Source organism: Procambarus clarkii, chromosome 43, assembly GCF_040958095.1.
Source record: "Procambarus clarkii isolate CNS0578487 chromosome 43, FALCON_Pclarkii_2.0, whole genome shotgun sequence".
In the NCBI taxonomy this organism is placed as follows: Eukaryota; Metazoa; Arthropoda; class Malacostraca; order Decapoda; family Cambaridae; genus Procambarus; species Procambarus clarkii.
In genome coordinates, this window is record NC_091192.1 from 15,322,357 (window position 1) to 15,444,252 (window position 121,896).

The following is a 121,896-nucleotide window of genomic DNA, read 5'->3' on the forward strand; positions in this document are numbered from 1 at the left end:
GTGCCTGACCTGGTCAATGGCAGACATAGTCTGTTCCAAATCACATGTGCAATTCTATAGGCCATTGTTCCTTGTGCCTCTCTGAGGGGGCCAGGTCCTGCCTCGTAGTCCCCGGTAGGCCTAAGAATTCCATTCACACTGATGCCAAAGTAATATATCCATATCAGCCTGGATAGCTCCGGGGAGCCTCCGGGTCTCACCCAGAAAATGGCATTTCATTACATTCAACACTGTTTTTTGTATCTCATTTAGGAAGTTAATTTGTAATATCATGTTCCATTGTGCAGGCTTGGGTGTTCTTGCGGTTGAACCCTTCGTGGGAAGGATCACATGAGGAGGCATTCTTGGAAGCCCACAAGCAGTTCAGGAATCGAACAGGTGAGAAACAATTGGGTATTGAAAATGTTGATTTAGTAAGGAGTTGTCAGCATAAAATGAAAAGTTATAGGTAAATTCTATTTTATCAATTGAATCTAAAGGTACAAATTTTGTGGAACAGAAGACTTATTTCCAGCGTTTTCATTTAATTATTTCTAAAACCCTCGTTACTCTCTTGAGACAAAGTTTGTCAAATGTATGATAGAACTGATAGAATTTATGATAGAATTGCTAAAGATGATATATAATGTAAAACAAAAATAACTAAAATACAGTATATGTAAATGCAATAATAAATGTTAATTAAGACATGTTTTAAGAATATATTACTGTATAATACAGTAACATCAAAATTATTTTTATATAAAAAAATTGGGATTAATTAATGTAATTTTTATTTAAATTTTTACTGACAACCATGAGCCATTGTGCCACAAGCTCGTCACCATATAGTAATACTGTACAAAATACAAAATAACTTTCCATTTTTGCATGTCATTATCATCATCTTAACTCCTGTGGGTTGAGATTGCCATCTATCATTTATTTGTATTTTAGTTTGTGTTGATAGGGAAATATGTATACTTAAGGGTACCTTATCATCCAACCCGTTCTCGCACTTGCTTTTAGTCAATATTGGCTTATTTAATAAGTGCATATGTGACATACTAATTGATTGTGAATATTTTAGTTTACTTTGAAAAGCTTCATAGAAAACACCGACCTCACCTAACCTTCTTAGTATGTTAAGATTAGCATCTTATTGCTTTTTAATTACAATTATTACTTAACCTATACCGTTGATAGGTTAAGTAATAATTGTAAATAAGAAGCAATAAGATGCTTATCTTAACATACTAAAAAGGTTAGGTGAGGTCGGTGTTTTCTATGAAGCTTTTCAAAGTAAACTAAAATATTCACAATCAATTGGTGAATAACAATTCACAATCATCGGCGACAGTATGAAGTTTCATACTAAAGTTGGTGTTCCTTTCGCCATTTTCTGGCTCTGTAGGTTGCCTTTCGGATCAGGTTGTCTTGTCTTTTCTTTCTTGGCTTTTTCAGGACTGTCATTTGATGCCTAATACTGTCGCCTCGTATCGTGTGGCGCTGGCGGAGCCGCTCAAGCTAGCCTTCGGGGTGGACGTCACATCCGTCCCATTCCGTAAGCTTTCCCGTGCTATGTTTCACCTCCGGCCTGCTCATGCGCCTCCTGAGCCGTCCTGGTCCTTGGACAGGGTGCTCTCCTATCTTTCCTCTCCTTGGTTTGTGGTGGCCCCTTCGGTTCCGGATTATTTTTCCAAGGCTTTGTTTTTGTTGGCATTGGCCTCTGGGGGTCGGGTTGGGGAGCTTCATGCTCTCCTCCGGCACAGGGGTTTCTGCTCTTTTGGTCCTGGGGGTAGGTTTGTTCGTTTGCAGCCTTCTCCATCTTTTCTGGCGAAGACAGAGATGGCGGCTTTCCGGAGGGGTCTGTGGGTCATTGATGCTTGGTTGGTTCGGCCGGGGGTGCATCATGTGTTGTGTTCGATTGCAGCACTTCGCCGTTACCTGCGCGCTTCAGCCGGGGTGGCTGGGGGATGCGCTTTGGGTTGATCCGGTTTCCATTCTTCCCTGTTCTCAGGTTCGGGTCTATTCTTGCGCCTATGACATTCGGAAGTTTGCAGCTTTGGCTGCCGTGTTTGGTAACATGTCTTGGGCTCATATTGCAGCGCGTGGATTTCGGAAGTTGAACAGGGTCCTGGCCGCCCGTTATTTAGTGAACGTCCCTGCTCGTCGGCGTTCTTGTGTTGCTTTGGGTTGCAGGTTGCAGCCAGTTGTCTTGACTTCGCGTTGAGGAGTTTGTGGCCGGCGCCTCCCGGGGTAAGTCCCTATTTCCTTCTCTTTGGGTATGTAGCTCCAGGGAGCCATAGGGGCTCCCCACAGAAAACCAGCATTGAATGTAATGAAACGCCATTTTCTGGGTGAGCCTCGGAGGCTCCCTGGCTACCCTCCCTCCCATCCGGGCGGTGTTTTTTTTTGCGTTGGTTGAAGCTTAGTTTCCGAACTGAAGGCAGCTAGCGCGGTGAGGTCCGGGGCCCTCTTCCCCCCCTGGGATGGGGAGGGCTGCGCGGATGACCGGCGTGGCAGTAAATTGATTGTGTGATTGTTTTCTTGGGATTGTAGGAAGTTTCTACCTCTCTGTTCGGTTTTTGTTGTAGTTTGTTACCGTGTGGGGTTTGTTTTGTTATGCCTACCTTTCTGGGTGCCTAACCTCGGTCGATGGCAGATAAGGAAAACCTCCAACCATAATGGGGTTTTCCTGGTCCATTGCTCCCTGAAACCTCTCTGAAGGGATCAGGTTCTGGCGCTGGTCCCTGGTAGGTCTGAACTCCATAGCTAATGTCCCGGTCTATCATAACATACATTAGCCCGATAAGCTCCAGGGAGCCTCCGGGGCTTACCCAGAAATTGGCGTTTCATTACTGGTTTTATAGAATATTTTATCTCTTGATTTATACTATTAATTTTATAATACAGTAAGCCAAATACAGTGCTGTATAATTATTTTATAGTCCATCAAGAATGCCAGTAACTTTCTTGGACCCTACCCTATTTGGAAATGATTATCACATATTCATTTGCAGAGCCTGGTTGGTTTCTTGAAGAAGATGGACGAGAATTCTCTCTGGTGTTCTCTGCACTGCGACTTGAGTACCTTATCTATCACCATCTGGATGTTGAAATGTTATACTCTGATCGCATTTTGCCTCCATCGTGGCTGACACCTGCCAGTATGCACCAGTGGTATAACATGCTCAGAATTGATCAAGGCAAAGACAGAGGGTAAGTTACTGTGTATGCAACTTTATTATTCCTTAGTTGATATTGTTCACTTTACCTGGTAGAATGGATGCCTCCTAATTTTGCCCTGTTTACCTTTTTTTCAATGCCATTCATCACTATCACACCCAAGTGTCTTCACAACCACCCCTACACTCCTCACAACCACCCCTACACTCCTCACAACCATCCCTACACTCCTCACAACCATCCCAGCTCTTCACTGCTACCACCACCAGCTCTCCTCACTACCACCACCAGCTCTCCTCGCCACCACCTGTTGCCGCTTTACGTCATTACCTACGAGCTACTGGTTCAGTGACAGTAGATGCTCTCTGAGTGGACCCAGGTTCCCTGTTCCAGCACTCCTGTTTCTCAGGTTGTCTGCAGGGTTATCAAGTCTTGACAGTCTGCGGTCTACCCTCGTGGCTATGATGTATGAAAGTATGCAGCTCTTGCTGCCATTTTTAGTAATATGTCTTGGGTTGATATTCAAGCGCTGGCGTTTTGGAAATTTAACAGGGTCCTGGCCGCCAGATATCTTGTTAACATCCTGGGCCCTCTGCGGCCTTGTGTTGCCTTGGGTTGTCTGTCGCGGCCAGTTGTCTTGTCTTCGTTATGAGATCTGTGGTGCTGGTGCCTACTGGGGTAAGACCCTGTTTCTGTGGGGAGCCCCTATGGCTCGCTGGAGCTTATCGGGCTAATGTATGTTATATTAGACTGGGACATTAGCGATGGAGTTCAGACCTACCAGGGACCAGCGCCAGAACCTGGCCCCTTCAGAGAGGTTTCAGGGAGCATTGGCCCTGGAAGTCCCTCTTGTGGTTGGAGGTTTTCCTTATCTGCCTTCGACCAGGGTTAGGCGCCCAGAAAGGAAGGCATAAGAAAACAAACCCCACATGGTAAGAAATTAAAACAAAAAGCGAACAGAGGTAGAAACTCTCTACAATCCCAAGGAAACAAGCGAACATCACACTTTACTGCCGCACCGATTGTCTGCGCAGCCCTCCCCACCCCAAGAGGGGGAGGGGGGGTCTGGACCTCACCGCGCCGGCTGCCTAGCACCAGTTCGTAAGCTAATGTCAACCGGGACAGACGCTTCTCTGGCCTCGGTTTCCTAGGGGGTGTTTGTCTTCGTGAACCAGTCACGTACAGGACTGAACCAGTCCTGTACGTGACTGGTTCAGTCTTCTCCTCGGCTCTTCGTGTTTGCCCTGCTGACGCGGGTGTATCACCATCTGTATGGTGATCAGATGGCTTGGTTGATGGTATCCCACCCGCGAGCTTCGTCTTGGCGACAGTATGACGTTCCTGGCGTTTCTATTCACCATTTTCTTGCTCTTCGTAGGTTGTCTTCTCTTTCGCATCAGGTTGTCTTGTCCTTTCTTGGGTTTTTCAGGACTGTTAATTGATGCTTCTTATATTCCCCTCGTATTGTGCGGCATTGGCAGAGTTGCTCCGACTTGCGTTCGGGGTGGACGTCACATCCGCCCCGTTGCGTTCGCTTCTCGTGTTGTGTTTCACCTCCGGCCTGCTCATGCACCACCTGAGCCATCCTGGTCCTTGATCAGCATGCCATTTTATCATTCCTCTCCTCAGTTTGTGGTAGGCCCTTCAGTTCAAGATTGTTTTTCAAAGGCCATACTTTGTTGGCATTGGCCTCTGTGGATCGGGTCGGGGAGCTTCCGGCTCTCCTCCAGTGCAGAGGTTTCTGCTCTTTTGGTACTGGTGGTAGGTTTGTACGCTTGCAGCCTTTCTCTGTCCTTCTGACAATGGTAGAGACGGCTGCTTTCTGGAGGGATCCTTGGGTTATTGATGCTTGGTTGGTTCGGCCGGGGGTGTGACATGTGTTGTCCGGTTGCAGTTCTTCGCCGTTACCTGCGTGCCGTGGCTGGGGATGCGCTTTGTGTTGATCGGGTTTCCCTCGTTCCCTGTTTCAGGGCTCGGGTCTCCCAGGTCGTCCGCAGTTTTCTTAAGTCCACCAGCCTGCGGTCTATCCTTGCACCCATGCCATTCGGACGTTTGCAGCTTTCGCTGCCGTGTTTGGTGACGTCTTGGGCTCATTTCGGGCGCAAGGATTTGGAGGTCGCACAGGTTTCTGGCCGCCCGTTCATTTGTGAGCGTGTCTGCTCCTGTGCGTTCTTGTGTTGCTTTGGGTTGCAGGTTGCTGCCTGTTGTTTCGACTTCGCGTTGCTGAGTTTGTGGCCGACGCCTCCCGGGGTCAGCCCTTTCTTTTCCTTCTCTTTAAGTATGAAGCTCCAGGGAGCCGTAGGTGCTCCCCACAGAAAACCAGTGTTGAATGTAATGAAACGCTATTTTCTGGGTGAGCTCTGGAGTCTCCCTGGCAACTCTCCCTCCTACCGGTCATAATTTTTTTCGCGTTGGTTGAAGCTTAGCTTTTGAACTGGTGCTAGGCAGCCGGTGGGGTGAGATCCGGGGCCCCCCCTCCCCCTCTTGGGGTGGGGAGGGCTGCGCGGACAATCGATGCGGCAGTAAAGTGTGATGTTTGCTTGTTCGCTTGTTTCCTTGGGATTGTAGATAGTTTCTACCTCTGTTCGCTTTTTGTTTTAATTTCTTACCATGTGGGGTTTGTTTTCTTATGCCTACCTTTCTGGGTGCCTAACCCTGGTCGAAGGCAGATAAGGAAAACCTCCAACCACAAGGGGGTTTTCCAGGGCCATTGCTTCCTGAAACCTCTCTGAAGGGGCCAGGTTCTGGCGCTGGTCCCTGGTAGGTCTGAACTCCATAGCTAATGTCCCGGTCTAATATAACATACATTAGCCCGATAAGCTCCATGGAGCCTCCGGGGCTCACCCAGAAAATCGCATTTCATTACATTCAACGCTGGTGTTTTACTTATCTGTGGGTCAACTTCAGGGAGCAGACTGGGCAGGCGATGAGTCACAATAACGTGGCTAAAGTATGTTGACCAGACCGCACACTAGAAGATGAAAGGACGGCGATGTTTCGGTCCGTCCTGGACCATTCTCAAGTCGACTCAAGTCAAATTGCAATCGACTTGAGAATGGTCCAGGACAGACCGAAACGTCGTCTTCCCTTCATCTTCTAGTGTGTGGTCTGGTCAGCAGACTGGGCTCCCCTCAGAAAACCAGCATTGAATGTAATGAAACACCATTTTCTAGGTGAGGGCCCCAAGGGTTCCCTGACACCCTCCCTCTCTCCGGTGTGCTGTTTTCATCATTGTCTAAAGTGAGGATGGTGCAGCCTGCTCGCCTGAGCTACGTCCCACTTTTCCACTCTAGGGGAGGGGGAGATTATAATGAGCGGGTGTTGTAGTTGGATGATGTGTTGCTTATTTCCTTCTTTTATATTGGGAGGAATTCTGGACCTCTGTTCAGATGTAGGTTGCAATTTTCACCAGTTAGAGATTTATAATGGTTCACCTACCTTTCTGGATGCTTTTCCTGGTCAATTGCAGACATGACAAACTCTACATATATAGAGCTCATATGGCCATTGCTCCCTTTGCCTCTCTAAGGGGAAAGGGGGGTGCCAGGTTCTGGTCCGTGGACCCCAATAAGCACTCAAATTCCAAGGACTGATGGCACCAAACTAATATAACACATGTCAGTTTCATAACTTCAAGGAGCCTTCAAGGCTCACCCAGAAAATGGCATTTCATTACATTTAATGCTGGTTTGTTCAAACCACAGTGCTGTACGTGCTTCACCCACGTACTACAAATAATCGGCAACAGAACCTAGACACCTAACCAAACCTAACCACTGCCTAAATATGCACAGTATGCTAAAATATTACAATATTAATTTTATTTCAGAAAATTCTTATTTTGAATGAAGAGCATGTTAAAATTGATGAATGTGTCTTTGGGGTCTACTGCTGGATGGAATGAACTTGGTTTGAGGACGGGTTGCAGAAAGAGGACCACTCAAGAAAGAGAACGCAGACGACTGTACAGGAGAAGGAAAAAATCACAGAAATTCTTAAACAGACACGACTATCACAAGAAAGGAAATTAAATCTAAACAAGGAGATCGAAGAAACAGAACAGATGTTGAAATGATCATTCGAATCTGAGGAAATGGAATTGGAACAAAAAGATATACAAGAGATAGAGAAAAATCCAAAATATTTTTTCACATATGCATAATCAAAATAAAAAACCTCCACCAGTATTAGACCATTACTTACAACTGAAGGTTCGTACACAGAAGACAACAAAGGAATTAGTGAAATTCTAAAAGGCCAGTATGAGGCTATGTTTAGCACTCCAATAAACAACATGAAAGTTGAAGATCCAGACAGTTTCTCTATGAAAGACATTCAAGCTGCAGCTCATGGGAGCCGGTTGGCCGAGCGGACAGCACGCTGGACTTGTGATCCTGTGGTCCTGGGTTCGATCCCAGGCGCCAGCGAGAAACAGTGGGCAGAGTTTCTTTCACCCTATGCTCCTGTTACCTAGCAGTAAAATAGGTACCTGGGTGTTAGTCAGCTGTCACGGGCTGCTTCCTGGAGGTGGAGGCCTGGTCGAGGACCGGGCCGCGGGGGACACTAAAAAGCCCCGAAATCATCTCAAGATAACCTCAAGATAACCAAGATAATATAATGGATATTAACAGGAACTCAGAAGACTTTGAAAGAGAAATTGAGAACATGCCCATGTACTCAGCCCCTTTTCCTGACTCATGGAAGTCAATATTCATAAAGAAATTTAAAGTACCAGTAGCGCGAGCACTCAGAGTAATATGCAGAAGGAGCCTGGATACAGGGAAGATACCAGCAGCACTTACATCAGCAACAGTGGGTCCCTGTGTTTTCTTCCTTCTCTGTGGAGATTTAGCTTCAGTGAACTACAAGGGGCTCGTTCCCCCAACTCCCTACCCCAGAAAACAAGCATTAAGTGTAATGAAGTACCAATTTCTGGGTGAACCCCGGTGGTTCCCTATTCCCTTCCTCGTTTTCAGGTTGTCAGGTAGCGGTTTTGTGTATGCATCTGCTCTAGAACTGAGGGCTTAGGTCATTGGATAGTGAGAGCTACTTTCCCCCTCCCCAAATGAGTGGAGGTGGGGTGGCAAACAAGTGGACATTAGTTGTGTTTTTACATAGTTGGGGGGAGTTCAATAGGCAGGTTGTGAGCCTTTGGTCTCTTTTGAAGCCAGCAGTGGTCTATTCTGGTTCGCTGACGTTTTGGATTCCTTTCAAGGTGTGATGGCTTGGCACCTGCTTCCTGCACATCTTTGAGGTAGGGGCTGGGTTCTTGCTCTGGTCCCCAGTATGCCTAAGAAGTTCACAGTTGATATGACCTAGTGACTAGGAGCCATCTCAGCAAGATAGCTTCAGGGAGCCACTAGGGGTTTCACCTAGAAATTGGTGTTTCATTACAGTTAATGCTGGTCATGGCTCCTGGCAAGTGATGAATGGTTCTCAGAGGCTTGGTGCATGTGTTTAACTAAAGCCCGGTGATACCATAGCCAAGCTCGGGGAGCTTACTTATGGTACCTTTTCTCGTTGGCCCCTCTTTCCTTGGGCCGACATGAAAAGGGCATTTAATTTCATTCATTGGTTGATCTTTAATTTGCCATTTACTTCATTGCAATTAAAAATTTATAATTGAATTATAAATATTTTACATTTACAGTCCAAGTGAAATCTCAGAAGAGGAATTTGATAAATCATGCACACGTTGTGGACGAGTACTGGCCAACTCTGGACAGCACATATGGAGGTGGACTGGTTACAATTTTGGTCTTGATCTAGTCATGACTCATGATGGAGCATCCCTGAGACTAAAACGTAATCATAGAACAGAAAACATTGCCAGCATTGCTCAGCCTGCAACACGCAACATTATGTACAGGTAAATATGTTTAGAAAGTAATTAAATCATGTTTAGATACTTTACGCACTTTTTGCTGCCTTCATCACTTAGATCAATCATGTCCCTCACACTGCCTATACCATTTATGCCACTCCTGGAGGAACGTATGGCAAGGTACACTAGAAACAGTACTGTGTTGATATTTTATGACAGTTAAAAAAAACAGTGTTGAATGTAATGAAACGCCATTTTCTGCGTGAGGCCCGCAGGCTCCCTGGAGCTTATCAGGCTAATGTATGTGATATTAGACCGGGACATTACCTTTGGAGTTCAGACCTCCCAGGTACCAGCGCCAGAACCTGGCCCCTTCAGAGAGGTTTCAGGAGCAATGGCCCTGGAAAACCCCCTTGTGGTTGGGGTTTTCCTTATCTGCCATCGACTGGGGTTAGGCACCCAGAAAGGTAGGCATAACAAAACAAACCCCACATGGTAAAAAACTAAAACAAAACCGAACAGAAAGGTAGAAACTCCCTACATTCTCAAGGAAACAAGCAAACATCACATTTTACTGCTGTGCTGCTCGTCCGCGCAGCCCTCCCCTCCCCGAGAAGAGGGGAGGGGGGGCTGGACCTCACCGCACCGGCTGCCTAGCACTCCAGTTCAGAAGCTAAGCTTCAACCCACGCGAAAAACCGCCGACCGGTGGAAGGGAGGATTGCCAAAGAGCCTTCGGGGCCCACCCAGAAAATGGGGTTTTATTACATTCAACGCTGGTTTTCTGTGGGGAGCCCCTACGGCTCCCTGTAGCTACATACCCAAAGAGAAGGAAAAGAAAGGGCTGACCCGGGAGACGGTCGCCACAAACTCCGCAACACGAAGTCGAGACACAGGCAGCAACCTGCAACTCAAAGCAACACAAGAACGCCCAGGAGCAGACCTGCTCACAAAATAACGGGCGGCCAGGAACCTGTGCGACCTCCAAATCTCCATGCCCGAATTGAGCCCAAGACATGTTACCAAACATGTCAGCGAAAGCTGCAAACGTCCGAACGGCACAGGCGCAAGGATAGACCGCAGGCTGGTAGACTTAAAAACCCTGCGAACGACCCGGCAGACCCGTTCCCTGGAACAGGGAATGAGGGGAACTGGATCAACTCAAAGAGCATCCCCAGCCACGGCACGCAGGTAACGGTGAAGAGCCGCAACCGGACACAACACATGATGCACCTCCAGCTGAACCAACCAAGCATAAAAAATCCAAGGACCCCTCCAGAAAGCAGCCGTCTCGGTTTTCGCAAGAAGACGGAGAAGACTGCAAATGTACAAACCTACCACCAGAACCAAAAGAGCAGAAACCCCTGCGCAGGAGGAGAACCAGAAGCTCCCCGATCCGACCCGCAGAGGCCAATGCCAACAAAAATATGGCCTTCGAAAAACAATCTTGAACCGAAGGGGCTACCACAAACCGAGGAGAGGAAAGATAAGGGAGCACCCTGATGAAGGACCATGATGGCTCAGGCAGCGCAATAACAGGCCGGAGGTGAAACAAAGCACGAGAAAGAGTATGGAACGGGGCGGATGTGACGTCCACCCCGAATGCAAGCCGGAGCGGCTCCGCCAGCTCCACACGAAATGAGGCAACAATAAGAAGCATCAATTAACAGTCCTGAAAAAACAAGAAAAGACAAGACAACCCAATGTGTAAGCAAGAAAAAAGGTGAAAAGAAACACCAGGAAACTACATACTGTCACCGAGACGATACTCGCAGATGGGACACCTTCAGCGAAGTCATCTGATCACCATATACATGGTGATACACCCATGTCAAAAGACCAGACGCGAAGAGCCAAGGAGAAGGCTGAACCAGCCATGTACCGGACCGGTCCGACCTGCCGAAAAAGGCGGAATCACGGGAAACGCCCTGGGTTCGGACACCGATCAAGCACCGTCTGAAAACAAAGCTGGGCCAGCCACCAAAGGGCCACGAGGACTACTCACCTCTGGAAGGACTCAAAACAAGCCAGAACCCGAAGCACCAGCTGGACCGGGGAAAGAGGTACAGGTAACTCCACCTCGACCAGTCCTGCTGAAAGGCATCCACTGTGAACGCCTCGCAGGCGGGTAAGGGCGCCACATAGAATGGGAGATGATGAGACCACGCCGACGGGAAAATGTCCACATTGGATGGGAGACCCCTGAGTGACCTGAACCCTCCGAAGCGCAAACCAGACAGCCGGGAACTCCCGAATCGTTCTGTGAGCCCGACAGAAGGACGGACCCCACCGTTTCCAGCCGGCCTGGTGAGCACTGGTCACAAAGCCCCAGCCGAGAGACGACCTGTCCGTGAACACATTGAGCGAAGGCTCGGGGAGGTGCCAAAGCATGGAACCCCAAAAACCCCAAAGAGGAAGCCGGTGACACAGCACCAACACAAGGTCCCCAGAGGACGAACCCAACAATCACAAGAGACGCAGAAGGAGCGTCCCTGAAGGAACCAAAACAGTCGCTGAAGCCAAACCCAACTCATCGGGTAGACCAGCACGGCGAAGTTCAGACTTCCACACAACCGCTCGAGCAACCACCGAGTGACCCGGAACCCCCTCAGAAACAGCCGAAGGCAGGACCGCAGCCGCAGCAACGCCTCTGGAGGGAGTGACAAAGAAGCGGTCTAAGAGTCCTAAACAAGACCCAGTCAGAACTGAACCAGATGGAACGTCCTCCAGTTCACCAGGAACACAAACACGGTGAACTTGAAAGAACCACACCCCTGGCAAGCAGACAAGCGGACCGACTGGTAGCCTACACCAGCCAGTCGTTGAGGTAGGCCAAAAACCGAATCCCGAGCAAACGCATACAGGTCACCAAGATCCGGTAAAGATGCATAATTACACGAAGTGCCAATTACAAATTAGGGATGGCAACAAAAGAGGCAAGCATGAAGCCCCACCACCAACTGTGCCAGTCTCGGAACCCTGGAGAGGAACGTACCAAGAAGAGACCCAGAGATCCAGGGACACCATCCAGGCACCCGGCCCCAACAGAAGCCGGACCAAAGACAACATTCTTCCGAAAAGGTAAAAAAATCTAGGGTGCAGACTGAACAAGTCCAGAAGAACTGCAGATCCGCAAAGGCCCGTGTCTGCATTAGAACAGACGGAAACCCCGGAAGGATGGGGCGGATCGACCACGTCCAAATGCACCTACCAAGATGACATGGTGAAGCGTAAGCCCATCCTGCCTGCCCCGAAGCCCCCAAAGGGGAAGAAACCGTCCGACGCCACCAGAGGCCAGAAAACAACCAAAAAACGCCCACTGACTGCGGGACCAAGCGAGAGCCAACAGAGCAAGCTGCCCCCCCCAGCACCCCGTCAACAGCGAAGGGAACCGAGCCTCTTCCGAAAGAAAAGGTAGATACTAGTATATAAACACACACACACATGCATATATATACGTCAATATTCTTGGGATTATTAACACTATCGGTCACCTGGCATGCACGCGGTACACTTAGGGGGTCATGCACCCAGCGTGCGGGCGAGCATGCGGGTAAGCACGCGGTGACACCTAAATGTGTTTACTCGTTTCAGCTTTCTCACCTTAATTCTCGTGGTACGTCGTTCGTTTTGGTATCATTGTGTTTGCAATTAAATTCCCTACAGGTGTGTATAAATATGATGTCCAAAAGCCTGGTGTGACTCCCAACAGCAAAGCCTAAAGTCGGCAAAAGTTACCCGTGAGCGCACAAAATCAGTAAAATGTGTATACTCGTTCCATTTTTCTCACCTTAATTCTCATGCTACGTCGCTCGTTTTGGTATCATTGTGTTCGCAATTAAATTCCCTACAGATGTGTATGAATATAATGTACAAAAGCCTGGAGTGCCTCCCCGCAGAAAAGCCTAAAGTTACCCATGAACGAGCACCAATTTGTACATTGCAACCTAATGTGTATACTCGTTCAGTTTGATAACATCAATTTTCGTGTTACGTCTTTCATTTTGGTATCAAATTGTTCGCAATAAAAAGGCGCATATTTTAAAACTAGTCCCATAATAATAGAGTAATAACTGAAATTTTAACTAAATATTTTAATTCTGGAAGCTCATCATCACAAAATTATTTATATCTTTCCAGTGTTCTGACATAAATTTTTGTGTTACATCTTTCATTTTGGTATCAAATTGTTCGTGACGTAAAGGCGCGCATTTTAAAGCTAGTCCCAACATAATAGCACAATAAATAGAATTTTAACAAATATAAAATTTTGACCAAAAATCTATTTATATTCATATAAGTGTTCGGACATCAAGTTTCATGTTACATCTTTCATTTTGGTATCAAATTGTGCGCATTCTAAAGGCACTTATTTTGATACTATTCCTAGGTCGACTGGATAAAAAATGAATTTTATACAAATATTTTTGTAGTTGATGCAAGTCCGGTCCTCGGTTAGGACTCGGGAGAAAAATAATGGACGAGAGTTCGGTCCAAAGTTACCGATAGTGTTAAGCCTACAGTGACAGATCATAGTTCTAGGGTATCACAAAAGTTTATGACCACACATAGGAAAGATAAAATATAGTGCTACCAATAGAACTTTGTGTTAAACAGTGAACATTCGCCAGCACAGGCCACGTGGGAGGGCCACGAGGCTTTGTTTACATATTGGTACCAAGGGATATTTGGGCTATAGTGAACAGTGGTACAGTAAAGTAGTGAACTGTAACACAACAGACATAATGATACAGTGACTGACTCCAGAGTGTTGTATTAGATAGAGAAGAACTGCTGTCATAAATCTACTGGCACTTAGTGCAACACCACGTGCGAGGGATGAGGATCACCTCATCATCCAGACATCTCTATTATTCACCTAGTTGTGTGAGCGGGAGGCTGACTGGTATGTACCCCTCTGGGTAATTATTCTGGTGTACAGATTGAGGTAAAATATTATCAAATTCTTGTACAGTATACCATATATATTTAAAATCTTGAAGTGGCTCATTCCGGGTAGGGGTTGACACTTAAGGGGTCCTCGTGACACACACATGTGTGTGTGAGTACACACTTTTTCTTTCTGACTGATAGAAATATGAGGGCAGTAATCAGAGGCAATGTATCAGAATGGAGAAATGTCACAAGTGGAGTACCACAGGGTTCAGTTCTTGCACCAGTGATGTTTATTGTCTACATAAATGATCTACCTGTTGGTATAAAGAATTATATGAACATGTTTGCTGATGATGCTAAGATAATAGGAAATATAAGAAACTTAGATGATTGTCATGCCCTTCAAGATGACGTGGACAAAATAAGTATATGGAGCACCACTTGGCAAATGGAATTTAATGTTAATAAATGCCATGTTATGGAATGTGGAATAGGAGAACATAGACCCCACACAACCTATATATTATGTGAGAAATCTTTAAAGAATTCTGATAAAGAAAGAGATCTAGGGGTTGTCTTATCTTGAGGTTATCTTGAGTTAATTTCGGGGCTTTTTTAGTGTCCCCGCGGCCCGGTCCTTGACCAGGCCTCCACCCCCAGGAAGCAGCCCGTGACAGCTGACTAACTCCCAGGTACCTATTTACTGCTAGGTAACAGGGGCATAGGGTGAAAGAAACTCTGCCCATCGTTTCTCGCTGGCACCCGGGATCGAACCCGGGACCACAGGATCACAAGTCCAGTGTGCTGTCCGCTCGGCCGACCAGCTTCCTAACTGAAAAAGTTTTCACACTTCCTGTTTGTGGCAGGAAGGCCCTTGGGAGTGAGTAACATTACATAATATGCCATTTGATATTAGTATTAACCAATCATACAAGTGGTTGGGCACCATTCATTTTCCCCGTCCCAGCCTAAATCCTTATTCCTTCTGTGTGTTAGTCTTAATCAATTGGCACTTTCTCCTGATAGTTCCCTTCCTTTCTCGCATTATTTCAGATTGTATTATGATTATATAAGGGGTGATTCTAGATAGAAAACTATCACCTGAAGACCACTTAAAAAATATTGTGCGAGGAGCCTATGCCACGCTTTCTAACTTCAGAATTGCTTTTAAATACATGGATGGCGATATACTAAAGAAATTGTTCACGACTTTTGTTAGGCCAAAGCTAGAATATGCAGCAGTTATGTGGTGCCCATATCTTAAGAAGCACATCAACAAACTGGAAAAGGTGCAAAGACATGCTACTAAGTGGCTCCCAGAACTGAAGGGCAAGAGCTACGAGGAGAGGTTAGAGGCATTAAATATGCCAAAACTAGAAGACAGAAGAAAAAGAGGTGATATGATCACTACATACAAAATAGTAACAGGAATTGATAAAATCGATAGGGAAGATTTCCTGAGACCTGGAACTTAAAGAACAAGAGGTCATAGATATAAACTAGCTAAACACAGATGCCGAAAAAATATAAGAAAATTCACTTTCGCAAACAGAGTGGTAGACGGTTGGAACAAGTTAGGGGAGAAGGTGGTGGAGGCCAAGACCGTCAGTAGTTTCAAAGCGTTATATGACAAAGAGTGCTGGGAAGACGGGACACCACGAGTGTAGCTCTCATCCTGTAACGACACTTAGGTAATTACCACACGGGGGTTTCTATAGGCCATTGCTCCCCATGCCTCTCTGAGGGGGCCGGGTTCTGGCTCGTGGTCCCCGGTAGGCCCACAGAACTCCATACACATGACTGATGCCAAAGTCTGACATTAGCATATCAGCTTGGATATGCTCCGGGGAGCCTCCGGGTCTCACCCAGAAAATGGCGTTTCATTACATTCAACGCTGGTTTTTTTAGTATGTCATAGATAACACCAGCACCTAGACTCATGGTACACAAAAGTCTCTAGCCTACACATTATGAGTGAAGCAACTAAACTGGAGGGAAAATAAATCTAACCACTGATTGCAGTCCATACGAAATGCATCGATCATAAATGCCTTAGAATCCAGAAACGGTACCACATACTAGAAGCTGCCTATTTCACACAGGCAAACAGATCCACATGTCAATGGTGAAACATCTCACAAAGCCAGAGGAAGGAGGCCCTCCACCATGTCGAGATAGGATGGAAATGAGAGACCGTCCACAAGAATTTTAGAAATATCCCAAATCTCATGAACAATGCAAAGGACTAAATTTGGATGAGCCAGAAATGAGGATATTCCCACAGGGAGAGGGGAATAAATTAGAGCCTCACCTACTCCCCTGCTAAAGTGCCATCCACATCACTGCAAACTCCTGCACCGTTATCTAGTTGCAGCAAAATAACACCCACTGGAGAAAGTTGTTGAGTGCTTTCAGCCAGACTATCGCAGCAGGTACACCATGCAGATGAAGTTGAGGCTGTTCAATAGGCACTCGACAGAAAAGCAAAGACTTTCCACATGATGGTGAGAAGTAGAGCCACATGCAGCCCGACATGAGAGAAAGGCAGGCTTTCCTGGTATCCCAGACTAGACTCGGCCAAGTCTAAACCTGAGAAGGAAATAACTGGGACTTCCACCAGACAACCAGAAAGCACAGCAGGTAAACTTGGTTAAGAATCAGATCCCTGGCTAGCAGACATGCTTGATGACTGGGAGCCTAAACCAACCAAATATCAAGTTTGGCCAGAATGTGGATTCGAAGAAGACAATTATGGTAGAGGACCACATGAGTCATTCTGATGAAGATTCTGGGAGCCAGGTTTAGACCAAATGGCATGTTTACTTGAGATGCCGCACTCTGAATCCCAATTCATTCCTGAATGAGAGATGGTTGGGGACATATCAAGAAGCATCAAAGAGATCCAGGGAAATGAGCCAAGAAACACTTGAAATCACCTGACCAACCTGAGACAGAGGGGTCATCTAGAATATGAACAAAGAATGGAGCCATTTTGAACTGACAGGTCCGGGATAAAGCAAGGTTTTAGTGTTTGCAATATGGAAATTTCTGGCATTCTATTCCATTCACCTGGGCTGTATGGGTCTCGAACCGTGGCCCAAGTGGTTTTGTTAAATTTCTGGTAACCTTTCAAATTACCAGAACAAATGATATGCAAGTATTGTTGTTTCCTTTATACAGCTACTATATTTACTTCTACAGGTTTGTACAGCTACTTTGTACTGATTTGTACAGCTATTGTATTTGTATGTAGATCAATCATATGTAGATGTTTATAGACTTTGTATGTTCATGTTATTTATTTATTTATTTATGCATATACAAGAAGGTACATTGGGAATGTGAGGATACATAATATGGTAATTACAGTCTTGTAAAGCCACTAGTACGCGCAGCATTTCGGGCAGGATTAATTAACAGGATGTTGATTAACTATAATCCATACACTGTGCCAATTTTTTGGGGCATATGTGTGTACTCAAGAACATTAATTTCAGAACATTTAAACACAAAACTGAGTTACAGTTCCAAAGATAACTTTGGAAATGTTAAGAGTATCAGAACATTTTGGCCATTGCACAAAGGGGCAGAACATTTAGGTGCTGGTGTGCGCCACACACGAGGGAAGACTAGTAGAGTTAAGAGCCATGGTGTGTTACAAAATTTAAACTATGGTTGATGGCCCAAGTGGTTATATTGTAGTTTGGAGGGGTCCTTTGCATCTGAAGCAAATCATCGTCACTACAAAAATTGATTAAATAATCCAACATATAATGCTGGAAGGAAAAAAGACGATGCCATTAATATCAACGATAAACAAAGTACAACAGTTCCGCACTCATACCAGATGCACGGGTGGAGTACAGTAACATTTGTACTTGGTATGAAGAGTACCTGTAAGCTTGATATTTCATCAAGTCCGTCACTTCATTTTGCAATCATACTTTATTTCACCAAACCTAATTTTGGTAAATACAAAAATGTAATACAGTAGTTTGTTAGGGCAGGTGCATCTCCGCCATATTATTGAACCGAGTCAAATTTAATATTTGTATAGATTTATCATAACTGAATATGAATGATGTGTCAGTTTGGATCATCAAGTGCCTTAATTATTATTACAGAGTGACAGTGGCCTCGCTGGATGAGCAGAAGCAGGTTGTCTATACCAAAACAACAGGAGTACAGGCAGTCTCTTTGGCCAAGAATGAAGAGGTAAGAAATTTATGGAAAAAAGTCAAATACATTATATTGTAACCGTTCTGGCATAACGAACCAGACGAGTCTGGCCAACCAGGCCTCCATGTTGATGGTCTCGCCAACCAGGCCCCCATGTTGATGGTCTGGCCAACCAGGTTGTTGGATGCGGCTGCTTGCAGCTGGATGTATAAATCACAGCCTGGTTGATCAGGTATCCTTTGGATGTGTTTATTGAGTTTTCTCTTGAATACTGTGAGGGGTTTTCTTTTGAACACTTTATGCATAATGGAAGTGTGTTGAACAGTCTCGGGCCTCTGATGTTGATGTTCTCTCCCAGAGTACCTATTGCACCTATACTTTTCAACAGGGTATTCTGCACATCCTGCCATGCCTTCTGGTTTTGTGTGATGTTATTTCTGTGTGCAGATTTAGGACTAGCTCCTCTCAAATTTTCAATGTGTAAATAAATCATTATGCCTTTCTCCTGCCTGCGCTTTAGAGAATATAGATTTAGGCATTTTAATCGGTACCAATAATTTAGATGTTTTATTGAGTTTATTTTTCTGTGGGGAGCCCCTACGGCTCCCGGGAGCTTATCGGGCTAATGTATGTTATATTAGACCGGGACATTAGCTAAGGAGCTCAGACCTACCAGGGACCAGCGCCAGAACCTGACCCCTTCAGAGAGGTTTCAGGGAGCAATGGCCCTGGAAAACCCCCTTGTGGTTGGGGTTTTCCTTATCTGCCATCGACCGGGGTTAGCACCCAGAAAGGTAGGCATAACAAAACAAACCCCACATGGTAAAAAACTAAAACAAAACACCGAACAGAGAGGTAGAAACTCCCTACAATCCCAAGGAAACAAGCAAACATCACACTTTATTGCCGCGCTGATCGTCCGCGAATCCCTCCATGCCCCAAGAGGGGGAGTGGGGAACCCCGGACCTACCGCGCCGGCTGCCTAGCATCAGTTCGTAAGCTAATGTCAACCGGGATAGACGCTTCTCTGGTCTCAGTTTCCTAGGCAGTGTTTGTCTTGTGTGGCGTTTACTGCCGTGTTGTGTTGTGCGGTGGCCAGGAGTACCTCATCAGTGCCAGGGCTGCATGCGCTTAGGGGCTTCCTTCCCTAAGCACCCTGTGAGTACTGTCCCTGCGTGACAGGGTTATCTTCCCTGGGGAGTTCGGGAACCATTCCCGTAGAGGTTCTTGCTGCTCGGCAATTGCCTCGCCCTTGGGGCTCTTGTTTGGCCCTGGGAAGGGACTGGTATTGTGCTGGTTAGTGCGTCAAGATGTTGCGCGACCTGCCACCTAAGCGGCGACCAGTTCCTGTTGCCTCTGGAGACGGTGTACTTTTGCGGGGTTTTTCTTTTGTTTTTATTTTCATTTGCCTGGTGGGGTCTGCCTAGTGTGGCTATAGTTCCACTCGTAGTGTTTGGTGGCCCTCTGCTAGGCCCCCGTGATTGTACACGTCGCAGGGGTTTTCAGTGTTGTCCTCTACCCCCCTTGTTATTTTTGGGTGTTTAACCGGTTAGCAACACCTTGCCCGGGCTTCCCGTATTTGTTACCCCTACAAGCCCTGGAAACCCCTGTCGGGGCTTGGTGGACCATTGAATGTCTTTGGAGTTCCAACCCGTCTTGCACGGGATTGTTGGTTGCAGTAATTGCCTAAGTGTAGTTACAGGATGAGAGCTACGCTTGTGGTGTCCCGTCTTCCCAGCACTCTTTGTCATGTAATGCTTTGAAACTACTGACGGTCTTGGCCTCCACCACCTTCTCACCTAACTTGTTCCAACCGTCTACCACTCTGTTTGCGAAAGTGAATTTTCTTATATTTCTTCGGCATCTGTGTTTAGCTAGTTTAAATCTATGACCTCTTGTTCTTAAAGTTCCATGTCTCAGGAAATCTTCCCTATCGATTTTATCAATTCCTGTTACTATTTTGTATGTAGTGATCATATCACCTCTTTTTCTTCTAGTTTTGGCATATTTAATGCCTCTAACCTCTCCTCGTAGCTCTTGCCCTTCAGTTCTGGGAGCCACTTAGTAGCATGTCTTTGCACCCTTTACAGTTTGTTGATGTGCTTCTTAAGATATGGGCACCAAACAACCGCTGCATATTCTAGCTTTGGCCTTACAAAAGTCGTGAACAATTTCTTTAACCCTTAACATGCTCAGGGTTACATATCCTGTCATCCCCACAGGTGCATGTCATTTTGAAAATAAAAAAATTATCTTTTCTTCCTAACCTGTTAATTTGTGTTCACTGATCACGGGAAAAATAATAATAAAATCGTAAGTGGCATATATTGCCCGCTATAGGGCGGGGAAGTCTGGCAAATTATAGGCGCTGACTCAGCGTGCGTCCCAGGCGGTCTGTTGCTCGCCAGCTGTCAGGCCGGAGTTGCCACAAAGAGATAATTACCTAATTATTTCAATGTCTCTGATTTTTCATAGTTTTTTTGCTGTAATATTATTCAATAGTGTGTAGTTTGATATATTTATATAATAAAATGAGTGAATCATTGCAGTACTCAAAAATATGGTGTGCATATTGTTGATTCAATTATGTTCATCAATCAGTGAAGAAATACTTTGTCGGTTATTACACTATAAGCACAAGGTTATATAGTATCTGCATGTTTTGTTCACTGTAATGAACCACTAAGTAGCTATTATGAGTCAAAAAGTAACGAGTGACCGCCGTGTACTAGCCAGCCACTCCCGCCCTCCCTCCAGTCATCTGACTCACCCACATTCTCCTCCCACAATACTGTTTTTGCTATAATTCACTATATACAGACGTTATATATAAGTATCTCCATGTTTTGTTCACCATAACTGTACATCTAAGCTTGTATGGTGAGTAAAGGCACAAAGACGTAGGACCTCACACAGCCAGCTGATGACTGCCGCCCTCAAGGCCAGACGCACTAATATTTCTCCTCCAACAATACTGTTTGGTGTTATTACGCTATATACACACATTATATATAAATATCTACCTGTTTTATTCACCATACTTGTACAAATAAACTGGTATGGTGCCCAAAGACCATCATGGTAACCAGTAAACAACACCGTCGTCTGCACGGTGGCGTCGTGCAGACGACGCCACCGCCCTCGCCAAAATGGCGGCTCCAAACCTTCTCTTGCTGTTTATACCCTCTATACACACGTTATATATATCTACATTTGTGTTCACCATAGCGAATCACTAAGCTGGTATGGTGAGTGCAGTCAATAAAAGGTGGCCACACACAGTCAGAAGACATCGCCACCACCCTCCCTCCCACAGCATTACTCCTCCCTCCATGGCGCACAGTACTACATATCACCACAATCCTGCTATTATCAGAACCCTGGTCAGTTTTATCACAGTCAGGGGTCTTCTGTAATAATATCAGCGCTACATAATAACATGAACAAGTATACGTTGGCATTTTTAGGCGATGCTGTGGTCACAAGCTGAACAGCAGAGCTGTTAGCTCATGCTGCGTGCGTCAGGCTTGGTTGCTCACTCAATACTGAGGCCAATAACACCTGGGAGTTTGGCCCACGATTTTTTTTAAAAATAGCGACTGTTTACAAGAGCCCCGATGAAGGTGTGGTGAACCCCGTGTATCCGTGGGCCGTTTAAATCTTGCGTAGTACTCCAACACATCATATGACGTGATGCGCAGTTGACTGGAACAACGTCCAACACGTCATATGACGTGATGCGCACTTTAAGGGTTAAAAGGAATGGGAATTTCTGGTACCCTTGGGGAATGGTGATGTTTGGAATAAATACCTTGAAATTCCTATTCCTTTTAAGGGTCTGAGTTTGGTGTAGTGGGTTAACACTTTCGCCCGGGGATGACGCAGCACTGCGTCATCCGTTTACTGTCGGTAATGCCGGGGATGACGCAGCATTGCGTCATCCATCTTAAATAATCGCCAAAAATCAGGTTTTTATCCGATTTTGGGGGGACTGGTTTTAAAATGCACGCCAATGTCTTCCCATTTTCTTTGTTGAGTCTCGTGGCCCTCAGGCGGCTTGGCACACGCCGTGGGCCCATTGTTTTCGCTCCACTGTTGTGACCAATGTCGCCTCCCCTCGCATCTCAAACGTGTGAACATTTCGGCTATTTTCCGTGGCAATATTTCTTACTGCGGCTTTAGAAACTATCTACGCTTACTCCACGATGGATAGTGATCATGAACAAGGCCCTTCCAGGAAGAAAATTGCGAAAGAAAGGCTTGAAAAGGGCGGGAAATGGGAGTGTAGCTGGAAGGCGTCTGAGCGCTCACTTGCGGCTAACGCGTGGCCCATCTTCAACTCGTCGGCGGTTGGAGCGTGACCAGGTTTTTTATTTTATATGCTAATGTTCCTCCAGAGAATTCTATTGCGAACCCATTGAGACCAAAATGAAAGACCTAGGACAAAAATTGAGGTGACCAGAGTGAAAATAGTGAAAACATTTTATCGTGTTTGTGCGCTCCTGGGTAACTCGTTCGCACTTTCTCTGTTTGCTGCGGGTAATTAGCCGGGCTTTTGGAGTTTATATGCATTTAGTGCTGTAGAGAATTCTATTGCGAACACAATGATACAAAATTTAATCTCGTAGGACGAGAATTAAGGTGACAAAGTTGAAGAGAGTATACACTTTTCAGAATTTACGCGCGCTCCCGTGATACCCTGGGTCCCATATCGCACAGTTGAGGGGTGGCGCGCGGGGTACGCCAAAGTGTTAAGGCGTAGTAGTTACGCTGGTTGTGGAAGCAACTGTGCTGTCTGGGTTCGAGTCTTCCTGATGGGTGGTGTCTAAAAGTTGGGCTGGAGATGATTATATATATATATATATATATATATATATATATATATATATAATATATATTTTATTTATTTATTTATTTAGGGGTACCACCACTGGTTTAATTAAAGGGACCCACATCCTTGAAGAAGAAAATAAATAGTGTTCAGAGAAGACCTTGTGGATTCTCACTGAATACTTTAATCTTTTCCTCTCCTACCACCCCTATTATATATATATATATATATATATATATATATGTCGTACCTAGTAGCCAGAACGCACTTCTCAGCCTACTATGCAAGGCCCGATTTGCCTAATAAGCCAAGTTTTCATGAATTAATTGTTTTTCGTCTACCTAACCTACCTAACCTAACCTAACCTAACTTTTTCGGCTACCTAACCTAACCTAACCTATAAAGATAGGTTAGGTTAGGTTAGGTAGGGCTGGTTAGGTTCGGTCATATATCTACGTTAATTTTAACTCCAATAAAAAAAAATTGACCTCATACATAATGAAATGGGTAGCTTTATCATTTCATAAGAAAAAAATTAGAGAAAATATATTAATTCAGGAAAACTTGGCTTATTAGGCAAATCGGGCCTTGCATAGTAGGCCAAAAAGTGCGTTCTGGCTACTAGGTACGACATATATATATATATATATATATATATATATATATATATATATATATATATATATATATATATATATATATATATATATATATATGTATATATATATGTATATATATATGTATATATATATGTATATATATATGTATATGTATATGTATATGTATATATATATGTATATATATATATATATATATATATATATATATATAGTATATATATATATATATATGTATATATATATGTATATATATATGTATATATATATGTATATGTATATATATATGTATATATATATATATATATATATATATATATATATATATATATATAGTATATATATATATATATATATATATATATATAGTATATATATATATATATATATATATATATATATATAGTATATATATATATATATATATATATATATATAGTATATATATATATATATATATATATATATATATATAGTATATATATATATATATATATATATATATATATATATATATATATATATATATATATATATATATAGTATATATATATATATATATATATATATATATAGTATATATATATATATATATATATATATATATAGTATATATATATATATATATATATATATATATATAGTATATATATATATATATATATATAGTATATATATATATATATATATATATATATATATATATATATATATATAGTATATATATATATATATATATATATATATATATATAGTATATATATATATATATATATATATATATATATATATATATATATATATAGTATATATATATATATATATATATATATATATATAGTATATATATATATATATATATATATATATATATAGTATATATATATATATATATATATATATATATATAGTATATATATATATATATATATATATATATATATAGTATATATATATATATATATATATATATAGTATATATATATATATATATATATATATATATATATATATATATATATATATATATATATATATATATATATATATATATATATATATATATATATAGTATATATATATATATATATATATATATATATATATATATATATATATATATATATATATATATATAGTATATATATATATATATATATATATATATATATATATATATATATAATATATATATATATATATATAGTATATATATATATATATATATAGTATATATATATATATATATATATATATATATATATAATATATAATATATATATATATATATATATATATATATATATATATATATATAGTATATATATATATATATATATATATATAGTATATATATATATATATATATATATATATATATATATGTCGTACCTAATAGCCAGAACGCACTTCTCAGCCTACTATTCAAGGCCCGATTTGCCTAATAAGCCAAGTTTTCATGAATTAATGTTTTTTCGTCTACCTAACCTACCTAACCTAACCTAACCTAGCTTTTTTTGGCTACCTAACCTAACCTTACCTATAAATATAGGTTAGGTTAGGTTAGGTAGGGTTGGTTAGGTTCGGTCATATATCTACGTTAATTTTAACTCCAATAAAAAAAAATTGACCTCATACATAAAGAAAAGGATTGCTTTATCATTTCATAAGAAAAAAATTATAGTAAATATATTAATTCAGGAAAACTTGGCTTATTAGGCAAATCGGGCCTTGAATAGTAGGCTGAGAAGTGAGTTCTGGCTACTAGGTACGACATATATATATATATATATATATATATGTTGTACCTAGTAGCCAGAACGTCGTACTCGGCCTACTATGCAATGCCAGATTTGCCTAATAAGCCAAGTTTTCCTGAATTAATATATTTTCTCATTTTTTTCTTATGAAATGATAAAGCTACCCATTTCATTATGTATGAGGTCAAATTTTTTTATTTGGAGTTAAAATTAACGTAGATATATGACCGAACCTAACCTATCTTTATAGGTTAGGTTAGGTTAGGTTAGGTAGCCGAAAAAGTTAGGTTAGGTTAGGTAGTCAAAAAATAATTAATTCATGAAAACTTGGCTTATTAGGCAAATCGGGCCTTGCATTGTAGGCCGAGAAGTGCGTTCTGGCTACTAGGTACGACATTATATATATAATATAAAAACAGTGGGTTTGGAATTGACCACATTGCAGATTATTATATTTATAGCTAATAAGAGTAAGGTCAAACTTCATAGTAGAGGAGAATTTAATACAAAAAATTATTGACTCGGTCCAGTCACTCAATGCAGGGACTAGAAATATTTCAAGTGTTAACCCATTTATGGGTGTGGATGGATAAGCGTTGATAATGAGAGGAAAACATGAAAGATTCCACGAGGAGCTCCTACTAATTAGCACTTTCGCCCACTAATGACGAAATATGGCGTCAAAACTTTCGGCTTGACTGCAGGAGGGGGGCACCGCAGTTTTGAACATTATATGCATATACTCCTGTAGGGAATTTCATTGTGAATACTGCACATTGATACCAAAATAAAAGACCTAGGATGACAATTCAGGTAACAAAGTTGAAAAGAGTAAACACATTTTATTGCTTTTGATGAGCGCTCACGTGGGTAACGCGCTGTCACTTTCTCTGTTTGCAGTAGTGGTACGCTGGGCTTTTGGACTATATATATATGCATATACTCATGTAGGGAATTCTATTGCAAACACAATGATACCAAAATGAAAGACCTAAGACTAGAATTGAGGTGACCGAAGTGACAAGAGTGTACACATTTTTCATTGCTCTTTAGCGCTCCAAGGTAACACTATTTTGTGCAGCTGATACACCGGACTTTCGGACTTCATATGCATTTAATCATGTAGAGAATTCTATTGCGAACACATTGATATCAAATTGAAAAACCTAGGATGAGAATTGATATGACAAAGTTGAAAAGAGTATACACTTTTCAGTATTACCGCGCTCTAATGGAAGGCTGGGCGCGCCTCCCTGATCTCTTCCGGGTAACTGCGGCCTGCATTCATCACGTCAGCGGGTGGAGCTCACCACGGTTTTTTACATTATATGCATATACTCCTGTTGGTAATTCTATTGCGAAAACATTGATACCAAAATGAAAGACCTAGGACGAGAATTAAGGTGACAAAGTCAAAAAAGAGTATACACTTTTCAGTATTACCGCGCGCTCCCTTTGAACGTCCAAAACCACTAGGGTAGGTGGAACGCTCACTCGCCCAGAGTGCGAAAGTGCTAAGAGGGAGGTCTTATACTCAAAAGGAATGTATCAAGATCTAAATAAGAAAGAATTTGTATGTCCTGATTGCAGTCTCATCCACCAGATACGTGTCATGCTGCTAGATCCAGAGGTGAAGTATCCATTGTTGCTGAGTGCCAACTTTCTCATCACCACCAACCATCATCTCATGGTTCAAGGAGCAACATCGCCCATCACAGCTGCATCAAGCCTGGCTGGAGCTCGAAGTCACACCAGCAGAGAATAATGCAGCATTTGTCTCATGCTGCTGGTGCTAAATAGGTATAATCATTTCAACACTTCATTTATAATAATATTTCATAGTTAATATGTAAATAGTGCCAAAAATTTATAGCAGATTTATATATAGTATATTTTCTAGAGTTAAACTAATGCATCCTAATTTCAAAGTTAATATCAAAATTCAGTCTTAAGTTTAGTTGACCCTGTTTATCAAAGATAACTTTGGATATTATTGCAGTTTTTATGATTTTCGTTTTTCCCATTTCAAAAACTACATTTTTTAATGTAAATTTATATTTTGCTTTAACTATGATAAAAAAAACAGATTAATATGTTGCTCAAGTATTGTTGACAGGCAGCTTAACTTAAAATATATTTTTTAGACCAGTGAAATAATATGAATGTTTAGGTAGAAGCTGCTGAAATATTGTTTTTTTTACAACTGACATCAAGAGCACCATCTCTTGGTTATTAATGGTATACTCATTTTAACCCAATATCTTGAGGTTATGTTCAGGGAAGCACACACTGCCGCCACTTATGATGCCAAAGACGTAATCATTTTTTGCTTAAAAATTATTACATTTCGGTGGTCGTTTAAAATACTTTTGATTTATTATTTTGTGGTAAGCTAAAGTAATTAGAAGTTTACTCCATAATGTATGGCACTTTACTGTAACGTTGGATAGCATGCAGAGATAGGAGAGAATAGGTGAAAATTTAACAAAACATGTAAAATCTTGTTAATGAGCACTGTAATACATTTGAAAAATTTAATAAGGTTTGCAACATAAAAATATTTTCATTGCATATTAATGGTAGTTTATCAACAAAGGTTCATGACTCAAAGTAAACATTCAGTGCACCAATGACCAAGATAATTGGCTGGATTGCTTGTTATTTAATGTGTTGTAAGATGATTTAGTTTCTTTTTAATGTAGTATGTAGAGATATTACTCATTGTGTTCATTTCTGAAGGTTGTGTACAAGATTGGCCATATTAATGGGTGGATGAAGTGTTTAACGTATTGCAGCATAAAGACATGACTATTCATGTGAAGCAGTGTTCAGATTTGTCTTCCAGTTCTTGGTTGTGACTATACCCAGGCAGGTGTCCCCCTGAGAACTTAAAGTATTTCACTGTTCTGCAATTCATTGCTATATCCCCTCTACCTGACCTTTACCAGGCTGCACAAGAGCCTGATAGCAACAGGTATTCTTGCTCCTCCCCCCCCCCCCCCCCCCTCTCCCCACATAGGTATATTTACTTTATTTTTACACAACCCACAACCCCCCTGCCCCTTAGTTAATGATATCCAAAATATCTAAAGATTTTTTTTTTAGCAATTTACAGCTTAAATTTATTTCTAGTTTGGACATGAGTTTCTGATGAGTCTTATAGGACTTGATGTTATAAATGACAAATATTACACCTTGCTAGCTCTTAATACAAGTGTTCAAGTACTGTACTAATGTAGTGCTTAAAACACAACACAATATGCTAGGTATTTTGTTTCCAGAGGTACAAAACTAATAACGCAATATATTTATATAATGTTCTGTATTGAAAATATGATGCTAAATTATGTGGCATATCTGGTTGGCTGTCATTTCTGTGTCCAGGTGGGTTGCATGTTTAGAATTCTCACGTACCAGTGTGAAGTATTAGAAATTAAGTTTGTTTCCTTACACTAAACACCTACACTTCAGTCAGGTTAATACACTTTAGCAGTTACAGCTGTCAACTTGCTTGAAAGGATTAAAATTAGGTATTGTGCCAATATAGGCTTCATTATTTACCAACCTCACTATTCACAGGTCACTGGAAATAGCAATTAGGGATCCCCCATGAACTACTATTCCCTTAACATGCACAGTACAGTTCAAGTTGTCACAAACTGTCACTGGCAGTCTACTCAACCCATCCTCTTACAAATAACGTTGCTTTTTACTCCAATGCACACGAAGGCTAAAAATTGCCGTACTAAAAAATGGAAGCGGCTCGCGAAAGTGACACTGTCCCATTTTCTGTTTTGGGTCCTCTGGCTTAGTTTGTTAGGAGAGGACACATTAAATTAAGTTTTCATGACGTTTTGAAACCTTAGGAGAACTTCGTGCTCTTCTAACCTACCAGAGAAAACTGCAAGTTTTGGGCCCATTTCATTTGTAAAATAAATTTCCATTTTCTAGTATGGCAATTTTTGACCGTAGTAAGTACGAGCAATAAGCGATAGCACAGTATCTAAGAGGACGGGTTGGTCCATTACCGCTGGGCTTCATGAACGATGACTTATTTTATAGTCGGTAACTGCTATAGATAGACTTTGCTGCTATCTACTTTCCTTATCTCCCCAGTTGCATTACTCCACAACACTTCTCCCATTATACACGTTTTATTAACACTGGAACTGTTCTGGGTTCAACATACAGTATTCAAATTTCAGATTCTTCCCGTCTCCAAAGCTGATCTTATTTCTTGACAATTTCCAAATATTTATAATTTGTGATCCAATATTTGTTCACTTAAATTTCCTTTATTGATATTTAGTAATTTTTACCTGTCTGCATAATCTATTAAATTATAGTTGCCTAAATGCATGCACATTTTCTTTTGAGTTAAAACAACACATTTTAGGATCTTTTTCATAAGTGACCATACCACTGCATCATTAATTTTATGGTATTATAATTCTTTTAAGTTCTCTGTTCAGAAAACACTTTAGAATCTGTTTCTGCAGTCTGCCACTATGAGTCACTTAATGGGCCATTACTGCCCTTAACTTTAAGCTACAGGCAGTATATCCACAAGTTAAGTTTTAAGGTTTGTGATTAATAAATATATTTAATATTTGTATTATTATTATTAACCTTCAGTATGCAATAAAGACTGAATAAAATATAAAAAAGTAAATGTGTTTCAAAAACAGGTTTCTGAATGTACAAACTCAATATACACTTAATTTCTGTGGTCACTATAAAGTGGCAATAATATAACACTATATACGCTGCTTACTCTGAACCAGATTCCGATTCTGATTCAGCGACGAATTTCACCCTAGATTGTTTTCTTCGGGACTGTAAACCTGTCTCCTCTTCAGCTTCACGATTCTTAGAGGCATACAAGCTAAACGCAGTTCGCCGTCCACGGCCTGAAAATAAAATTTTAATGTACTTAATGACAAAAGCAATTTCACATAGGATTCAGTGCAATGAGAAACTACATTCAGTTGACCAAAAATAGAATTCATACTATGTAAAAAGTAATCAAAGTTCATACAAATAATAACCATGAAAAATGAATCGGTAAGTAAAAGAAGTCAAATGAGAGAAAAGGTCACAGTATAATAAGATATTAAAGGTAAACTATTTATATCAATGTAATTGCTATCAAATTATTCCCACATTAGATATTTAAATTATATGAAAATTCAAATACAAAAATATCTTACAAATTGGAAAATGAGAGATGTTCAATTAACAATTGAACAATCAATTAAGTTATATTTAAAGAACAACAAATTCCAAATAAGTGCTCCCTGAAATATACGTTTACATTATATTTACTCTGCATTATGCTTTAGTATAAGATAAGCTGTGCCAAGATGTATTACAAAGTCTGCTGCACTGTGAAGGTGAACTGTCATGCACGCAAGTAACTAAAAATGACAAGTACCCATTCTGACCCTACTCCTGCTTATATGGGTATCTAAAGCATCAATCAAAATGTGGGTGTTCATTCTGGAGATTTCTTTAGTTAAAAGTATTATAATATGGTAATGAATACCCACATAAACTACAGTACATGCTGACATAATATCACAAATAATAAGTTACATGAGAAAATCCACAGGAGCCGTGATGATTCAAACATATGTGCTGGATATTCCCAAATGTATGCTCTAGACAATTAGGCCACGACATGGTCAAAAGAATTGCACTCTGGGGTTCTGCTGAACCCACAAGCATTCCTGAGGCAAACCAGAGTTTCACACAATTCTCCCATGCATTCTAGCTCTGATTTCTCTGTGACGGCATCTATTCACACCCAATGCTAACTTGGCCGACACTGATGTATATAAGATACGACTCCAATGTTCAGCTTAGATGTTTCTTTGATCGTTTCACTTGTTTTTATGTATTTACTATAGTATGAATGTTAAATAACTTGATTTATGAGCACTTAATTCGCAAAATCTAAGAGTGAGTACATTACTAGCAAGTATAATGTTTCTAATCATACTATTATTTTATTTACACACACATACATAGGAGAGACACTACAGAAAACTAAACCTCCTGTTGCTGGATAACAGAAGTTAGGGGAGACATGATCACCACATACAAGATTCTCAGAGGAATTGATAAGGTAGATAAAGACAATTTATTTAACACGGGGGCACATGCACAAGGGAACAAAGATCGAAACCGAGTACCCAGAAGAGCCAGAGATATTAGAAAGAACTTTTTAAGTGTCAGAGTAGTTAACAAATGGAATTCATTAGGCAGTGATGTGGTGGAGGCTGACTCCATAAACAGTTTCAACTGTAGATATGATAGAGCCTAATAAGCTCAGGAATCTGTACACCGGTTGACTGACAGTCGAGAGACAGGGCCAAAGAGCTGAAGCTCAACTAGGTGAGTAAAAACAAAGTTTTGGAAAGTTTGGCCAACTCATCAGTTCTATCATGCATTCTGACACCAATATGGGAAGGAATCCACCGGAGACAAACTCTGACTCCTTCATTGATTATTTCATTATATCTGTGTCTAGCTTCAGAGATAAGCACGTCACAGTTGTGCTTTGAAGAAGCATAAGAAAATTCACTTTTGCACACAGAGTTCCTCTCAATGTTTGCTGATGATGCTAAAAATATGAGGATTAAGACAGGAGGAGGACAGCAAGAGACTACAAGATGACCAGGACAGACTGAAGGACTGGACCAGAAAATGGCTACTAGAGTTCAACTCAAGCAAATGTAAAGTTATGAAAATAAGTGTAGGGAGCAGGAGGCTAAACACAAGGTACCATTTGGAAGACGAAATCCTTCAGGAAGAGAGAAAGATCTAAGGGTTGAAATCACCCCAGACCTGTCCTCTGACACCCATATCAAAAGGATATCAGCAGCAGTACATGTAAGGCTGGTAAACATAATAACAGCTTTTAGAAACTAGTGTAAGGAATCATTCAGAAACCTGTGTATTTCCTGTCAGACTACTACTGAAGTATGCGGCTCCAGCGTGGAGTCCATATCTAGTCAAACACAAAATGAAGTTAGAAAAGGTTCAGAGGTATGCCACCAGGCTAGTCCCCAAGCTGAGGGGTACGAGCTATGAGGAAAGACTACTAGAAATGAACTGAACGACACTGGAAGACAGAAGAGTTTGGGGAGACATGATCATCACATATAATGTCATGGAGACATTATGTGTGACAAAGGAGATATGAAAACTACATACAACATCTTGAAAGGAATAGATAAAGAGGATAAAGGAAGCCTATTTAAATTAAAAAGAGAAGTAGGACAAGGAGGCTACCTTGAGGTGCTTCCGGGGCTTAGTGTCCCCGCGGCCCGGTCGTCGACCAGGCCTCCTGGTTGCTGGACTGATCAACCAGGCTGTTCAAGGAAGCTGTACTTACAACCGAGTATAAGAGATACTGTATAAGAACGTTCCAGTTCCTTTTATGAGTGGTTGGCATTGGAGGAGGGTGAAGAAAATTTCAATTACAACTTTAAAAATATGAAGAAAACCTTAACACACACAGGCATTTTGCACACCAGGTATAAATGGCTAGGAGATGGGGCATAAGAGCTAGATCTCACTTCCTGTAGTCCAATAGGTAAACACCATTCAGAAACGTGTGTCACTGCTCAACTGACCAGCCAGGGATGTACCTGTCTCATAGATCTACTCCTTGATCTGGGATGTACCTGTCTCATTGCTCAACTGACCAGCCTGGGACGTACCTGACTCACTGCTCTAATGACCAGCCAGGGATGTACCTGTCTCAAAGATTTACTCCCTAGCCTGGGACGTACCTGTCTCACTGCTCCACTGACCAGCCAGGGACGTACCCGTTTTACAGATCCACTCGCCAGCCAGGAACGTACGCGTCTCACTGCTCCACTTGCCAGCCAGGAATGTACATGTCTCACTATTTCACTCACCAACCAGGGACATAGGTGTGTGTCTGCTCCACTCACCAGCCAGAGACGTATATGTTTCACTCACCACTGGTCTCTATGATGTTGTCTGTGTCAAGCTCCTCCAGCTCCTTCTTCCTCTCAAGCCGCTTCTTCAGCTTCTTGCATTTCTCCTGTGTTGGATTACCTGCAACAGTCAAAATTGCTGCAACAAACTATTATCACCACTAAAGTCTTTGCATTATTAAACAAAGGTGTATATAAATGCCCAAAACTAACTGCATAAATCTAATGATTGACTATCAAAATTTAGTACCATTAAGTAATAGTGCAAATGGAGCATGACAGTCAGGTTAAGCGCTATTGAATCTGGTCGTCATTGGGTAGGACACAGGTCATTCTCAATCTCTGGATAAAGTCCAGAGACTGAGAACGGGGAATAGGACTACTGCGAATTTAACAAGAAATACTGTATGTGACATGTTAAATTAACACTTTAGCGTACCCAGCGCGCCACCCCTCAACTATGCGATTTGGGTCCCAGCGTTTCACGGGAGCACGCGTTAATTCTGAAGTGTATACTCTCTTCAACTTTGTCACCTCAATTCTCGTCCTACGAGATTAAATTTGGTATCATTGTGCTCACAATAGAATTCTCTACAGCACTAAATGCATATAAACTCCAAAAGCCCGGCTAATTACCCGCAGCAAACAGAGAAAGTGCGAACGAGTTACCCGGGAGCGCGCAAAAGTGATATAATGTGTTCACTCTTTTCACTCTGGTCACCTCAATTTTCGTCCTAGATCCTTCATTTTGGTATCAATGGGTTCGCAATAGAATTCTCTAGAGGAATATTAGCACATAAAATAAAAAACCTGGTCACGCTCCACCCGCCGACGAGTTGAAGACGGGCCACGCGTTAGCCGTGAGTGAGCGCCCACACGCCTTGCAGCTACACTCCCAATTTCTGCCCACAAATGTTTAGTATTTAGTATTTTAGTATATTTAGTATTTTTTGTGTAGTAGTTGTACATCACATAAGCATTGTAGATAGCCATTTGTACAAAAAAGAAGGTAATTTTCTTCATCTATTTGTGAGTTTTCCTTATGAAGTGATAATATTTGATCATTTGGTCAAAGTGATCAACACCTTTCATGTTTGTATTGTAGTCACAGATTGCATTCGGCTTGTTGACAGTTACCAAACAGTCCCAAAAAAATCGGATAAAAACCTGATTTTTGGCAATTATTTTAGTGGACGACGCAGCATTGTGTTATCCCCGAGATTACAGACAGTAAACGGATGACGCAATGCTGTGTCATGCCCGGACTAAAGTATTAAGTTCCAAAGTGTGTCTGTACAAAATGAGAATTTCAGAGATTTTGACCCAATACCAATTCCAGAGCACATCATTGAATACATCGAGGTTTCCCAAGATGAGGTTGAAAAATTACTAAACGGGCTAGGAAGAAATAAAGCAGTTGGACCTGATGGTGTTTCACATTGGGTGCTGCGAGAATGTGCAACTGAGCTAAACATTTCACTCCAATTAATATTCCATACATTCTTGTGCACAGGAATCTTAGCAGATATATACAAAAAAGGCAAACATAGCTCAAATCTATAAAAATGGTAGCTGAGAACAACTTCTAAATTATCAACCTGTATCTTTATCAAGTGTGGTAGTCAAAACACTAGAAAAAATTGGTAAAACCAAATGGGTTGAACACATGGCAAATAATGACATAATAAACACAGACAGACAGTATGGTTTTCAAACAGGAAGATCCTGTGTAAATCTACTTCATTTTTATGATAAAGCCACGAAGATTCTACAGGAAAGAGGTGGTTGGGTTGACTGTCTATCTGGACCTAAAAATGAATTTTGACAGTCTCGCATAAGAGGCTGTTTTGGAAACTGGAACATGCTGGAGGGGTGACAGGGAAACTTCTGACATGGATAAAAATTGTTATAACTGACAAGACATATGAGGGCAGTAATCAGATAATGCATCTGACTGGAGGAGTGTTACCAGTGGAGTACCACAAGGTTCAGTCTTGCACCAGTAATGTTCAAAATCTATATTAACGATCTACCAGAAGGAATTCAGAATTATATAAACATGTTTGCATATGATGCTAAGATACTGGGGAAGACAGGAGAGTCAGACAATTGTCATGCCCTTCAAACTGATCTAGATAACATAAGTGCTTGAAGCATCAAGTGGCAAATGGAATTCAATGAGAATAAATGCCATGTTATGGAATGTGGAATCCGAGAAAATAGACCACACAACTTACTAATTATTTGGAAAGGTATTAAAGAACTCTAATAAAGAACAAGAGTTTGAGGTGGTTTTGGAGAGTAAAGTGTCACAAGAGGAACACACAAAGAACATTGTGAGAGGAGCGTATGTATTGCTTTCCAACTTCAGACTTGCTTATATTTATATGGATGGTGAAATACTAAATATTTTTTTTTTGAGACCAAAATTGGAGTATGCAGCAGTTGAATGGTGCCCATATCTCAAGAAGCACTTAAATAAACTGGAAAAGGTTCAAAATCATGCTACAAAATGGCTTCCATAGCTGAAAAACAAGAGTTACAAGAAGAGACTAGAGGCGTTAAACATGACAAAACTAGAAGATAAAAGAAAAAGAGGTGATATGATCACCACTTACAAAATACTAACAGGAATCGACCAAATTGACAAAGAGGAATTCCTGAAACCAGTAACATCAAGAACAAGAGGACACAGATTCCAGCTAAGGAAACAAAAATGCCAAAAAAATGCTAGAAAGTTTTCTTTTGTAAACAGAGTAATAGACTGTTGGAACAAGTTAAATGAGGTGGTGGTGGAGGCCAAAACCGTCAGTACAGTAGTTTCAAATCGTTATATGGAAAGAGTACTGGGAAGACGGGACACCACGAGCATAGCTATCATCCTGTAACTACACTTAGGTAAATACAAACTGGACGGGTGAATGGAAGAACCACTCCTTCACCCTAGTGAGGGAGTGTTCTCATCTAACCAAACAACATTTTTGCTCCCACTGAGGCCAAAATGTAAAAATTTATTCATCATTATATTTGCAGAACTATAGGTAACACTTATTTTTATTAAATATTGAAAGTTGGGTATATTCACCTTAAAACATAAAGCCAAGATTACAAAAATAATGTACATTAACTGTACCATCATCCATCACTATGTATGTCTGCCTAAATGGTCATTATTATCATTGTTTTCCAATGGGGGGAGTTCTGGGCCTCAGTTGCAAATTTAACCAATTAAAGTTTTGTAATAGTTCAACTACCTTTCTGGGTGCCTTCGGTCGACATGACAAACTCTGCATATAAAGCGCTCATATGGCCATTGCTCCCTTCGCCTCTCTGAGGGGCCCAGGCTCTGGCTCTGGCTCATGGCCCCCGGTAGCACTCGTACTCCAAGGATTGATGGCACCAAACTAATATGACACATGTCAACATGTCAGTTTAATAGCTTCAGGGAGCTGATGGGGCTTCCCTCAGAAAAAAGTTTCAAATCATTGCCACATCAAAATAAATATTCAAGATAATCTTCAATTTTACAAGAACAATCAGGCGAGTACTGTAGCCTATACCCAAGGCAGTAGTGTGTGGTCATCTCAAGATGAACCAACTGCCCAACTAAAACAGAATAAAACTTTACCATAATTATTTATTCAAGCTTTACAATTGTTATTTATTTGACAAAGTTTGGAGGCTAAATTGCTGCTCAATGCACAAGACTAATTTTAGACCTACTGGAATTGAGGTCAAGGTGGCACACAGTTACAAACCTTTATTATATATTATTATCCTGAAATGAACGTTTACTGGCTGACAGATATACAGCTAAAAAAAAAAGTAATCAGTTCTCACCTTTGAGCCCCCGTTCATGCATGACATTTAGAAGCTTCTCCTTCTTGCTCTTCATGCTCTTACAGCCCGAGAGCAGACGGTCGTAGTTCCTGATATTAATGCCCATCATGCGGATGTACTTTTTGAGACGACCAAGTGGATCATCGCTGCGACCCTGATAACAGTTGTACACGTTGAGTTGCTTGATGTTGTATTATGTTAATAACAGACACCAAAAAACCAGCGTTAAATGTAATGAAACACCATTTTCTGGGTGAGAAAATGGCTCCCTAGAGCTATACTGGGCTGATGTGTGTATATATTAGACAGTGGCAACAGTTAATCGATGGAGTTCCATGCCTACCGGGAACAAGCACCAGAACCTGGCCCCATCAGAGGCACAAAGAGCAATGGCCTATAGACACACCCGTGTAATTGGAAGCAGTCTATATCTGCCATCTACCAGGTCAGGCACCCAGATAGGTAGGAATCCCAAAACAAACTGCAGCTGATGAAAAATTGCTTACCAAAAAGACACAAAAAAACAACAACAGACAAAGAAAACCCTGAAAGAGGACACCGTGCCCAGGTGGAACAGAACCGGCCACTATAAGAGGTGATAACAAGCCAAGCTGTACCCTGCGCCCCAACCAGTGAGGCCTCTACTCCCTACCCAGAGGCAAACAAGGGCAAACAAAAACCTTAACTGACTTTAAGAGTGGCCAAGTACCGAGCAGTAAAAAACACAGCAGAGGTAGATCCCAAGGTGACTTGTGGAAGGTGGCCCCAAGCCCCAAGAGCAGTACTTACAGGGCACCTAGGGAAGCAAACCCAAGGCGCATGCAGCCAGAGTACCAAAGAATATTACTCCTGGCTTGAACACCACCTGTAGAGACATACCACGCCTTGTGTTTGTCACCTCACATGGGTGAGGTGACAAACACAAGACAGAACACGAAACAATGGGAATAAATTGGATAAGTGAACATATGAATGGAAGTAACTGCAGAAGGCCTATTGGCCCATACTTCCTCTTGCTGCTTCCATATTGGTTCAGGGTCTTGAAGTGGGTAGAATATAGTTGTGCATTAATTGGCTGTTGATTGCTAGTGTTGACTTTTTGATGTGTAGTGCCTCGCTAATGTCGAGTCTCCTGCTATCGCTGTATTTATCGATGATTTCTCTGTTGCTTGTTAAGATTTCTCTGGTGATGGTCTGGTTATGAGAAGAGATTATAAGTTCCTTGATGGAGCCCTGTTGTTTATGCATAGTTAATCGCCTAGAAAGAGAAGTTATTGTCTTGCCTATATACTGAGTTCTTTGGGGCTTACAGTCCTCAAGCGGGCATGTGAAGGCATAGACGACGTTGGTTTCCTTCAAGGCATTCTGTTTGGTGTCTAGGGAGTATTTCATGAGTAGGTTGGCCGTTTTTTTGTTCTTGTAGATTGCCAATTGTATTTTTCCGATTTTTGTCTGTAGGGATAACGTTTCTATCAATAATGTCTTTCAGGACCCTTTCGTCTATTTTATGAGCCATCGAAAAGAAGTTCCTGTAACACAGTCTAACAGGGGTATAAGTGTTGTGTTAGTTGACTCTTCGGAGGCTGCATGGCATTTCACCTTTCTTTTTATGACGTCTTCAACAAAACTATTATAGAAGCCATTGTTGACTAGGACCTGCCTTATCCTACAGAGTTCTTCATCGACTTGCTTCCATCCTGAGCTGTGGCTGAGAGCCCGGGTCGACGTAAGCGTTGACAACACTCCTCTTGTACCTGTCTGGGCAGTCACTATTGGCATTGAGGCACATTCCTATGTTTGTTTCCTTTGTGTAGAAGCGGTGTGGAAGCCTCCGTTCCTTTCCGTGACTATTACATCTAGAAAAGGCAGCTTCCCATCATTCTCCATCTCTGAAACTCAACACAGAATTCTGCTCGAATGCCTCCTTCAGCTGCTGCAGACGTCTGACATCAGGTACCTGCATAAAAATGTCGTCAACATACCTGCAGTATATGGCGGGTTTCATGTTCATGTCAACTAAGACCCTCTGCTCGATGGTACCCATGTAGAAGTTCACAAACAGGACACCTAGGGGAGAAACCATGGCGACCCCATCTACTTGCTTGTACATGTGCCCATCTGGACTCAAGAAGGGTGCCTCTTTAAAGCAGGCTTGGAGCAGCTTCCTAAGTATGTTTTCTGATATGTCAAAAGGAGTACAAGCCGGATCACGATACACTATCCGCTATCATCCCGATTGTTTCATCCACAGGTACGTTGGTAAACAGTGACTACATCCAACAAGGCTCTTATTCCCGTGGCCCGTGCTCCCCGCAGTAAATCAACAAATTCCTTTGAAGACTTCATGCTTCACAGGGTACATAAGGGGTCAGCAAGCAGTTGAGTCGCTTAGCCAGTCTGTATGTGGGTGTGGGTATCTGGCTGATGATTGGCCGAAGTGGGTTTCCAGGCTTGTTGGTCGAGGAAGACCTCCATACTCGAATCGACCAGCACCTCGACATCCTTACAGATCGACATCGCCACAGCACCGAAACCAGGATCATCAGGAAACTGATAGCATTATTTCGAGGACCTATGGCGATTCCACGACCCAGAGATGGCTTCTTTAACCTTGCTGGAATCAACCTCACTGAGGACCAAATCACTCTCTTAAATCTACACTTTCGCCCACGGACGACGCAGCATTGCATCGTCCAATCGGCAACGATGCGGTAAAGTAGTGGCATCTTCGGGAAGGTCTTGCTGCAGTTTTGTACTATGTGCATATACTCTTATAGGGAACTTTATTGTGAATACATTGATACCAAAATGAAAGACCTAAGACCAGAATTAAGGTAAAGTTGAAGAGTATACCCATTTTATTGCTCTTTATTCGCGATCACTGGGGTAACACTCCGTCACTCTGTTTGCTGTGGGTGGTACGCCGAGTTTTTGGAAACAGGACAGCCTCGAGGCGTCCGGGGAGCAACCACCACAGTGTTGCCACCACCAAAACTCAACCTGCAACGCCCACGCTGCCTGTATCTGCATAGTCAGCATAAGACAGGGTAACAGAGTCACAAACAAGCAACAAAACTTGCAGGACTCCAGGCCGAAGGTGCCACCTACCCCACAGGCAGCAGACGGAGGCAAAGACCGTGAGTCACCCTGAGACAAGGGGACAGAACAACCCACAAACTCGCAAGAAGTGAGGGGAGACTCTGGGGTCACATCCATCGGACCCGTGCGTCCCCTAGGGAATTCCCAGGGTCCTGAGCGTTTACAATAAGAGGACTCGCACTCAGGTAATCCCAGGCAGGGTACTACTAACCGGCGCCCAAGACTACCAAACAACCTTCTAAGAACTGAACCCCTGGGACGTGTACACTCATGGGGGACCTAGCAGGGGGGAACCACCGGAAAAGGAAGAGTACGCAGTACAAAGGGGGAAAGAACAAAGGCAGATCCCCTCACCAGGTAGACAAACAAAGAAAAAAGAAAACCCCGCAAGAGGAGAGCGTACCCAGGCGAAGCAGAGTTGGCCGCTATGATTAGTGAAAACAAGCTGCGCAGTACCCTGCGCCCCACCAGTGCAAACTGCCTCTTACCCCAAGGCAAACAAGGGAGGCAGAACACCCTAGCACACAAAGGGCTGCCGAAAATCAAGCAGTAAACGGCATAGCAGGGGCAGAACCCAAGGGACTTGTGAAAGGGAACCTCAAGCCCCAAGGGCAGTACTTACAAGGCACCTAGGGAAGGAAACCCTAGGCGCATGCAGCCCTAGTACTGGAGAATCACTCCCAGCTCACGCACCACCTAGAAGACAGTATCCACACGCTAGGTACAGTGCTGAAACAACCACCAGAACCAGAGCACATGACCTCAGCCTTTAGCATCAGCCGAAGAGCTGATGGTGGATAGCCGGCGCGGTAGGTCTGGGGCTCTCCCTTCCCCATCCCCAGGAAGGGGGGAGCAGCACAGACAGCGGTGCAGCGACATGTGACATCATAATCGTTTGCTCATTTCTTTTAGGGGAGTTCTATCCACTTGTTCGGCTTGTTTTGGCAATTTTCACCAGAACAGGGGTTTGTTTTGGGACGCTTACCTTTCTGGGGGCCTGACCTGGTCGATGGCAGACATAGAATGCTTCCAACCACACGGGGGTTTCTATAGGCCATTGCTCCCCTTGCCTCTCTGAGGGGGCCAGGTTCTGGCTCGTGGTCCCCGGTAGCCCCATAGAACTCCATACACATGACTGATGCCAAAGTCCGACATTAGCATATCAGCTTGAATAAGCTCCAAGGAGCTGCAGTTACAGTACAGTACTTCCATTCTGTAGGAAGATTCTTCCATTCTTCCACGTTCAAGAACACGAAACCAATTGTTTCGTGTTCTGTCTTATGTTTCACCTTACCCAAAACTTTTGTGCCATATCTCCTCACCCAAAAACAAGTATGAATGTATTTTGTGTGTAAATTAAGTCCTTGAAAATGCAATAAGGAATTACGAAACGCATTTAGGCGTCAAACTAGAAATAAAAAGAATGAATTTTGGAGTTACTTTATCAATTACCCTCGACAGTGAAGAAGAACTTAAGAAATATTGAGAAGATTCGTGTTAGAATTATTAATCTTACCCTTTCAGTCATATTCAACAACATATGTTTACAAGACTGCTTCCAAAATATAAAAATATACTAATAAAATATTACACACACACACACACACACACACACACACACGCACGCACGCACGCACACACACACACGCACGCACGCACACACACACACGCACGCACGCACGCAGAGGATGACGATGGTAATGAGGAACCAACACCTCAGACAACGAAATACAGTTTACTGATGTCTTATGTTGACAGTTTAATTAATTTTTCATGCAACTGTGCTAATCCAGAAGTTGGAAAAATGTATCGGTACCTGAGGCAAACCCAAGAGCTGATAATAAGAGGGGCCAATGAACACAGGAGGCAAATTAAACTCAATTCTTATCTGCTAAGAACAGCAAGCCAAGGACCTTCAACCAGTGAGGCCTCACAAGCAAGCCAAGGACCTTCAACCAGTGAGGCCTCACAAGCAAGCCAAGGACCTTCAACCAGTGAGGCCTCACAAGCAAGCCAAGGACCTTCAACCAGTGAGGCCTCGCAAGCAAGCCAAGGACCTTCAACCAGTGAGGCCTCGCAAGCAAGCCAAGGACCTTCAACCAGTGAGGCCTCGCAAGCAAGCCAAGGACCTTCAACCAGTGAGGCCTCGCAAGCAAGCCAAGGACCTTCAACCAGTGAGGCCTCACAAGCAAGCCAAGGACCTTCAACCAGTGAGGCCTCACAAGCAAGCCAAGGACCTTCAACCAGTGAGGCCTCACAAGCAAGCCAAGGACCTTCAACCAGTGAGGCCTCGCAAGCAAGCCAAGGACCTTCAACGAGTGAGGCCTCGCAAGCAAGCCAAGGACCTTCAACCAGTGAGGCCTCGCAAGCAAGCCAAGGACCTTCAACCAGTGAGGCCTCACAAGCAAGCCAAGGACCTTCAACCAGTGAGGCCTCACAAGCAAGCCAAGAACCTTCAACCAGTGAGGCCTCACAAGCAAGCCAAGGACCTTCAACCAGTGAGGCCTCACAAGCAAGCCAAGGACCTTCAACCAGTGAGGCCTCACAAGCAAGCCAAGGACCTTCAACCAGTGAGGCCTCACAAGCAAGCCAAGGACCTTCAACCAGTGAGGCCTCACAAGCAAGCCAAGGACCTTCAACCAGTGAGGCCTCACAAGCAAGCCAAGGACCTTCAACCAGTGAGGCCTCACAAGCAAGCCAAGGACCTTCAACCAGTGAGGCCTCACAAGCAAGCCAAGGACCTTCAACCAGTGAGGCCTCACAAGCAAGCCAAGGACCTTCAACCAGTGAGGCCTCACAAGCAAGCCAAGGACCTTCAACCAGTGAGGCCTCACAAGCAAGCCAAGGACCTTCAACCAGTGAGGCCTCACAAGCAAGCCAAGGACCTTCAACCAGTGAGGCCTCACAAGCAAGCCAAGGACCTTCAACCAGTGAGGCCTCACAAGCAAGCCAAGGACCTTCAACCAGTGAGGCCTCGCAAGCAAGCCAAGGACCTTCAACCAGTGAGGCCTCGCAAGCAAGCCAAGGACCTTCAACCAGTGAGGCCTCGCAAGCAAGCCAAGGACCTTCAACCAGTGAGGCCTCGCAAGCAAGCCAAGGACCTTCAACCAGTGAGGCCTCACAAGCAAGCCAAGGACCTTCAACCAGTGAGGCTTCAGCAGCTGGCAGTCAAAACTGACCTCATCAAGCTCATGTACTGTACAGTAATTTTAAGTGTTAATTTTTGCAAGCAAAAATATTAGGGAGGCACAAAACCTCCCTAATGTGTGTTAGATTAGGTTACATAAATTTTCAAGAATTCTTAACGTCAAGATGTGTAGTATCAATTAAGATGAACTGCAACAAGATAAGCTGAAGTTTGTTTAAAATTAATTACAGTACTGTACTTGAGTATTTTATATTTATAGTCTGTGTGTGGCAATTAAAATTACTGTATGTTGGTTGTGGTACAAAAAATTTTTTGATTATGTTCACTTTTGGACTTCCCCGGTAAAATGTCTGCTAATCCGGATAATCAAGCTGATACAGTATTATGAAGCCAGTACAATATATTGGCTTCATACGAAACTTGTGAAAATAATTAAGAAACCTTACCTTTTCTTGCTTACCAGCACCTCGAGATTTACTGGTCTTGTTTTTATCTTTTTGATTTCCAGTTTCTTCACTGTCGGAACTCAGTGATTCATCAGAAGAACCAGACTCTTTGCTAGTTTTGTTTGTCACTTTTTTTGAAGGCAGTTTGGCCTTAACTTCTGTGTCCATCTCCGAGTCAGAACTAGCAGACTTTTTCACAGGTGACTTTGCCTTATCTTCTGTATCCATCTCAGAGTCAGAGCTCTCAGAATTTTTCTTTTCTTTTTTCTTTGTAATTAAAGGTTTTGCTTTCTTTTTTGGACCATCTGCTTTCATTTTGGCCAATGGCGCCGAGTCCGACTCACTGGAGTTCTCAGACTTTTCTTCTTTCTCTGCATCACTCACAGAGTCATTGTCATTCTCTTCACTTTTATTTTTATTTATTTTGGGCCTGGCCTCTTTTGGCAACACTTCAGCATCACTCTCAGAATCTTTATCGTTTTCTTCGCTTTTATTTTTCTTTATTTTGAGCTTGGTCTCTTTTGGCAACACTTCAGCATCACTTTCCTTTGAATTATTGTCTTCCTCATTGTTTTTTGTAGGAGAAATACCTTTGTTACTTCGCTGAGAATTGGTAGTCTTGTTTTCTTTCACAGGAGAAATGGTCTTCTTGTTCCTTTTGGATAAAGGCTTACTATCAGACTCGCTAGAGCTGTGTGACTCCCTCGACCTCTTTGTCTCGCTTTTTGTTAGTTTTGTTTTCTTTTTAGCCAAGGATTCTGAATCAGAGTCATCAGTATCTGATTCTGCTTTCTTCTTGCGAGACATTCTAGGTAACTTGCCTTTCCTTCCTGATGGAGGTTCATAGTCAGATTCGTCAGACTCTCCCTCAGCAGTATTCCGTTTTCCTCTTCCTTTCACTGGCTTCACAGCCTCTTCAAACTCAGATTCACTAGAGGATTCCGTTTCACTCTTTTTTCTTCTGGTCGCACCTCGAGGCTTCCTGGTAGCTTTTGCATTTCTCTTGGGCTTTGATTTCTTGGCCTTTTTAATTTCTTTGGCAGATTCTTCACTTCCAGATTCAGAACTTGGTGTCATCTGTGCACTTTCATCCTCTGAATCATCTGTATCACTTTCTTGCTTACTTGCCACTTTTCTGCCTTTTCTTGGACTTACTCTAGTCCTCTTTTTTATCGCTTTTTTGGGAGGTTCGTATTCGTCGTCACTCATGTCATCTGCACTTTCCTTCGCCGCCTTAGGTTTTGCTGAGCTTTTCCCTTTCTTCTTAGAGAGTGGCTCATCATCAGAGTCACTTGAGCTCTCAGATTTTTCTCTCCAGTTTTTCTTTACACCAGATTTTTTAGTTTTTTTCTCTTCCCCACTGTCAGACTCACTTGCACCGGAATCTGCTTTGTTCTTCTTAGCTGCCCTGGGAGAGCGACCCTTCTTCATCATGGAAGATTTGGACATCTTTTCTTTCTGTTTGCTTAGTGGTTCATAATCAGAACCACTAGCGCTCTCAGATTCTTCTCTTTTTTTGTTTACAACTGATTTTTTAGTCTTTTTCTCTTCACCGCTATCATCATCATCACTTGCGTCAGCGTCTACCTTTTTCTGAACTGCTCTAGTAGACTGGCCTTTCTTAACCATGGAAGCTTTTGAATTCTTTTCTTCCTGTAAAGGTTCATAATCTGAATCACTTGGGTTTTCAGATTCTTCTTTTTTGTTTACATTAGATTTTTTAGTCTTTTTCTTCTCTTCGCCACTATCATTATCACTGGCACTGGAGTCTGCTCTACTTTTCTTAGCTGCCCTGGGAGACCGGCCGCCCTTCTTGACCACATTAGATTTGGAATCCTTTTCTTCCTGAACAGGTTCATACTCTAAATCACTTGGATTTTCTGAGTCTTCTTTTTTGTTAGTAGTCAACTTTTTTGTCTTTGTATCATCACCACTGTCTGGATCACTGGCATCAGAGCTGCCTTTTTTCTGAGTGGCTTTGGGAGACTGGTCTTTTTTAATTAAGGGGGTCTTTGAATTATTTTCTTTTTGTGTGTCTAAAGGCTCATCATCTGAATCACCAGAGTTCCTTGACACCTTATCTGGCTTATTTTCATCATTTAATGCTGGAGGTTTAACTGTATTTTTACATTTATTATCAGGAAGAGAGACAGAGTCGGATTTCGGACAATTCGAGTCATCATCAGATTCTTTATTAAGGATGTTTTCAATGTCCTCGGCTGTTGCAGGAGTAGGTGATTTCTTTTTCTCCAGGGTATTAGCTGCCTTCTTCCCAACCTCTTCCTTCCCTTTGTCTTCATTAGCCAAAGGCATTTCTTCATCACTAATGTCCAAAGAAATCATCCTTTCTTCTTTCAGTAATTTGGCGCTCTCTTTAATTTGGGTTATTTGCGTCTCTTCAACGTTTATGTTCTCTTTATAGATTGTGTTGTTTTTCCTCTCACTGTCTGCATGCTTTACTGCTTCAAGGCTAATCTTGCTAGCTGGTTGGGATTTAGCCTTATGCAACTTGTTAACTGGTATCTGCAAATAAAAATATTTAAAATCAATTAATGAAAATTAATTAAAGCAAGACATGATGTTTATCATAACTTTGCTCCAAAGGTGTGGCAGTCAGCTTTGCAGATTCTGTCAAAATCTATTACAAAGTGTTAACAATCAATAAAACAAGGTCAATATATGTTGCAGCAGTCCAATCACTAGTATCAACAAGACCATAGTTTCCCTGCTGCTAAAGTCCACAAGCTCACACAGACAAACTAGCGACAACACCGTTTACACGGACAACGTTGCTGTGCTATTATTCAGTGTAAAGCCTATATAAATAATTGCAGGGTATTACCTCTCAGTTGTTAGTATAGAGTACTTACCTGTAACAATGTACTGCAGCTGGATATAAAAGATCTCGAGGAGTTGGCTATTTTGTGGGTAGACCGACTCATGGAAACAGCGTGTTTCTTCTTGCCTTCTTTCATAAGTCTCTGTTGGCCTTCATCTGCACTCATCTAGTGACAACTGGCAACCCATTCACAGATAAAATTATTTTAACTAAAAATAATAAAACAATGAATTATTGTCTAAATCATTGGTTGGTAATATTTTCAAGTGATATTCCAGTGATGAGTGACTATAACCCTCTGTACCATCCAGCATTTAAAGTCTCGATTTCATTTGATCCTGAATAGCTGAGCAGTCCAAGGGTTAAAGTTAATTAATATATATTTTGGAGTACAAGTGAAACTACTGCTTCTGTGTGAAATTAAAGATGAAATTAACTGAAGTGACCAGTTTTGGAATAAAACAGTCTAATTATCTTATGGTATGTGGTATAAAAACTACATGGTTTTTATACCACACCTCTCCAGATGGTATGCGAGTAAAACCACATACCATCTGGATGGCTTGTCAACCACACTGGGATCCACTTGTCCAAGTTCTATAATACCCCATTGTAATACACATGCCAAATGACACCATGTTTCACGGGCACCAACATCATGCCTAACAGGTAAACACAAGATAACCGGATACTAATTCTATTAACCGCTACAGTACAGTACACGAGACAAGATTCCTAGCCAACCCCCACTGGAAATGCAATATTTCAGGGTGCTCTTGGGACAAGTCTACCTCCCATGGTGGTCATCAGTTGCAAAGCATGTATGACATCAATATGATTTCCACATCAGCACAGCACCCACGTTTTATTTTTTTCCCCAAACACATTATGTATAATTGGTACTCTATTTTAATGCCTTTACTGCATCTGTACAGTAGCACTCTTCAGCATATTAGGGTCTCAAAGTACTGTACAGTACAGTGGGTTTTGTTCTTTGATCACAGTTGGGTATCTCAAGTTCAATTTCCAGGAGGAACAAATGGATGGCATGTTTCCTTTTGCCTAGCGGTAAACGGGTAACAGGGGAGCCGGTAAACGGATAACAGGGGAGCCGGTAAACGGATAACAGGGGAGCCGGTAAACGGGTAACAGGGGAGCCGGTAAACGGGTAACAGGGGAGCCGGTAAACGGGTAACAGGGGAGCCGGTAAACGGGTAACAGGGGAGCCGGTAAACGGGTAACAGGGGAGCCGGTAAACGGGTAACAGGGGAGCCGGTAAACGGGTAACAGGGGAGCCGGTAAACGGGTAACAGGGGAGCCGGTAAACGGGTAACAGGGGAGCCGGTAAACGGGTAACAGGGGAGCCGGTAAACGGGTAACAGGGGAGCCGGTAAACGGATAACAGGGGAGCCGGTAAACGGATAACAGGGGAGCCGGTAAACGGGTAACAGGGGAGCCGGTAAACGGGTAACAGGGGAGCCGGTAAACGGGTAACAGGGGAGCCAGTAAACGGGTAACAGGGGAGCCGGTAAATGGGTAACAGTTAGTAAATAGGTAACAGAGTTAGTTAATATGTAACGGGGTTAGTAAATAGGTTAGGGCACTGTTGTGGAGTGGCATTCTGAGGAAGGTCAGTAGCTCGACCTCAGGGGAGGAAACAGGAGGATACAAGCCAAAAGTATATACTGTATAAAAGCTCCCCTAATATAAACCTCATAAACCTGGACCTCGATTTTAGGCAAAATCAAGTCCACATTTTGTGTGCCAAACTTTGCCAAACTCAGACAGAAATCCAGGTTACTTGATGACATCAGAAACCAATGGGTGCCAGAAGAGGCCTTAGCAGCTGGTAGCCAAAACTGACATTGCCAATCTACCCTAACCATGTCAATTTCTATTTATAATGTGTGGCAATACAAATCATGTTGGTAAAAAAAAAAAAAGCATTGAATGAAATAAAACAAATTTCTGGGCGAGCCCCAGTGGCTCCCTGAAGCAATACCCAGAGATAGTTCCCATCTATCAGGTTGCATCATCTGTTGAGTTTTTAGGCCTACCAGAGACCAGAGCCAGAACCTGGCCCCTTCACAGATGCACAGGGGTGACTGGAACATATTGGAGGGGTGACAGGTAAGCTACTAACATGGATGAAAAATTTCCAAACTGACAGAAAATGAGGGCCGTAATTAGAGGCAAGGTATCAAATTGGAGGAATGTCACAAGTGGAGTACCACAGGGTTCAGTTCTTGCACCGGTAATGTTCATTGTCTACATAAACGATCTACCAGTGGGAATACAGAATTACATAAACATGTTTGCTGATGATGCTAAGATAATAGGGAAGATAAGAAACGTAGATGATTGTCATGCCCTTTAAGAAGACCTGGACAAAATTAGTATATGGAGCAATACTTGGCAAATGGAATATAATGTGAATAAATGCCATGTTATGGAATGTGGAATTGGAGACCATAGACCCACACAACCTATAAATTATGTGAGAAATCTTTAAAGAATTCTGACAAAGAAAGGGATCCAGGGGTGGTTCTAGATAGAAAACTGTCACCTGAGGACCACATTAAGAACATTGTGCGAGGAGCCTATGCTACACTTTCCAACCTCAGAATTGCTTTTAAATACATGGATGGCGAAATACTAAAGAAATTGTTCACAACTTTTATCAGTGCCTGGAAAAAATAAGCTCAGTAATCTTGAGGTTATCTTGAGATGATTTCGGGGCTTTTTAGTGTCCCCGCGGCCCGGTCCTCGACCAGGCCTCCACCCCCAGGAAGCAGCCCGTGACAGCTGACTAACTCCCAGGTACCTATTTTACTGCTAGGTAACAGGGGCATAGGGTGAAAAACTCTGCCCAGTGTTTCTCGCCGGCGCCTGGGATCGAACCCAGGACCACAGGATCACAAGTCGAGTGTGCTGTCCGCTCGGCCGACCGGCTCCCTAGAAATAGTAGTCTTTCTAGTAGCACTAGAAATATGTTCAAACCGCATACTGTACCCCCTAAGAAAAAAGAGAAAGATGCAGATTGGAACGGGAATGTCGTTCCCTATATAGGCGAAGAAAACGAATCGCGGAACAACTTGAGAGTCGCACCCTATCTCAAGAACAGCGAAGGTTAGGTAGAGAAATAGAAACAATTGAACTCAAGCTACAAGAATCATACAAAACCCAGGAGAGGCAAAGATAGAAAAAGGCCATCAGTGAAATAGAGAGAAATCCGAAATATTTTTTCTCCTATGCAAAATCAAGATCAAAAACCACATCTAGTATCGGGCCCCTGCGAAAGGGAGATGGAACTTTCACCGATGACAACAAAGAAATGAGCGAGTTACTGAGGAAGCAGTACGACTCTGTTTTCAGCGAGCCATTAAACAGGCTTCCCATCCCTGTCAATGGGAATTTACCCGAATTCCCAGCAACCTCTTGCACTATCACCAACCACTAAGTTTAGGCTGTGACATTTACAGGGCATATAAAACACCATATAAAATTAATTATACTGTAATTGATCACAGTTTTGACATGTACAAATATTGTATACAAGAGTTTTCCGTAATGTTTCAAAGAATGGTGCAACGCATTTACCTATACTCTATTTGCAAATAATTAATACTATATTTTTTTTGTCAGAGGCAGGCAGCCTGTGTATATATACATTAGGCTTACAACACGGTTCCTCCACAGAGGAGTGCTGTGACAGGGGTTTCTCCTCCCCACAATGAAACCCAACAACAGTTGCCCAACTCCTGGATACTTATTTGCTACTAGATAAAAGGAATTTGGTGATAAGAAACATGCCCAACCATTTCTGTCACGCCCAGGATTCAAATCTGGTATTCCCGATTGCGAGTTGATAATGAACTGAACTGTATTTAGCTCATGGATGAACATCTTATCTTCTTGTAGCTGTTCTTCCAGAGGCTAATATCTTGTCAATGATATTCAAGTGATAACAGTGATCAAGCTTATGGCAACCATGTAAAGGAAGTGACAAAACTGCTTTAACTGTTCAAGTTCAACTATGTATAGCATAAAGTTTTAACTTAATTATTATGGACCTCATTACACAAAATGATTATTTACAATATACTGACTGACCCGTTTTTTAATTTTAGTAGCAAAAGTATCCCATATTTATATACCGGGCATTTTCTTGAGGTTATCTTGAGTTGATTTCGGGGGTTTTAAGTGTCCCCGCGGCCCGGTCCTCGACCAGGCCTCCACCTCCAGGAAGCAGCCCGTGACAGCTGACTAACTCCCAGGTACCTATTTACTGCTAGGTAACAGGGGCATAGGGTGAAAGAAACTCTGCCCATCGTTTCTCGCCGGCGCCCAGGATCGAACCCGGGATCACAGGATCACTTGCCCAGCGTGCTGTCCGCTCGGTCGACCGGGTCCCTATATTCACATTCATTCATACACCCTACATTTTCATTCTACCATTAAACCATTAAAGGTCCATTTAATTCAATAGCTTCAAATTGGTTGTAATCCAGTGCACAGAGCAATTTACTTTAATAGAAAATCATATTCTGAACAAAATTGTTCTGTTCAAAAAAAATTATCACATTCATGAAATGGCATTCTATGTATTGTACTGCATAATACACACATCATAAACTTAATGCAAAACATACAGTACAGTGTTCAATTGAAAAATAAAGTGTAACATTCTCATCATACGGGATGACAGTTTCAGAACAGTAGTTTTTATCACAGCGAGTATAACAAAAATAATCATTGTATTCTAACTGGTGCAGCCCTATTATAATATTTTATTTATAAGATACACAAAAGATCAATTACAATAGTTACTTAGTACAGTATTTGTATATTTTATATAGCCACTATTTATTCATAACCACTTGGCATCAATCATTCAACCTGCAAACCATGTATTAATAGTTATGTGGTAACTCGTCCACTCCAACTGAAAGACGTTAACCCTCACTTCATGTCTGTTTCGGTGTACATAGCAAAAGCTAAAAATTTAATTAGGAATGGTTTATCAGACACCCAACCCCACACATCTGACCAGGAAGGAAGTGACGTGTTTTGCTCCGTCCTGAACCAGTATCACAACTTGATAATGGTCCAGGATGGAAATGTTGTCAGTTTGCTAACTGTAGGTATATAATCACCTAGGAATATAGGTATATAATCACCGTGTACTTATATGTAGGTTATAATCACTAAGTGATTATAACCTATCTACTGCTGTCCACTGGATGGGTGGGGAAAAGCGGGATGCAGAATATCAACTGTGACACTAGCTCTCCACATATGTCAGTTGCTTATTTTAGAAACTGTACTTTTGGTTCGTCTCGAGCCCATTGTTGATGTGACAATTTTTATGTGACATGTGTTGATGTGGTGAAGGGCTAAATATCTCCAGTCGATCAACAAATTGGGTCACATCTGACCCGCGCCACATTTATACCTGGCGCCACCAACAGCTAAACACAGAAAACAACCGCCTCGTCGCAGTACCAAGGATCAGCTGACGCCATAAACACAACACACCGCCTTATGGTGCGGCAAGTCTCCCTCTAACATACACCTCTGTTTTAATCACCGTTCCTCTATCTACAGCACAACGTAACAAACACCTTGGTAGCTGCGATCATCCTCAACATAAACGTCTGTACCAACACCTGTACTGGTGCAGTCATCGGGAGGACAAACCCTTCATGCAAACTGCACCTACTATCAACAAGAAGAAGAAGAGTTGATGTGATGATGTGCATTGAATTGTATAACTAGCTCATTAAGACTATAACTTGCTTAGCTAAATGAATTGTAGTGTTCAGTCCCCAAGCCCATTATGTGCCTTGTAACCCTTTCAACTACCGCCCACAAGATGGGTATGGGGTGCATAATAGATGAACTAAACTAACTCAGATGTGCAAGTTGGGGTGTCAAACTCTCAGCCAGGTTATTGTAACTGTTTGCAATTGTGTATAAGGCTTGCCCAAAAAAAATATTGGTAGATGTTAATTATCTATTTGCTACAAAAAAAATTATATTCTATGAGTAAAAATGGAATAATATTATTGTTATTGGCAAATGGATATTGGGACAATGTAGGATACTGTACATACAAAATTGGCCCAATTATAATTTCTGAAAATCGCCTTAAATCTCACATCTTACATAGTTAATATAGTAACGTTACAGCAACCGGGAAGCCGTCAATGCCCGGGTCACCTTGACACGTTGTTCAGTTCCTTTTACATAATAAACTACTGTAGTATATCTGCAAACACAAGAGGCACAGAAATGCATTCAGTAGATACCATTTAGGTAGAATTGCATAAATAAACATCAAGCAATGTAATGTTAGTATTACATTACTGTAATAACATTTGAGTAACAATAAGTTTTCTTAATAAATAAACAAGTTGTTAGAGGTTCCTGGTGCTACTCCCATACTGCATCAGGCAAACATTCTCACACTCTTAAAGTCAGCAAACTTTCTATAGTTTTCCAAGGTTTTCATTTATACTCTTCTACACTTAATTTAAAAAAAAATTGCATTAATTTTGGCCCATCTGAAGTAACTACTTACAATAATTTATAATACATTCTTTCCTAAGATAATTTCCCCTGGTCATTACCTAACTAGGTAATAACTTAGGTAACCCGAGAGGAGTGAAAAACCCAAAGTGTAGTTTAGGAGTAATGAGCGCCTGGTCCAGATACTCTCTGAAAGACCCGCCACAACCCCCAAGCTGTGAGCAATGGCAGATGACGCCCAGGTTGTTCCTCCCGCCAGCACCTCCACCAGGCTCTCGCCGCCCAGGACACCTACGGGATAATACTACCACCACCTCCACGACTCTCCACACCCTTAGGAATGTTTTAAAACTTGGCGCCAGTCTCACCTTTAGCCAACACCGGCGCCACTACAGAATTTTCCCGCGAAACGGTCGTCTCCGGAAGCCGCGTCGTATCCAACACTGTTCAATATTCACCAACTTTTCAACACATTAAAATAAACCGCGAAAAATTATCAAACATATAAAAGACATTTCTGACAGCTAATTGCTTTGAAAAATTAACATATGATTTAGTCTAAGTTGCTATATGTACTGAATATGTTGTATAAATGTGGATAATGTTAAGTGTAACAAAGTAGCGAGGAAGTGTTGATGTGGGAGGAGAAGACGCGCGCCCCGACAACGATCACTCACAGCTTTACACTCTCTAGCGGGGTCACATTAACGTCTAAGGCTGCGCACTTCCTTACTTATAACAAAAAACACAATCATCTAATCTTTCTTACTTTTGCAGTTTATCAAATTGAATGTGTATGTAAAATACATATGCACACAAGTACACACAAAAAAAACAGAATAGTGAAGTAGGCACTGAGGGGGACATGTTTACAACGTACAAGATACATTTTACCTGAATTTACCTGACGCACACTATCTCTACTAGCCTCGATGAGGACAGGAAGGAAGTAATTATCAAAAGAAGACACCAAACCGGGAAGGCTATGTAGCACCATCAAATGTGCGGAATAATCAGAGGGCGCTAAATATATCACCAAGGATGCCAATACGAGAACAAAAACGCATAAGGCGAACGATATCAAAAGTATCCGAGTCACCAAGAATTCCATTGAGGGACAGGTAACCGCGAGGGGCGGTCGGAAAGCGAGACACACGCTCGTCCTGGAAGTCAGGACATTCAAGAAGGACATGCACGACCGTAAGAGGGACAATGCAACTGGGACAATAAGGAGCATGGCGGCGCTCCATCAAGTGACCATGGGTTAAGCGAGTATGGCCAATACGCAACCTCGCCAGAGCTGTTTCCCACCGCCGGTTACGGTGGCAGGAGGACGGCCACGAGGAAACACAACATTTAAGAGTACGAAGTTTGTTACCAGTAACAGACGACCAAGAAGCCTGCCAACGGGTAAGGATGGGTGAATGGATAACCGAGTAAAAGTCGGAATATGGAATACCTTTACGAGAGATGGGATAAGAATGGACAGCTTCCTTGGCGGCAGCATCCGCACGCTCATTTAAAGACACACCAATATGGCTGGGAACCCAACAAAACTCAACCGACTTAAATTTACTATGAACAAGAAACAGCCAATGCTGGATCTCGACAACTGCTGGATGAACCGGATTAAAGGACCCGAGAGCCATGAGGGCACTACGCGAGTCAACAACAACTACAAAGGAAGACTGACAACGAGAAAGCAGGAGACAAAGAGCATAGAGAATAGCATGAAGCTCCGCTGTAAAGATGCTAGTCTCCGAAGGTAAGCGACACATAAGTGCGATCAGGAAAAACAACAGAGTAACCAACACCTTCCGCAGACTTAGACCCATCGGTGAAGACAGAAACGGAGCGGGAGTGAGAAGAAAAGTGCTCAAGGAAAAGGCGTTTTAGAACCGTAGGAGGGGTAAAAGCTTTAGTGATGCGGGTCAAGGATGTACAAAACTGCGGAAGGGGGACTCTCCACGGGGGCAAAGAAGGAACAACACGAGGAGAAACATTGGAAACACGAACGGAAAGAGAATCCTGTAAGCGAGATAACCGGACAGAAAGAGAGAGGTGGTGAAGAGGATGAGGACAGGAAGCCGGTGGCCTATTGGCTCCTTCCATGTGTCCTGACGGAAGGTCCTTTGACAGGATCCGATTATCGAGCAGCATTTGAAATTCAGCAGTATTTTGGCATTTACGGCTTCGGCGGGGTAGGCGATTCCATGGGTTTATAACCCTGTGGGTAAAAAGGCATCTCCTATTTTCTGTCCTACATTGTGGCGTGTTGAGCTTGAGACCGTTGCTCCCTGTTTGTCTTACATCTGACCATTTAAATTTACCTGAGGACCAATAATAGTATCTGGCTAACTGGCTGTAGCGAGTAGATTATCCCAATAATATACTCGCTCCAAACGCATTAGCCTAATGAGAGAAGTAAAGTTCTTCTTAGTACTAATTATGGAACTCAAATCTTTCCCTACTTTCAATTTACATTCCTGTCACCCTTTGGAGAACGGTGAGGTGTTGCCCGAGCATATAAGCAGCAGAGTAGCCAATAATAACTTACCACTTACGGGCTATTCATGCCCGTGCCACCTCTTGGGTGGTTTAATCTTTATCAATCAATCGAATAATAACTACAGCCACTCTCTTGGTCAAAACAGGTGTCCAGCAGCTGGACACCCTCATAAAGACTGTCAAACAGTATCCTCCCCCGCGATAACAGCTTGACGATTAAATGCAACCTCAGAATACTGAAAAGAATTACTGAACAAAAATTTTTACCACTTACGGGCTATTCATCCCCGTGCCACCTCTTGGGTGGCTTAATCTTTATCACTCGAATAATAACTCACGGGAGTCATCTCCCGTCACGCAGGGTGCAGTTGCACATCCACAGATCTCCAGTATCAACTCTTGATACTGGTAATGGCTCAAAAGAGCCACCACTTACAGGCTATTCATGCCCGTGCCACCTTTTGGGTGGCTTAATCTTCATCAGTCATCAATCAGAATAATAACTAGTCTACTTTCAAGTGTGGTCTAGAACAGACACTTGCGAGATACTGTACCGACTCTCAGTGCGCTCAACTCACACCATTGCTCGCCAAGGTATCACCTGCATACTTCTGTATACTCGACCAAATATATATATTATCTTAGTGTCTGTTTATTGTCATCATACTTTACGTAACAATAGAACAGTTACGTGGGTGACCCAGTGAGTGAAAAGAACACCTAGTCGCAAACTAGATTTTCGTCATGGATTTATCTACCAGGTTTCCAGCATACAATGCAGATGAACCAGAATTTTGGTTCATGCAGATGGAGGCTGTTTTCGACCTTCACAAAATTTCGACTGAGAAAGCCCAATATGCCTGTACCCTGCCAACACTTCCCTCGGAGGCTATGCACACTGCCTCCGCTGTCATCACCGCACCATCACCAGACACCAGGACGTACACCGCATTGAAGGCCGCTCTTCTACAGGCAGCGATGAAACGCCGCATTCAACAAAGGGACCAACTCCTCACTAACTAAAGATTAACAGACAAAACACCAGCCCAGCTTCTGCGGCATATTCAATATGTAATGCATACCGCAACTGGCCCAGCCCCCAGCGAGATTGTGAGATCACTCTGGATACAACTTTGTCCAAAACCCATTCAACTGGCCCGATTCAGTATGGCTGACGACACCCCATTAGCCCAGCTAGCTACACTGGCAGACCAGCTTCATACGACGTCTGATAACGCTACGCTGTCCCATCCCAGTGTTACACAGCAGGCTACAGACACCCAACAACTCGACGTCCTCCAGAACCGGCGTTTCTTCCGCCCAGGGAGGATGTACCGCGCGAATCCAATATCAGTCTTTAGGCGACAGCGAGAACACCGAGGAGAGCTTTGGTACTACCACCAGAGGTTCGGACACCAAGCCCGCAACTGTAGGGCTCCTTGTTCCTGGTCGGGAAACTATTTTGGCGGGGACTGTTAACGGCCAGTGACCCCGCCATTTCAAACACTACACTGCTCTACATATCTGACATCATAACCAAACGCCGTTTCCTCGTTGACACAGGTGCAGCAGTTAGTGTGTTGCCTCCCCCACTGGTCAAACCAACCCGTACTCCTGGTTTGGACTTACGTGCCGCCAATGGTACGTCCGTCCGTACATATGGGACCCGCGCCCTGGTTCTCGAGTTCGCTTCTCTGGGTCGCTTTACGTGGACTTTCCTCATAGCGGATGTGGAACAACCCATTCTTGGATGGGATTTCCTGCAACACCATCGACTTATTGTGGATCCCGCAGGTGCAGTACTTCGAGCCTCTCCTAGTACCTCTACACAGGTTAACAGCGTCACCCCAGTCGTATCTATGGAACTTCAAGCACTCCTGGATGAATTCAAAGATGTGACCCAACCCGCCAGCCCTCGACCAGAAGTGCAACTTTCTGATAACGGAGGAATAAGACACCGACAGCATTGGGACCTATTTATTTAATTTTTTAGTAGTAACAAAATAATTAAATTTTTTCAGACCATGTTAATGAACAGGTAACTTGTATAATTTTACAACAGCATAAATACATGTATAACTTGGCTACAATGACTTAATAACATTAATATATATGCTTATATCCGGTAACTAAATAGAACATGGTCTGAAGAACGCGGAATCCTTATTAACTATTGGTACAAGTAAGGCAAACGTTTAACATAATTTTTAAGTAGAATCGGGGCTTAAAGAGTAGCATATAGTGGCCTAACACATGACATAAATAATGTGGCAAATCCCAGACATAATGTGAAATGGTAAATTACTAGTAGCTGTAGAATACACCTATAGGACAAATTTAACATTACTCTTACAAGTGAGAGTAAGTAGCTGCGGACAGCGTAATACTTAGGGGCCGGCGCTGCACCCCCCTGTTGACCAACAATAAAGGACAAAGTACATAGGACTGTGCGTAGGGTTATATTGCCGCTGAACATTGGAAGGGGAGGAGGGTGGGAAAATTTTTTCTAAGACTTGTGAAGCGGAGCGAGGCTGGAACAAGAAAGAACGCATGACCCCTCCTCTCTGCTATATATAGGCCCCCCGCGGCGCTCCGCGCGCTGCGCTGCGGATCGCGCTGTGCAACTGTCTTCTCCTCCATCAGAAATTCCTCCGCATTCCTACATAATGCAGCGGTTATATACGATTACGCATCACATTACTACAACGAGAGCACCTACCTTCGCCAGACCACGCCCCCTGGCACCGGAACGATTGGCGGTAGCACATGCCGAGTTCAACAAGCTACAGGAGGCAGGAATAATCCGCCTTTCGAACAGTCCATGGGCTTCACCTCTCCATATGGTCCCGAAAACAGCCCCAGGGGAATGGCGCCCTTGCAGGGACTACAGGGCTCTCAACGTTCGTACTCTGCCGGATCGCTACCCAATACCACACATCCAGGATTTCTCACTGGGATTGAACAACACAACCGTTTTCTCGAAAATTGACCTTGTGCGGGCATTTCACCAGATCCCTGTAGAACCGGCAGACATTCCGAAAACAGCGATTACAACACCTTTTGGACTGTTTGAATTCGTCCGGATGCCTTTTGGTCTACGGAATGCAGCCCAAACATTCCAACGCTTCATCGACGAAGAAGTTAAGGACCTTACTTTTTGCTACGCCTACATTGACGATGTGCTGGTGGCCAGTACATCACCGACAGAACATCTGCTACACCTCCGACTCCTTCTCACCCGTCTGCGCAACTTCGGCTTGCAGCTCAACTCCGAGAAGTGTATTTTCCATGTTCCATAGTTGGATTTCTTGGGACACCGTGTGTCAGCAGCAGGGGTCCAACCAATAGAGAAGAAAATCGAGCCAATCAAGGAATTCCCGCGCCTATCCACTTTGAGGTTACCTTGAGGTGCTTCCGGGGCTTAGCGTCCCCGCGGCCCGGTCGTCGACCAGGCCTCCTGGTTGCTGGACTGATCAACCAGGCTGTTGGACGCGGCTGCTCGCAGCCTGACGTATGAGTCACAGCCTGGTTGATCAGGTATCCTTTGGAGGCGCTTATCCAGTTCTCTCTTGAACACTGTGAGGGGATGGCCAGTTATGCCTCTTATGTGTAGTGGAAGCGTGTTGAACAGTCTCGGGCCTCTGATGTTGATAGAGTTCTCTCTCAGAGTACCTGTTGCACCTCTGCTTTTCAACGGGGGTATTCTGCACATCCTGCCATGTCTTCTGGTCTCATGTGATGTTATTTCTGTGTGCAGGTTTGGGACCAGCCCCTCTAATATTTTCCACGTGTAAATTATTATGTATCTCTCCCGCCTGCGCTCAAGGGAGTACAGATTTAGGCTCTTTAGTCGGTCCCAATAGTTTAGATGTTTTACTGAGTGGATTCTAGCAGTAAAGGATCTCTGCACGCTCTCCAGGTCAGCAATTTCTCCAGCTTTGAAAGGGGCTGTCATTGTGCAGCAGTACTCCACTCTAGAGAGCACAAGCGTTTTGAAAAGTATCATCATCGGTATAGCATCTCTAGTGTAAAAAGTTCTTGTTATCCAACCTGTCATTTTTCTTGCAGTTGTGACGGCTACTTTATTGTGTTCTTTAAAGGTAAGGTCTTCCGACATGAGTACACCCAGATCCTTTACATTGCCGTTACGTTCTATGTTATGATTTGCCTGAGTTTTGTACGTGGTTTCCGTTTTTATATTTTCATTTTTTCCATAGCGCATGAGCTGGAACTTATCTTCGTTAAACACCATAATTTTTTCTGTAGCCCATAGAAAGACCTGATCTACATCTGACTGGAGGCTCGCCGCGTCCTCTATGTTGCCTACTCTCATGAAGATCCTAGCGTCATCTGCAAAGGATGATACAGTGCTATAGGTTGTGTTCTTGTCTATGTCCGATATGAGGATGAGAAAAAGTACTGGAGCAAGCACAGTACCCTGGGGGACTGAGCTCTTCACGGTTGATGGGCTGGATTTTATTTTGTTGACTATTACACATTGGGTTCTGTTGGTCAGGAAATTGTAGATCCATCTGCCTATTTTTCCGGTAATTCATTTTGAACGCATTTTATGTGCAATAACACCATGATCACATTTATCAAAAGCTTTTGCGAAATCTGTGTAAATTACATCAGCGTTTTGTTTGTCTTCCATAGCATCTAATGCCATATCATAGTGGTCCAGCAACTGCGACAGGCAAGAGCGCCCTGTTCTGAAACCATGTTGTCCGGGGTTATGGAGATGCTGTGATTCCATGTATTTTGTGATCTTATTTCTTAGCACTCTCTCAAAAATTTTTATGATGTGCGATGTTAGTGCTATCGGTCTGTAATTTTTTTGCCTCTGCCTTATTTCCTCCTTTATGAAGTGGTGCTATCTCTGCTGCTTTTAGTATATCAGGAATAACGCCAGTATCTAGGCTTTGCCTCCACAGAATGTGGAGGGCCTGCGATAGTGGTTTTTTACAGTTCTTGATGAATATGGAGTTCCAAGAATCCGGGCCTGGTGCAGAGTGCATAGGCATACTGTTTATGTCTTCTTCAAAATCCAGTGGGGATAGGGTGACGTCTGATATATGATTTGATGTTGGTATCATATCCATGAAAAATTCATTTGGGTTATTAATCTTTAGTGCGTTTAATGGCTCGCTGAAACCAGAGTCGTACTGCTTCCTCAGTAACTCGCTCATTTCTTTGTTGTCATCGGTGAAAGTTCCATCTCCCTTTCGCAGGGGCCTGATACTAGATGTGGTTTTTTATCTTGATTTTGCATAGGAGAAAAAATATTTCGGATTTCTCTCTATTTCACTGATGGCCTTTTGCTCTCTTTGCCTCTCCTGGGTTTTGTATGTTTCTTGTAGCTTGAGTTCAATTGTTTCTATTTCTCTACCTAACCTTCTTCGCCGTTCTTGAGATAAGGTGCAACTCTCAAGTTGTTCCGCGATTCGTTTTCTTCGCCTGTATAGAGAACGACGTTCCCGTTCCAATCTGCATATCTTCCTCATTTTTCTTAGGGGTATGCAGTTTGAACATATTTCTAGTGCTACTGAGCTTATTTTTTCCAGACACTGGTTCAGGTTTACATTTTCTAGCTGTTCTTCCCAGTTTATTTCTGTGAAGTCCTGGTTTATTTGCTCCCAGTTTATCTGTTTATTATTGAAGTTGAATTTGCTGAAATCTCCACCACCGGGAATCTGGACTGGTTTTGAAGGTCTATTCCCCTTGGTTGTCAGAACTTCAATTAAGTTGTGATCTGAGTAACAGGTATTTGTAATAATTATGTTCCTGATCAATTCATCATTATTAGTGAAAATGAGGTCCAGCGTGTTCTCCTACCTAGTTGGTTCTACTATTTGCTGGTTTAAGGCAAACCTATCGCACATCCGTAGCAGGTCATTTGCATGTGCCTGTTCATTTAGGCTACTTCCTGGTATCCTTTCTGATATTACTGTATTAGCCAGGTGCTTCCATTTCAGGTGCCGTAGGTTGAAGTCCCCAAGCAGGATGATGTTCGGAGCTGGATTTGTGAGGTTTTCCAAGCAGTGTTCTATTTTCATTAGTTGGTCTTTAAACTGCTGAGGGTTTGCCTCCGGTGACTTGTATACAAGGACAATAACTACATTTAGAATCTCTATTTTGATTATCAGCACTTCCACCATATCATTTGAGGTGTTTAGCAGCTCAGTACAGATGAGTGTGTCTTTGATGTAGAGGCTGACCCCACCCTGAAGCCGGTGTTTCCTATCACATCTGAAAAGATTGTACTCTGAGATCCATATTTCACCATCATGGTAGTCCTTTGTGTGAGTTTCTGTTAGGGCTGCAAACACTGCATTTGCCTCATGAAGGAGACCATCTATAAAGTGAACTTTGTTGGATTTGCGTGTTTTTATACCCTGGATGTTGGCAAATATAAAGATGTTATAGTGTTATTGGAAGTACTGGATGCCTTACTTGGTGTTAATATCTGAGGCTCTGGTAAGGAGGCCACTGTGTTTGCGTCCAGGGTGTGTTATTTTAGAAGTGATTCGTCCAGTTTTGGTAGTAGGACGGGTGTTGTGTGGTGTAGCACCTGTGTGCTTGTTGATAATTTGTATTCCAGTCTTGTGGGTATCTCCCTTCCCCTCTGTAATCCTGTAGTGGTTCCATCTGACTGTTCCTCTCTTATAATTACTACTCTGTTTCTGCCTTCCTCTAAAAAATTTCCAGTAGTGTCATATTGATCTTCCCGTCCATAACTCTGTGTACCTCTCACGTGGAATTCCGGACACTGAAGATTGTAGCATTTTTGTCCCTAATTGAAAATTGACATAATTTCAAATCAAATCAAATCAAATGTTTATTTAGGTAAGGTACATACATACAAGAGATTTTACAAAGAATGATGGATTTATAAATAGAGCTAGTACATACAATGCCTAAAGCCACTATTACGCAGAGCGTTTCGGGCATGAAAAACTTAAATGACTAAAGCTTAATACTAATTGAGCATAAAGAGTAAAATGAAAATATGGAATGAAAACATAGCTGAAAAAGCAGCACAAATACAATTCTGTCGACAAACAGCGCTCTTTAAAAAAAAACAGACATTGGTTGACAATAGAGGGGTAAGGTAGGTTACAGGGAATTTATTAGGTATAGCTTCGATTTTATCTTAAACTGGTTGAGAAAGGTACAGTCTTTAGTTAACATGGTTGGGAAGGTCATTCCACAATCTGGGTCCCTTGATTTGTAGAGCATTTCTAGTTTGATTAAGTCGTACTCTAGGAATATCAAAACCGTATTTATTTCTGGTGTGGTGCTCATGGGTTCTGTTACAACCTTCAATGAAGCTTTTGAGGTCAGGATTGGCATTACAGTTTAGCGTTTTATATATGTATAATACACATGAGAGAATGTGCAGTGACTTAATGTCTAACATATTCAGAGATTTGAGTAAGGGTACCGAGTGATGTCTGGGACCAGAGTTGGATATTGTCCTAATAGCACCTTTGTGTTGAGTAATTAGAGGACGTAAATGATTTTGGGTAGTAGAACCCCAAGCACAAATACCATAGTTGAGATATGGATAGATGAGGGATAATAGAGATAATAGAGAATGATAGAGAATGTACCAGGGCAGGGCGGGGTACATAATATCTGATCTTAGAAAGAATGCCAACAGTTTTTGAAACTTTTTTTGATATATTTAGATATATTATAAAAATATAAATATATTTAAATATATTTATATTTCCCTGAAAATTCACCTTGTGGTCAATGAGAATGCCAAGGAATTTGCCATCTAATTTGTTACAAATTTGGGTATTGTTTATTTTGAGATTTATTTGATTAGAGGATTTATTGCCAAACAGAATATAGAAAGTTTTGTCAATGTTAAGGGTGAGTTTGTTGGCAGTTAGCCACAGATGGACTTTATTTAGCTCAGTATTTACTGTGGCATTTAGAGCAAGGGGGTCAGGACTGGAGTAAATGAAGGTTGTGTCGTCAGCAAATAGAATTGGTTTGAGGTGTTGGGAGGCATTTGGAAGGTCATTAATGTAGATGAGAAAGAGGAGAGGGCCAAGTATGCTGCCCTGAGGAACACCAATGTTGATGGGTAGGGTGGGAGAAATTGAATTATTCACAGAAACATACTGGAGCCTGTCAGTAAGGTAGGATTTGAGGTATTGCAGGGAGTGTCCTCTGACTCCATAATGATGTAATTTAAGAAGAAGGTTTTGGTGGTTGACAGTGTCAAAAGCCTTACGCAGGTCCACAAATAACCCAACAGGGAACTCCTTTTTATCAAGAGCTGTATGAATCGAGTTAAGCATACTAATAAGTGCATCGTTAGTGCTTTTTTTGGGTCTGAAGCCATATTGGCAAGGGTTAAGTATATTGTGTTTGGCTAGATAAGAGTAAAGCTGCTTATAGATTAGTTTTTCAAAAATTTTTGACAAGTTTGGCAGGATTGATATAGGTCTGTAGTTGTTAACATCTGTGAGATCACCACATTTGTGGACAGGCGTTACTCTCGCTTTTTTTAGAATATCTGGAAAGGTTTGGAGTTCAAGTGACTTGTTGAAGAGCAATGCAATAGCAGGGGCTAAAGATCTGGAGGCTTTTTTGTTAATTAAAGTTGGTATCTCCTCAAGGGCACCAGACTTGGTTTTAAGGGAAAGGATTATCTCATTGACGTCAGTGGAATTAATAGGCTTTAGGTACAGAGACTGGATAGTTACCTGTAAGATAGTCCTTAACGTCAGTACTGGAAGATGGAATATCATTTGCAAGGGATGAACCAATGGAAGAGAAGAACCTATTAAACTCAATAGCAGAATCTGAGGCTGAAAGCTGACCATCGTTATTGGACAGGAGTGTTGGTTTGTTATTTAAAGTCTTCTTTGATCCCAATATTTGTGAAATTGTGCTCCAAGTTTTTTTAATGTTGCTCTTTATTTGGGTAAATTGATCTTCGTAGTATTTAGTTTTGGCTCGTCTAATTATCTTAGATAGCAATAATGAGTAATTCTTTGAGAATTCTTTGGAGACAATTCCTAACCTATACTTCTTCTCAAGGTCATGTTTTTTATTAATGGATTTAAGTATTCCCTTTGTAAGCCAGGGATTGTTAAGTCTTTTGGTTGTGACTTGTTTTGTAAGCATAGGACAGTGGGTGTTATAAAGGCTAAGAGTTGTTTGTAGAAAAGATTGCACTGCTAGGTTGATGTCCCCTATGTTACCTAACTCGGACTCCCATTTGACATTATCAGCAGCAGTTATAAAATTGTCTATAGCAGTTTCATTGTGCAGCCTAAAACTTAACTCCCTTGACTCTAGAGGTGGTTTGCTAATGTTAGTTAAGAGAAATGTGGGGTAATGGTCTGTAGTGCTATCGGTGATTATACCTGAAGTAAGCGGAGAGGTTATGTTGGTCCAGATGTGATCTAGAGTCGTGGCAGTACTATCAGTGATTCTAGTAGGTCTAGTGATTAAGGGTACGAGGAAGCAGGAATTCATACAGTTGAGGAAGCTAACAGCAGTAGGGTGTTCTGGCTCGCAGAGGTCAATATTAAAGTCCCCTGCGATAATTAGGTGGTTTTTGTTCAGTCTGTTATCAAGTATTAGATTTCTAAGGTTTGAGTTCAATTCGGACACATCAGTGTTAGGAATTCTATAAACTGCACCCACAGACAGGACAGACTCGGCACCCTTGACTCTGAAGCTGGCGAAGATATACTCCCCATAGCTGTCTCTAGTTCTAATTTATTTTAAGCATGCTAGTTCTTGGTGGTAGTAAAGAGCAGTGCCACCACCTCTCTGAAGTTGACGACAGTTGTGAATTGCCGAGTAGTTAGGCATGTTAAAGAGTTGAGTAGTATCCTCTTTCAACCATGTTTCAGTAAGTATAATAAAAGAGAATTTGTTGGCAATAGTTTCAATCAAGGCACTAACATCATCGAAGTGTTTACCTAGGGATCTAACGTTCAAGTTGATTACAGAGATATTGTGATTATGAGTTAATACATTGTTTACATCATGTGCTGTAAAATATCTGCAATTTAGATCATTAAAGTGATGATTGTCATAGATAGTGGATAAGAGGTTTAGTTCTGGGTCTATACTTGTCTGCATAATAAGCTGGTTGCAGGAAAACAAGGCAAGAAAGGCAAATTACAAAGTAGAATTAAGCTATAAAAGGGGGAAAAATTTATAAACAATACTATACAAAACAAACAAAACTTCCAATTTAGGGTGGAAGTATCTACACCCTGTTCCAAATCGGCATGCACCCCTCTCCAACATGTTCCTACATTTTCGAGGATGCAGAAAATGGCCTTTTGCTCCTAATTTTCCATATTTGCATATTCCTTTAGCGTAGAATTTGCAAATGTGTTCCGGTTGTGCGTTTTTCAAGGTATTTATATCTGTGTCTGTCTTGTCTACCTCTTTATTGGAGCCATCTCCGTTTTTCGTCCCAATTCCTTCATTTATGCACTCTGTCTCACTGTTGCTCTCATCGTTTATATTATCTGGCTCTGCAATATTGCTGTTATTTTGTACCACAATACCCTCTTCCTCCACACTACTGCTGCGGTTCTCTAAACTAATTCCCCACATGCTGATTGATTTTTTCGCAACACAATTTATAGTTTAATCTAAGTTAGTATTAAGTTTTAGTCTTAGTGTTTTTCCTGCCCGAAACGCTTTGCGTAATAGTGGCTTTAGGCATTGTATGTACTAGCTCTATCTATAAATCCATCAACTTTTGTATTTCACCTTGTATGTCTGTACTTTACCTGAATAAATATTTGTATTTGTATTTGTATTTTGTATTTGTAAGAATAGAGGCAGTCATATCAGTGATTCTAGTAGGTTTAGTGATTAAGGGTATGAGCAATCAGGAATTCATACAGTTGAGGAAACTAGCAGCTTTAGGGTTATCATGCTCGCAGAAGTCAATATTAAAATTCCCCGAAATTATTAGTTGCTTTTTGTTAAGTCTGTTTGCTAGTATTGCTAGTAACACAGCAAATGAGTTTTTAGGTTGTAAGTGGAGTGCCTCAAGGCTCTGTCCTGGGACCTCTGTTACTCATAATATATATAAATGATTTAGGTTCAGGTTTGAGCAGCAATATTTTCAAATTTGTCAATGATACAAAAATCAGGAGGATTAATAAACACGAAAAAAGACTCACTATTACTTCAAAATGATCTAAATAGGGGTTTGAAGTGGTCAAAGGTTTGGAGATGCAGTTTAATGCTGACAAATATAAGGTTTTGAAGCTAGGTAATGATGATAGAGTTTCAAGATATGAGTTAGATGGTGATTAAAAAAAAAACAGTCAGTAACTGGTGGATCTTAACTCCTTGGTTCTTAAGACCAGTAACATCACTAAGCCTACCAAGTGTCCTGCCCCCAACAATAGTAGGCCTATGCTGTACCAGTATTTCATCTTCCATGAGTAATTTTGACTTTTGAATTTGGCGGGCATAAGGAGGCTCCGCCCCCTCGCAACGTCATTGGTGTCGTGTCAACATATGAGAGATGGTAAACAAAAATCAGCTGCTGGCTTGGCCTGGCCTCGCTGACACTCCTGGCGTACACTCTCCGGACCTCACTGATATCCTGCTGACAAACCTGACACACTCCCTGCCATGCTGTCATTCTCTTCGCAGCACTGACACCAAAAGTGACACAGTCTTATCTTTGCTGACGCCCTACCTGACACTTTCGTTCCTGACACCTTAGTACCACGGCGAATTTTTCCCGGACCTGTTGACGCCGTAGCTGATAATTTCATGATCTTATTGATGCACATTTGTGGTCGCGTACACACACGTGATATTCATTCTTGGCTTAGCTGATGCACTCGTGGCCTGACTGACACTTAATTTTGTCCACCTGACATTATCCTGGCCACGCTGATACTCTCCTGGCCCAGCTGACACCCCTCAGCTATGGCCATCCTCGCATTCCTCGTGGCCTTCACATCTCCGCTCATTGTCCTCGCAGCCAACCAAATTAAAGGCCTGGATGATGCCATATTGTTTCGACTCCAATGGCCAGGCGCCGACAGCAGCCTCCTGGTGAGTCCAATGCCTTTCTGCTTTCCTGTTTTCCAGGTGATCCCAGACCTGGCCCAGTCTGCAGAGTGAGGCAATATGGTCGGCCCTCAGTCTGTGTGAGGGTTACATTCCTAGAAAAACTTGTACAAAACAATTTGATCTTACTGTGGTAGTACATTCAAGTTCGCTCTAGACTCCGAATTCTGGGTCTGAATTCTGGGCAGGACAGAAATAATTGGGCACGTTTCCTATCACCTAATGTGCTGTTCACCTAGCAGTAAATAGGTAGCCAGAAGTTAGTCAGCTTGTGGGGTTGCATCCTGACGAATCAATAATTCGACCTTGAGTTGGAGGGACCTTGATATAAGCCTAACATGTATATATACACTGGCTGCTTGCCCCCAAGAAAATGAATTATACAAATAATTACATTGTTATTAAAGTTAAGTTCCAGAGACCTCAAAATGTCCACCATTTTGTAGTCTTCTCAATAAAATATCTACATGAACATTAAATACTTGTCATGTTCTAGCCACCAAAACGGTGCATAATAAAATACAAAACATGTGGAAGTTGTCAGCATGCAAACTTGTAATACAAAAAATATAATTAAAAAGGTTGTGAAGAGTCATCAGAGTACTGTACTGTATACTGTATTTGGGTGTCAAACACCGCAAGAACATCTGTTGTTCAAGGAGACACAAGGGGACCCCCTGCTGAACAAGGGGAGCCGGTCGGCCGAGCGGACAGCACGCGGGACTTGTGATCCTGTGGTCCTGGGTTTGATCCCAGGCGCCGGCGAGAAACAATGGGCAGAGTTTCTTTCACCCTATGCCCCTGTTACCTAGCAGTAAAATAGGTACCTGGGTGTTAGTCAGCTGTCACGGACTGCTTCCTGGGGGTGGAGGCCTGGTCGAGGACCGGGCCGCAGGGATACTAAAAAGCCCCGAAATCATCTCAAGATAACCTCAAGATAGAAATCTATCTTTTCCCTAAAACTCATTTTACTACACCTATCCTGTCTGCCTTTTCTGTTTTATTAATAATGTTTCCTTTTACTTAAACATTTGAATGTTTCTTTTCTTGGTATGGTTTGCTTTCAAATATTTGTAAAGATGCAGGTTTTCTTGACGCATCTTTTTTTTCTGGCAGGAGTCACCTGATTATGAGAAGTTGGTCATGATGAGTGCCAATAATGAGCAGTACCAGTGCCTTGTGCCCATTAGCTATGGCAATAAAAATGTAAGTATTGTCCAGTGCTGCTCTATAAATGTTCAATCAGCTTCCAGTCTCAAATGGAATTACAGTATGTGGAACACTCCCATGTATTTACTAGTTTGGAATTTAGTGCTAAAATTAAAAAAAAATCCAGAAAATATTAACAATTTTGTTTCACAGCAATATTTGAAATAAAATTTGCATAAAATCATAGTACAATATTTTAATTAATAACAGCATAATAATGATTAGTATAAAGTAGCAAACTTTATTAGTATAAAGTAGCAAAAAAAAAAAAAAAAAAAAAAAAAAAAAAAAAATATATATATATATATATATATATATATATATATATATATATATATATATATATATATATATATATATATATATATGTATATGTATATGTATAATATATATATATGTATAATATATAATATATTATATTATTATATATATTATTATTATTATTACTGTATATGTATATTATTATGTATATGTATATTATTATGTATATGTATATTATTACTGTATTATATATATATATATATATATATATATATATATATATATATATATATATATATATATATATATATATATATATATATATATATATATATATATATATATATATATATATATATGTCGTACCTAGTAGCCAGAACGCACTTCTCAGCCTACTATGCAAGGCCCAATTTGCCTAATAAGCCAAGTTTTCATGAATTAATTGTTTTTCGACAACCTAACCTACCTAACCTAACCTAACTTTTTCGGCTACCTAACCTAACCTAACGTATTAAGATAGGTTAGGTTAGGTTAGGTAGGGTTGGTTAGGTTCGGTCATATATCTACGTTAATTTTAACTCCAATAAAAAAAAATTGACCTTATACATAATGAAATGGGTAGCTTTATCATTTCATAAGAAAAAAAATAGAGATAATATATTAATTCAGGAAAACTTGGCTTATTAGGCAAATCGGGCCTTGCATAGTAGGCCGAGAAGTGCGTTCTGGCTACTAGGTACGACATATATATATATATATATATATATATATATATATAAATGAACCAGCCTGAATGGTCCCCAAGACTATATGCAACTGAAAACTCACACCCCAAGAAGTGACTCAAACCCATACTGCCAGAAGCAACGCAACTGGTATGTACAGGACGCCCTAATCCTCTGGACCATCACGACCGGACATAAGGAGGTGATAGCCGAAGGTATTTGAACCCCCCCCCTTCCTGCCAGCACCCGGATGGTAATCTTGGGCAAAGCATTTTATCAAATCACCTCATTCTTTGGGGCACATGTGAGGAACACAAATGCGAACAAGCCTGAATGGTCCCTAGGACTATATGCAACTGAAAACTCACACCCTAAGAAGTGACTCGAACCCAAACTGCCAGGAGCAACACAACTGGTATGTACAGGACGCCTTAATCCACTTGACCATCAACTGGATTAACCCTTGCACTGCTCACCTATTTTCGGCAAAAACGTCTTGGTGCAATTGACAAGGACATATTTTTATTATTTTTACAAATGTTCAGGTAAATTTAATGTCAAAATGTTTCCAAAGTCAACTATTTCCATTTCAAAACACAAATAGTAATGAAAACATTAAAAAACATGAAAATATAGCCAAATTAAAAAACAAAAAGCACAACTCTCTGAGCGCCTAAAGGCGCTTTGCGCAGTGCAGTGGTTAAGGCGTCCTGTATTCTTAAAAAAGACGAATATCTGGCAAAAATGAACCTCATACTCTCTGACCAAACTAAATTCCAAAGGGTATTGAAGGACACTACAGCCGTATTGAAAACAAAGGTAAACAGATTGATCGAAACTGTGAATGCCAAGAAATCCGGACTCCACCTGCCAAAGATTATTGGGGAATACAAACCTGGGTAGGCGTATGGAAATGTCAAGACACACAAGCCTGGAAACCCACTTCGGCCAATCATCAGCCAGATACCCACACTCACGTACAGACTGGCAAAGCGACTCAACGGCTTGCTGACTCCTTATGTACCTTGTGCCCTCAGCCTGAAGTCTCCAAAGGAATTTGTTGACTTACTGCGGGGAACATGGGCCACAGGTATAAGAGCTTCGTTGGACGTAGAATCACTGTTTACCAACGTAACTGTGGATGAAACAATCGGGATGATAGCGGACAGAGTGTATCGTGATCTGGTCTGTACTCCTCTTGACATACCAGAAAACATTCTAAGGAAACTACTCCAAGCTTGTTCTAAAGAGGCACCCTTCTTGAGCCCTGATGGGCACATGTATAAGCAAGTAGATAGGGTTGCCATGGGTTCTCCCCTAGGTGTCCTGTTTGCGAACTTCTACATGGGTACTATCGAACGTTGGTCTTAGTTGACATGAACTTGAAACCGGCCATATACTGCAGGTATGTTGACGACATTTTTACACAGGTACCTGATGTTAGACATCTGCAGGAGCTGAAGGAGGCATTCGAGCAGAATTCTGTGTTGAGTTTCACTTACGAGATGGAGAAGGATGGGAAGCTGCCCTTTCTAGATGTAACAGTCATGGAAAGGAGTGGAGGTTTCCACACTGCAGTCTACACTAAGGAAACAAACATAGGAATGTGCCTCAATGCCAAAAGTGACTGCCCAGACAGGTACAAGAGGAGTGTTGTCAACGCTTACGTCGACCGTGCTCTCAGCCACAGTTCAGGATGGAAGCAAGTCGATGAAGAGCTCTGTAGGGTAAGGCAGGTCCTAGTCAACGGCTTCTCCAATGGTTTCGTTGAAGACATCATAAAAAGGAAGGTGAAACGTCATGCAACCTCTGAAGAGTCAACTAACACAACACCTGTACCCCCTATTAGACTATTTTACAGGAACTTCTTTTTCTTTTTTTACAGGAACTTCTTGTTCGCATTTTCCTTCTTGAAAATAAGGAAAATCACTCGGCCTATTAGGCAAACCGGGCCTTGCATACTAGGCCGAGAAGTGCGTTCTGGCTACTAGGTATGAGACACACACACACATATATATATAATATAATGTGTGTCATACCTAATACAGTACCCAGAACTGCACTACTTGGCCCTAGTATGCAAGGCCCAATTTGCCTGACAGGCAAAGTGATTTTCATTATTTTCAAATGTATCTTTCAAAATTGGTTTATTCCAATAAATATTATATTAAGAACATGATTTAGTGACTTAGGTATGTTACGTTAGGTTTGAACAAATTTCTCTGTTTTAACTCGCATAGAAATTTGTGATTAATTGGTACATATTTGGAAAGCCATTATTAACATGTAGAACATTTTGAGTTGTTGCAGTTACAGCCAAAATAAAAATGTATGGCTATTTGGTAAAATTATCAATGACAACTTGGCCTTGTTGACAAATTTTACCTAAAAAGCGAGAGTTGCATTTTCTTTATTTGGCTTTATTTAAGTTGGAAAATTCTGAGGACTCTCTATTTACAGGAGGATTCTGAAGTGTATGCTGGCCCCAATGCCTTAACTCTGCTGCTGCCACTCTTTAGGAAACAATCATGTGTTTTGCGGGTGAGTAATGCACACTGTTTGAACGAATATTTAACACTTTTGGCAATCTATGTTCTTTTGAAATATTATTATAGGTATACCCAAAAGGAGTTAGCCTATAGTTTTCATTGAATTATATAGGGTGTTCATTAAGTTTGCAACCATAGGACAAAATAGTTTTATTTGATTTGATTCACCAAATGTGTTTAATGTGGCCACAACTTATGACTGATACACAGATACCAACAAGGTATCCAGTCAGCAATCACACAGAAAATTACATCAGGAGTGGTAGTGTTATATGGGTCAATGATGTAATTACCTAAGTGTAGTTACAGGATGAGACCTATGCTCGTGGGGTGCCGTCTTCCCAGCACTCTGTCATATAACGCTTTGAAACTATTGACCGTTGTGGCCTCCACCACCTTCTCACCTAACTTGTTCCAACCATCTACCACTTTGTGTTTGAAAGTGAATTTTCTTAAATTTCTTCTGCAGCTCTGTTTAGTTGGTTTAAAGCTATGACCTCTTGTTCTTGAAGTTCCAAGTCTCGGGAATTCTTTCCTATCAATTTTATCGATTCCCGTTACTATTTTGTATGTAGTGATCATATCACCTCTTTACACTGGTGGTAAAGGGATTTACACCCAAGTCTTTCTCACTCTTCTGAGTGCTTTATCAAGGTCCGAGTGTATGATTAGGACAAGACTTGCATCTGAACGTCTAATGAGGCTGCTATCCTGGGTCCAGTCCTCTTTCCATTCCATTCAAATCCAAGAGGACTGGATCCAGGATAACTTACGATAATTTTGAGTTACGATGTAAATTTCATCGAAAAATGCGACTCGACATCCGATGGTGTTGTCGACTTCCGATATTTGTTGGTTCACGTTCGGGTCAACCGAGCGCATGGTTCCCGGTCACGCGGTCCAACCTGCCTCGGTTTACTACAGCTGCCCGCTCAGTGACGACCACGCCTATAGGAAATTACGCGTTTGTGGTGATCTTTTGCATTTTGAACATTAAAGTAATTATTATATATCACACCATGAGTCCCAGGAAAGTCAGTGGTAAGGCTCAACATATGAGATCCGATGTAAGAATGACCATAGAGCAGAAACAAGAGATCATTGTCACATTCTTAATCACGTGTATATTTTCGTGATATACACACAAGAGATCATTTATAAAAATGAAGATAGTGTGCGGGTTGTTGAACTGGCTAGTCGGTACAACAAATCTCAGTCAACGATATCCACCATACTGGCTAAGAAAAAGGACATTATGAGTGCTAAAGTGGCAAAAGGCGTATCAGTAATCACGAAACATAGAACACAAACACTTGAGGATGTTGAACAGTTATTATTAATTTGGATACACAACAAGGAGTTGGCGGGTGATAGCGTTTCAGAGGCCGTCGTTTGTGAAAAGGCAAGAAAATTGCATGAAGACCTTTTAAAGAAAACCCCTGGAACGAGTGATGCAGAAGTGAAAGAGTTTAAGGCGAGCAGGGGATGGTTTGAGAAATTTAGGAAAAGAAGTGGAATTCATAATGTTGTGAGGCATGGGGAGACTGCCTGCTCAGACAAACCAGCGGCTGAAAGATTCATTGGGGAATTTAAAGATTTTGTGCAGAGTGAGGCATACCTACCACAGCAAGTGTTTAATTGTGACGAGGCAGGGCTATTCTGGAAAAGATTGCCAAAGAAAACATACATTACCAAGGAGGAGAAGTCATTGCCTGGACACAAGCCTATGAAAGATCAGTTTACTCTTGTGTTGTGTGGTAATGCAAGTGGCGATTTGACAGCTGAGGAAATTTCTTCAGGGGAGGATGTGCCAGTACAGAATGTCTCTTCCTCAACAATTAAGAAAATGTGTGCAGCATGGGAAGAATTGCAAACCTTTGCTGAAACGACACACCCAAATCAAGCTGCAGTAGGTCATTGCCTTAACCTATTCAATGACACTGTGATGCATCATTACAGACAAATGTTATAACGAAGGGAAAAACAAATGTCTCTTGCCAAATTTGTAGCAAGACAAACAAGCACTGAACCACAACCAGGTCCTAGTGGTATTCAGGCAAAACGTAGGAGAGAGAGTACCCCAGAGAAAACATCACTGCCTGATGTGATAATGGAAGGGGACACCCCTTCCAAACAGTAACAACTCCTCCCCCCTCATCACCATCTTCCATATGCCATCAAGAGCCCTCCATAAAGGTAAGATAAACTTAGGTACTGTATTGTAGTTAGAAAAAACATTGTATTCAGTATAAAATGTATTTGTATGTTAATATTTTGGAGGGTGGGGAACGGATTAATTCAAATCCCTTTATTTCTTATGGGGAAAATCGCTTTGACTTATGATATTTCGACTTACGATCCATCTCTGAGAACAGATTAGCATCGTATGTCGAGGCCCCATTGGTGTGTGGGTTTTTATCCTATGTTATTATGTCTTTGAGAAGACATTATCATTACTAACTATCATTACTGTTACATTAACACTACTACTACCATTATTATTGCCATCACCATTGCTACCTCTACCATTGCTACCTCTACCATTACTATCACCATCGCTAACACTACCAACACCACCACCACCAATTGTATTGGAATATAATGAGATGTGACCAGGATTGTTCCCCTTAAAATAATAAATGTTATAACTTTGGATAAAGTCTTGGTCACATAATACTGTAGTCCATGTTTCTTTTTCTGTTTGTATAGATTGAGTCGTATTGGACATATGAACTGTGTCACGGTATGCACTTGAAGCAGTACAGAGAGGAACGAGAGGGCAAAACAGCACGTCTCCATGAATACATTTTGGGCATGTTCTTTTTAGACAATCTTCCCGAGCTAAGTATGTTGACACTTGTGTCGGTGACATTTATAGTGTGCATAATTAAACAGGTAGTGTTCCAAGGCTAGAAATTATCTGTGGTGTAGTTCTATGAAGTGAGTTCTGAATTTGTGGCAGGACACCTAGCCAGCTTGATGTGTATGTTAGGTGTTAAAAGTTTGTAATATGAATGGGGAAGACTGAGAAGTCGTTGCCATCAAAAAAGAATCACTGGATCAGCTTGTATCAGACATTTTAGTGAGTGAAGATTTGAGATTCAGTTACCAGATAGTGAAGGCAATGGGGGTTGGGGAAGGGGAATTAGTAACAAGGGCAGAACTGCATCCCCATATCATTGCTGTTATGGAGACAAAACTGACAAACATAAAAGAGGATATAATACTAGTACAGTATTCCCAAGAGGATACAGGTACTGTAGAAAGAAAAGAAAGGATAAATGGGGTTGGTGGGAGTAGTAGCCCTACTGGTACAACAACATTGGAGCTTTGAGGAGATAGAGATCCCAGATGTAATCGATTAGAAGGATTTTATACTAGGTATGATAACAGCAAGGACCATGAAGATAGTGGTAGGTGTTATTTACAACTGTCCATTAACTACAGAAAGGTCAAGGGAGGAATATGATAAATGTAATGAAACATGTCTGAAGATAATAGAAAAAACAGCCAATGGCAAGGAGAGCCAGAGCAAATATCTTAATACTTGGGAATTTTAACCACAGGGAAATAGACTGGCCAACAAAGGACTCTCATAGGTGGAGAGCAAGATTTGTGGATACTACAGACAAACACTTCCGGTGGCAGCAGATCAAGGAGCCGACTAGAGAAAGAGGAGGTAATCTACCAGCTACCCTAGACTGGTGTTTACCCAAAATGAAGATGTAAAGAATTAAAAATATGAGGTATCACTAGGAGCCAGAGAATTTAAAATTTGAGGTACCACTAGGAGCCAGTGACCACAAGCATTATCATGTTGAACTGAAAGAGAGAGTTGGGAAAAGGACAAGGACCTAGAGAGAATACAGAAGAGGGGATTACAGGAGGGTTAGGGATTATTTGCACAAGGTTCAATGAGAGACTGAAAGTCAGGAAAAAGAGATGATGACGCTCGTTACACTGGAATGCAAAGCAGTAACGAAACAGTACATACCTCTCGGATGGAAAGTGGACAAAAGAAGAATGACAAACCCGTGGTTCAACAGACGGTGCAAAGAAGAAAAAGAGAAGACCTGGAAAGGCCAAGAAAAAGCATAGGGACATAGTAGCATTGAGGCAAATTGGGAGGCACTAAAGAGGGCCAGGAATGAGTACACAAGAATCATGAGGTAGCAGAATACCAGTTTGAGAATGACACTGCAGCAAAAGCAAAGAGCTAACCTAAGTTGTTGCACAGACATTTATGGAGGAAAACCACTGTATGAGATCGTATGGTTAGATTTCATTGACAAGGAGGAGCACACTTGGAGAATAACAAAGAAGCATGTGAAGAACTCAACAAGAGGTTCCAAGAGGTCTTCAAACCAGAACCAGATTGGTGTCCAAATAGAGCTGACACCAGACAAACAGAAATGACACTAGACAGAATTGAAGTTACTGTAGAAGAGGTAAAAAAAAAAAATTACATGGAGGAATTGGATGTAACAAAAGCAGTAGGACCAGACAAGATATCACCATAGATACTGAAGAAAGGTTCAGGGAGCTTGTGTTACCATTAACTATTGTGTTTAACATTACACTGGAAATGGGAGAGCTACCAGAAAACTGGAAGGGGGTAAATGTGGTAAATGTAGCTCAAATATTCAGGGAACGGGACAGACATAAATACTGAACTATGGACTGGTGTTATTAACATGCATTCCATGTAAGATTCTAGAAAAAATCATAAGAAAAAGGATTGTAGAACATTTAGAGTAAATTTTATAAGACGAACAAAACTTCTTCAGAGATGGAAAATCGTGCTTAACAAACTTAATTGAATTCTATGATAAGTCACCAAAATTAGACAAGACAAGAAAGAATGGATAGACTGCATCTTTTTAGACTGCCAAAAAGCTTTTGATACAGTTCCTCATAAAACAATAATATAGAAGATGAAAAGACAAGCGGGGAATAACAAGAAAGACACTGGACTGGGTACAGTACTTGGCTGACAGGAAACAAAGGTAATAGTCAGAGAGGATATGTCAGGCTGGAAAGGAGTGGAAAGTGGTGTTCCACAAAGCTCTGTCCTAGGGCCAGTGTTGTTTTTAATTTATGTAAATAATCTCGCAGAGAGAGTGAGCTCGTACATGTCAATGTTTGCCGATAATGCAAAGTTAATAAGGAGAGTAAGAACTGAAGAGGACTCTAGGATGCTGCAAGGAGACCTTAACTGACTTCAGGAGTGGGCAGATATATGGCTGTTGGAATTCAATCCAAATATGTTCAAAGTAATGAAAATGGGTAGTGGAAACAAGAGACTTGTATATAACTATACCAAAATAAGGGGGAAGACAAATACAAGAAACAATGAGGGAAAAATACCTGGGAGTAGACATAATCCCAACACTAACACAAGAAGCTCATGTGACCAGGATGATGACAGCAGCATATTGGAAGTCAGCAAACATAAGAATGTCATTTAAGAATCTAAACAAGGAGGCTTTAAAGTCCATACACACTGCCTATGTAAGACCATTACTTGAGTATGCAGCACCAGCATGGAACCAACACCTTGTGAAGCATAAACATAAATGTGAGAAAGTTCAGAGGTTTGCAGGTAGATTAGTACCAAAATTGAGAGGTCTCAGTATGAGGAGAGCTTGAGAGAACTCGTCCTCATAACCTTAACCCTTAAGCTGCTAAGGGGTCCTGAGGAGATTTACACCCCTGTGCGCAAGAAAAAAAAATTCTAAAAAATTATTTCGTCTTCTAAAAATGTTAATTTGTGTTCCCTGAGCATGGGAAAAAAAATCGTAGGCGACATATTTTGGGCGCAATAGACTGAGGAAGTCTAGAAAAAAGTGGGCGTTGACAGAGTGGTCGTCAGAGCCGGTCAGCGTCACCCGAGCTGACAGGTGGGAGTTGCCACAAAGATATTATCACTTAATTATTTCAATGTCTCTGATTTTTTCTTAGTTTTTTGCAGTAATATTATTCAATAGTGTGTATTGTAATATATTTATATAATAAAAGTGGTGAATAATTGCTATACTCAAAAGTATGATGTGCATATTAGTGATTCAATTATTATGTTCATAAAACAATAAACAAATAGTTTTGCTGCTATTACACTCTATACACAGGTTATATATAAGTATCTGCATGTTTTGTTCACCATAACGAACCACTAAGTTGGTATTGAGAGTCGAAAAGCAATGAGGAGTGACCGCCACACACCAGCCAGCCACTCATTGCCACTCCCTCAACAACGCCTCACCCGTCCACTTTCTCCTCCCACCATCCTGTTTTTTATTTTATTCACAATACACAGACATTATATATAAGAATCTACATGTTTTGTTCACCACAACTGTACAACTAAGCTGATTTAGTTAGTTCAGGCACTAAGAGTCGTCGCTATACACAGTCAGCTGGCAGCTCCCTTACTCATTCAAGGTCACACACACTAAACTTTTTCCCCCAACAATACTGTTTGCAGTGTTATTACACTATATACACATATTATATATAAGTATCTACATGTTGTATGCACAGTAACTGTACACCTAAGCTTGTAGAGTGCTCAAAGAGCATAGTGGCCACCCTCTACACAGCCAGACAAATCATGCAGACGACGTCACCTCCGTCACCCAAATGGCTCCTCCCAGCATAATCCTTTTGCTGATATTACACTAATACACACATTATATACAAGTATCTACATTTGTGTTCACCATAGAGAACCACTGAGCTGGTATAGTGAATGCAGACAATAACAGGTGGCCACGCAGTCAGTAAACGATGCTATCTCCCTCCGTCTCTCAGCATCACTCCTCCCACAGCGCTAATTATTACATCAATCCTGCTATTATCACAACCCTGGTTATTTTTATCACAGTCAGGGGCTGATCTGTAATATTGTCATTGCTAAATAATAGCAATTATATATTTATTTTGACATTTTTCGGCGATGCTGTGGTCACAAGCTGAACAGCAATGCTGTTCGCCCATGCTGCATGCACCAGCCTTGGTCGCTCCAACAGTACTGGGGCTCTCACACCTGAGAATATTGCCCACGATTTTTTTTTAATAAATAGCGTCTGTTTACAGGAGCCCTGAGGAAGCCAGTGTGAACCCTGTGTAGCAGCCGGCCATTTGAATTGTGCCTGGCACCCTATGGCGTATATATACGCCATGCGCTCTGTGGGACATGTTACTCATGGCGTATATGTACGCCATGAGCAGTTTAAGGGTTAGAGGAGAGAAGAAACAGAGGGAGATATGAAAACTATGTTCAAGATTTTGAGGGAATAAGGTAAAGTAGATAAAGGAAGTCTTATTTAAATTAAAAATAGGTAGGACGAGGGGACATTGGTAGAAGCTGGACATGCAGTTGAGTCACAACAGAATGGAGTCAAAGATATAAGGAAGTTCTTGTTCCATGTACAGGTGGTAGGAAAGTGGAATGCATTGAAGGAGGAAGTTGTTGAAGCCAATTCCATCCACAACTTTAAAAGGAATATAATGAAAATATTAATATTTAGAGGGGTAATAGACACTCCAGTATAAATGGCCAGAAGTCGGGGCATAAAGAGCTAGATCTCCCTCCTCTGTGGTCACTGATAGTTTCCTGTCAGTGGAGGTAATATACCTATCCATATATACCTGTATACCTATCAGTATAAAGCACTGGAAGGCTTTTTATTTTATTGCATTAATAGGTTCTAAATTTGTAAAACATTATTGATAGAAAACAGGTAGTTAAAATATTTTATTTATAGTGACACAACTTGAAGTGGAACTTAAAGAAAATCCAAACCCCGATACTCCAACTACCAAAATAGAAGGGATTAACATGCCGTACTTTATGGTGAACTACACGCACGGCACCATCTGTGACCTCACTGGAAAACCTCGTCTCAGTCACATTTTGTTCGTGTGTTATGAAGAGGGACGACACGAGATCTACAGCATAAAGGAGACATACACCTGCGAATATGAAATAGTTGTTCTGTCACCATATCTCTGTCAGCATCCGTCATACAGGTCTGTGCTTAATTTATTTGGTTGATAGATTGTGGAGTGTGAAGTTTGTATGGAAAGTTTTGTATAAGTGAGATCTGGTATATTAAATAGGTAGACAGATGGCTATATGAAGAGAGTACATAATTTAACATTTTAAGGAATTGCTCATAAACTTTTAAGGACTTACAATTTATAATTTCTTTTTCTTCTTGTTTTGTTACTGACAGACCTCATGATTTACCTCAAACCAACCTCCATTGTGTGCCAATGAATGGCAGCCCAAAAAGACCCCGCAATCTTCTCAAGATTGAAGCAGAAAGTCTTAAGTTGCGTTCTAATGGGGCCATGGTAAGTTGGCCACAAGTTTTTTGCTTCAACTTGAAGAACTCTCTCTTGCACCTTCTTCCTTTTTAATTTAATAATTTATGTTATTATATATTTTTTAATTTTCCACCCTAATTCTTAAGCACTGTTTGTGCTCTGCTGTCATGGCTTCTGCAACCTGTGTCAGAGGCTGGATGCAGATAACTCTGATGCAATACTAAGCAGAGAATAATAATGGTAACAAGTCCCAATAATGTAGCAGAAATAAATAACCCAATTCACATATAACATGAAAGTGAATTTCATGCCATACATGTAGGTATGGTAAATACTTGTTTGGAAATAGATTTTTCTTTGGAGAGCCCTGTCAGCTCCCTGAAGCTATCCCAGTGATATAGTGCTATCCTATTTGGGGTCATCAGTCACAGTTCTTGTTGCCTACCATGGACCAGCGCCAGAACCTGGCCCCCTCAGGTTCTGCACAGTGGTCCATTGCACAGAGAGCAATTGCCTTAGAGCACTGTACATTTAAAGTACAGTGGCACCTCGATTAACGAGTTTAATCCGTTCTGGCACCGAGCTCGTTATGTGGAAAACTCGTCTTGAGAAACAAATTTCCCCATTTAAAATAAAGGAAATAAATTTAATCCGTTCCACTCCCAAAAACATCCATACATGTATGACATTTTATAATGTAAATATAATACTGCACATGTAATTATAAATGTTTTGTTGTACTGTTTTCATGTTTACCTTATGTAGAGTCGTTGCTGGCATGAGGGAGACGATGGGGAGGTGGGGGAGAAGGGGAGGGGTTACGGAGTGGAAGGAGAATCCACCTCCGAGTCAGGTGGCCTCTCTCTTCTTGGAAATTTCACCCCACTGGGACTGGGTTGTGGTTCACTATCACTTGCTCGTCTTTTCTCTACTTTTGCAAAGAACGTGTCTATTGACAATTGCATTTGTCTTTGTTTTAGGATGTCCCTAAAACAAGACAGCAAATTGTCATTAAACATGTTCACACACCATGTTGTCACTGCTTTATCAGGTTGATGCTTTTCCAAGAATGTGGTCACCTTTTCAAACATTCCCAACACTTCCCTAATCTCACTGGAAAAGGCAGCATCCTCCCTTACCTCCTCCTCCTCCCCTTACTAATGGTGTAAATTGTTGATGAGGACCTGCTATACTCCCTTGTGAGATCAGTCACACGGACACCACGCTCATGCTTTGCTATAATTTCCTTCTTCAAATCCACAGTAATTGTCTTTCTTCCTCTTGACAACACAATCTTTAGCAAGTAGGTTCTTTGGTGACGTCGTGCGTTACAAATTGTAGTCACAAAACCACAAAAATCCAAAGAAAAGTGCAACTAAACACAGAGGGATGCTTGTCGTGCATGATACAACAGCAACAACACTGGTGTCGGAGGCATCCGAGAATTTGCGAGAACCCGCGAGACGCTAGGAAGTACCATGTGGTTTTGCTCGTTAAGAGGTGAAGCTCATCAACAGAGACAAATTTGCTGCGAGTGGCTTGCTTGTTACTCGAAATGCTCGTAGATAGAGAGCCGCTCGTTAATCGAGGTGCCACTGTATGTCATACATGCCATCAAAAACGAAGGGCACCCAGAAAGGTAGACGAATCAAAACAGACCACTGCCTGGTTGAAAATAGTGAGCTTCTGTATGTCCTCAAAAGAGCAAAAGAACTCCTAGAAAGAAAACAAACACGCAACACTTCATCCAACTAAACCCCCGTTCATTAGCGCTACCCCTTCCCCACCATGAGGGGAGGGGGAGCCAGCAACCCACCAATCAAGTTTTTGAATGATGTGCTTGGCGGTCAAACGTCACTCGGGCCGCAATTTCTGTTCTGCATTTTTGCCTCGACGGCTGTTCCTACACTTGTCAAGTGTGCCTGCTTAGAGTTCAGGATATCGGAGCTGCATGTGTCTAGGGCCACCTTCCGTAGGTGCTCCGTGAGTACTGCCGTTGCGTGGTCAAATTTATCTTTCCCTGGGGTATTTGGGAATCACTTCCCCTTAGGAGGCTTCCTTTCCTAACTTGTGGTTGTCCTCACCCTTTGGGTAGACCAGTGGTCTTGGGTTTTCCGTCTTGCCCCAGGTAGGGGAATGTTTGCTGGTGGGGCGCAGCCTGCATTTGCTATCACGTGGTGACCGATGTTTTACTCCAGCTGCTAGTTGGCTAGTTGTGAGGTTTCGTTTTTTCTGTGGAGAGCTCTTCCGGCTTCTTTGAGCTATCAGGCTAATATGTGATACATTAGACCAGGGCATCAGTCAATGGAGTTCAGCCTACCTGGGACCAGATCCAGGCCTCCCTCAGAGAGGCACAGGGAGCAATGGTCCCTGGAACCCCCCCCCCCCCCCCCCCCGGTGGTTGGGTTTTTTCTTATCTGCCAAAGACTGGGGTTAGGCACCCAGAAAGGTAGGGATAACAAAACAGACCCTACATGATAAGAATATTGCAATCGAAAACCGAAGAGGTAGAATTGCCTCAAATCCCAAGGAAACCAGCAAACAAGCAAACGTCACACCATGCCGCAGTGCTCATCTGTGCGACCCTCCCCTCCCCTCCCCAGGAGGGGGAGGGGGAGCCCCGGACCCCCAATGCTGGCAACCCAGCAACTCCAGTTCGTTGGCTAATGGGATCTGGGGCGGTCGTCAACTTTTGCCTCGGATTCCTAGCAGTGTTTTGCCTTAGTGGAGTCCAATATCCTAGCAGCGGCCAGTCTCGGTTCATTCCCATGTCCACGGAATGGATGGTCGATACCGACTCCTTCAGTTGGCTCTGCCAGATGTATGGACTCCTGGAAGGGGACCTCTTTACGTCGGCGTGGTCGAGACATCTACCGATATGTGTGGAGCTCTTCCCCAACTACGGGACTGTTGTGGTGGATGCCTTTCGGCAGGACTAGTCAAGGTGAGTTACCTGTACCTCTTTCTCCCGGTCAAGCTATTAGTTTGGGTTCTGACTCGGTTGGAGTCATACCAAGGGAGAGTAGTCCTTATGGCCCCATGGTGGCCGGCCCAGTCTTAGTTCGGCGCGGCTTTCTGCAACTCCGCCTCTTCCAGCAGGTCTGACCAATCCAGTACACGGCTGGTTCGGTCTTCTCCGCTTTTTGCATCTGGTCTTTTTGACGGGTTTATCGGCATCTGTATGGTGATCAGGTGGCTTCGTTGATGGTGTCCCTTCGTTGAAGTTTCCTGCCATTTTTTCTGCCATTTTCTCTCTTCATAATTTGTCTTCTAATTCTAATCAGGTTGTCTTGCCCTTTCTGTCTTATATTTTTCAGGATCGTCATTTGATGCCTAATACTGTCACCTTATACTGTATTGTGTGGTGCTGGTGGAGCCGCTCCAGCTTGCGTTCAAGGTGGATGTCACTTCTGCCTCATTCTGTAAGCTTTCTCGTGCTTTATTTCGCCTCCAGCCTGCTCATGCGCCGCATGAACCGTCCTGGTCATGGACAGGGTGCTCTCCTTTCTTTCCTCTCCTTGGTTTGTGGTGGCCCCATTTGGTTCAAGATTGTTTTTCCAAGGCTTTGTTTCTGTTGGCATTGGCCTCTGGTGGTCGGGTCGGTGAGCTTCATGCTCTCCTCTGGTGCAGTAGTTTCTGCTCTTTCGGTCCTGGTGGTCAGCTTGTTCGGTTGCACCCTTCTCCTTCTTTTCTGACGAAGAACGAGATGGCTGCTTTCCGGAGGGGTTCTTGGGTCATTGATGCTTGGTTGGTCAGGCCGGGGGTGCATCATGTGTTGTCCAGTTGCAGCTCTTCACTGTTATCTGTGCTCTTCAACTTCAGTGGTTGGGGATGCCTTTGGGTTGATCCTGTTTTCTTCATTCCTTGTTCCAGGGCTCGGGGTCTCTCAGGTCGTCCGCAGGTTTATTAAGTCTAGCCAGCCTGCTGTCTATCCTCGCGCCCATAACGTTAGGACGTTTACTGCATTGGCTGCCATATTTAGCAATATGTCCTGGGCTGATATTCAGGCACAGGGATTTTGGAGGTTGAACAGGATAAAGTAGGATGCTGGATACTCAGTTTTCTGTCAAACAGGACTCAGCGAGTAACAGTCAACCATATAAAATCTAGTCCAAGTGCAGTTAAAAGCTCTGTACCTCAGGGTACAGTCCTTGCACCGCTGCTTTTCCTTATTCTCATATCAGATATAGACAAAAATACAAGTCACAGCTTTGTATCATCCTTTGCAGATGACACAAAAATCAGTATGAAAATTACCTCGGCTGAAGACATTGAAAAACTTCAAGCTGATATTAATAAAGTTTTCGACTGGGCATCAGAAAATAACATAATGTTTAACAGTGATAAATTCCAGGTACTCAGGTACGGTAAAAATGAGGACCTTAAACATAATACAGAGTACAAAACACAATCAAATGTACCCATAGTAGGAAAACAGCATGTCAAGGATTTGGGAATAATAATGTCTGACGACCTAACGTTTAAGGAGCATAACCAATCAAATATTGCGACAGCCAGAAAAATGATAGGATGGATTACGAGAACTTTCAAATCCAGGGATCCCATCACAATGGTTGTACTCTTCAAGGCACTTGTGTTGTCCCGTCTTGAGTACTGCTCAGTACTCACTTCCCCCTTCAGAGCAGGAGAGATTGCTGAAATAGAGGGAATACAGAGAACATATACGGCACGCATAGACGCAATAAAGCACCTAAATTATTGGGATCGTCTCAAAGCCCTCCAAATGTACTCACTAGAAAGAAGACGAGAGAGAGATCAAATAATATACACCTGGAAGATATTGGAGGGATAAGTACCAAATCTACACAGAAAAATAACAACGTACTGGAGTGAACGATATGGAAGAAAATGTAGAATAGAACCAGTGAAGAGGAGAAGTGCCATAGGCACAATCAGAGAACACTTTATAAACATCAGAGGTCCGCGGTTGTTCAACGTCCTCCCAGCAAGCATAAGAAATATTGCTGGAACAAATGTGGACATTTTCAAGAGGAAACTAGATTTATTCCTCCAAGGAGTGCTGGACGAACCGGGCTGTGGTGGGTATGTGGGCCTGCGGGCCGCTCCAAGCAACAGCCTAGTGGACCAAACTCTCACAAGTCAAGCCTAGCCTCGGGCCGGGCTTGGGGAGTAGAAGAACTCCCAGAACCCCATCAACCAGGTATCAACCAGGATCCTGGTCACCCGTTATTTGGTTAATGTTCCTGCTCCTGGGCGTTCTTGTGTTGCTTTGGGTTGCAGGTTGCAGCCAGTTGTCTCGACTTCGCGTTGAGGAGTATGTGGCGGCCACCTCCCGGGTAAGTTCTTCTTTTCCTTATCTTTGGGTATGTAGCTCCAGGGAGCCGTAGGAGCTCCCTACAGAAAACCAGCGTTGAATGTAATGAAACACCATTTTCCGAGTGAGCCCCGGAGGCTCCCTGGTAGCCCCCCCTTCCCTCCGGTCGGTGGTTTTTCGTATTGTTTAATCCTTGTGTGGCTCCGGGCTATTTAGCATTTGTCACCCACAGGCGCATAGCAAAAAAAAAAAAAAAAATGATTTTTTCTTCTAAACCTGTTAATTTGTGTTCTCTGATCACGAGAAAAATAATAAAAAAATCGAAAGTGGCATATATTGCCCGCTACAGGGTGGGGAAGTCTAGCAAAAAACAGGCGCTGACTCAGCGTGCGTCCCAGACAGTCTGTTGCTCCCCAGCTGTCAGGCAGGAGTTGCCACAAAGAGATAATTACCTAATTATTTCAATGTCTCTGATTTTTCATAGTTTTTGCTGTAATATTATTCAATGGTGTGTAGTGTGATATATTTGTATAATAAAATGAGTGAATCATCGCTGTACTCAAAAATATGGTGTGCATATTGTAGATTCAATTATGTTCATCAAGCAGTGAACAAATACTTTGTCGGTTATTACACTATATACACAGGTTATATATAAGTATATGCATGTTTTGTTCACCATAACGAACCACTAAGTTGCTATTATGAGTCAAAAAGCAACGAGGAGTGACCGCCACACACCAGCCAGCCACTCGCTGCCACTCACTCCCTCAACACCTCACTCTCCCACATTCTTCTCCCACCATACTGTTTTTGCTTTTATTCACTATATACACACGTTATACATAAGTATCTACATTCGTGTTCACCATAACGAACCACTAAGTTGGCATGCTCAGTGGCAGTGGCAGCCAATGGCAGCCCGCCACTGGCTGCTACTTCCTCCCTCCCTCAACTCACCTGACTCACCCACATTCCCCTCCCACAATACTGTTTTTGCTTTTATTCACTATATACAGATGTTATATATAAGTATCTGCATGTTTTGTTCACCACAACTGTACAACTAAGTTGATATAGTTAGTTCAGGCAATAAGAGACGTCGCTACACACACTCAGCTGGCGGCTGCCTCCCTCACACATTCAAGGTCAGACGCACTAAAATTTCACCCCAACAATACTGTTTGTGGTGTTATTACCCTATATACAGACGTTATATATAAGTCTACATGTTTTGTTCACCATAACTGTTCATCTAAGCTGGTATAATGCCCAAAGAGCATAGTGGCCACCCCTACCAACATGACAAATCATGCAGATGTTGCCACACCCATCACCAAAATGGCTTCTCCCCCACACTCCTTTTGCTGTTATTACACTGTATATGCACGTTATATATAAGTATCTACATTCGTGTTCACTATAACGAACCACTAAGTTGGTATGCTGAGTGGCAGTGGCAGTGCCAGCCCGCCACTGGCTGCCACTCCCTCCCTCCCTCACCTCACCTGACTCGCCACCATTCTAATCCCACCATACTGTTTTTGCTTTTATATACAGATGTTATATATAAGTATCTGCATGTTTTGTTTACCACCATCTGTCCTCACCACCATCTGGTCACCATTTGGTCTGGGAGACATCTCCCGTCACGCAGGGTGCATTCGCACCTCCACAGATCTCCAGTATCAGCTCTTGATACTGGTAATGGCTTAAAAGGGCCACCACTTACGGGCTATTCATGCCCGTGCCACCTTTTGGGTGGCTTAATCTTCATCAATCAATCTTAATCTTCATCAATCTTGTTTACCATAGTGAACAACTAAGCTGGTATAGTGAGTCCAGACAGTAAAAGGTGGTCACAGTCAGCAGACAATGCTACCTCCCTTCCCACCAAGATTACTCCTCCCACTACAGCACTAATTCTCACAACAACCCTGCTATTATCAGAATCCTGGTCATTTTTATCACAGTCAGGGGTCTTCTGTAATAATATCATCGCTAAATAATAGCATGCAAATGTATATTATGGCAAATTTAGGTGATGCTGTGGTCACAAGCTGAACAGCAGTGCTGTGAGTTCATGCTGCATGTGTCAGGCTTGGTAGCTCACTCAATACTGAGGCCCCTCACACCCGGGAATTTGGCCCACGATTTTTTTAAAAAGTGGCGTCTGTTTACAAGAGCCCTGATGAAGGTGTGGTGAACCCCGTGTATCCGTAGGCCATTTAAATCTTGCGTAGTACTCCAATACATCATATGATGTGGAGCACAAGTTACTGCAAGTCAGTGAACACAGCATATGATGTGTTGCACAGTTAAAGGGTTAATGCTTAGCTTCCGAACTAGAGTGCTAGGTAGCCGGAGCGGGGAGGTCCGGGGCTCCCCCACCCTTTCTCGGGAAAGGGAGGGCTGCGGGGACAAGCGGCATGGCGGTGGAGTGTGACATATGCTTGTTTTCATGGGATTGGAGAGAGTTCTGCCTCTTTTTTTTCAGTATTTAATTGTAATTTTCTTACCATGTGGAGTTTGTTTTGTTATGGCTACCTTTCTGGGTGCCTAACCCCGGTCGAAGGCAGATAAGGAAAACTCCCAACATAAGGGGGGTTTCCAGGGTCATTGCTCCCTTCACCTCTCTGAAGGGGCCAGGTTCTGCCTCGTGGTTCCCGGTAGGTTGAACTCATTGACTAATGCCCCGGTCTAATGTAACACCTATTAGCCCGATAGCTCCAGGGAGCCTCTAGGGCCCCTCCAGGGCTCATCCAGAAAATGGCGTTTCATTACATACATTCAAAGCTGGTTTTCTGGGGGAACCCCGTCGGCTTCCTGGAACTATCCAGGCTGAATGGATATGTATATCTTTCTGGCATCAGTCAATGCACGGAGTTCTTGCTTACCGAGGACCACGAGCCAGAACCTGGTCCCCTCTAGAGAGGCATAAGGAGCATTGGCATATAGAGACCCCTCCTGTGGTTGGGAGCATTCTATGTCTGCCATTGACCGGGGACAGGCACCCAGAAAGGTAGGCGCCCCAAAACAAACCCCTATTCTGGTAAAACTATTGCGACCGAAGGCAGAACAAGTGGACAGAACTCCCCAAACGAAAATTAGCAAACCAGCATGACGTCATCACGTCACCGCACTGCTGCCATCTGCACAATCCCCCCCCCCTCCCTGGGAGGGGGAAGGGGAGCCCCAGACCCACCCGCCGGCGACCCAACCTGCAGTTCTTGGCTGATGGAAGTCTGGTGCAGTCATGCCTCTGGCTCCGGTTTTTGTTTCAGTTCTGTGCCTTGTGGTGTGGGCTGTCTCTACAGGTGGTGTGTGAGCTGGGAGTCATATTCCACGTTACTCGGGCTGCATGTGCCTAGGGTTCCTTTCCTCTAGGTGCCCTGTAAGTACTGCCCTTGGGGCTTGGCGCCTCCTTCCACAAGTCACCTTGGGATCTACCTCCGCTGTGCTGTTTATTGCTCGGTACTTGGCCGCCCTTGGGGTCAGCTGGGGTTTTTCTTACCCTTGTTTGTCTCTGGGTAGAGGGTAGTTTTTCATCACTGGTTGGGGTGCAGGGTACTGCACAGCTAGTTTTCACCTATAACAGCGGCCGGCTCTGTTCTGCCAGGGTACATTGTCCTCTTGCGGGGTTTTTCTTTTGTTTTTGTTTTCTGCCTGGTGGGGGTCTGCCTTTGTGGTCCCCCGTCACTGTTCGTTGGCTGTATATATTTGTAATTCTGTGTTTGGTGGTCTTCCCTGCTTGGTCCCCATGAGTGGTCACGTTTCAGGGGTTCAGCTTTAGCAGTTTGTTTGGTAGACTTGGGTGCCGGTTCGCAGTACCATGCCTGGGCTTCCCTTAGTGTGTACCCATGGCTAAGGGCCCTGGGAAACCCCACAGGGGCTCCGTGGTCCGATGGATGTGACCCCTAAGTCCCCCCCTCACGTCTTGCGAGTTTGAAGGTTGCTCTGTCCCCTTTTCTCGGGGTGACATTCGCCTGTTTTGCCTCAGCTTTCCTGCCTGTTGTGTCGGTGTTTGTTTTGACCTGGAGTTGTGCGATGTGTGTTGTCTGTACATGCTCCCGTTCACCCTAGCCACTGATAATGTGTGGGTGCAGGCAGCTGCGGTGTTGCATGCTAGGTTTAGGTTGCTGCAATGCTCTTAGTTGGTTGCGGCCCTGGAGGCCCCGAGACTGCCCCGTTTTGGTTACGGGGTCCGGACTTGAGGGTGGGAGTTGCTTCGGCTCCGGTTCCATCCGCTCCTCCTCGTCCTTTCCCTTCTGTTGTCCATACTTCCTTCCCCTTGCTTCCGGCTCTGAACCATAGGCGGGTTTTGGGGTTGGGGCAGGACCTCGTTGGGTTGAGACTCGGGCAGTCTTGGGTTTTTTTGCTTTTCCGGGGTGGCAGCGGAGGCATTCAAGCCTGTTCCTCCAGCCGTGCTGTATGGGTCTGACCAGTGGGCTCCCTTCCTTAGTGTTTTGTATGGCTGCCCTGGATTTTCCTTGTGGGGCTGGGGCTTTGGGGGAACGACTCGGCCCTTGGGTCATGCTGTGGGGCTTCCTGGAGTTGGGGAGGGGTTGCCTGGGGGGGCCCTAGGCCCCGTTTTGCCCCGCTTGGGGTTTTGTACCCTCGGAGTGGGGTTTGCAGTTCCTCAGAGTGAGGTTTTATCCTTCCCCCCTTTGCTTTTGTGCTGATCTCGGGTTTTCCCCTCCCTGGGTTCGGTTCCATGTCCCTTCAGATCCGTTCGGTTCCGCCTGGAGATGTTTTTCACCCCCCCCCCCCTTTTCCTCACCTTTTTTGCGCTTGTGTCGCGTAACTGTTCCCTTTGTTTCGGGTTCCTTGCTCGTCCCTTGATCTGGGGTGTTTTTGGGCCCGTATGTGCCTCCATGCATTTGTGCTTGTTTGTCGCGGTTTTCGTTGGTTCGTGCACCTCTTCGGTACTTCCAATGTGTTTGGAACATTTGTTGCCTTCCAGTGTTGTTTCTCTCCAGTCCTTCTTTTGTATTCACATCGTCTCTCCTTCCTGTTGACATTCTTTGTATTCGTTACCTTGCCTTGTGCGTATGTACATACACCTTGCTGGTGAATGTACGATATCTGTACATACGACTGGTGTATGAGCCGCGCCACCCGGAAGCCGAGTGGTGCGGTTCGTAGCTCGGGCGCTGGGGCCAGGGGATCATTTTGTTTCTGGGCGGTGTACACAATGTTGGTGTTCCGCATTTTGTCCTGCGGATTCTACGCCGTTTTCGCTCCTCTTCTCTCCAGTCTTTACCCCCTGGATACTCGGTGCTCTGAAGCGAGTGTGGGGCGGCTCTGAGTGGCGCCTCCTCCGCCTCGATACTGCATGAACCTCGTCTTCTCTTCCTGGGCATGCACCTCTGGACATTCTCCACTAGGGATGCTCCTGTTACGTTGCATGGCTCATCTGTGTCGTGACACGGTGGTGTGTCTGTTTTGCAGGTGACATTGTACTGTCTGGCAACTCTGTCGGCCGGGTGCTGGTTCTCACTCTTTGGTGGGGTGCTCGCCTCGTTGTACTCCCCTAATTGTGCTTGCGGGGGTTGAGATCTGGCTTTTTGGTCCTGCCTCTCCACTGTCATTCTTTAGGTGTACAGATTCCTGAGCCTACTGGGTTCTATCTTTTCTGCAATTGCGACTGTGTATGAAGTCTGCCTTCACCACTTCTCTTCCTAGTGCATTCCACTTCCTAACTTCTAACACTGGAAATGTTCTATGTGTCTGTGGCTTATTTGGGTGCTCAGCTTTCGCTTGTGTCCCCTTCTGCGTGTGCCACCCGTATTAAATGCTCCATTCTTGTCTACCCTGTCACTTCCCCACTTGACAGGGGAGCATCCTTGACACCTAACAGAGGTGTTAGGTGTTTTGCTTGGACACTTTGCGTGTGTCTTACAGTGACTCCTTTGTCCGTGTATCTTGTTATACTGGGGGCATTGCCCTGCATTTTGGTGTTTTTTGTTTTGTTTTTCGGCGCCGGGGTTTTTCTTGATCTTTGGACACTCCTTTGTTCCCCCCGGTCCGTGTTTGTGTCCTTCCTTGCCTTGGTCTCTAGACACTCCTTCCTTGCTTATCTTTGGTGCCTGGGTGCACCCTGATATGCGTGGTGTCCCTCTGTGTATGTGCGACCACCCACGCCACACGTGGTTGGTCGTGTACATTTCGTTACCGGCTGCTATTTGGTCCGTATTCCGGCCTTTTCCTTAACTATTTCTGTTTTCCCCCCTATATGCTCCACATGGCTGTGTCTCTTGGTCGGTGCTTATTGGCTATACAGTACTGTTGTTGGGAGCTGGGGTGGGCCTCTGTCCATGTTTAGCTCCTGATTTTGGCCTACCCCTGTTTTCGGTTTTGGTACTGAGTTCACTTTTCCTCGTTCTCCCTGCAGGCTTTGTCTGTGGGAGGTTGTGGACTTTCGGTCACCGCTTCTGCCCTCCTGGTTCCTTTTCTTGGGACAGGGGTAGCTTGGCTTCCGGTCCTGGCTACGACTTTTCTTTGTTCCTTTTCTGGAACGTGAATTTCATTTTCTTACGGTACACGTCCTGAGTGGTTCTCCTCTTGTATACCTCAGGGATGCGTGCGTTGTTCTTTCCTGCTGGAGCTGGTTGCAATGCTCCTTTGGGTTGCGGGGTTCCTGCTTTTCGCTTCGCGTCTCGCTCTTCCTTCGTGGTGCTCATTTTCCTCAATGGCCTCTGCCTGGGCCCCTGGCTCTTCAGTGTTTGGCCTTGTTGGTCCTTCCAAGGTCCTGGGGGTGTTCTTCCCGGACACGGCGTTTCTGCTCGTCCAGGTTGGTTCCTTTTCCGCTCGCCGGGATTGGGTTCCTGGTTCCCTGGCGGCCGTTCCTTCTGGTTTTTGCCGGCCTTGCTTGGGGGCTCTGTTTTCCTCGGTTCCAATCCTGAGGGGCTTCCCTTGGCTCCGCCTCTTTTGCGGATCGGTCCAGCCCTGTACGGGGCTGGTTCGTTCTTACCCTTGCGTCTGGGGTTTTTGTCTCGTGTTCTCGTCGCTTGTGTGGGCACTGGTGGCTTCGTTGTTGGTCTCCCACCTGCATGCTTCGTCTCGGCGTCAGTATGTAGTTTTCTGTCGGTCCTTCTGGTTTTCCTATCACTGCGAAGGGTTCTTCGGTCTCTGATAGGGTTGTCTTGTCTTTCCTTTCGGGGTTGTTCCGGGACTGTCTTCTGGTGCCGTGTTCTGTTGCCTCTTCTTGGGTGGCGCTGGCAGAGCCGCTCCATCTTGCGTTCGGTGTTGTTGTTCCTTCTGCTCCGTTCCACTTGCTGTCTTAGGGGTTGTTTCCCCTCCGGCCTGCTCTTGCGCTTCCGGTGCCATCCTGATCGTGGGCCCAGGTGGTCTCTCTTCTCCTCGGTTTGTCATGATCCCTTCGGTTCTGATTTTTTTTCAGTTATCCTTTTTCTGTTGGTATTAACCTCTCGGGGTCGGGTCTGGGAGTTCCTGCGCTTTTCCGGCACCCGTGTTTTTCTGCCTCGTAGAAACCAACCTTGTGGTAGGTTGTTCTTTGATGAAGTCTCCTTCTCGAGTGATGTTGGGGTCTGCTGCTTTCCGGAGGGGTCCTTGGGTTGCTGCTTGGTTGGTCAGGCCAGGGTGCTTCCTTTGTTGTTCAGTTGCGGCTCTTCGCTGCTCTCTGTGCGTCTTGGCCTCTGGGGCTGTGGACGCATTTTAGTTTGCCCAGGTTACCTTCCTTCCTTCCTGTTCTGGGGTTCGAGTTTCCCGGGTCATCTGTAAGGTCCTTTCTTTTTGTCTGTGGTTTTGTTTTTTATGTTAGGGCAAGTACCATCCGCCTCCTGGATCCTTCCCTCTTTTCCTTATCTGTGGTGCGGTAGCTCCGGGGAGCCGATGGGGCTCTCCCAGAAAACCAGCTTTGAATGTAATGAAACACTATTTTCTGCGCAAGTCCCGGAGGCTCCCACCCTCTCTCCGGTCAATGATGTCTTTCGCGCTATTTTGACATCCAGCCTATGAACTGAAGGTTGGGTTGCCGGCAAGTGGGTCTGGGGTTCCCCCTCCCAGGGAGGGGGGGGGGGAGTTGTGTAGACGGCGGCGTGGCGATATGATGCCATCATGCTAGTTTGCAAATTTTCGTTTGGGGGAGTTATATCCACTTGTTCCGCTTTTGGTCACAATAGTTTTACCAGAATAGGGGGTTTGTTTTAGGGTGCCTACCTTTCTGGGTGCCTGTCCCAGTCGATGGCAGACAGAATGATCCCAACCACAGGGCGGTCTCTATAGGCCATTGCTCCTCGTGCCTCTCTAGAGGGGGGCCGGGTTGTGGCTCGTGGTTCCCCGGTAGGCAAGAACTCCATGCATTGACTGATGTCAGAAAGGTATACATATCCATTCAGTGTGGATAGCTCTGGGGAGTCACCGGGACTTTCCCAGAAAATGGCTTTTCGTTACATTCAACGCTGGTTTTTTTAATTATGGAACAGGTTTCTGTGCAAAATAATAGATGGTGGGTCACTGGATTGTGTGAAGCACAGGCTAAATAATTTTGTGGATGGGTGTGGTTGGGTATAAATAGAAGCTGCTTTGTGTAAGCCAGTAAGGCTCCTGCAGTTTTACTTTGACAGTATTCCTCTGTTTTTATTTTACATATTGGTAAAATATTAAATTTTGCTCTAGTAAAGACCAAAACAAAGGGCTATTTAGAATGTCACTTATTTCTTTATCATTATTTACTTGAACTGTCTTATTTATGGGTGACTAGGTCAGGAGTGTGTGCTAAGTCTGTAGAACTGTATAGCACTTGGGAAGGATATAAAGAGAAGGAGCTGGGATAAGACAGAAGAAAAGATGGTTTGTAACCATTAGGACCGTTGAGGATTAAATGCCGACCTGCAAAAAATGAGGCAGTTACTGTTCGGTGATAAAGATAGTCACTAGCATGTAAAAATTGTACCTCACTCATGATGTGGGTATACATGCGGTCCTTTGCAAGTACGCCTGCGATCCGCACAAAGGGTACTGTAATTTGTTCATTTAATGGCCAAAATTGCAGTTTTTATAACTCGAGCTATCACCTTTTAAAAGATTTCTAAATCTCAACATAATTAAGGTACAAAAACCAGCATTGAATGTAATGTAATGAAATTCCAGTTTTCTGGGTGAGACCCGGAGGCTCCCCAGAGCTATCCGGGCAGATATGAATGTATTAGACCCTGGCATCAAAGTGAATGGAGTTCTTAGGTTCAACGAGCCAGAACCTCGCCCCCTCAGAGAGGCACGAGGAACAATGGCCTATAGAAATGTAACGGGGGGTGGGGGAAAATAGCTCTCCATTATTCTTGTCCATTATTCCACCCCCCCCAGTTAACTAACGAGGCCGGGGGAAACAGCTCTCTCTAGTCCGTTATACCGTCCTCAGTTAGCTAACTATTTTAGAGCACCCCTAGAATTCCTACGGCAGCCTCTCTCGTTCAACACCTTGTAACCTAAGTATTTGATTACCTAGGTACGGGTACTACAAGGCGCCGTAACTTGATCAGCTACCCGAAACTCTAGGGAGAACTCTAGAACACAAGTCACTGCCACAAACGTATAAGAGAAACGAAAGGGAAAAGATGAATAATGAAGTAATTAGTGAGGGTTTGGGGTGAGAGAGGGGGGGGAGGAGCGAGGAGGGTTGTCAGTTGAAAGTGAGAGTTTAGAGGAGGGGTGGAGGGAGAGGAGTAGATAGGTAGAATAGTAGATAGTAGAAGTAGAAAAGTAGATAGTAGAAGACGAAATGCTGCCACCATCCATTCTAGACCATTACATACAAGACAAGGAATGGAACTTGCCTGTATCACCATATTCTCAAAGATGTTATCAAGAGGTCATTATTAGTATGTTCCATCTGTATCATGTACTCATTAAATCATGAAACCGCAGAGGCTTTCTCATCTCAACTCAAAACTCTAGGGAACAAAGTTAAAGACAATTTAAATAATAACTTCAATTATATTTCACATGATATCATAATTTAAGCATTTCAACTTAATGTTCAAGATGCAAAGTGAGTCATCATCCAAGAATTCAAGAACCCTACAACTGGACTGCCCCTGATCTTCACACAACACTTGTAAACACGACCAAGTCACCTTAATGTTCAACTCACCAAGTGTCTGCCTATAGCTGGATTGAGAGGGGGAGGGGGGGTCTGTAGTTGACAGAGACTGTCCCGCCCTGCCAGCTGACAGCCTCCCTGGCTAGGCCGTCTTCTCCTCTGCTTTGCTGGCTCCTCTTCTATCTCTCCCTATGCTCTGCTCTCCGAGTATATATTGGGGAATCTAGTAACTAACTCCGCCCACAAGTAGATAGCCTCAGGCACTCTACCAAGCCACTCCTTAAACGTCGGCATGTTTGAAGGCCAATTATCCGATTAGCAGAAGCAAGGTGGAATTCGCATGACTTGACCTCAGGTCAACTTGAGGTCATTAACGCTTAGAGGTGTGAGACTCAGGCCGACAAACTGGCGCCTTCTCAAATCCCTGTCTGTGACTCCTGAATCTTTATGTATATTTTAAATAAAACTAAACCAAACGCCTTTACGGTGTTACAGAAATGCCTTGTGTGGTTGAAAGCATTCTATGTTTGCCATCGAGCAGGTCAGGCACCCAGAAAGGTAAGCACCCCAAAACAAACCCTATCTGGTTAAGATATTGCTACTGAAAGCCAACCTGTTGAACAGAACTTCCAAAATGAAAAACGAGCAAATAAGCATGTCACAATCGTCATCACGCTGCTGTCTGTGCAGCTTCCCCATTTGCGGGAAGGGGAAGGGGACCCCAAGACCCCTGCGCTGGCTATCCACACAGTTCTGAGGCTGGATGTCAAAACACATGCAAAAACCACTGACTGTTTTATTACATTCAATGTTGGTTTTCTGGGGGGAACCCCTTTGGCTCCCCCCAGAGCTACTTAACCGAAGATAAAAAACAAGAGGGACTTACCTGGAAGGCGGTCGCCACTCGCTCCTCAACCCGAAGTTGAGGTAACTGGCTGCAACCGCCAACCCAATGCGACACATGCCCAACTAGGGCCAGGAGCATTGACAAGGTAGCATGCGGCCAGAACCCTGTTTGACATCCAAAAACCCTGTGCTCGAATGTCGGGCCAAGACATGTTACCGAAGATGGCAGTCAATGCAGCAAAATTACGAACGTCATGGGTACGAGGATAGACCACAGGCTGGCTGGACTGAATAACCTTGCGGACGACCTGGGAGACCAGATCCCTGGAACAGGGAAGAAGGGAAACCGGGTCAACCCAAAGCACGCCCCTGGTCACCGAGGCCGTGGCATGCAGGTAACGGCAAAGAGGTGCAATCGGACACAACACATGATGCACCCCCGGCCGAACCAATCAAGCATCAACAACCCAAGGATCCCTCCGGAAAGCAGCAGTCTCATTCTTTGCCAGACAAGAAGGAGACGGCTGCAAACGAACAAACCTACTACCAGGACCAAAAGAGCAGAAACCCCTGTGCCGAAGGAGAGCATGAAGCTCCCCAACCTAATCCCCAAAGGCCAATGCCAACAGGATTAGAGCCTTCGCAAAACAATCCTTATACCGAAGGGGCCGCAACGAACCGAGGGGAAGAGAGAAAGAGAGCACCTGGTCCAATGATCAGGATAGCTCAGGAGGCGCATGAGCAGTCCGGAGGTGAAACAATGCTCGAGACAGTTTGTGGAATGGAGCAGAAGTAACATTCACCCTGAACACAAGCTGCAGTGACTCCGCCAGTGCCACACGATACGAGGCGACAGTATTTGGCACAAGATGATGGTCCTGAAACAACCAAGACAGGAAGGACAAGACAACCCGATCCGAAACAGAAGAAAACCTGTGAAGGGACAAGAAATGACGAAAAGACCGCCAGGAAACTTCATACTACCGCCAAGACGAGCCACGCAGGTGGGACATCGTCAACAAAGCCACCTGCCCACCATATAAATGGTGATAGACCCGAAGACTTGAGTAGATTGAACCAGCCATATAACGGACTGGCCCAATCTGCTGAAAGAGGCAGAGCTGCGGGAAAACCCCCAGGTTCGGACACCGAGCAAGCAACACCTGAAACCAAGGCTGGGCCGGCCACCAAGGGGCCAAGAGAACTACTCTTTCTTGGTAAGTCTCCAAGCGAGCTAGGACCTGAAGTAACAGCAGAAGTGAGGGAAAGAGGCACAGGTAACCCCACCTTGAGCAGTTCTGCTTGAAGGCATCGACCTTAATTTCCCCCAGCACCAGCACAGCCGTACCCAGCACCAGCACAGCCGTACCCAGCACCAGCACAGCCGTACCCAGCACCAGCACAGCCGTACCCAGCACCAGCACAACAGCAGCCAGCACCAGCACAGCCATACCCAGCACCAGCACAGCCATACCCAGCACCAGCACAGCGGTACCCAGCACCAGCACAGCCGTACCCAGCACCAGCACAGCCATACCCAGCACCAGCACAGCGGTACCCAGCACCAGCACAGCCGTACCCAGCACCAGCACAGCCGTACCCAGCACCAGCACAGCGGTACCCAGCACCAGCACAGCTGTACCCAGCACCAGCACAGCCGTACCCAGCACCAGCACAGCCGTACCCAGCACCAGCACAACAGCAGCCAGCACCAGCACAGCCGTACCCAGCACCAGCACAGCCGTACCCAGCACCAGCACAGCCGTACCCAGCACCAGCACAGCCGTACCCAGCACCAGCACAGCCGTACCCAGCACCAGCACAGCCGTACCCAGCACCAGCACAGCCGTACCCAGCACCAGCACAGCCGTACCCAGCACCAGCACAGCCGTACCCAGCACCAGCACAGCCGTACCCAGCACCAGCACAACAGCAGCCAGCACCAGCACAGCCGTACCCAGCACCAGCACAGCCGTACCCAGCAGCAGCAGCCAGCACCAGCACAGCCGTACCCAGCAGCAGCAGCCAGCACCAGCAAAGCTGATGCAAACATCTAAGAACATCGTGTTCGGAGTGTATAGTTAGAATAAGTGTTTAATTCAAGTACATAATGTTAGTGTTAAAATTAAGGTTGCAGTTCAGTACAGTGATTTTAGTGTAAAATAGTTTTCATAAACTGTATTGTAGTACTCAACATGCATCAGAACTACTTAATCAACACAGTGCTAATGGCATAATACACTACAGTACGTATTTACTGTGCAGCATTCACAATTCCACGAGACTTCAAGATGGACATAACTCCAACAATAAAGTAAACAACAACTGTAACAGTATTTTTTAGTAGAGTAGTAATATATAGGTACAGTATATAATATGATGATGCATTTATATTGTGTACAAGAAAAAAAGACACTGATGCAAACGCTTCCTGAAGGCATCACCTCGTGCAACCAATCCAACCCTGCAACAAACCGGGATTGGTCCCATATAGTGCGCTGAATCGAGGTTGTACTACTTCATTACTTTGCATTCATGAATGTGGCTACCCGCTAAACCATTTGTATATACATTGTATGTTTCTAAGTTTAAGTAATAAAAATATTCTGCAATAATTTTTTATTAAATGACTTCAGTTAGTTGTCGTGTGTGACCCATATGGCCCTCGGGGAGCCCTTAGCTTAATATGCCTGCTCTATACCAATATATTCTGTACTGCACTTGCTTTATTGCTACAGAAAGTGTTAGCATAGATCTTTGTTTCAGCTCACTGGTGACACATCAAGTGGGTCCGTCAAATTGGAAGTCGTGGAAGACACTGATGATCCGTTGATTTTCTCTACCACCCCAGAACCTCGACCAAAATTATCCCTATTCCCACCCCAACCGGCAGTTGATCAGAAACTTGTGGAAGACTTTCTTAGTGGAGAATATTGTCTTCATGGAGTGAGTTTGCATTGTTTTAATTGTATTTGTGAATTAACATACTCACTTGCTTCGTATGGTAAAATAAGCTATGTTTGTAGGACAGGATCATGTACAATCAGGCAAGTCAACATTCTGACACTGACACTTCAGGAAATCTCTGGAACTATCCTGCAAGGTCATATTAGTGTTAGGGAGATACTAGAGAACATTTATTCCAGCTTGTAATGACCTTCAGAATGTTCATCCATAGAACTACAAGTTCTTCCAATCACTCTTTGGCATCACAAGTGGGTGGCAGCAGAGCACTTTTTCTAACTGTTGAGTGGCCTTCCCAGACATCTTATTAATCATCCCCAGATAACACCACTATACCCAAAAAAGGAGTTTCATGAACCGAGCCACCTCACATTCTTCCAGACTGTTACTGCATCTATATAGGTGCAACAACAGTCGGGAAGATATATTCTCCAAGATATATCTCGGTTGATTTGTTCACCCTTTGAAACTTTCTGGTATGCTGAGGGCTTATGCTAACAGTGGAATTCTGCTGTTACAAATCTCCAGATGAACCATAACTTGTCTGATCTGGTAGGAAACTTTGGTTCAGCACAATGGCTGAAAAATGGGGACAAATTCTATCCATGCGGAGTCCTGGTCTCTAAACGTATAGTAGTTGCTTTTGGAATGTTATACGTACAAACGAATGTAAAAAAAATTCAACAAAATATTTAACAGCATACTATTTTTCCAAGTGATTTTTTTCAAGTATCAAAATACTGTATGCACAAAATGCATTCTATTGTGTAATCTAATATAATAATTAGTCATTGTGTCTGAGGACAGGCAGCCAGTGTATTGTTACATGAAAAGGTACTGCGACAATACCCAGCAGGTGGTATGCTTCAGAGACACTAAAGAAAAAAATGCATTATGCTTTTGCAGTGTGAATATGATGGGCAAGAATTAAAGTATCAAGCAAAATACTCAAAAAATATAAACTAATTCAAAAAATAAAATAATTAACTTTAATACTCAACTTATAACACAAAAAATGGAAATAACAAAATACAATAATGGAAAAGTTACTCTTAAGGCTCAGAACAAATTATATACAAACAAATAAGGCTACAAAAAATATATTTACCCAACACCACAACCTGTGAATGAGCTCCTTCTGCAAGACATAAACAGTGAGCTGTTAACCTGGAGCACCTGGAGAGACTAACGTATTAACTCCCGCTACCTGTATATATACAGTACCTGTCTAGTGACACCACATCTTGTGTCATCGGCTCGGAACCAGTAGGTAAACGAGGAGCCAGCAGGTTAACTACCAATGTGGCAGGTAGAGTTGCTGACAGGAGCAAGGATTCTCACACTATCAAGTGAATGTACATTTACAGGCTATGTACAGCTTTGATAGACACTTAGGTCTATAGATCTTGCATTATCTTCGCTGTGATGTATATATGAGTGGCGAAAGTGATAGTGGAGAAGCAGTTTACCCTGCTATGAAGGGTAATTGTGTGACAGTATATATACATGATAGGCTTATATCGAGGTCCTTCCCAAGGTCAGACTACTGACCTTTCCCAGGAGGCAACCGCACAGCTGGCCAACTAACTCCTGGGTACCTATTTACTGCTAGGTGAATAGGGGCATGATTAGGTGATAAGAAACTTGCCCAAACCAGTTCTGTCCCACCCAGGATTTGAACCCGGAATTCCCGATTGAAAGTCAAGAATGAACCCGACTGTACTACCGAGACCCTATATGTCTTTGAATAAATATGCAAGACTCCTATCAAAGGAGATCACTAGGTTGCTCCTATTCCCATTCTTGTGTCATCTCTTCCCAACTGTGTAGTTTCTTTGTGTTGAGAAGTATGTGGGGTGGTTTGGGTCAGAAAAACACTGTTGTGGATGTGGTGCTGCAACCTGATGGCATTTTGTGGAGGTGGCCAGGCGGGCCAGTTGGTAGCTTGTGAAAATGCTCTGTTGGTGGTCACTCGAAGTGAAGGAAAGCTTGAAAGGGATTATAGTTTCAAAATAGTCTGGCAGGAGTCAAAATACTGACCTGCCAGACTGTACATGACTCAGTTCTGCAGACACAGCAGATTTGACCTTATTGAAGGACCGAGTGATCTGCTCAGGAAAATGCTTTTCATAATTTGTTGAAATCTTGTACAGTATATATATTTTTAACAAGGTACAGTATTAACTTTAGGCTTTCTTATGAAGTTTCATAAGAAACTTGCCAGTTTCTTTCCTTAATGGTGTATACATCATTAATATTCTTTATTTCAAACTTTGCCAGAAGTAAAGTCTCAGTATTATATATTAAATAAGAATGAGACTTCAGGGCTTGGAGTGGAATAAATATTTTGAAAGAAAGCATCTCATAGCTTTAATGTATACATAAACATTAATTAATACTTCTTCATTCTCCTGCACACGAGGGCTCTGGGTGGTGGAAGTATGAGTTCTGTTATGGTCGCAAGGTTGAGCAGTACCACGAGAATCGTCAAGGGGACCGGGTGATCATTCTTCTGGGAGCATTTAATGTAGAGCAGCACAAGAAGTGGCTGGAAAAAGTAAGTAGATTTTGGTACAACTCCACTATAGGTTAATTTTAAATTAAAAAAAAAAAAAAGGATGTAGGAATCTGGTGTGTGTAGAATGTCCAGTTGAGCCCTGTTGTCATATTAGGTGACCGATTAATACAGTAGATATGTTGATGCATAACTGGGTGTTTATCTATTGGTGATTACAGGGAAATGTGGAGAGGTCTTTTCTGTGGAGAGCCCCTCCGGCTCCCCGGAGCTTACCAAGCTGATGTGTATGTATTAGACTGTGGCATCAGTCAATTCGATTGGAGTTCTTGCCTATCGGAGACCATGAGCCAGAACCTGGCCCCCTCAAAGAGGCACGAGGAGCAATGGCCTATTGAAACTTCCGTGTGGTTGGAAGCATTCCATGTCTGCCATCGACCAGATTAGGCACCCAGAAAGGTATGCATCCCAAAACAAACTCCACCTGGTTCAAAATTGCTACCGAAAGCCAAACTATCAACCAGAACTCCCCAATCCGAAAACAAGCAACCAAGCATGATGTCACAACTGCTGCCCCACTACTGTCTGCACAGCTCTTTCCGCCCGGGGGATGGGGGGGGGGGGGGAGACCCAGATCCCCGTGCCAGCCATCCAACCCCAGTTCTGAGACTGTTGTGTTGAGTGGCAGTTGATCGACTCTGGCTCCTGTCTATGCAGTGCCGTGCCTTTGCAGTGTTGCTCTGCTGTGTGGTGGTGTGCGCACCAGGAGTAATTCACGAAGTACAGTACTGGGCCTGCATGCGCCTAGAGCCGTCTTCCCTAGGTGCCCTGTAAGTACTGCACTTGCAGCTTGGGTTTATCTTCCACAAGTCATTCAGGGACTATCTCCGTAGGGATCTTTTGCTGATTGGTGATTTTCCACCCTTGGGGTCAGCTGGGATTTTCATAGCCATGGTTTGACCTTGGATAAGGGGTAGTATCGTCACTGGGTCTGCAAAGTACTGTGCAGCTTGTCACTTATTATCACAGTGGCCAGTTCTGTTCCTCCTGGAGACATGCTTTTGTGGGGGTTTTCTTTTTGTTTTTGTTTGTTGCCTGGTGGGGTGGGGTCTGCCCCTTTGTCATTGTTCACCCTCTGTTATTCTGGTGGTCCCCCGCTAGGTCCCCGTGATTGTACACGTAGCAGGGGTTTAGCTTTAATTGTTCTTACAGTAGTTTGGGCCAACCAGTTAGCAGTACCTTGCCTGAGCTTCCCTTAGCAGTCAGCCTAAGGGCCCTGGAAAACTGCATTGTTTGAAGGTTGCTCTGTCCCCTTGTCTCAGGGTGACATTCACTGGTTTTGCCTCCATCGTGCTGTCTGTTGGGTCGATGACACCTCTGACTCGGAGTCCTGTGAGTGGTGTTTCTTGCTGGTGTTCCAATTCACCCAGTCCACTGATACTGATAATCGGGTGCAGGCGGCTTCGGTGTTGCATGCAAGGTTTCGGTTGCTGTAACGCGCTAGGTTGGTTGCCTTTCCGGATGCCCCGCGGCTGACCCGCTTTGGTTTTAGGCACCCGGACTTTGGGGCGTTAGTTGCTTCAACTTTGGTTTTGTCCACGCTCCCTTGTCCTTCCCCTGCTGCCAGCTCCCAAACATCTGAGGGTTTTGGAGTCGGGGCAGGGTTTAGATGTTGGTGAGACTTGGGTGGTCTTGGGGGCTACCCCATCCGGTTTGGTGACAGAGGCATTCGAGCCTGCTCCTCCGGCCGGGGCACCAGTGCCCTCCCCCCCTTTTCCCAGCTTTTCCAGTGGACTCTGCCATTTTTTTAGGGGCAGAGGGTTTAGAGGACGGCTCTGCCCTGGGCCCCTGGCGTGGAGGATCCCGGAGCTGGGAGCAGTTGACTTGGGGTGGGGGGTGGGGGTTGCTTGAGCTCAGTTTGACCCTTCTCGGGTGTTGGTATCCTTGGCGTGGGGCTTGTTGTTGCAGGGGAAGGGGTTTTCTTACCTCCCCTCCCTGTACGAATTTGATGAGTTCTGCTCCTACCCGGGTTCAGTTCCAGGTTTCCTCGGGTTCTTCAGTCCCTTCCTTCTGGAGGTTTTCGATTTCCCGCATCCCGCCTGAGGAGGATTGGGAAGCCATTGCGGCGTACCTCCTGCATGACCCGGATTTGGCCTCGATAATGGACCCGTCCTCGTTTGAGTTCGGTTCTGTTTTTTCTTATTGGGTGTGTTATGAGGTGCCAGAGTCATCCTGGTTGGCAGACTGCCCTTTCTTTACTTTGTGGGCATGGCATTCGTTCTGTTGGAACAGCATGCTTGAATAGAGGGGAAACTTCTACGGTTGTTCAGGTTTACCTGGGGGTGGTGAGTTGGAGCACCTTAATGAGTGCTTATTCATCCCCATTTTTCCCAAGGATATTGGCCAGGTGCAGCTTCACGTGCAGGTTCCCGTCCTTTCGGCATCCCTGGTAGCTGAGGATTTGGGTGCCCGGGGATACTTTGCTTCGGTTTTGCGTTTCTTTTCCCTGCTCAAGTTGTCTTCGGAGTAGCTTGAGGAGGATGAGGAGATGTTGGGTGCCGGACCTGTGTCAGGTGCGCATGCCTTGGTGAGCTGCCTTGAAGTTGTTTGTCCCAATTCTGAAGGAGGCGGAATAAATGTTCTTTGTTCTTGCCTCGTGTGCTGGCAGGCGGTGCGCACTCATTCTTTGGAGTTCGCGTAGGCCCTGGCACGTTCGCTCTGCACATTGGTTTGGCTCTTGTAAGGGTTGTCTTACAACCCTTAACCCGTAACCATTGACGGGTCGATGGTGGGGGTGGCTTGCCCTGCTTGCTCTTGCCTGGTCCCATGCTTCATGGGCAGTTTGGGTCGTTTCCTTTGGCCTGCAATTGCGTTTGTGTGGCTCCCCTTCCTTTGGGGGATTTGGGACTGGCGGGGCAGTCCTCTTTCCCTGCGCTCTGTCGGGTCATCCTGGAGTGGGTACACTTAGGCAAAGTCGAAATGACGGTGTCCCTCAGGTGGGTTTCCTGCCTGTTTCCAGTTTCGAAACGGGACTGTGGGGATCTGCAGTTCATTCTGGTCTTGTCCCGTCTGAACCCCCTGAGTTTTTTTCCCCTCCTTTCAGATAACCACTCTGTCCCAGGTCTGTGGACTTTTGGAGCCGGGTGCTTGGATGGTGTTCCTTGACCTCAGAGATGCATATTGGCACGTCCTAATTCATCTGGGGTTCAGGGACTGGCTCAGTTTTGTCGTGGGGCGGCAGGCTTACTGCTTTCGTTGTCTTCCATTCGGCTTGACTCCGGCGCCTCATGTTCTCACACGCTTTACCTGGGTTGCGATGACCCGTTTGCATCTGTTAGGGGGGTTTGGGTTCTGGCTTACCCCAACGACTGGCTTTGTATGAGTCGATGGTGGGGGTCATCGACTAATACACTTTTCCCTGAAATGCAATGGGAAAAATGGAAATACAAAATAGTACAAGAACTTGCACAGCATTTACCTTAAATTGCTACTAAGCCGGTGTTTGTGGCGCCTCTAGTGTGGCCGTTTTTTATTCTCCATGGGTAGTTAGCATCAGGAAGCCACAAGGGGAAGCCACAAGGGGCCCCTCCCCCCAGAAAACCAGCATTGAGAGTAATTAAATGGCAATTTGTGGGTGAGTCCCAGTGGCTCCCAGATTCCCTTGTCTCTTCCAGGTCATCCATTGGGGGTGTTTGTGTGTGCATCTGCTCCGGAACTAACTGCTCGGGTTGTGGACAGCGTAAGCTGTGGCCTCCCCTCCCTCCCCATGTGAGTGGGAGGGGTGGGGCAAATGAGTGGATGCTTGTTTCAGGAGATTTAATCATTTATTTACATTGTTGAGGAGTTCATTCGGCAGGTTGTGAGGCTTTGGTCTCTTTTGAACCTTAGCAGTGATTTGTATTAGTTTGCTGATTTTTGGGGTGCCTTTCCTGGTGAGGTGGAAGAGTGTCACCTGCTCCCTGCACCTCTTGTGAGGAACAGGGGGTGAGGGATGGGGTTTGGGGCTCAGGTTCTGGCTCTGATCCCAGTCTCAGTTAGGCTGAACTGAACTCTAAGGCCGATGTGATCTAGTAGTTGGGAGCCATCTCAACAAGATAATTTCAGGGAGCCACCAGGGCTTCCCCCAAAATAGGCATTTCATTACATTCAATGCTGGTTTTATATAAAAATTTATTGATAATGCATCTCATATTTACTTGATGCCAGATATATTTTGATTCAGGACATATTACATGTGATAAGTAGTCACTCAAATTTGATAATTTTCTGAAAGTATTTTTATTTTATAATGTTAGAATCCAGAGAAGGTGTACAAGCCGGGCAAGAGACACGTGTCACACTTTTACTCTGGGGGTACAATGTGTGACTTGACGGGTAAGCCAAGACAGGTCGAGGTCAAGCTTAAGTGTAAGGAATCAAACAGGTGAGCCATTTTTGTTATGGAAATTTTTTAATGCTTTAATAATTGGACACTTTATTCCACCAAGGTCTTGACTTGGATTTTTAAATATAGTGATGAGATTTCTGGAAGGCTGGAATATATTCTTTTAAAAATGTGCTTATATTTTTCTTTATCAAACAAATATTTTAAGTTGCATGTGTGTGAGAAAAAATAGACAATGTATTTGTATTTACCATTTTTATCCATATAATTTGTATTTTTCATAGTTTACCTTCTTGGAATGGGAGGTAAGTATTCTTGATCATTATATGCAGTGGTAATGTGTGACCACTGTGGGAGGTGGTAATGTGTGACCACTGTGGGAGGTGGTAATGTGTGACCACTGTGGGAGGTGGTAATGTGTGACCACTGTGGGAGGTGGTAATGTGTGACCACTGTGGGAGGTGGTAATGTGTGACCACTGTGGGAGGTGGTAATGTGTGACCACTGTGGGAGGTGGTAATGTGTGACCACTGTGGGAGGTGGTAATGTGTGACCCACGCTCGGCCTCCCTGGCTGCCCTGGTGGGTGGTATCCCTTGGTTCCAGGTCCCAAACTTTTTTGTTTTGTTTGCTGCATGGATGACGACACGACTTCTCTTACCCAGGCTCATGGGGTGGGCGACCAGGACCCTGAGTCGGACCGTCCTGGAAGACTGGGATCTGTAGCCACCGCTACAGGGCCCGGTTTAGGCTCAGACCCTTCCTCCCTGCTCCCCTCCCTACTCTGTGGTTGGGTCGAGCCCCAAGCCTGCTGTGGTGACCGTCTCGTCCCCTTGCATGGTTCCATCTCTTATTGTGACTACTGCACTTTTTGACCCGTCTCTCTCTAAGGGTTCTCATCGCCGTCCCCGCCACGGCCACTCTCGTATCCTCCCTTCCCATACTAATTCGTACCATGCTTTGCTTGGTCCTGCTACGTGGACTAAGTACTTTGACCTCCATCCTTTGGATTCAACTCCTGATGATTTTTTCCTTCATAGGCATCTTGTAGATTCCGTAGATGCCTATTTTACCTTTAACCCCACCCGTCTTGGTACCCGTGTTGTTGCTGCTCCTTCTCAGGATGCAGCCACCTGCTTGGCCGCCTTATCCTGCCTTGGCGAGACCCCTGTTCGGGTCTCCAAGAACGCTCGGTTAAATGCCAGTGTTGGCACTGTTCTCCTCCCGCACCATGTTGCGACCGGTGTTAGGAATCTAAAGGACTGCCACGAGGATATCAAGCATGTCCTTGAAGCCCAGGGTCATTCTGTCCTCCAGGTGGATACGTTTACTTGTCCCCCTCGTGGTCATCGCTGTCTGCCCCTTCGGGTTGTGAAGATTACCTTTGATTAAGATTACCCTTCCGCCTTCTGTCATTCTTGCTAGTTCCAGATGCTCCGTTCAGGAGTATATTCCGTCTCCTCGGCTCTGCAATAAGTGCTGGAGGTTTGGACATGGTGCCCTCAAGTGCTCTAGTCCTGTCTCTCTCTGTCCCATGTGTGGAGGCGAGGGTCACTCTAAGTTGGAGTGCACTTCTCCCCAGGCCTGCTGCCTCAACTGCGGTGAGGCCCACCCTATCTTCTCCAGCACGTGTATACGTTACAAAAGTGAGCCGTCCTCAACTTGAAGCACCGGGATCGTTTGTCTTTTCCCGAGGCTCGGCGCCAAGTTCATCGTCTCCCTTCTTTCGCTGGCGTTTCTTATGCTCGCCTGGTGCGCTCTTCCTCTCCTCGTCCTTCCCACCTTCCTCACTCTCGCAACCGTTTCCAAGTCTTAGACCTGGACACGCCCACCACCACCTCCCCTGTTACCCTTCATTCTGTCCCGGAGGGTCCCCCTCCTGGTTCTCTGGCTAAGGTTCCCCTTTCTACCCAGTCTGTCATGTCTCCTGTGTCTTCTTTCTCCTCTCCCTCTGGTCCTCCTTCCCATCATTCTCCTCTGTCTCTTGGCTCTCCACGCCGCCTGACTGTGCGGACCGATGTCCATCGCTCTCTTGGTGGTCATGTTGTTCGCTCTCGCTCTTCTTCTCCTATTGAGACGCTGAAGTCTGTTGCCCAGTACATTGCTGCTGGGATGCCTGTCTCTTTGAGTCAGAAGCGGAAACCTGGCTCCTCTCCTTCCTCCTCCCCGGTAGGTAAGGAGGCTTCGCTTTCTTCTTCACCCCCTGTTTCTGATTCTATCGTTCCTCCTGCTTCGGTGGTGGTGCCCCCTGTTCCTACTATGGAGGCTTCTTTAGTCCCCAGTTCCATCTCCGTTACTGCCCTTACTGCGGTGCACTCCCCTCTTTCTGTCCCTCCTCCTCCAGACCCTGCTCGTCCACCTCTGGTCTGTCTTCCCGCTTCTTTCCCTCCATCTTTACTTGGTTTACCCATGCCCCCTAACCCTAACTTTGCTGACCCTGATCCTGACCCTGTGCTTATTTTAATGTGCTGTGTTCCTTTTTCACCTTTGTTTCTTCTTTGCTCTCTGTTGCTATCCTTTCTCTCTTTGCCAATGTCTATTCTTCAATGGAACATCCATGGGTATTACGCCAATTTCCTTCACCTCCAACTCTTAATTTCAGTTTTCACCCCTTTGTGTCTGTCTCCAGGAGCCGATGCTTGGTGCTCGTCCTGGTCGCTTCCGTGGCTATTCTTTTCTCTCCCCCAACCCAGCTGTTGCTGGGACCCATAACTCTTCTGCTCTCTTGATTCACTCCGATGTTCCCTTTGTCCCCTTACTTTTTTCCTCGCCTCTCCACTGTTCTGCTGCCCGTGTCTTTGTGCGTAAATGGTACACGGTTTGTTCCATATATCTTCCCCCGACTGTCCCACTTTCTCTTCCCGATCTTAAACACCTCCTAGACTCCTTGCCGGAGCCTGTGCTCCTGCTGAGTGATTTCAATTGTCGTCATGCCCTTTGGGGTGATGTGCTGACAAACACCCGGGGTCGCCTCCTTGAACCTTTCATCCTCTCTTCTTCTCTGCCCCTTCTGAATTTAGGTGAGCCCACTCATTTGGACTCTCGGACTCGCTCCCTTTCCTGTCTCGATCTTTCTCTGTGCTCGTCATCCCTTTCCTTAGATTTCGGGTCTCTCCCTCGCGCCCTCCTTCTTTTTCATGACACTGTTTTTGACACTGCCCTCAGCTCTATTCCTCGCTCTTCCTCTTGGGAACGCGGAAGTGCGTTCCCTGGTGGAATGTGGACTGTGCTCGGGCTGTCCGCTGTAAGCATGCGGCCTGGAAGAGACATTGCCGCCGGCAGACAGTTGAGTCTTTTCTTCTGTTTCGAAAGGTGAGTGCGGTGGCCTGTAGGATCATCCATGCGGCTAAACGTGCTTGCTGGATGACTTATGTCTCCACCGTTACGTCCGAAACTCCTCTACCACTGGTCTGGAAGCGTATCAGCAAGATTGCGGGTAAGTTCGTTCCCGATGTCTTGCCGGTCCTTCGCCTCCGTGGTGCTCTTGTGGCGGACCCGTTGCAGGTCGCGACCGAACTGGGTTCCCACTTTTCATCTGTTAGTTCTGGTTCTCATCTTCTCCAATCCTTCCTTCTTTGTAAGCCTATTCTTGAATCTCGTCCTTTAAATTTCTGTACTCATCTTCGCCTTCCTTATAATGATCAGTTCTCTCTCTCTCTGAGCTTCAGTCAGCCCTGGCCCTCTGCAGTTCTACGACAGCAGGCTCCAATGGCATTCATTATGAAATGCTTCGCCCATCTCCCTCCATGCACGTCTCAGTATTTACCGAGTCTGTACAATTGGGTCTGGGAGTCGTCGTCAGTCCCTGAGGACTGGCTCGATGCTGTTGTCCTCCCTGTTCGGAAACCAGGGTCTCTCGGGTCATCCCCAAGGACTTCCGCCCTATTGCCCTCACGAGTTGTGTCTGCAAGATCTTTGAACGTATGGTTAACGTTCGTTTGATGTGGTTCTTAGAACACTATCACCACCTCTTCCCTTCTCAGTTTGGTTTTCGCAAGTGCCGCAGCACAACGGATGTCCTGGTGAACTTGGAGGTCTATATTCGTACGGTTTTTGCTGCGAAGACCTCCATTGTTGCCGTCCTTTTTGACCTGGAAAGGCTTACGACACTACTTGGCGGTATCATATTCTTTCTCAACTTCATTCTTTTGGCCTTCGTGGGAATCTCCCTCTCTTCCTCCAGAGTTTCCTCTCTTGTCGTTCCTTTCGTGTGCGGCTTAGTACCACTCTCTCTACCCCTTTTAGGCAGTATGAGGGTGTACCCCCAAGGTAGTGTTCTGAGCACTCCTCTTTTTCTGGTTGCCCTCAATGGTCTTCTTTCCTCTCTTCCTTCAAGCGTCTTCTCCGCTCTCTATGTCAATGATCTTGCCCTTTGCTGTCAGGGTGGTGATTCGCCTCTCCTTCAACGGCAGCTTCAACTTGCAATTGATGCTGTGTCATCTTGGGCCACCGATCATGGCTTCAAGTTCTCTACTACTAAGACTTGTGCAATGACTTTTACTTGGAATCATGTCGTTCTTCGTCCCTCTTTGTCGCTTTATGGTCAGCCCCTTATGTACAGGGATTCCGTTAAGCTTTTGGGGTTAATCTTTGACACTCATTTGTCTTGGTCAGCCCATATCTCTTACCTCCGAGTTGAATGTTCTAAGGCCCTTAACCTCCTTAAGGTTTTGTCCCATACTTCATGGGGGCAGATAGGCGCACGCTCCTCTGTTTGCACTCCTCCTCTTCGCTGTCTTGATGCTTTGCACCATACTGGGTTGCGTCTCAGCTCTGGTGCCTTTAGTTCGACTCCCGCCCTCAGTTTGTATGTTGACACGGGCTTCCTCTCTCTCCAGGACCTCCGCGATCGCTACCGTCTTCGCTATTTGCGCGGTCCTTAACATCCTTCCTCTCGCCTCTGTCGTGCTTTAACTTTTACCCCTCCTGTGGTTCTTGTTCCTCTTCATTGCCTCCCTCTTTCTGTCCGGTTATCTCGCTTACAGGATTCTCTTTCTGTTCGTATTTCTAATGTTTCTCCTCGTATTGTTCCTCCCCTCCGTGGAGAGTCCCTCTTCCAAAGTCTTGTACGTCCTTGACCCGCATCGCCAAAGCTTTTACCCCTCCTATGGTTCTGAAACGCCTTTTTCTTGAGCACTTTTCTTCACACTCCCACTCTATTTCCATCTTCACTGATGGGTCTAAGTCTGCGGACAGTGTGGGCTACTCTGTTGTTTTTCCTGACCGCACTTATATGTGTCGCCTCCCTTCAGAGGCTAGCATCTTCACAGCGGAACTTTATGCTATTCTCTATGCTCTCCGTCTCTTGCTTTCTCATTGTCATTTTTCCTTTGTGGTTGTAGTTGACTCTCATAGTGCCCTCATGACGCTGGGGTCCTTTAACCCTTAAACTGCGCAACGCGCCTGCAGGCCCACGTCTGGTTTGCGCAACGCGCCTCCGGGTATTTTTATTTTTCACGTTCCATTCAAAACTCCCGCGGCTACGTGGGGTTCACATCAGCTTCCTCAGGGCTCTTGTAAACAGACGCCATCTTTAAAAAAATCGTGGTCCACATTCCCGGGTGTTGGAGCCTCAGTAGTGAGCAACCAAGGCCGGCGCACACAGTATGAGCGCACAGCACTGCAGTTCAGCGTGTGACCATAGCATCGCCTAATAATGTCAAAATATATATATAATCTGTATTATTTAGCCATGATAGTATTATAGAAGAGCCTGAGTGTGATAATGACTGGGAACAATGTTCAAATATCAGTGATTCAAAGCTGTTCACGATGTTCACAGCGCTAGTCATGGCACCACAGCATTATTTTGTCCATCTAGGAATCTTCAAATGACTTAGGTTCCTTTTCAAAATAAACGTGTGGTCAATTATTCATTTACAGGAATTAGTGACCAGGATTGTGGTTATAATTAGCATTGTGCGTAGTATTGTGCAAGGAGGAATTTTGGTGAGGGAGGGAGGGAGAGAATTGAGGTAGCCTCCACTGTGTGTGGGAGCCACTCTTGTTTTGCTCACCATACTAGCTTAGTGGTTCACTATGGGGAACACATATGTACATGGGTATATAAAGTGTGTGTATATTGTATAATAACAGCAACAAAAGTATGTTGGGAGGAGCTATTTTTGTGAGGGAGGTGACGTAATCGTAGCGTCGTCTGCTGTGTGATTTCTCATGCAGTGTATGGTGGCAACTGTACTGTTTGGACACAATACTGGCTTACTTGCATAGTTCTGGTGAATAAAACATGTAGATAGGTATACATAACATATGTAAATAGTGTAATATAAATAGTGAGTATGGTGGGAGGAGGGGTGATGGCGAGTACGATGTTGGAGGAGAGAGGGCGGACTGGCTGGCTGGGTGTGGCAGCTCACACTCGCGGAGTTCTGTGTGTGCTGATGGTGAATGTATATACTGTGTGACAGTGTATAGTGTGTAAATAGATTGTATATATACATAAATTAGCATGATAAATGGTAAATATGTGCAACATACGTGTACACAAGTGTCTTGCACGTAACACAGTGCCTTTGGACAGTACCGATGTTTTACTGCCATAATATAGTGTACGTGTTCATTATACATAGGATTAGCATGTAAAAACAAATAAAATGTATTTGGAACTGTGCGCAAAAAATTAACAAAAATATATCCGCGGCAACTCGCGCGCCCCACCCCGGGAGCGTACGTCATGGGCGAATGGGGAATGATGACTTCACGCCCCAACTTACGGACCCCATAGCAGCCGAAGTAAGTACAATTTCAATTTTTTTTTTTTACGTACCCATACTCAGGGAAGGGTTTTTAACACTTTGGAAAAAATTCTTTTTTTTTTTTTAGAGAGAATTTATTTCCTGCGCACTGCGGGGGTGTCATATTTGGAGGCAACGCAGTTAAGGGGTTAATCCTGTCCATCCGGTGGTCATTGAAATTCAACATTGGCTGTTTCTTATTTCTAGTAAATTTAAATCAGTAGAGTTTTGCTGGGTTCCCGGCCATATTGGTGTTTCTTTAAATGAGCGTGCGGATGCTGCCACTAGGGAAGCTATCCGTTCTTGTCCCATCTCCCGTAAAGGTATTCCTTATTCCGACTTCTATCCTGTTATTCATTCCTCCATCCTTGCCTGTTGGCAGGGTTGTTGGTCCTCTGTAGTTGGTAACAAGCTGCGTACTCTCAAACGTTGTGTGTTCCCCGTGGCCTTCCTCCTACCACTGTAACTGGCGGTGGGAAACTGCTTTAGCAAGGCTGCGGATTGGCCATACTCGCTTAACTCATGGTCACTTAATAGAGCGCTGCCCTGCTCCTTATTATCCAAATTGTGTTGTCCCCCTTACAGATGTTCATATCGTTGTCGAATGTCCCGACTTCCAGGGAGTGTGTGTCTTGCTTTCCGACTGTCCCTTGCGGTCACTTGTCCCTTGATAGAATTCTTGGTGAAGGTTATCTTGAGATGATTTCGGGGCTTTAGTGTCCCCGCGGCCCGGTCCTCGACCAGGCCTCCACCCCCAGGAAGCAGCCCGTGACAGCTGACTAACTCCCAGGTACCTATTTACTGCTAGGTAACAAGGGCATTCAGGGTGAAAGAAACTTTGCCCATTTGCTTCTGCCTCGTGCGGGAATCGAACCCGCGCCACAGAATTACGAATCCTGCGCGCTATCCACCAGGCTACGAGGCCCCAATCAGATACTTTTGATATCGTTCGCGTTATGCGTTTCTGTTCTCCATTGGCATTCTTGGTGATATTTATCGCCCTCTGATTATTTCGCACTTTGATGGTGCTACATAGCCTTCCCGGTTTGGTGCCTCCTTTTGATAATTACCTTACCTTATCTTCCCTATTATCTTATTTAGCATCGGCGGGTGCAGCGTAGCTTGCAGAGCATTCGTTGCCGGCGGAGGCTGCACGACTTGTTGATGGGAATTCAGCATCGGTGGGTGCAGCATGGCTTGTAGGGCACTCGTTGCCAGCAGATGCTGCATGACTTGTTGAATTCCCAGTGGGTGCTTTCACGAACCGTTGAAATCATGAATTTATCTATTTTTGTCTGAATCTAATTTTCTCTGGCTAATATTCTGAGACATTGCTCTCAGCCGTGCGAGTTCACAATAAACAATGCGGTCACATGGCCAGGCACAGTACATTCTAGGTCCGTGGGAAAAAAAATACCTATTGCCTATACTATAAAAGGTATTTAATAAGAAAACAAAGAATTTTGCTTAATAACAATTGTTTTAAAATATTTTATTAATAATAATTTATAATTTTCTTCATAAAACTGAATAATTTTAAAAGAAAGTTAAGATTTTAATATACCACTCTGGATGATCGAGGTCAGTGGCCTGGTTGCCATGTGAGGGGCCGCCGATGCCAAAACAAACTCAATACCGACCGTCGGTAATATCGACCACCAGACCGGTATACGAGGCTCCAGATACCGATCTCCCAAACCGGTCGTTATTACCGGGAGATTGGTATAAAAGAGGTCGTTAAATTGAGTGGATACTATACAAGTGAAACATTTTGACAGTTTTCACTCTCGTACATCTAGACAACTAGTTCATTGATGACGTAATTAATGCTCAAATTATGCAGACTTCTCTATTAGTAGGTTACACTTTATATGCTGGAAAAGGTTTCCTCAGAAATGCCCTTCTTTATAAATACAAGTTAGGCTGTTTATGGAAACTTATGTATACATCTTGATGTATAAGTTCATGTTTTTGTATGTACTACCTGACTTTCCAGTCCAAGCTCTGTGACACTATATCTGCTGGAGCCACAGACCTGTGAGTACACCCTTGGTGTTGAAACATCCATCATCTGCCCTCTGCTTCAGCATGCTGATGAGCTGGGACTCTTCACCCTAGCCACGGGAACAGAAGACTCGCAGGTAACTGACGAGAGCCTAGCATGTTAATGGTGATCCGCATAAACCCATGGCTATGACTCTGGGAATCAGCCATGGTCTCTTGCTCATAAAAGTTCTTTTTAAGTTTAGAGACTACAGTATAACCATTGTTTAAAGGTTTAAATGTTGTATGTGATAGTAGAATGCATTAACTAGTTTCTCTAAAATTTCATCTCTCTCCAACTATCTTCCAGCAACTTACTGGACATAGCCATGGTTTTGTCAATCGAATCGGAATCAAATTTGGAATCGGAAACTTTCTCGGCAGACCTTATCTTGGGATAACTATTAACCATCAACAAGTTGGCGGTTTTCACATTGTGTAACCTTGCTCTTCAACATGCATATATTGAGCTTAGTATTGCTTATTGGGATTTATCTATTGAGCCAGGCAGTAAGACAAAGACTTGCTGCTGTTTATCATACCTGAGTGTTCCAGAACTTATACATTTATTTGCAATGTTCATTAAATTTGGTATTAGAACATGTTCAGCCAAATTTTAATATTTTGGTTTATTTTACTGTACAGTACTTGGATTATTTTAGGATACGAGTGATTCTGGTGCCTCCGGTGAGAACATGGCTGACTCGGGTGCTTCAAATAAGGATATTGATCAGGACGATCATGCTCAACAGTTTACTTCGCACAAAGGAGTGATCCATAAAGTGGAGGATGAGGATTACGAGGAGTACGATGACAAAGATGATGATGAGTGATGCCAGTAGACAAAATATCGTGCCTTTTGCAATCAAGGGAACCTTCCAGCTGGGCTCACGTAAGCACTTAAGGCTGCATTCAGATGTAAATGGGTAAACAGGGTAGAAATATTTAGTCAATATAATTGAGGTGACGTTCACCTTACACTGCTTGAGGTGGTCTTGAAGCAGATATGAAGAGTAGATAACAGGGACCATTATATTATAGTGAAAGTGTCATTAGCTGGTAATCTTGGGCTTCAGTTTGATATGTGTTGTTTTTCACAAAGAGCAAGTTGGGTTTCCTGTGAGAGGCAGTACTGTATTGACATGTGAGCCAGAACAGGATTCATCAAACCTTTACACCTCCACTTATGATATCTGTATCTTTCTTTGATCATGGCAGCATAGTCTGTATTTATTAAACAGTCTGCCATCTTTGTACCCCCAATGTTATAGACAATCTCTTAGCACTTTGGAGCACACAAACTGTTCAATAAATGTAAACTAAGCAGCCATGGTTGAGGAGAGGTGTAGAGGTCTCGTAAGTGAACATTTAAGTGCTTAGTGAATCTTGGCCTAGGACTAGTGCTATATCTTGTGCTAGTACAGTAGCATCACATCTAACTTTACATTTTTTTTTTTTTTTTTAATTTTCACTGGCTGTATCTCTCTAAGTACTTTGGTATAACCTGCTCCACAATTATGAGCAGTGTGTGTGTAACTGTAAGCTGGTGCTGTTGGCTTATTTGTCGTGATGCTCTCACACTGGGGGTGTACTTCACTGCTTGGTGCTCTCTTGGACGGTGTTAATTAAACAAGTTTTCTTTGGATATCTGCTATATAAAGTGACATTTTATAGATAAATGTCAAATGCTGTACATTTATAAAATTATATATATAATGTACAATGTTCAGTACATATAAAATAGGTGCAAGTAATGTTATTACTCTGTAATTTGTGGATGAAGGACTTATATTTGTTGTTGTTGTTGCTAGTGAGCGAGTGAATTGTTGCTGGCACTCGGTGCTGGAAATGGTCTTGTAATTGGGAGAGTTTTAGACTTGTGTAGTCTTGGCTGTACTGTTTCTAGAGCATGCATTGCCAATGATTAGCTTGAGAAGAACCATCATAAGGAATGGCAACATTTATCAAAGTGAAGCCTGGTTACCAGTAAGATCACCTGTACAATAAACATATTTTTTCAAGTGCTAAGATTAAAGGTGCGCAGCACAGTGGTTACATTATGACTTTTTATACCAAAAATGTGCAAATTAGTGAAAATGGTGATTGGTCAGATTTTTCCTAAATTGACCTACAGTTTTCAAAATATCGAAAATATCAGAAATATGACTTGAGCCATATTTTTTTTAGCTGAATTCTGGCTCATTGCACTCATTTTGAGTTTTTAATTATGACTTTTTATACCGAAAATATGCAAATTAGTGAAAATGGCGATTGGTCAAATTTTACCCAAACCAGACGGCCAGCCATAAGCTCTAGTAGGTGTTCAAAAATACTATAAGACTTCAATTTTACCCCCAAAACCACTGTATTTCAAAGGTCGAAAAGCATATGTTGCCACAAGATCTAAGTTATTGAATACGACTGAGGACATATGTCATGTATATTAAACTAGACTCCATTCCATATCAAATTCATTGGTTAACATACATGAATGTGTGCATCCATTGTTTAAATCAATTATATAAACGTACACTCTTGGTGTCTAGAGAGGTAAATGCACCATTGCAAAGCTAATTAAGAAACTAGTACGTATTCACATTGACACTCGTCGGTCAGCAAACTGCCGTTGCATTACTGTGAAACAATGATCACTCCATTGCAACAGTCAATATGGCAACTCCTCCCCACATATCCTTGAATTTTTGTCGTTATTACGCTTTGGTACATTCGACCAACGGTAAATTAAAGATAAACCTCTAATCTTCATGTGTGTTCATGTAATTCCTTTATTTTAAAGCTCAATAACAAATTCTGAGAGATATTAGCGTGTTAGTGAGTGATAGTGATAGGTAGCGTGTTCCGAGTGATGCTGAGCATGTTAGTGGCTTTGCAAGAATGTACAAATACCAATCTTATGGAATCTAACCAACTCATTGTACCTTACCTTGTAAATAAATTATTATTATTATTGTAATGAATATCTATAGCAAAAAATGCAAACATGATGGGTACAAGTTAAAAATGAAATGAGAATAAATGTAATTAGAAAAGATATTAAATTAGATATTAGATATCAATGTAATTAGATATTAAAAAGCATTTGTCAGTCTTCTGACCATTTGTGAAGTTCATCTTTGAAGATCTCTTTGCAAGGCTCCAATATCATTATATTGAACGGTCGATATAGTTTCTAAAATCAGATTTTATGTTCCCCCACTCTGCTCTCCTCTCATTATACTACGCACTTATATATCCCTATCTTACATATGGTACCTGTGCATGGGGCTCAACAACTGCAAATTACCTCAAGCCCATCATCACTCAGCAAAAATCTGTTATCAGAACTATAACAAACTGTCTTCAGACAACACACAGCCCCTCTGTTTAAATCCCTTAACATGCTAAACATACTCACTTCATACATTCTCATATGTTATTTACATGTACAAAACTTTGTTCCTAAATGCTAATCTTGAACCGAGACTTTTCCTTGATAGGTGTAATAGAACCCATGAGCATCACTCCAAAAATAAATATATCTTTTGATATCCCCACTCAGACTAAATCTGTGCAAACACTCTGTAAATAAAAGGACACAGTCTATGGAACTCACTCCATAATGAATTAAAAAATTGTCCAACCTATGCCCTGTTCAAAAGTAAAACCAAAAAGTACCTAATTTCATCCTTAGTTTCCTACCTTGTGCTTCAAACTCACACTGTATCTTGTACTACCCACTTCCCTAATATTAGTACTGTACTTAAGACATATTTCTTTACCAGTGTAATCACCTCTGTCAATTTATATTGTTGTTATTTGTTGATATAAAACCTTGCTACAATGCACGTTTTCATCTTACCTGATATGTTAGATTAAGAACTTGCCCAAAACGCTATGCGTGATAGTGGCTTTGCAAGAATGTAAAAATACCAATCTTTAGTAATCTCACCAACTCATTGTATGTTCTTGTGAATAAATTATTATTATTATATACATCACTCACACCAGCCAGACCACCGAGGTATCCAGTTCCCCTAATCACATCCCAAGAAGGAATAATTCCATAAGAGAAAATGGACGCAATCAATGGGTAACTACAGTATTTTACCTTTGAAAAATACCTTATCTCATAGTACTGTACTGTACACATTTATTTAAAGTTTATTTCAACAATTACCACATTGCATTAAAGGCTATTAAATTACCAAATCCAGTCCACTAAACCCAAACTAGAGCATAATATCTAGCAACCTTAATTAACTTATCCATAATACACCACATATATGAGAGGCAGAACTGCTGCTAATATATAAGCCAAAAAAAAAAAAACTGTGGATGCTAATATTCCCGTTCGTTCATAATAAATTCTAAATTTCAATAAGCAACATCCCAACTTAATAAATCAACTTCCTACATCTATATGGTAAGCTTATAACATCTAATCTACGTTGTAATGTTATATTATTAACCTAAGTTCACAGAACCTAACCTAGCCTCACCAGACTAGACCAGACCAATGCCTATCAGAAATATGACTCTTGAGCGTTAATTTCTGAGGGGAGCCTCGTCGGCTCCCTGAAGCTATCAAACTGACATGTGCCATATTAGTTTGGTGCCATCAGTCCTTGGAGTTCTGGCCACAAACCAGAACCTGGCCCTCTCAGAGAGGCAAAGGGAACAATGACCATATGAGCTCTCTATATGTAGAGTTTGTCATGTCTGCCATAGACTGGGACAGGCACCCAGAAAAGTAGGTGAACCATTACATATCTCTTAACTGGTTAAAATTTTGCAACCTATGTCTGAACAGAGGCCCAGAACTCCCCTCAATAGAAATCAGTGAAACAAGCAGCATGTCATCCAACTAGCGCCCTGCTCATTAGTGCCTCACTCTCCCTCGATGGGGGGGGGTGGGAGGGGGACCTGCTCAGGCGAGCAGGCTGCACCACCCTCAGTTCTTAGACTGATGTGCCAGGTGTCACATCTCCTATCTGGCCTCAATTTATTGTCTGACTTTGCGTTTGTGACTTTGCCAGCTGTGTTGTGTGGTGGCTAGGTGTTCCTACAAGTATACTGGGCTGCATGCACCTAGGATTCCCTTCTCTAGGTGCCCAGTAACTACTACTCTTGCAGTCAGGGTTATCTTCCCTGGGTCGTTCGGGTCTCGCTACCGTTTGAGGACTTCATTGCTTGGTGGTGTTCTCGCCTTTGGGGTTTGCGGGGGATCTTGGGCTTCCCTGCTTGCCCCGGGTAGGGAGTGGGTTTGTGCTGGGTGAGGGCGCACTGCGGCCGGTGCAGCTTGCATTCAGCAGCAGCAGCTGAGGATTCTCTCTGGGGGGCTGGTTAGTCTGTGTGTGTGTGTGTGTGTGTAATTACCTAAGTGTAGTTACAGGATGAGAGCTACGCTCGTGGTGTCCCGTCTTCCCAGCACTCTTTGTCATATAACGCTTTGAAGCTACAGGTACTGACGGTCTTGGCCTCCTCCACCTTCTCACCAGTCAACCCAACCATCTCTTTCCTGTAATATCTCTGTGGCTCGATCATAGAAACTGAGTAAATTCGATACACAGGATCTTCGAGATCGAAAACCATACTGTCTGTCTGATATTATATCATTTCTCTCCAGGTGTTCTACCCATTTAGTTTTGATTAGTTTTCCAATACTTTCACTATTACACTTGTCAATGATACAGGTCTATAATTGAGGGGGTCTTCCCTGCTGCCACTTTTGTAGATTGGAACAATGTTAGCCTGTTTCCACACGTCTGCTACGATTCCTGTACACAGGGATGCCTGAAAGATCAGGTGAAGTGGAATGCTGAGCTCAGATGCACATTCTCTCAGAACCCATGGTGAAACTCCATCTGGGCCAGCTGCTTTGTTCTTACTGAGCTCCTTTAGCATATTTTCCACTTCATCTCTAGACACCTCTATCCGCTCTATGTTGTTCTCTGGAATTCTTATCGTGTCTGGTTCCCTGAAGATTTCATTTTGTACAAACACACTTTGGAACTTTTCATTTAATGTTTCACACATTTCCTTTTCATTTTCCGTGAATCTGTGTTACACTTTCAACCTCTGGATATTATCCTTTACCTGCAATTTGTTGTTTATGAATTTGTAGAATAGGCCCGGTTCTGTTTTACATTTATCCGCTATCCCTTTTTCAAAATTTCTTTCTGCCTCTCTCCTTACTGTCGTATAGTTGTTTCTC

The 121,896-nt window shown here is 43.4% G+C and overlaps 3 protein-coding genes across 6 annotated transcripts in view; 2 read left to right on the forward strand and 1 right to left on the reverse strand.

Moving 5' to 3' along the window:
* The window catches only part of gcl (germ cell-less), a 68,851-nt gene extending 38,966 nt beyond the window's left edge, over positions 1 to 29,885 (forward strand). The window contains exons 8-12 of the mRNA XM_045738591.2: positions 288 to 378; positions 3,003 to 3,201; positions 8,819 to 9,037; positions 18,012 to 18,102; positions 26,878 to 29,885. Coding sequence (XP_045594547.1) covers positions 288 to 378; positions 3,003 to 3,201; positions 8,819 to 9,037; positions 18,012 to 18,102; positions 26,878 to 27,039 — 762 coding nt within the window. The 3' untranslated portion in view covers positions 27,040 to 29,885. The remainder of the gene's footprint in view (positions 1 to 287; positions 379 to 3,002; positions 3,202 to 8,818; positions 9,038 to 18,011; positions 18,103 to 26,877) is intronic.
* On the reverse strand, positions 27,795 to 53,820 carry LOC123755790 (nucleolar protein dao-5). 4 transcript variants are annotated; one of them, XM_045738587.2, is made up of 6 exons: positions 53,516 to 53,820; positions 46,648 to 46,792; positions 43,778 to 46,300; positions 37,085 to 37,238; positions 33,267 to 33,365; positions 27,795 to 30,184 (listed from the first exon to the last, which is right to left on the reverse strand). In XM_045738587.2, the coding sequence occupies exons 2-6, from the start codon at positions 46,780 to 46,782 to the stop codon at positions 30,045 to 30,047; spliced, it is 3,051 nt and encodes a 1,016-aa protein (XP_045594543.2). In that variant the 5' UTR covers positions 46,783 to 46,792; positions 53,516 to 53,820; the 3' UTR covers positions 27,795 to 30,044. The 4 variants fall into 4 exon arrangements, with proteins under 4 accessions (XP_045594543.2, XP_069156161.1, XP_045594544.2 ...); XM_069300060.1 differs by lacking the exon at positions 53,516 to 53,820 and adding an exon at positions 53,443 to 53,463 and having other exon boundaries at positions 29,877 to 30,184; XM_045738588.2 differs by lacking the exon at positions 53,516 to 53,820 and adding an exon at positions 53,249 to 53,401 and having other exon boundaries at positions 29,877 to 30,184.
* A 13,356-nt stretch (positions 53,821 to 67,176) lies between these two features.
* LOC123755789 (endoplasmic reticulum lectin 1) lies at positions 67,177 to 117,739 on the forward strand. The gene is made up of 11 exons (XM_045738586.2): positions 67,177 to 67,727; positions 68,859 to 68,948; positions 72,398 to 72,478; positions 75,196 to 75,331; positions 80,253 to 80,517; positions 80,724 to 80,844; positions 99,789 to 99,968; positions 102,409 to 102,543; positions 106,797 to 106,924; positions 115,636 to 115,780; positions 116,345 to 117,739. Exons 1-11 carry the CDS (start codon positions 67,599 to 67,601, stop codon positions 116,513 to 116,515), a joined length of 1,581 nt encoding a protein of 526 aa, XP_045594542.1. The 5' UTR covers positions 67,177 to 67,598; the 3' UTR covers positions 116,516 to 117,739.
* Positions 117,740 to 121,896: the final 4,157 nt, after the last annotated feature.

Excerpts from the sequence above, each read along its gene's own strand:
- LOC123755789 (XM_045738586.2), top strand. The coding sequence starts at position 67,599 with ATGGCCATCCTCGCATTCCTCGTGGCCTTCACATCTCCGCTCATTGTC. Across the intron at positions 102,544-106,796 it reads ACAAGAAGTGGCTGGAAAAA|AATCCAGAGAAGGTGTACAA; the intron begins GTAAGTAGATTT and ends TTATAATGTTAG. Across the intron at positions 106,925-115,635 it reads AAGTGTAAGGAATCAAACAG|TCCAAGCTCTGTGACACTAT; the intron begins GTGAGCCATTTT and ends CTGACTTTCCAG.
- LOC123755790 (XM_045738587.2), bottom strand. The coding sequence starts at position 46,782 with ATGAGTGCAGATGAAGGCCAACAGAGACTTATGAAAGAAGGCAAGAAG. Across the intron at positions 46,301-46,647 it reads GCTGCAGTACATTGTTACAG|ATACCAGTTAACAAGTTGCA; the intron begins GTAAGTACTCTA and ends TTTTATTTGCAG. Across the intron at positions 33,366-37,084 it reads GCATGAACGGGGGCTCAAAG|GTAATCCAACACAGGAGAAA; the intron begins GTGAGAACTGAT and ends TGACTGTTGCAG.